Consider the following 144,179-nt stretch of genomic DNA (forward strand, 5'->3'; position numbering starts at 1 on the left):
CCATAAGACTCAGGGCAGCACCTGAATCCACAAACGCCATAACAGGGTAGGAAGACAATGAGCAAATTAAAGTCACAGACAAAATAAATTTAGGTTGCAAATTACCAATGGCAACAGGACTAACATCCCTTGTTAGGCGTTTAGAGCATGCTGATATAACATGTGTAGAATCACCACAGTAAAAACACAACCCATTCTGACGTCTATGATTTTTCCGCTCATTTCTAGTCTGAATTCTATCACATTGCATTAAATCAGGTGTTTGTTCAGACAACACCACCAGAGGATTAGCGGTTTTGCGCTCCCGCAAACGCCGGTCAATTTGAATAGCCAGCGCCATGGAATCATTCAGACTTGTAGGAATGGGGAAACCCACCATCACATTCTTAATGGCTTCAGAAAGGCCATTTCTGAAATTTGCGGCCAGAGCACACTCATTCCACTGAGTAAGCACGGACCATTTCCGAAATTTTTGGCAATACACTTCAGCTTCATCCTGGCCCTGAGAAATAGCCAGCAAGGCTTTTTCTGCCTGAACTTCAAGATTGGGTTCCTCGTAAAGCAATTCGAGCGCCAGAAAAAACGCATCAATATTTGCCAATGCCGGATCTCCTGGTGCTAGCGAGAAAGCCCAATCCTGAGGGTCGCCCCGTAAAAAAGAGATAACAATTTTAACTTGCTGAGCTGAATCTCCAGATGAACGGGGTCTCAGAGATAGAAACAATTTACAATTATTCCTGAAATTCCTAAACTTAAATCGGTCTCCAGAAAACAGTTCAGGAATAGGTATTTTAGGTTCAGACATTGGACTACTGGTAACAAAATCTTGTATGCCCTGCACACGAGCAGCAAGCTGGTCTACACTTGTAATCAAGGTCTGGACATTCATGTCTGCAGCAAGCACAAGCCACTCAGAGGTAAAGGGGAGGAAGAGAGGAGAAAAAAAAAAAAACTCAGAATTTCCTTTCTTATTATCCCACTTCTGCAATGCATTAAACATTCAATGTTGGCCTGGCATACTGTTATGACCCCAATGGCAGAGGGTCTCAGAAATAATTACTAAGTCTGCAAACACAAAAAACCAGCTCATAGGGCAGTGGTTACTGAGCTGACCATATATCTAATCCTAGCACCACAAATAGCAGCAGCCGGGGAACGTGCCTACGTTGGTTCTAGACGTCTCGCGCCAGCCGGAGAACTAACTAACCCTAGAAGGGAAAAGAAAGACCTTTCTTGCCTCCAGAGAAAAGACCCCAAAAGTTGGATACAAGCCCCCAACAAATAATAACGGTGAGGTAAGAGGAAAAGACAAACGTAAGAATGAGCTAGGTATTTAGCAAAGAGAGGCCCACTAGCTAATAGCAGAATATAGTAAGATGACTTATATGGTCAGCAAAAACCCTATCAAAATATCCACGCTGGATATTCAAGAACCCCCGAACCGTCTAACGGCCCGGGGGGAGAACACCAGCCCCCTAGAGCTTCCAGCAAAGTCAGGAATCACATTTAGTACAAGCTGGACAAAAATAAGAGCAAAGCAAATAACCAAAAAACAAAGAGGCAGGACTTAGCTTAATTTTGCACGAACCAGGACCAGCAGACAGGAGCAAACAGAAAGGATCTGATTACAACGATGCCAGGCACTGGACTAAGGATCCAGGAAGTTTATATAGCAACACCCCTGGACTAACGACCCAGGTGGGTGCCAAACTGAGGAAAGACAATCCCAGAGTCATATCACTAGTAACCACAAGAGGGAGCCAAAAAGTCTAATTCACAACAGCCCAGTCAGCGAGATGTAACGCCCTTGGCCATGCTTACTAATCCATGTGTCTGTGGTGAAATGCACTTTGGCAGACAGAGATTTAGTCAAAAAATGGGTGATGTTGTCTGCAACATGATGGTGTAGCGCAGGCACAGCTTTCTTAGAAAAGCAATGTCGACTGGGCAATTGGTACTGGGGACTGCGACGGCCATCAGCTTTCGGAAACCATCTGTATCTTCCGGGTTGAAAGGCAGGATTTCCGTCGCCAAAAGATAGGATATGGTGGAATTCAACCTTTTAGCTTTGTCATGCGTAGGAGGAAACAGTCTTTTATGTGACCACAACTACAGAACCGTGGGCTGGCTGCAAGGCTGAGAGAGTGTGGAGTATGGTGAACCGGACAAATTGCTGGACCATGAGAGAGGTGCAGGTGGCGATATTATGGTGGATTGAGAAAGTTGGGGTGTGCTCCTTCTCTGAGATTGGTCAAAAACAGCAGGCATGTCCGCTTCCGTTACAGCTGAAGGCGCCTCTCAGTCAGCGCAACTGGAGCGGGTATAGAACCCGAGGTTCTGCGGTCAAAGACCTGCGTCTCAATAGTTGGCACAGTAACAGAGGAGGAAGAAGCAGCAGATGCGATTGATTGGGCGGCTGATGGTTATTGAGGTTCCCTGGTCCGCATTTTTGCTCAGTGGGATTCCCACAGTAACGTATGTTGATTGCGCATGTGAAGGTTCATGGGGGGAAGCAAGAGGAATTTGGGTGCCACCTCTGTGGACTGTACTGGGTTTGATGTTGAAGTGGAGGAGGAGAGGCCAGTTGAATCTGCTCTTACTATCCCCTCAAGCACATGCTCTTTCTGGGCCTCATCAACAAGGCTTACCGCTGTGCACCTGCCAAAGAAAGGTAGAGGAGTAGCCCGTACAGTAACAGAAGTTGTCAGTTGTCTTTGCATAGGGTGTGACGTTGGTTCACTAGTGCTTTCACAAACATTACCAACTACCCCATGTAAACCTTGAGCACCAAGCCTAATTCTCCTTCCACCACGGCCTTGCTTTTTCCAACTCGTTGCTCAAATAGTGTGGTAGGAGCAAGTATTAGCAGCAAAATATTAGATTTTAACCCCTTTCTGCCATTAGACGTACTATTCCGTCCATGTGGGGTGGGCCCTAATTCCCAAGGACGGAATAGTACGTCCAGCACGATCGGCCGCGCTCACGTGGGGATCGCGGCCGATCGCGGCCGGGTGTCAGCTGCCTATCGCAGCTGACATCCGGCACTATGTGCAAGGAGCGGTCACGGACCGCCCCCGGCACATTAACCCCCGGCACACTGCGATCAAACATGATCGCGGTGTGCCGGCGATACAGGGAAGCATCGCGCAGGGAGGGGGCTCCCTGCGGGCTTCCCTGAGACCCCCGGAGCAACGTGATGTGATCGCGTTGCTGCGAGGATCTCTTACCTCCTATCCCTGCAGGCCCCGGATCCAAAATGGCCGCGGGGCTGCATCCGGGTCCTGCAGGGATTACTTCCGGGTGCAGGCCAGGCTCTGGTAAGCCTGCAGCACTGGAAGTCAGATCGGTGATCTGACAGAGTGCTGTGCAAACTGTCAGATCACCGATCTGTGATGTCCCCCCCGGGACAAAGTAAAAAAGTTAAAAAAAAAATTCCCAGATGTGTAAAGAAAAAAAAAAAAAAAAAAATCCTAAATAAAGAAAAAAAATAAATATTATTCCCATAAATACATTTCTATATCTAAATAAAAAAAAGTCAAACAATAAAAGTACACATATTTAGTATTGCCGCGTCTGTAACGACCCCACCTATAAAACTATATCACTAGTTAACCCCTTCAGTGAACACCGTAAAAAAAAAAAAAGAGGCAAAAAACAACGCTTTATTCCCATACCGCCAAACAAAAAGTGGAATAACACGCGATCAAAAAGACGGATATAAATATCCATGGTACCGCTGCAAACGTCATCTTGTCCCGCAAAAAACAAGCTGCCATACAGCATCATCAGCAAAAAAATAAAAAAGTTATAGTCCTCAGAATAAAGCGATGTCAAAATAATTATTTTTTCTATAAAATAGTTTTTATCGTATAAAAGCGCAAAAGACATAAAAAAAGATATAAACGAGGTATCGCTGTAATCGTACTGACCCAAAGAATAAAACCACTTTATAAATTTTACCAAACGCGGAACGGTATAAACGCCTCCCCCAAAAGAATTTCATGAATAGCTGGTTTTTGGTCATTCTGCCTCACAAAAATCGGAATAAAAAGCGATCAAAAAATCTCCTGTGCCCGAACATGTTAGCAATAAAAACGTCAACTCGTCCTGCAAAAAACAAGACCTCACATGACTCTGTGGACTCAAATATGGAAAAATTATAGCTCTCAAAATGTGGTAACGCAAAAAATATTTTTTGCAATAAAAAGCGTCTTTCAGTGTGTGACGGCTGCCAATCATAAAAATCCGCTAAAAAACCCGCTATAAAAGTAAATCAAACCCCCCTTCATCACCCGCTTAATTAGGGAAAAATTAAATAATTTTAAAAATGTATTTATTTCCATTTTCCCATTAGGGTTAGGGTTAGGGCTAGGGCTAGGGTTAGGGCTAGGGTTAGGGTTAGGGCTAGGGTTAGGGTTAGAGCTAGGGTTAGGGCTAGGGTTAGGGCTAGGGTTAGGTCTAGGGTTGGGGCTAGGGTTAGTGTTGGGGCTAGGGTTGGGGCTAGGGTTAAGGCTACAGTTAGGGTTGGGGCTAAAGTTAGGGATAGGGTTGGGGCTAAAGTTAGAATTAGGGTTTGGAATACATTTACGGTTGGGAATAGGGTTGGGATTAGGGTTAGGGGTGTGTCTGGGTTAGAGGTGTGGTTAGGGTTACCGTTGGGATTAGGGTTAGGGGTGTGTTTGGATTAGGGTTTCAGTTATAATTGGGGGGTTTCCACTGTTTAGGCACATCAGGGGCTCTCCAAACGCGACATGGCGTCCGATCTCAATTCCAGCCAATTCTGCGTTGAAAAAGTAAAACAGTGCTCCTTCCCTTCCGAGCTCTCCCGTGCGCCCAAACACGGGTTTACCCCAACATATGGGGTATCAGCGTACTCAGAACACATTGGAGAACAACTTTTGGGGTCCAATTTCTCCTGTTACCCTTGGGAAAATACAAAACTGGGGGCTAAAAAATAATTTTTGTGGAAAAAAAATATTTTTTATTTGCACGGCTCTGCGTTATAAACTGTAGTGAAACACTTGAGGGTTCAAAACTCTCACAACACATCTAGATGAGTTCCTTAGGGGGTCTACTTTCCAAAATGGTGTCACTTGTGGGTTTTTTACTGTTTAGGTACATTAGGGGCTCTGCAAACGCAATGTGACGCCTGCAGACCATTCCATCAAAGTCTGCATTCCAAATGGCGCTCCATCCTTTCCGAGCCCTCCCATGCGCCCAAACAGTGGTTCCCCCCACATATGGGGTATCAGCGTACTCAGGACAAATTGGACAACAACTTTTGGGGTCCAATTTCTCCTGTTACCCTCGGGAAAATACAAAACTGGGGGCTAAAAAATAATTTTTGTGGGAAAAAAATTTTGTTTTATTTTTACGGCTCTGCATTATAAACTTCTGTGAAGCACTTGGTGGATCAAAGTGCTCACCACACCACTAGATAAGTTCCTTAGGGGGTCTACTTTCCAAAATGGTGTCACTTGTGGGGGGTTTCAATGTTTAGGCACATCAGGGGCTCTCCAAACGCAACATGGCGTCCCATCTCAATTCCTGTCAATTTTGCAGTGAAAAGTCAAACGGCGCTCCTTCCCTTCCGAGCTCTCCCATGCGCCCAAACAGTGGTTTACCCCCACATATGGGGTATCAGCGTACTCAGGACAAATTGTACAACAACTTTTTGGGTCCAACTTCTTCTCTTACCCTTGGGAAAATAAAACATTGGGGGTGAAAAGATAATTTTTGTGAAAAAATATGATTTTTTATTTTTACGGTTCTGCATTATAAACTTCTGTGAAGCACTTGGTGGGTCAAAGTGCTCACCACACCTCTAGATAAGTTCCTTAGGGGGTCTACTTTCCAAAATGGTGTCACTTGTGGGGGGTTTCAATGTTTAGGCACATCAGGGGCTCTCCAAACGCAACATGGCGTCCCATCTCAATTCCAGTCAATTTTGCATTGAAAAGTCAAATGGCGCTCCTTCGCTTCCGAGCTCTGGCATGCGCCCAAACAGTGGTTTACCCCCACATATGGGGTATCGGCGTACTCAGTACAAATTGTACAACATCTTTTGGGGTCCATTTTCTCCTGTTACCCTTGGTAAAATAAAACAAATTGGAGCTGAAGTAAATTTTGTGTGAAAAAAAGTTAAATGTTCATTTTTATTTAAACAGTCAAAAATTCCTGTGAAACACCTGAAGGGTTAATAAACGTCTTGAATGTGGTTTTGAGGACCTTGAGGGGTGCAGTTTTTAGAATGGTGTCACACTTGGGTATTTTCTGTCATATAGACCCCTCAAAATGACTTCAAATGAGATGTGGTCCCTAAAAAAAAATGGTGTTGTAAAAATGAGAAATTGCTAGTCAACTTTTAACCCTTATAACTCCCTAACAAAAAAAAATTTTGGTTCCAAAATTGTGCAGATGTAAAGTAGACATGTGGGAAATGTTACTTATTAAGTATTTTGTGTGACATATCACTGTGATTTAATTGCATAAAAATTCAAAGTTGGAAAATTGCGAAATTTTCAAAATTTTCGCCAAATTTCCATTTTTTTCCACAAATAAACGCAGGTAATATCAAAGAAATTTTACCACTATCATGAAGTACAATATGTATTGAGAAAACAGTGTCATAATCACCGGGATCCGTTGAAGCGTTCCAGAGTTATAACCTCATAAAGGGACAGTGGTCAGAATTGTAAAAATTGGCCTGGTCATTAACGTGCAAACCACCCTTGGGGGTGAAGGGGTTAAACTCTGCACCACCTCTGCAAACAGCTGAATTTCAGCGACAGTAAATTCCAAGGTGAAATATGGGTGCTCAGAGGCGTAGCTAGGGTTTCAGCTTAGGGGGGGCGAAACATCTGAGTGGGCCCCTAACCAGCTAACCCTGATTACAGCTACCGTTGCGCACTTATTGTGAATATAGGGGAACCTCATAATGTGACCCTACTGTTATTGAAAATTAATCTATATACAAAAACGAACATTGACTTTACCGCCATATTGGACCATATGCACAATAATAATGTCCCCTAAGTTCCCCCATGTACTGCTCCATTATACACAGTATTGTGAACTTAAAGCTTCCCTATACACAGTCTAAGGCTCCCACAGCTCCCCTATACACAGTATGATGATTCTATAACTCCCCTGTACACCGTATGATGTTCCCACTGCTCCCCTCTACACAGTATGATACCACTGCTCCCCTATAGATAGTATGAGCCCAATGCTCCCCTATACACAGTATAATGCTGACAGAACTCCACTATAGAAAGTATAATGCCCCCCAGAGCTCCCCTATATACAGTGTAATGGGCCAACAGCTCCCATATGCACAATATACATTCACAGTTCCCTATACACAGTATGATGGGACAGCAGCTCCTGTCAAACAGTATGATGTCCCTCACCGTTCCCCTGTACACAGTATGATGGGCCCACAGCTCCTTTATACACAGTATGATGGGCCCGCAGCTCACTTATACACAGTATGATGGGCCCACAGCTCCCTTATACACAGTATGATGAGCCCACAGCTCCCTTATACACAGTATGATGGGCCCACAGCTCCCTTATGCACAGTATGATGAGCCCACAGCTCCCTTATACACAGTATGATTGGCCCGCAGCTCCCTTATACACAGTATGATGGGCCCACAGCTCCCTTATGCACAGTATGATGGGCCCGCAGCTCCCTTATACACAGTATGATGGGCCTGCAGCTCCCTTATACACAGTATGATGGGCTCGCAGCTCCCTTACACACAGTATGATGGGCCCACAGCTCACTTATACACAGTATGATGGGCCCACAGCTCCCTTATACACAGTATGATGAGCCCACAGCTCCCTTATACACAGTATGATAGGCCCGCACCTCCCTTATACACAGTATGATGGGCCCACAGCTCCCCTATACACAGTATGATGATTCTATAACTCCCCTGTACACCGTATGATGTTCCCACTGCTCCCCTCTACACAGTATGATACCACTGCTCCCCTATAGATAGTATGAGCCCAATGCTCCCCTATACACAGTATAATGCTGACAGAACTCCACTATAGAAAGTATAATGCCCCCCAGAGCTCCCCTATATACAGTGTAATGGGCCAACAGCTCCCATATGCACAATATGCATTCACAGTTCCCTATACACAGTATGATGGGACAGCAGCTCCCGTCAAACAGTATGATGTCCCTCACCGTTCCCCTGTACACAGTATGATGGGCCCACAGCTCCTTTATGCACAGTATGATGGGCCCGCAGCTCACTTATACACAGTATGATGGGCCCACAGCTCCCTTATACACAGTATGATGAGCCCACAGCTCCCTTATACACAGTATGATGGGACCGCAGCTCCCGTCAAACAGTATGATGTCCCTCACCGTTCCCCTGTACACAGTATGATGGGCCCACAGCTCCTTTATACACAGTATGATGGACCCACAGCTCCCTTATACACAGTATGATGGAACAGCAGCTCCCGTCAAACAGTATGATGTCCCTCACCGTTCCCCTGTACACAGTATGATGGGCCCATAGTTCCTTTATACACAGTATGATGGACCCACAGCTCACTTATACACAGTATGATGGGCCCACAGCTCCCTTATACACAGTATGATGAGCCCACAGCTCCCTTATACACAGTGTCATGGTTCTCAATGGCAAGAGAACGTAATTAAGCATACAAAAGGACTAGCTCTTGGAAGATGGGAACTCGAGCTGACCATGAGCTAAACCTACCGCACAACTAACAGTGGCCGGGTAGCGTGCCTACGTTTTATCCCTAGACGCCCAGCGCCAGCCGGAGAACTGACTGACCCTAGCAGAGGAAAATACAGACCTGGCTTACCTCTAGAGAAATTTTCCCCAAAAGGCAGACAGTAGCCCCCACATATATTGGCGGTGATTTTAGAGGAAAATGACATACGAAGTATGAAGATAGGTTTAGCAAAAAGAGGTCCGCTTACTAGATAGTAGGAAGACAGAAAAGGGAACTTCATGGTCAGCTGAAAACCCTTTCAAAATACCATCCTGAAATTACTTTAAGACTCTAACATCAACTCATGACACCAGAGTGGCAATTTCAGCTCACAAGAGCTTCCAGCCTCAGAAATATTCAATCACAGAGAACTGGAACAAAAATGCAAAACAAACTTAGGACAACAAGTCCAACTTAGCTGATAGTAGTCTAGGAGCAGGAACATGCAACAGAAAGGCTTCTGGTAACATTGTTGGCCGGCATAGAAATGACTGAGGAGCAAGGCTAAATAGAAAACTCCCACATACTGATGGAAAACAGGTGAACAGAGGAGATGAAGCACACAAGTGCAGTACCACCAGAAACCACCGGGGGAGCCCAGAAACCAAATTCACAACAGTACCCCCCCCCTCAAGGAGGGGGCACTGAACCCTCACCAGAACCACCAGGGCGATCAGGATGAGCCCTATGAAAGGCACGGACCAAATCGGAGGCATGAACATCAGAGGCTGTCACCCAAGAGTTATCCTCCTGACCGTAGCCCTTCCACTTGACCAGATACTGAAGTCTCCGTCTGGAAACACGGGAGTCCAAGATCTTCTCGACAACGTACTCCAACTCACCCTCAACCAACACCGGAGCAGGAGGCTCAACGGAAGGCACAACCGGTACCTCATACCTGCGCAACAATGACCGATGGAAGACATTATGAATAGAAAAAGATGCAGGGAGGTCCAAACGAAAGGACACAGGGTTAAGAATCTCCAATATCTTGTACGGGCCGATGAACCGAGGCTTAAACTTAGGAGAAGAAACCTTCATAGGGACAAAACGAGAAGATAACCACACCAAGTCCCCAACACAAAGACGAGGACCAACACGACGACGGCGGTTGGCAAAATGCTGAGTCTTCTCCTGGGACAACTTCAAATTGTCCACCACATGCCCCCAAATCTGATGCAACCTCTCCACCACAGCATCCACTCCAGGACAATCCGAAGACTCCACCTGACCGGAAGAGAAACGAGGATGAAACCCCGAATTACAGAAGAAAGGAGAAACCAAGGTGGCAGAACTAGCCCGATTATTGAGGGCAAACTCCGCCAAGGGCAAAAAGGCAACCCAATCATCCTGATCCGCAGACACAAAACACCTCAAATAAGTCTCCAAGGTCTGATTAGTTCGCTCGGTCTGGCCATTAGTCTGAGGATGGAAAGCAGACGAAAAAGACAAATCAATGCCCATCCTAGCACAGAACGCTCGCCAAAATCTAGACACGAATTGGGTTCCCCTGTCAGAAACGATATTCTCCGGAATACCATGCAAGCGCACCACATTTTGAAAAAACAGAGGAACCAGCTCGGATGAGGAAGGCAATTTGGGCAAGGGAACCAAATGGACCATCTTAGAGAAACGGTCACACACCACCCAGATGACAGACATCTTCTGAGAAACAGGGAGATCAGAAATAAAATCCATGGAGATGTGAGTCCAAGGCCTCTTCGGAATAGGCAAAGATAACAACAATCCACTAGCCCGAGAACAACAAGGCTTGGCCCGAGCACAAACATCACAAGACTGCACAAAACCTCGCACATCTCGCGACAGGGAAGGCCACCAGAAGGACCTAGCCACCAAATCCCTGGTACCAAAGATTCCAGGATGACCTGCTAATGCAGAAGAATGGACCTCCGAGATGACTCTACTGGTCCAATCATCAGGAACAAACATTCTACCAGGCGGGCAACGATCAGGTCTATTCGCCTGAAACTCCTGCAAGACCCGTCGCAAGTCTGGGGAAACAGCAGATAATATCACTCCATCCTTAAGGATACCTGTAGGTTCAGAATTACCAGGGGAATCAGGCTCAAAACTCCTAGAAAGGGCATCCGCCTTCACATTTTTAGAACCTGGTAGGTAAGAAACCACAAAATTAAACCGAGAGAAAAATAACGACCAGCGCGCCTGTCTAGGATTCAGGCGCCTGGCAGACTCAAGATAAATCAAATTCTTGTGGTCGGTCAATACCACCACCTGATGTCTAGCCCCCTCAAGCCAATGACGCCACTCCTCAAAAGCCCACTTCATAGCCAAGAGCTCCCGATTACCAATATCATAATTTCGCTCAGCGGGCGAAAATTTATGAGAAAAGAACGCACAAGGTCTCATCACGGAGCAGTCGGAACTTTTCTGCGACAAAACCGCCCCAGCTCCGATTTCTGAAGCGTCAACCTCAACCTGAAAAGGAAGAGTAACATCAGGCTGACGCAATACAGGGGCGGAAGAAAAGCGGCGCTTAAGCTCCCGAAGGGCCTCCACAGCAGCAGGGGACCAATCAGCAACATCAGCACCCTTCTTAGTCAAATCAGTCAACGGTTTAGCAACATCAGAAAAACCAGTTATAAATCGACGATAAAAATTAGCAAAGCCCAAAAACTTCTGAAGGCTCTTAAGAGAAGAGGGTTGCGTCCAATCACAAATAGCCTGAACCTTGACAGGGTCCATCTCAATGGAAGAGGGGGAAAAAATGTACCCCAAAAACGAAATCTTTTGAACCCCAAAAACGCACTTAGAACCCTTTACACACAAGGAATTAGAGCGCAAAACCTGAAAAACCCTCCTGACCTGTTGGACATGAGAGTCCCAGTCATCCGAAAAAATCAAAATATCATCAAGATACACAATCAAAAATTTATCCAAATAATCACGGAAAATGTCATGCATAAAGGACTGAAAGACTGAAGGGGCATTTGAAAGACCAAAAGGCATTACTAAATACTCAAAATGGCCCTCAGGCGTATTAAATGCGGTTTTCCACTCATCCCCCTGCTTAATTCGCACCAAATTATACGCCCCACGAAGATCAATCTTAGAGAACCACTTGGCCCCCTTTATTCGAGCAAACAAATCAGTAAGCAGTGGCAAAGGATACTGATATTTAACCGTGATTTTATTCAAAAGCCGATAATCAATACACGGCCTCAAAGAGCCATCTTTTTTAGATACAAAGAAAAAAACGGCTCCTAAGGGAGATGACGAAGGACGAATATGTCCCTTTTCCAAGGACTCCTTAATATATTCCCGCATAGCAGCATGTTCAGGCACAGATAGATTAAATAAACGACCCTTTGGAAACTTACTGCCCGGAATCAGATCTATAGTACAATCGCAATCTCTGTGCGGAGGTAGTGAACCAAGTTTAGGCTCCTCAAAAACGTCACGATAATCAGATAAAAATTCCGGAATCTCAGAGGGAATAGATGACGAAATGGAAACCAAAGTACGTCCCCATGAGTCCCCTGACATCCCCAGCTTAACACAGACATTGCTTTCCAGTCGAGGACTGGGTTATGAGATTGCAGCCATGGCAATCCAAGCACCAACACATCATGTAGATTATACAACACAAGGAAGCGAATAATCTCCTGGTGATCCGGATTAATACGCATAGTTACTTGTGTCCAGTATTGTGGTTTGTTACTAGCCAATGGCGTGAAGTCAATACCCTTCAGAGGTATAGGAACTTCCAGAGGCTCTAAATCAAACCCACAGCGTTTGGCAAAGGACCAATCCATAAGACTCAAAGCGGCGCCAGAGTCGACATAGGCGTCCGCGGTAATAGACGATAAAGAGCAAATCAGGGTCACAGATAGAATAAACTTAGACTGTAAAGTGCCAATTGAAACAGACTTATCAACTTTCTTAGTACGTTTAGAGCATGCTGATATAACATGAGTTGAATCACCACAATAGAAGCATAACCCATTTTTTCGCCTAAAATTCTGTCGTTCGCTTCTGGACAGAATTCTATCACATTGCATAATCTCTGGCGCCTTCTCAGTAGACACCGCCAAATGGTGCACAGGTTTGCGCTCCCGCAAACGCCGATCAATCTGAATAGCCATTGTCATGGACTCATTCAGACCTGTAGGCACAGGGAACCCCACCATAACATCTTTAATGGCATCAGAGAGACCCTCTCTGAATTTCGCCGCCAGGGCGCACTCATTCCACTGAGTAAGCACAGACCACTTACGAAATTTTTGGCAGTATATTTCAGCCTCATCTTGCCCTTGAGACAGGGCCATTAAGGCTTTTTCAGCCTGAATCTCTAAATGAGGTTCCTCATAAAGCAACCCCAAAGCCAGGAAAAACGCATCCACATTGAGCAACGCAGGATCCCCTGGTGCCAAAGCAAATGCCCAATCCTGAGGGTCGCCCCGGAGCAAGGAAATTACAATCCTGACCTGCTGTGCAGGATCTCCAGCGGAGCGAGATCTCAGAGACAAAAATAATTTACAATTATGTTTGAAATTCTGGAAGCGAGATCTATCCCCAGAGAAAAATTCAGGTAAAGGAATTCTAGGTTCAGATGTAGGAGCATGAATAACGAAATCCTGTAAGCTTTGAACCTTCATAGCGAGATTATTCAAACCTGTAGCTAAACTCTGTGGATCCATATTAATCAGGTGAAATCAGAACCATTCAAGGATTAGAAGGAGAGAGAGACGAAGGCTGCAGTAAGCAGAGATGCTAGTGAATCAACTAATGAGCAAACTCAGGAAAAAAAAAAAAAAAAAAAAATTCTCTGCAGACTTCTTTTCTCTCCTTTCTTCTGCCAATTATTTTAACCCTTGGCCGGCCAAACTGTCATGGTTCTCAATGGCAAGAGAACGTAATTAAGCATACAAAAGGACTAGCTCTTGGAAGATGGGAACTCGAGCTGACCATGAGCTAAACCTACCGCACAACTAACAGTGGCCGGGTAGCGTGCCTACGTTTTATCCCTAGACGCCCAGCGCCAGCCGGAGAACTGACTGACCCTAGCAGAGGAAAATACAGACCTGGCTTACCTCTAGAGAAATTTTCCCCAAAAGGCAGACAGTAGCCCCCACATATATTGGCGGTGATTTTAGAGGAAAATGACATACGAAGTATGAAGATAGGTTTAGCAAATTGAGGTCCGCTTACTAGATAGTAGGAAGACAGAAAAGGGAACTTCACGGTCAGCTGAAAACCCTTTCAAAATACCATCCTGAAATTACTTTAAGACTCTAACATCAACTCATGACACCAGAGTGGCAATTTCAGCTCACAAGAGCTTCCAGCCTCAGAAATATTCAATCACAGAGAACTGGAACAAAAATGCAAAACAAACTTAGGACAACAAGTCCAACTTAGCTGATAGTAGTCTAGGAGCAGGAACATGCAACAGAAAGGCTTATGGTAACATTGTTGGCCGGCATAGAAATGACTGAGGAGCAAGGCTAAATAGAAAACTCCCACATACTGATGGAAAACAGGTGAACAGAGGAGATGAAGCACACAAGTGCAGTACCACCAGAAACCACCGGGGGAGCCCAGAAACCAAATTCACAACAACACAGTATGATTGGCCCGCAGCTCCCTTATACACAGTATGATGGGCCCACAACTCCCTTATGCACAGTATGATGGGCCCGCAGCTCCCTTATACACAGTATGATGGGCCTGCAGCTCCCTTATACACAGTATGATGGGCTCGCAGCTCCCTTACACACAGTATGATGGGCCCGCAGCTCCCTTATACACAGTATGATGGGCCCACAGCTCCCTTATACACAGTATGATGGGCTCGCAGCTCTCTTATACAGTGTGATGGGCCCGCAGCTCCCTTATACATAGTATGATTGGCCCGCAGCTCCCTTATACACAGTATGATGGGCCCGCAGCTCCCGTGTACACAGTATGATGGGTCCGCAGCTCCCTTATACACAGTATGATGTGTGCACAGCTTCCTTATACACAGTATGATGGGCCCGCAGCTCCCTTATACACAGTATGATGGACCCGCAGCTGCCTTATACATAGTAAGATTGGCCTGCAGTTCCCGTATACACAGTATGATGGACCCGCAGCTCCCATATACACAGTATGATGTGTGCGCAGCTCCCGTATACAGTATGATGGACTCACAGCTCCCTGTCATGATTTGGATGCCCTGGTCATTTACTCATCCTCCGGCGTATTCACTATTTTGTGGCACTGCTGCAGTGCCGCGGCTCAAACTTGTGAGCGCAGCTTCTGACAGGCCAGACGTTAGAAGCTATGTCACAAGCGCTCAATGTAAGACTATGAGGCTATGTGCACTTGTTGCGGATTCGTGTGCAGATTTACCGCGGATTTCCTGTGTTTTTTGTGCAGCTTTCACCTGCGTTTTACCACCTGCGGTATCCTATACAGGAGCAGATGTAAAATGCTGTGGAATCCGCAAAAGAATTGACATGCTGCAGAAAATACAACACAGCATTTCCGCACGGTATTTTCCGCACCATGTGCACTGCGGATTTGGTTTTCCATAGGTTTACATGGCACTGTACACCAGATGGAAAACTGCTGTGAATCTGCACCGTGTGCACATAGCCTGAGAGTGAGAAACAGGCCAGATCAAGGCTCCCATAGACTTACATTGATTAGTGACCTCTGCGCTGCTCCATGAAACACTGGAGCCGCGGACAGGCCACAAACTGCAGGAGACGGAGCCGAGCGGAGACAAAAACAGATGAAAACACCAGAAGGTGAGTATCAGACAGAGGGCAGGGGATGGGGATTTTCAGCACCGCTCCAGCAATGAAATAAAAAAAATAATGCTGGAGTGGTGCTGTAAATGTGATGCAGCTCTTGGTTACTGTATGGGGGCTCCTTACACTAATACTCATAAAAGACCCAGGTGGTACGTATCAAAAGCCCCCTACCCCCATCTCCAGCCTCCCCAGACAGCAAATATTACATGTGATGAAGTACATATAATATCATAACTAAACATTATAATATTCAGCCCCCAGTGACCTGTCCCCCTCCCCCACTTCAGCCCCAATGCCCCCATCATCTCACATCCACCCCTCAGTGCCCTGTCCCACCTCACCCACCTTCTGCCCTCACAACACCCCCATGGTCTCACATTCAGCCCCCAGTACCCTGTCCCCCCTCACCCACTTTCAGCGCCCACAATACCCCAATGGTCTAACACTGACATACCTGAATTTAATAAACCTAATAAGTTCCATCCCCAGCACTTACTGATTAAGTTTGCAGGCAGGACCAGGAAGTGTTGAAATGCAAGGTGTGGGCACTAGGACCCAGCGTGCCTGAGCCAATCCCAGCGTGCACAGAGTGAAGAAAAACTGCAGCCAGGAAAAGCTTCATGATCAGGTCAGACGGGCGAAACCATTCACTGCAGGAGGGAGACTCTGCAGCCGGCCACTGTGCCAGCCTGCAGCTTGTCAGACAGGAGCAGACATTATACTGCTCTGCTCCTATGCTGCGTTCTGCCTTGTCACAGAAGTGGCCCTGGCTCCCAGTGGGCCCCTTCATGTGACAGGGCCCGGGGCGATGGCCCCCTCTGCCCCCCCAGTAGCTACGCTACTGTGGGTGCTGTATCGTGTTAGTCACAGAAGAAAGAAATGTTTGCGTGTGGATGAGGCCTGTATGACAAAGAAGATATTTTACAAAATATTTTAAAGTCAAGTCCCCTAGTGTATGACACTATGAACAGAAGAATTTGTTTGTGGCCTATAGATCAGTCCTCTATAACACACTAGATGCTACAAACTATTTTAAAGTCAGATCCCTTACTGTATAATGTTAGAAACACAAGAATTTTTGGATGGCCTCTATATCAGGCCTCTTTAGCTTAATTTCAACCCAACACAATGACAAAGTGTGATACGGCGGATTGTTTAATTTTTTGCAACTGACAAATTAGATTTTTTTTAATATGCCTTAGGTCTGCCGACAGTTTCATACCACCACAGCACTAAATGACAAAGTGGGATACTGTTTCATATTTAGCTAGTGAAAAAATAGTATTTAGAATGATATACTAGTGCATGGAGCACAATAGAAGCAGTGCACAACAAACTTGTAGAACATGACATGTGCCCTGCTGGCTTTGTCTGTGGACCTCAGTAATGGCAAAAAAAAATGCAGGAAGGTAAATTTAACAGCCACACTGGACACTAGCTAGCTACACTATCTGACTGATATACAACCACCTAGATAACTACTTGAAATCTTGCTGCTAACAGTGACAGCATCAGGAGCAGCCTCTCTGCGCTGTTACAGTGTCAAAATGGCGCTAAAACAAGATGTCCATTCTTTATATGGAGAGGGACTTGTGATTTGAGCAGCCAATGATACACGCCGTTGTGCCAGGACATTGTGGGTGTTTCCTGTGCCCTGATTGGCTAGCCACAATGTGCACACATAAAGTTAGGAAAAAAAATTACTGTTTCCAAGAACGCCGCACCTTTGAGCTCTGTAAACCCCCCTCTCTCTTTCAAACACGTGCCAAACGCTCATGATACACCACCATTATCATGGCTAAAGTGCTGAAAATATTATGTGGCAATGCAAATATTTTCCCGCACTGTTTACCGAATGTTACTGATTTTTTCCGATTTTATAAAATATTGCTCGTGTTTCACAAATCCGAATGTGCCTAATTTGTGTTTGGCGATCGTTTTCCAAACAAACGCTCTCATCACTATTAACAACCCCCCAGTGACTCACTTAGGCTTAAAAATCGTGTTTGTTATCTTTTGGGTAAATGGGGTCCATCTAAGTATTTGGTGTATCTGGGGGAACGTTACCAGCTCATACACAAAACATAACCAGATGTGCACAGAGCCTTAGTATGTTAATATGGTTACTGATATTATTATCTGACACTGGAAATAGAAAGTTAAGAAACATTTTATTCTACAAAATGACTTATTTTTGTTCTCATATCTTATCTCTAGTAACGGAAAATTAGATCATCTGCCTGGATGTGGCTTTTGTTCAACACACAAGTTCTTATCTAAAGAATATCTTCATGAGCTGTGACAAACAATGAATAAAAAAAAAATCACAGTTTAATTTGTGTTAAAACGCATATTCAGTTCAAATTGAAAAATTTTTTGAACATGGGAGAAAGCATTGTAATAATTTGAGGTGCAAAATCTTGAAAACTGCAGCAATATGTGTGTTACTAGAGATCAAAATGGGATACAGTCATTCTATATTATACTACATGATATACTTGGAAAAAAGACCCTATTCTGTTTCTCAGGCCCCTTTGTCCTAACACTTACATTCAAAGTTATATTCGAGTATTGTGTGATAACCACAACTTATATAGGATAGAACAACCAGTATAGCCTGCGATTATCTGCCACCACGCCTAAGCAGCTTTTTACTTTCCCTGACACCATGCAGCATTTTGCAGCGATAGATATGGTTCTTTCATCTGTCTGACTATTAGGCTTACTATAGGCTGAGTATTAGGCTATTATTAGTCACACTAGCATATAAAAAAAATCTGTTCAATGTTAAGCCAGAAAAGTAGGACTAGTGTCATATAAGTACAATTCGATATTCCTTACCTACCATCCATATGACACCTCTATGACACACATACAGGTCCTTCTCAAAAAATTAGCATATAGTGTTAAATTTCATTATTTACCATAATGTAATGATTACAATTAAACTTTCATATATTATAGATTCATTATCCACCAACTGAAATTTGTCAGGTCTTTTATTGTTTTAATACTGATGATTTTGGCATACAACTCCTGAAAACCCAAAAAACCTGTCTCAATAAATTAGCATATTTCACCCGTCCAATCAAATAAAAGTGTTTTTTAATAACAAACAAAAAAAACATCAAATAATAATGTTCAGTTATGCACTCAATACTTGGTCGGGAATCCTTTGGCAGAAATGACTGCTTCAATGCGGCGTGGCATGGAGGCAATCAGCCTGTGACACTGCTGAGATGTTATGGAGGCCCAGGATGCTTCAATAGCGGCCTTAAGCTCATCCAGAGTGTTGGGTCTTGCGTCTCTCAACTTTCTCTTCACAATATCCCACAGATTCTCTATGGGGTTCAGGTCAGGAGAGTTGGCAGGCCAATTGAGCACAGTAATACCATGGTCAGTAAACCATTTACCAGTGGTTTTGGCACTGTGAGCAGGTGGCAGGTCGTGCTGAAAAATGAAATCTTCATCTCCATAAAGCATTTCAGCCGATGGAAGCATGAAGTGTTCCAAAATCTCCTGATAGCTAGCTGCATTGACCCTGCCCTTGATGAAACACAGTGGACCAACACCAGCAGCTGACATGGCACCCCACACCATCACTGACTGTGGGTACTTGACACTGGACTTCAGGCATTTTGGCATTTCCTTCTCCCCAGTCTTCCTCCAGACTCTGGCACCTTGATTTCCGAATGACATGCAAAATTTGCTTTCATCAGAAAAAAGTACTTGGGACCACTTAGCAACAGTCCAGTGCTGCTTCTCTGTAGCCCAGGTCAGGCGCTTCTGCCGCTGTTTATGGTTCAAAAGTGGCTTTACCTGGGGAATGCGGCACCTGTAGCCCATTTCCTGCACACGCCTGTGCATGGTGGCTCTGGATGTTTCTACACCAGACTCAGTCCACAATCTTCCTCAGAGTCCGGTCACCTCTTCTCGTTGTACAGCGTTTTCTGCCACATTGTTTCCTTCCAACAGACTTACCATTGAGGTGCCTTGATACAGCACTCTGGGAACAGCCTATTTGTTGAGAAATTTCTTTCTGGGTCTTACCCTCTTGCTTGAGGGTGTCAATGATGGCCTTCTTGACATCTGTCAGGTCGCTAGTCTTACCCATGATGGGGGTTTTGAGTAATGAACCAGGCAGAGAGTTTTTAAAAGCCTCAGGTATCTTTTGCATGTGTTTAGAGTTAATTAGTTGATTCAGAAGATTAGGGTAATAGGTCATTTAGAGAACCTTTTCTTGATATGCTAATTTATTGAGACAGGTTTTTTGTGTTTTCAGGAGTTGTATGCCAAAATCATCAGTATTAAAACAATAAAAGACCTGACAAATTTCAGTTGGTGGATAATGAATCTATAATATATGAAAGTTTAATTGTAATCATTACATTATGGTAAATAATGAAATTTAACACTATATGCTAATTTTTTGAGAAGGACCTGTATGTAATCCGTATACAATGTGTTTTTAAAATCAGCTAGTAATTATGTAATTCCAAGCTCATAAACTAATAAAGCAATCTTATATACAGATATAGATAGAATAGATACACAGAATAGATAGATCAATAAAATAAATAGGATAGATGGCCTCTAGATGTTTAATGTCATGCCCTCTACCTTTAATAAACTAACATCCTTTAGTGACTTTCAAGTGGCACTAAAGAATATTTAGCCTCATTTAACCTATTAAATAAATATTTAATTTTGAAAAAGTTATGTGGGATCCCCCTTAATTTTAGTAAATAAATATCATTATTTATTCTTATTTCTATTACAATCTAACAAGTAATATACAGGTGAAGATTATATTGACTTATTGCATTTCATCTATATCTGATTGAGCATGTCACCACTGACCTACAGTTGTGTGAAAGTGTTTACCCGTTCCTGATCCTGATTTCCTATTCTTTTGCATGTTTGTCACACTTAAATGTTTCAGATTACCAAACAAATTTAAATATTAGACAAAGATAACAAACCTAGAGGGCCCTGGGTGAAAACATGATTCCCCCCCACCCCTAAAAAATAAATTAACTGTGATTTATCACATCTTTGGGAAGCTGAGTTCAAATTCCCTAGCCTGATTACTGCCATCCCTGTTATCAATCAAGAAATCACTTAAATAGGACCTGCCTGACAAAGTGAAGTAGACCTAAGAATCCTTAAAAGCTAGACATTATGCTGTAATCCAAAGAAATTCCTGAACAAATGAGAATCAAAGTAATTAAGATCTATCAGTCTGGAAAAGGTTATAAAACATTTCTCAATCTTTGGGACTCCAATGAACCATAGAGAGAGCCATTATCCACATATGGCGAAAACATGGAACTGTAGTGAACCTTCCAGGTGACCAGAATTACCCCCAAGAGCACAGCAACGACTCATCCAAGAGGTCACAAATGACCCCATAACAACATCCAAAGAACTGAAGGCCTCACTTGCCTCAGTTAAGGTCAGTATTTATAACTTCACCATAAGAAAGAGACTGAGCAAAAATGGCGTGCAAGGCAGAGTTCCAAGACGAAAACCACTGCTGAGCAATAAGAAAATAAAGGCTTGTCTCAGTTTTGCTGATCACCAAGAATTTTGGGAGAATACTATGTGGACTGACGAGACAAAAGTTGAACTTTTTTGAAAGTATATGTCCCATTAAATCTGGAGTAGAAGTAGCACAGCATTTCAGAAAAGGAAAATCATACCAACAGTACAATATGGTGGTGGAAGTGTGATGGTCTGGGGCTGCTTTGCTGCTTCAGAACCTGGAAGACTTGCCGTGGTAAATGGAACCATGAATTCTGCTGTCTACCAACAATTCCTGAATGAGACTGTCCAGCCATCTGTTTGTGAATAGAGATGAGCGAATTTGCTTGGAAAATGTTCGACAATCTCAAATTCAGCACAAAGGTAGCACATTAGGATTTGTGCTCAGTTTCACGAGCAAAATTCAGTCACAGTTTGGTAAATCATAGCGTTTCCACTAATGCTTTTGATATTACTTTGGCTAGGATAGTGGTGCTGTATTTTGAGCCGGGATCAGGAGGACATATTTGAGAGGAGGGGGTGTGGAGAGGTTAGAGGAGCGGCGCACTCTTTTTTTTTTCCTCTTAACTTTATGTGTATAAATTCCGACAGCCAATCAGGGCGCAGAAACCATCCACCATGTCATGACACAAGGTCTTCTGTGATTGGCTGCCAAAATCACATGTCCCATGCCATATAAAAAGCGGACATCTTATTTTGCTTTGACCATTTTCTCAGTGTCACCTTGCAGAGAAGCAGCTCCTGCTTGTGCTACAAGTAAACTTGTCAGTTAGCTAGATAGGATCCTATCCTGTGTGAAATTGATCATACATCATCTAACTAAATTGTGCAAAAACTGTATGGCAGTCTCAGGAGGCCCCATTTGCTAATTCAAATAGTTTGTGATAAAACTGTGTTTCAGTGAGAAATCAGAAGGCCAGATTTCCACTTAAAAATCATTAGGCCTAGTATTGGGGTGCAACCAATTGTCCCAATTAGCTAATCCAAATAGTTTGTGCTAAAACTCGCTGGTCCAGATTGCACCTGCCACGCCCATCTGTCTAACACCCGGTCCAGCCCACAACTGCCAGTGCTTTTCTGTTCCTCAGCCGGTCCCATATGCACCTGTGGTTCCAGAGTCCCTACAGTGCCTGCCTGCATTCTTCATCCCTCCTTTGGGCTGTAGCAGCCTACCCGCTCTAGGGGGTCAGCTGCCACCCACTGTAGCTCAGCTCTGGAGTGGCACCTAGTGCCACCTCCTTGTCTGTTCCTGGGTCGCAGTTTTCACCTGCTGCCTCTTATCCAAGTTGGGATTTGGTAGGCCACCTAGTTATGCCTCTCTAGGTTTTCCGAGGGATTCCACCTCCTTGCCCATTAATCTGCTGGGTTGGCTGTAGTGGAAGAGGTGTAAGTCCCTGCTATACTAGTTCTACTCTTTTTCAATTGATGCCACTTTGTTAGTGTCTGCCACTAATTTTTGTAAATGTGTAGTTTCCTGGTTGGGTCTCCTTCAAGCGTGTTACCTTTAGCAGTAGGCCTCCGAGACCGTCAAGCCTCCGCTGCCTTCCGCTACCGTGTTACTATCCTTAGAGTTTTCCGACAATAGTAGTCTACAAAACTGATATTTGTGCCACCTGAGTGTAGCTGAGCATGAAAGCAGGTTGAGCTGTTGCATGTGGTATCAGGGCTCCTAGCACAGCAGGCCTACGCAATCCTTCACCCACCTCATCTTACTTTGATGTTCAATTCAAAGCTGTAAAGGCTGGCCCAAACCCCAATACCTCCTGCATGGCAAATTGCTGCCGTGCCATGCTACAATTTGTACGCTGAATTGAGGCCACTGTGTCTGTCCCTCATTTGTTGTGTTTTGGCAGCTTTAGGGCACGTTTGAAGGTGTTGTGCATGCGTTTGTTTTTGTCTCCCATTGACTTGAATGGCATTCAGCTATGTTCTGTGAATATTCGATGAATAAATCGGCAATTTTTGTAAATTCGGTAAACATAATCCGACCCGAACATTGAAATATTAGCTCATCTCTAGTTTTGAATTCAACTCTGCACATGTTGCAGTGACTGTGGCAGCAGCAACGAGCCTTAGTGCAGTATGTCCTTTTGCATAGCCTGGGCCAATGCACTATGGACGTAATGCAAACCACGCTTGTGGAGTGGGCACAGATGAAAGACCGCTGTAGCCTTCTGCACAGTTTTGAAATGGCTACTAACATGGTTAGCACTGACGATGCTGTCATCAGCATCACTATTCCAGTCATCTACATGCTGGAGCACACTTTGAATAGTCTGCGTGAGGAGATGGTAGTCCCAGAGGAAGAGGTGGAAGCAGGGGGATGTGTGGAAGGGATAACAATATCTAACGTTTCCAGATTGTCATCGCAAAGGCAGGTGCCATGAGAGGGTGACTTTCAGCTATCGAGGGGGGCTCACGGTACCTGACAACCAGTTAGTGAGGGTGAGGAGCTGAGGAAAGAAATGGATGAGGATGAGGTGATGGACGTGCAACAGTCAGGAGATATAGAGGATAATGTTGTCCATGGTTTGCAGGAGGGGTCGGAGGAAGCAACCTTGAGTGTTATAGAAAAACTTGATTCCAGCTCACCCAGTAGCTCTATGCTCATCCACCTGGGGCTCAGACTCCGGCCTCCGGCCTCGCCCTGTCCTCACATCAAGGAAAATAGAAAAAAATTGGAGTCTGGCTCAACAGGACTGGATTTCCTTTTCTTTTTCAAAAGAAAATATAGTGCATATGCAGCGCCCCAGAGTCCTGGTCGTTGCAGTACTGTGGCTCCGCCACTAAGGGGAGCTATGGTACATCTGATGGCACTGAAGGAGTTCATCTGACCAGGTATCACAGACACCAATACATTTCACAGCCGGGCCTCCAGGGGGAGCTAAGGGTTCTATTCATTAGGCCACTCCTCACATACTGGTAAAACTGGGGGTCAGGCAGGAAGTTAGAAGAGAAAGCGGACTGGGTTGGAACCAGGCAACACCTTGTGGCAGAGGGTGTTGTGGGGGAAGATTCGGTAGGGCGCCTGTCGGGGGTGGGATCCTGACAGAGGCCTGGCAACTTGAGAGAACGTCACGGGACCGTGCCTGCTCAGCATAGCGGTGGTGCCCAAGGAAGGATTAGAAGCGAGATAGATTGTGCTGAGTGAGAAACGGGATCAAAGCAACAAGGAGAATACCAGTAGGAGTCGTGCTGTGAGACCGAGGCAACATCCTACTGAGGCGCACAACCGGCGGCCGGAACGCCGAGGAAGTATTCATAAATCTAGCTTCAAGCAATACTTCAAACCAACGGCAGGACAGTCAGCCATAGGCGGGCTGTCTCACCTAAATCACCTACGAAGACATAGGGGGCAACTTGTGGAGAGGGGCGACTCTAGGGTCCCGGAAGAGCTCCGAGCCTACCCGTCATACGGGTGCCGTCCTAACCGTAACATCAGGGAGGGACGGAAGATTAGCAGAACATCATCTAATCGAGTTGTGAGGGAACTTCAGAAACAGACACAACAGTTGTGGGGACTTTCTGTAAGCACAGCAGGGAAGGACTACAACACATAGCGCTAGCAGGAAGGCACAGATTTCCACCTGCAAAGAGAACTCTGGAGGTGCCATTGGACCGGCCGGACTTGCGCAGCCTGGTTAACAGTATTCCGGATTGAGGACCCAGAGATCTTCAGTAAAGAGGTAAAGAGACTGCAACCTGGTGTCCTCATTATTTACTGCGACCGGCATATCACAACTACACCATTATTCTCCACACTTTCTCCGGACGTCCCCCTGACAGGCAGGGCCACGGACCGGGCCTAGCCACCGCGACAACCCCAAAGCAGAGACTCAGAGGCCCGGAACCGGGTACCCCTCGGCCCTGCGGCAGTGGGGGCGCTCCATTTTGGCGTCACGAACAGGATCTACTTAAGCCTGAGGAATCAGGTCATGTGTGCCTTGGAACTGTGATTTACTGTGCTTGGACTGTGACTTATTGCAAAGACTGTGGATTGTCACTTGCCGCCAAAAGTTCGCGCCAAAACCGCCGCCATTACAGCGCTAAGGAGAGCGCAGGAGAAGAAGAAGGGCGTGGAAGTGGGCGTGAACAAGCTGAAGAGCGCGAAAGACAATGGCCGCCCAGTCTAAATATCTCGGCCCCTTGAGGACGTGTCCGTCAGCAGCCGAGATCCGCCTCCTGATCCTCAATGGTGGGCAGAGACAGAGAAAACGAAACCGCCCACGAAGGAGAGAGCGGGAAAAGGACCAGGAAGAAGAAGTCAGCGACATGGAGGACACCATGGCGAGCCACCCGGAGCGGGAGCGTGGGGTCGGAGCCGAGGACTCCCCCAGCTACCCGGAGAGGCATCGCAGCCAGACCTCCACAGCTGACGCTGACCTCCAGCAGACCGAAGCGGACGGGCTGATCCGCCAACCCCTGCAGACGCAGCTGAGCACTGAGGCCGGGTGGAAGAAGACCATCATCGGGAGCCTCGCCAGACGTCTGTCGGTAGCCTCGTCTGGTCCGGAGCAAGAAAGAAGTTCCAGCGCTCCGAAGCCAGAAGGCAAGGCCCTGCCGGAAAGCGAGATGCTGCAAACGGAGATGACAACGCCGCAGCGCAAGGCCCTGCAACCAGCGTTCCAGACCCCAGCGGAGGCGGAGCAGACCGGCACCGGAGGGACCACGTCTGAAGCAGGTATGAAGGACGACCCTGCCCTGACGACCGACACCACTCCAGTGACTGCTAGTGCCACAGCTGCTGATTCCGTTCCAGTGACTGATCTTGCAGCAGCCGCTACCCCTGCTGCAGCAAATGCCCATACTCAAGCTGCGCGGACCTCCATCGCTGCGCATGATTTAACTGTACATGAAAGACGGATTAACGGCGTTTGTCCAGCACTGGGTGTAATCCTGGACCTCACTTTTCCCAGGCTAAGAAGGGTTAAGTGCCAGGTGCAGCCCGGGAAGCCGTCCAACTAAACCTCGGAAAACTGAACATGTAAATAGTTCATTTAACTGTTTGTTTCCTGACTTTGCTGCTAAACCCGTTTAGGGTTAACTCTTAAAGGGATCCCTTTGTTGACCCGGGATCCCTACTGCTTTTGGTTATTCTCTTCTTTGTTATCAAGAACTGCCGCAATTATGAACAGTGCATGATACAAACTGCTTGTAAATAGTTTGCACCTTCTTAAAGGTGCTCCCTACTGGTTTTACTTAAAGAAGGACTCTTTGTGAAGATACCGCACCGGAGCCTTTGCTGAGTATGAACTGGTAGCTTGAGAAGATGTGCTACCTCATAAAGACTTGGTCCCCTCTTAAAGGGGATGTTCACTTGTTGCACTTAAAGAATGGTATTGCTTTAAGACTGATAGATAGCAATAATGTCTTGACAAAAAGAAAGTGATGATGATGCCTACATGTAAAAGTTATATGTATCCAACTAGTTGATTGTAAGAAATGATTGATAATGTTGATAGAAAAATGAGGACAGAGAGTGAACCCGTACGGGGTTAGTCAGTGAGTCCTCCTGGGAGCTATGTAAGGATGGCTCAGTGATTTCAAACTGAAAGTAAATGTTATGTTCTATACTGTGTATAGTAGTTGAAAAGGCAGTAGGCCCGGGCTGAAAGGGGCGGTCCTGTAAAGAAAGGAGAGGCAGTAGGCCTGGAGCAGTTAGGACAGGCGGTCCTGCAGATTTAACAAAGGAGAATGAAAGAGAAAGGGTTAATTAATATTATAATAATGTTCAGAATAAGTCCTTAGTGGATAGGAGGTGTACGTCCTTAAGGGAAATGTCAACTTGTTATTCAAAAGTTTGCACTGAGTAGAATACCCGGTTGGGTAACAGGAGTTATTTATAGCCTGTAATTTATAATGTTTAACCATGTTTGTAACGTTCAAGTGTCCTCACCTCCCATAAAGGGAAGCTCTGTTCAAGCTTACTTATTGTTATTGCATTTTCAAAATTGTATGTCTTTTTGCTAACCTGTATTGTTGTTTTCTTCCCAGTCAAGGAGTACTGGATTTAACCAGGGGGGAGTGCAGCGCCCCAGAGTCCTGGTCGTTGCAGTACTGTGGCTCCGCCACTAAGGGGAGCTATGGTACATCTGATGGCACTGAAGGAGTTCATCTGACCAGGTATCACAGACACCAATACATTTCACAGCCGGGCCTCCAGGGGGAGCTAAGGGTTCTATTCATTAGGCCACTCCTCACATACTGGTAAAACTGGGGGTCAGGCAGGAAGTTAGAAGAGAAAGCGGACTGGGTTGGAACCAGGCAACACCTTGTGGCAGAGGGTGTTGTGGGGGAAGATTCGGTAGGGCCCCTGTCGGGGGTGGGATCCTGACAGAGGCCTGGCAACTTGAGAGAACGTCACGGGACCGTGCCTGCTCAGCATAGCGGCGGTGCCCAAGGAAGGATTAGAAGCGAGATAGATTGTGCTGAGTGAGAAACGGGATCAAAGCAACAAGGAGAATACCAGTAGGAGTCGTGCTGTGAGACCGAGGCAACATCCTACTGAGGCGCACAACCGGCGGCCGGAACGCCAAGGAAGTATTCATAAATCTAGCTTCAAGCAATACTTCAAACCAACGGCAGGACAGTCAGCCATAGGCGGGCTGTCTCACCTAAATCACCTACGAAGACATAGGGGGCAACTTGTGGAGAGGGGCGACTCTAGGGTCCCGGAAGAGCTCCGAGCCTACCCGTCATACGGGTGCCGTCCTAACCGTAACATCAGGGAGGGACGGAAGATTAGCAGAACATCATCTAATCGAGTTGTGAGGGAACTTAAGAAACAGACACAACAGTTGTGGGGACTTTCCGTAAGCACAGCAGGGAAGGACCACAACACATAGCGCTAGCAGGAAGGCACAGATTTCCACCTGCAAAGAGAACTCTGGAGGTGCCATTGGACCGGCCGGACTTGCGCAGCCTGGTTAACAGTATTCCGGATTGAGGACCCAGAGATCTTCAGTAAAGAGGTAAAGAGACTGCAACCTGGTGTCCTCATTATTTACTGCGACCGGCATATCACAACTACACCATTATTCTCCACACTTTCTCCGGACGTCCCCCTGACAGGCAGGGCCACGGACCGGGCCTAGCCACCGTGACAACCCCAGAGCAGAGACTCAGAGGCCCGGAACCGGGTACCCCTCGGCGCTGCGGCAGTGGGGGCGCTCCACATACAAAAGAAAAATTTACATGGTCGACATGACCAAGTCGACACGTTTCGACTGCACAGGCAGTCTTACTCATTAGTCATGTAACCTTGAGTAGTACCCCACCATCAACACAACATGGAGTTTCTCATGGAAACACCTGATGCATGAGCTCCTTCTTGCTGCACTATCTTCAACATGATGTCCGTATTCTTAGGGTTAGAAATAGTGCTGACTACTGGGTTGCTACTCTGTTAGATCCATGGTACAAGAGTAAATTTAGCCAGATACTGCTCCTCCTGGAATGGGACGCGCCAATGCTGGAATATTGAAACACACTTGTTTACAATGTTAAAGGTGATTTTTCCCAAGACAGCAGTGAGGCACACAGTGTGCATCCCAGTTCTAGACATCCAACCCCGGGAATGTCAAGGCGTCAATGCAAAAACCTTTGAAGCAGCAGCGGAAGCAGTGCAAGTGGCATAAGCAGTTTCTGTGAGTTTCATACATTTTTTAGACCAGCCCGTGCACCAGCAGAACAGAGTACAAGTCTGATACATTGTGAATGCCTGGATAGGATGGTGCAGTATGCCATCAGGGGGGATTTTGGACCCTTTTGCATTTTGGTCTTCAAAAATGGTAGATTGGCCTGAGCTCGCCTTGAAGGTTTTGGTATGCCCAGCAGTCAGCGTTCTCTCAGAATGTATTCAGTGCTGCTGGTGGTGCCCTGACAGATAGGTGCATCCAGCTGTCCTCTCGAAGTGTAGACCGCCTAACGTTCATCAAAATGAACAAGCCATGGATCTCCAATGACTTTTGCACCCCAGTCACAGACTGGGCAGACTAGGTGATGATGTATTTTTCAGTGTCCTGCATTGATCTTGCATTATTGCGGTCTGTGCCTCCTTTGTGTGGCTTCTGTGCCTACTTCTGTCAATGTTGCAAACAATTTTTTTAAATGTGGAGGCTCCAAGTTGGGTCTCCATTTGATGGGTGGCCTGTGGAGGAAGGAGTGTCAGAGGTCTATTATATTTATACTCTGTGGAAATTGATGCCACTTTAGTGGTGTGTGACAATAATTTTTTGAAATGTGGAGACTCCAAGTTGGGTCCCGTCTGGTGGATTGCCTGTGTAAGTAGGGCTCCCAGACAAGTAGACCTGCACTTACTTTCAGTCAACTACCTGTGTTACTTTCCTTACATTTTTCTAGTAGTACTGTATGAAACTGATGTTTGTGCCATCTGAGTATGGCTGTAAAAAAAAAATTGAAGGTGTTGCACGAGGTATCACTGCTCCCAACTAAGGAGGCTTACACCACTCCCTTAACCATCAGGTCTTCATTGAAGCTTCAATTCCAAGCTGTTAATGCTGACCCCAACCCTGATACCTCATGCATGGCCCATGGCTGACTGCTTCTGTGCCATTATTAAAGGTTCTACTGTGGGTAAATTGACCAATCAACAACCTGCATTACTTTCCTTACATTTTCTACCAATAGTACTGTATGAAACTGATGTTTGTGCCATCTGAGTGTGGCTGGAAAAAAAAATCGGAGGTGTATGGCTGAATGCTGCTGTGCCATTTACAAATTTCCACTGTGGGTCAATTTATGCCACTTTTCATGGTGTCTCAATTTTAGCTGTTTGGGAAGCTTTTTTTGAAAGTTTCGCTCATCTCTATTCGTGACCTCAAGCTGAAGCGCACTTGGGTTATGCCGCAGAACAATGACAATGATCCAAAACACACCAGCAAGTCCACCTCTAAATGGCTTAAGAAAAACATTATTAACCCCTTAATGACCGCCGATATGCTTTTTAACGGCGGTAGTTAAGGGTACTTAAACCACAGCGCCGTTAATGGCGCTGTGGAAAATGTATATAGCGCCCCCCAGATTCCAATTTTCTCCAGGGTCTTGGTTGCAGGGGATAGCCGAGACCCCAGAGAACATGATTCGGGTTGGTTTTTACCGACCCCGGTTTTGCGATCATCATATATTACTGTATAATGGCAGCGGCGGCAAAAAAAAAAGTCCGGTTTTGCGTTTAATTTCTCTCTCTTCTGATGTGATCCCACATCAGAGGGGAGAGAAATAGGGTCCCCCAAGCCCCCCATGGTACCTTATGTACCAGAAAAGCTGGTACATACTACTACAGAAAAGCTTGGATCCAGGAGGCAGGCCAACCAGTAATCGTCATCGGTCATCAATTTGATAATGCGGGGGTCCCTTTTTAGGATACGCAAGGCATAATCAGCCATGTGGACCAATGTTCCAGGTGTCAATTCACTGCTTGTGCTGGGTTGAAGAGCACTTTCTGGCAAATCAACATCAGTTGTCTCCCGCAAAAACCCTGTACCTGACCTTGCAATGCCACCAGTTTCTATTGCCCCCTGAGAAGCTTCCTCCTCCCATAAATATTCATCCCCATTATCCTCCTCCTCCTCCTCTTCATCCGCCACCTCGTCCAGAAGAGTTCCCTGGGCAGACAATGGCTGACTGTCATCAAGGCTTCCCTCCTCCTCGGCTGCAGACGCCTGCTCCTTAATGTGCGTCAAACTTTGCATCAGCAGACGCATTAGTGGGATGCTCATGCTTATGATGGCGTCGTCTGCACTTACCAGCCGTGTGCATTCCTCAAAACACTGAAGGACTTGACAGAGGTCTTGTAGCTTCGACCACTGCACACCAGACAACTCCATATCTGCCATCCAAGTGCCTGCCCGTGTATGTGTATCCTCCCACAAATACATTACAGCACGCCTCTGTTCGCACAGCCTCTGAAGCATGTGCAGTGTGGAGTTCTACCTTGTTGCAACGTCGATTATTAGGCGGTGCTGGGGAAGCTTCAACGATCGCTGATGGTTCTGCATACGGCTGTAGTGTATAGGTGACCGGCAGATGTGCGAGCAAAGTCTTCGCACCTTCAGGAGTAGGGCTGGTAACCCTGGATAACTTTTCAGGGAGCACTGCATCACCAGGTTCAAGGTGTGAGCCAGGCAAGGTAGGTGTTTCAGTTCTGAAAGGGCTATGGCAGCCATAAAATTCCTTCCGTTATCACTGACTACCTTGCCTGCCTCAAGATGTACACTGCCCAGCCATGACTGAGTTTCTTGCTGCAAGAACTCGGCCAGAACTTCCGCGGTGTGTCTGTTGTCGCCTAAAAACTTCATTTCCAACACAGCCTGCTGACGCTTACCACTAGCTGTTCCATAATGGGACACCTCGTGTGCAACACTGGCAGCTGCGGATGGAGTGGTAGGGCGACTGCGTTCTGTGGACCAGCTTTCGCTTCTGGAGGTGGAGGAGGAGGAGGAGGAGGGTTGTCGAACGCCTACTGCCCACTGTTTCCTAGACCTTGGGCTAGGCAGAACTGTCCCACTATGGCTGTCCCCTGTGGACCCTGCATCCACCACATTAACCCAGTGCGCCGTGATGGACACGTAACGCCCCTGGCCATGCCTACTGGTCCATGCATCTGTTGTGAGGTGCACCTTTCTACTGACTGACTGCCTGAGTGCATGGACAATGCGGTCTTTGACATGCTGGTGGAGGGCTGGGATGGCTTTTCTCGCAAAGAAGTGTCGACTGGGTAGGTCATAGCGTGGTACTGCATAGGCCATCAGGGCTTTGAAAGCTTCACTTTCAACCAACCGGTAGGGCATCATCTCTAACGAGATTAGTCTAGCAATGTGGGCGTTCAAACCCTGTGTACGCGGATGAGAGGGTGAGTATTTTCTTTTCCTAACGAGAGTCTCTTGTAGGGTGGTCTGGACTGGAGAGGTGCATATGGTGGAACAAGCGGTGGTGGTGGTGGTGGTCATGGCGTATTGAGAGAGGGTTGGTGATGGTATTCTCGATGTTGACCTACATACAGTGTTTCCTACCAAAAACCTTGTGATTTCCTGACTGCTTTGGCCTTGCGACGATACCTCCACATTTGCTGCTGGCGGTGTCGTAACCGGTGGGCTTACAGTGAGGGAAGCAATATAGTGTTGCTGACTACCTTCATTCTGAGCAGGTGCACCAACGGTACGGGACATTTGGTAGTTAGTCCAGGCTTGCAAGTGCATGCTGGTTAAATGTCTACACATGCACGCTGTATTTAAATTTTTGACATTCTGCCCTCTGCTAAAGGTCTTTGAGCATTTCTTACAGATAACTTTGCACTGATCATTCGGATCTTGGTTAAAAAATTGCCACACTGCACTCTTCCTACTTTCAAATACCTTTTCAGACATTGCACGCTGTGCTGCTTTCACCGGATGGCCACGCTGTCCTAAAACTGGTTTTGTTTTCGACACACGTTTTTGGCCTGATACGGGCCTGCCAGATGAAAGCTGTTGCGATGTTGATGCCTGCTGCGGCTCATCCTCCTCCGCTTCAGAGCTACTGCCAGCGGCACCCTGTTCCCCCAATGGCTGCCAATCTGGGTCTACAACTGGGTCATCTATCACCTCCTCTTCAATGTCCTGTGCACCTTCCTCTGTGTCACCGTGTAAGGTGCTATAGCATTCGGGAAAGGGCACTATAGTCTCATCAGGGTCAGATTCTGGCTGAGTACATTGCGAGGGCAATGTGGTGATCTGAGTCAATGGAACAGCATAAAAATCTAGCTGTGGCTGTGCATCTGTCCACTCCATGACCGATTCATCTTGTAATGGGCTGTGAACTATTTCCCTTTCTAATCCTGGCTCGGTATGTGTAAAGAGCTCCATGGAGTAAACTGTAGTGTCACCTGCCGCATCCTTCACTTTTGCTTTGGGTGAAGGACACAAGGAAGCGACTTGTTCCTGACCGTGAGCATCCACCGACAACTCTCTGCTTTTAAATTTGGAACTTTCGGAAGAGGAGGCGAAAGAGCTAGAGGCTGAGTCAGCAAGGAAAGCCAAAACTTTTTCCTGCTGCTCCGGCTTTAAAAGCGGTTTTCCTACTCCCAGAAAAGGGAGCCTTGGAGGCCTTGTGTAGCCAGACGATGACACTGGCTCAACAACTCGAGCCTTAGGTGCTATTTTGCTTTTCCCACTACCACCAGATGCTCCTCCACCACCACCATCATTACCAGCTGGCAATGACCGCCCATGGCCTCTTCCACCAGATTTCCTCATTTTTGGGAAAGTGTAAACAAACTATCAACCGTTATATGGTACTGTAAAGCAAGGTAGAAGGTGTATGTAAACTTGTTGAGAATTTAACTCTCCTTTTTATGTGTGGGAGACTGTGGCAAAAATAAGGCCCACTGTATTACACTACACAGTATAAGTGGCAGAAAGTGACTGTCTGATATACGCCAAACAGAACTGACGCAGATGCACTTAGTGGCAATATAAATCTCCCTTTTTATGTGTGGGAGACTGCGGCAAAAATAAGGCCCACTGTATTACACTACACAGTATAAGTGGCAGAACGTGGCTGGCAGATATACGCCAAACAGAACTGACGCAGATGCACTTAGTGGCAATATAATTCTCCCTTTTTATGTGTGGGAGACTGCTGCAAAAAAAAACAGGCCCACTGTATTACACTACACAGTATAAGTGGTAGAATGTGGCTGGCAGATATACGCCAAACAGAACTGACCCAGATGCACTTAGTGGCAATATAAATCTCCCTTTTTATGTGTGGGAGACTGCTGCAAAAAAAAAAACAGGCGCACTGTATTACACTACACAGTATAAGTGACAGAACGTGGCTGGCAGATATACGCCAAACAGAACTGACCCAGATGCACTTAGTGGCAATATAAATCTCCCTTTTTATGTGTGGGAGACTGCGGCAAAAATAAGGCCCACTGTATTACACTACACAGTATAAGTGGCAGAAAGTGGCTGGCAGATATACGCCAAACAGAACTGACCCAGATGCACTTAGTGGCAATATAAATCTCCCTTTTTATGTGTGCAAAAAAAAAACAGGCCCACTGTATTACACTACACAGTATAAGTGGCAGAAAGTGGCTAGAAGATATATATATAAAAAAAGGGGACTGTACTAAAATAACAATCTCCCTACAATGATCTCAGGAGTCAGGACAAGTATGGCAGCCAGCAATAAAAATGATTGCTGCACACAAAAGTGGGGACAAATAAACAATAGAACTGTGCAGAAAGGAGCAACAGGACTTTTGCTTTTAAAAAAGCAGTTGGTTTGCACAGCGGCGTACACACAGCAATGCAGCTATCAGGGAGCCTTATAAGCTACAGAGCTGATGCACAGAAATCTAGCCTCCACTGTCCCTGCAAAGAAAAGGTGGTGTTGGACAGTGGAAATCGCTACAGCACAAGCGGTTTGGGGGTTAATCTTTCCTCCCTAACAATATCCCTGCTTCTGACGAAGCTGCCAGCAACCTCTCCCTATGCTCAGATCGGCAGAAGTAAGATGGCGGTCGGCGTGCACGCCCCTTTATAGCCCCTGTGACGCCGCAGAAAGCAAGCCAATCACTGTCATGCCCTTCTCTAAGATGGTGGGGACCGAGATCTATGTCATCATGCTGCCCACACTCTGCGTCCACCTTCATTGGCTGAGAAATGGCGCTGAAAGCGTCATACGAAACGCGACTTTGGCGCGAAGATCGCCGACAGCATGGCTGATCCCACACTTGATTACACACAAACATTTTTGACTATTTATCTAACTTTGACTGTTTTTACGACTTTCTTGCTACACAAAACTTTGGCTTCCATTTATATTACTTATATTTATGTTGGTGATACGGGCATGATCATTTTATTGGAGGATTTCCAAAAATGAGGAAGTTCCGTACTTATACACTATGAGCTTTACTTTATGGTTCTTGCCGAACCTCTGGTACCAGACAATACTTTCTATAGAGAAGTGATTGTTTTGTGCAAATAGCATTTCTGACCTTGGTGGGCGGGAGCTTGCTATAATGTACCATGTCTATTGGCACATTCATCTCTCATATAGTGATTGATGGAGCTAAATGGACGTTGTACGACAAGTCTCTGAAAGTGTCTGCCATTCTAGCCCTGATGGTGTTCTTTCATCTTTGGAACAAACTTCGCTTTGCCACATAATTGGCTGCATTTTCCTCCACATTTTGCCCTTCACTCCAGTACAGTGTATTCTTCCTGCTACAATATACACAAATGCGGGACAATTGTCTGGTTAGAAAGACCAAATTTTATAACCAGCCAATGTGTTTTTTTGGAGCATGCCTGCCTCTGTCAGTAATAATTCCTGAAAGGATTTTCTGGTTTGCTCAATGTCCCTAGAAGCTTTGAATGGGTCCTGGATCTTCAATTTCACCCTAAAGACTAAATGGTGTGCCATCTTTTATAGGCACAGCTGTGTGTCCAGTACTCACATTGGGGTCATATTGGATACTCGTATTTCTGAACACATAAAAACTAGTGCAATAAAATTTGAGGTCTAGTTTCCAAAATGGTGTCACTTGTGGGCAGTTTCCACTGTTTAGGCACATCAGGGGCTCTCCAAACGTGACATGGCATCCGATCTTAATTCCAGCCAATTCTGCGTTGAAAAAGTCAAATGGCGCTCCTTCCCTTCCGAGCTCTCCCGTGCACCCAAACAGTGGTTCACCCTCACATATGGGGTATCAGCATACTAAGGACATATTGCACAACAAATTTTGTGCTTCATTTTCTCTTTTTACACTTGTGAAAATAAAATAAATTGGTTCTGAAGTAAAATGTTTGTGAAAAAAAGTTAAATGTTCATTTTTTCCTTCCACATTGCTTCAGCTCCTGTGAAGCACCTGAAGGGTTAATAAAGTTCTTGAATGTGGTTTTGTGCACCTTGAGGGGTGCGGTTTTTAGAATGTTGTCACTTTTGGGTATTTTCTGTCATATAGACCCCTAAAAGTGACTTCAAATGTGAGGTGGTCCCTATAAAAATGGTATTGTACATTTTGTTGTAAAAATGAGAAATTGCTGGTCAACTTTTAACCCTTATAACTCCCTAACAAAAAAAAATTTTGTTTCCAAAATTGTGCTGATGTAAAGTTGACATGTTATTTATTAACTATTTTGTGTGACATATCTGTGTGATTTAAGGAGATAAAAATTAAAAGTTTGAAAATTGTAAAATTTTAAAAATTTTCACCATATTTCCTTTTTTTCATAAATAAACGCAAGTAATATCGAAGAAATTTTACCACTAACATGAAGTACAATATGTCATGAAAAAACAGTCTCAGAATAATCAGGATCCGTTGAAGCGTTCCAGAGTTATAACCTCATAAAGTGACAGTGGTCAGAATTGTAATAATTGGCTCGGTCATTAAGTACCAAATTGGCTCTGTCACTAAGGGGTTAAGACTTTGGAGTGGCCTAGTCAAAGTCCTGACCTAAATTGTGATGCTATGACATGACCATAAAAAAGAGGTTGATACTGGGAAACCCTCCAATGTGGCTAAATTACAACAATTCTGTAAAGATGAGTGGGCCAAAATTCCTCCAGAGAGTTGTAAAAGACTCATTGTCAGTTATCACAAACGATTGATTGCAGTTGTTGTTGCTAAGGGTGGCCCAACCACTTATTAGGTTTAAGGGGCAAACACTTTTTCACACAGGACCCTGTAGATTTGGATTTATTTTTCCCTTAATAATACAGACCGTCATTTAAATACTGCATGTTGTGTTTTATCTTTGTCTAATATTTAAATTTGTTTGCTGGCCTGGAAACATTTAAGTGTGGCAAACATGCAAAAGAATAGGAAAGAAGGAAGAAGGCAAACACATTTTCACACAGCTGTACATATATAGGGGGTAGGTGATATATTCCTTTTATTATACACCTGATGAAGTATGGTAGTTGGACCAACTCCGTTATGCGTAGATGATGTTTTAATAAAGTTTTTTTTATCATATCTGTTCCAGATCAATGCTCCTCAGATCCGTTATTTTTTCTGCAAATTGATGGTCTTCAGTTCTAGCATTCATAACTGTAGGAACCAGTGGTTACAGCAGCAGCCTTTTGGAGGAATTTACCCTGACTATACAGAGTGTTGTGCCTGCCTTGCACATCCAGACTAGGTGAGTGAAATATTATTCACCTACCAAATTTTGTCTTTACACTCATTTGTATGGGAATTTTAACCATCTCTCCACTGACAGCAGCTCATGATTGGGCCCCTTTCTTGAGACAGTCAAGTCCCATTAGTGAGATCCTCATCTATACATTTATGGAATAACCTGAGGGCATTCTATAAATGTATGAGATGGGAATATCCCTTTAATTTTTAAGAAGCCAACATACCCCCCTAATTTCCACTGCTTTAAAACAGTTTGCCATGTGATTGGTCTGGGGTGTGACTGCAGTTATTATAAAGGTCATAAAGTTGAAATAGAAGCAGCGAGTGTTTAGAAGCAGCTCATGATGGAACACGTTGATATCATCCTTGTGATCTTTTTATCTTCTATCTTCATATCAACACCAAGAGCAGGTCAGTTTTATCTATATGTATCCATATTATCTCTATACATTTGTAAAATCATCATATTTATTTGTTCATACACATGAAAAGGTTCTACAACTTAAATAAAATAAACAGGAAAAAACTTAAAACATGAGAGCAGGTATTGCATTTTTACCTTCTAAGGTATGAAGTTTCACCCTTGTACGATTGTCTCCCAGACTATAACTGGATGAGATAAATAATTTACATGATAGTTGTCTGTAATGCTGTTTATGGCTTGTCCTAACTAAAAATAAGATTATTATTGAATAATTTTTTTTTAGTAAGACATCCTAAAATTTTGTGCCTGGATACAAAGTGGTAAATTGCTTTTATTAAAGGTGACATGCTGCTAAAGACAAGATCCTAATGCCACTCTCACATAAAGGAAAATGTAAATATCTTGCCAGAGATTTCTTACATTTCACATGATTAGTATAGAATAGCACAGAGTTATTAAATATTAAATAAAGAGCGGAGAGCATTTTGCGTCTAATTTTATCCCTTAGACCCCTGTAAAATGTCTTTCAACCCGCCAACCAGTTCTCTTGATTTGCACTGGTGAGGGGCAGAAACCATGAAACATGTCTGAAAATGCTATTTTTGGTTTAGCTTCCTATCCTAAGTCACTTGACAAAGCCTTTTAAAGGGTCAATATTGACTTTTATGAATGCTACGCCCAATAGGTGGTGCTAGAGTTCCTGTTCTCTCAGTCTTTGAAAAGGATATTTACATATTTAAATTCCAAGAGGAGCATTGCATGACCTATAAATTTCCTTACGCAATCTTGGCAGAATTCACAGGGAGATATTTTACCCCCATGTCAAAAATCTTGTAGTAAGGTTATATTCTCACAAGTAACTCTCAAAGAATATGATCATTGGACGGCACATCCCACAGTGTAATTTGGCCAGTGCATTCTCTATGCACTTAGAGTGAATTTTCTATTGTTTGTTATATCTCTTCCAAGATGTTTTAGAGAAGACAACTACAGTAATTAAATGTTGAATTTTTTTCTACCACTTAGGACCTACAGATGCAGCAGCCCCCAATACAACAGCTTCCATGTGATGTTAATATCATAGTCCAGTATAGCATAGCCCATACTATCACTGCAGTACTCTGCAGCTCTCAAAGTGGCTAGTTAGCTGAATGAAGGGCAAAAGGGCTGTTAGAGCATTGGATCAGAAAAACAGAGCATCAACCCTCTACTCTTTTATGACCACCCACTGCCTTTTGACATTGTACAGTGTGCATATCTAGTCTGCAGCAGTGCTGTGTGCATCTCCAGTCTGCAACAGTGCAGTGTGCATCTCCAGTCTGCAGCAGTGCTGTGTGCATCTCCAGTCTGCAGCAGTGCAGTGTGCATCTCCAGTCTGCAGCAGTGCTGTGTGCATCTCTAGTCTGCAGCAGTGCAGTGTGCATCTCCAGTCTGCAACAGTGCAGTGTGCATCTCCAGTCTGCAACAGTGCAGTGTGCATCTCTAGTCTGCAACAGTGCAGTGTGCATCTCCAGTCTGCAGCAGTGCAGAGGGCATCTCTAGTCTACAGCAGTACAGTGTGCATGTGTGGTCTGCAGCAGTGCAGTGTGCGTCTCTAGTGTGCAGCAGTGCAGTCTGCATCTCCAGTCTGCAACAGTGCAGTGTGCATCTCCAGTCTGCAACAGTGCAGTGTGCATCTCCAGTCTGCAACAGTGCAGTGTGCATCTCCAGTCTGCAACAGTACAGTGTGCATCTCTAGTCTGCAGCAGTGCAGAGGACATCTCTAGTCTACAGCAGCGCAGTCTGCATGTCTGGTCTGCAGCAGTGCAGTGTGTGTCTCTAGTGTGCAGCAGTGCAGTGTGCATCTCCAGTCTGCAGCAGTGCAGTGTGCATCTCTAGTCTACAGCAGTGCAGTGTGAATGTGTGGTCTGCAGCAGTGCAGTCTGCATGTCTGGTCTACAGCAGTGCAGTGTGCGTCTCTAGTGTGCAGCAGTGCAGTGTGCATCTCCAGTTTGCAGCTGTACAGTGTGCATCTCCAGTCTGCAGCAGTGCAGTGTGCATCTCCAGTCTGCAACAGTGCAGTGTGCATCTCTAGTCTGCAGCAGTGCAGAGGACATCTCTAGTCTACAGCAGCGCAGTCTGCATGTCTGGTCTGCAGCAATGCAGTGTGCGTCTCTAGTGTGCAGCAGTGCAGTGTGCATCTCCAGTCTGCAGCAGTGCAGTGTGCATCTCTAGTCTACAGCAGCGCAGTGTGCATGTGTGGTCTGCAGCAGTGCAGTCTGCATGTCTGGTCTGCAGCAGTGCAGTGTGCGTCTCTAGTGTGCAGCAGTGCAGTGTGCCTCTCCAGTCTGCAGCAGTGCAGTGTGCATCTCCAGTCTGCAGCAGTGCAGTGTGCATCTCCAATCTGCAGCAGTGCAGTGTGCATCTCTAGTCTACAGCAGTGCAGTGTGCATGTGTGGTCTGCAGCACTGCAGTCTGCATGTCTGGTCTGCAGCAGTGCAGTATGCGTCTCTAGTGTGCAGCAGTGCAGTGTGCATCTCCAGTCTGCAGCTGTACAGTGTGCATCTCCAGTCTGCAGCAGTACAGTGTGCATCTCCAGTCTGCAGCAGTGCAGTGTGCATCTCCAGTCTGCAGCAGTGTAGTGTGCATCTCCAGTCTGCAGCAGTACAGTGTGCATCTCCAGTCTGCAGCAGTGCAGTGTGCATCTCCAGTCTGTAGCAGTGCAGTGTGCATCTCCAGTCTGCAAAAGTACAGTGTGCATCTCCAGTCTGCAGCAGTACAGTGTGCATCTCCAGTCTGCAGCTGTACAGTGTGCATTTCCAGTCTGCAGCAGTGCAGTGTGCATCTCCAGTCTGCAGCTGTACAGTGTGCATCTCCAGTCTGCAGCAGTGCAGTGTGCATCTCCAGTCTGCAGCTGTACAGTGTGCATCTCCAGTCTGCAGCAGTGCAGTGTGCATCTCCAGTCTGCAGCTGTACAGTGTGCATCTCCAGTCTGCAGCAGTGCAGTGTGCATCTCCAGTCTGCAGCAGTGCAGTGTGCATCTCTAGTCTACAGCAGTGCAGTGTGCATCTCTAGTCTGCAGCAACATTTTTTATGCAGACATTCAAGGACCCAGGGGAGAAGACATTAGTGATTTATCACCATTTCAGGCTCATTGGCTATGTACAAATGATGTAATCAAAGGAATTCCTTTCCCTTTTTAAAAATATGTAAAAACGTCAATATTCACTAGAAAACACATTTTATTGAAAAAAATAAAATGTAAACACATTTTATATCCACATGACCTTAGTAGCCTGAAAAATACATTTAACAGGTTATTTAGTGTAAGAAATCAACCATTTTAAGTGGTACCCTTTAAAAAAAATCCCCAAAATCCCTTTTTTCTATTTACAAAAGTATATAAATTACATAGCAATGTATATGCACCCCAAAAAGCACTGAAAAATAATGTAATTTTGTACTACATAAAACAAAGTCTTGTACAGTCATGTTAGGAAGAAAAACTTAAAATGTTGACATGCGGAGAGGTAAACAAAAGACCTGTCATTACTAGGGTTGAGCGAAACGGGTCGATCATTTTCAAAAGTCGCCGACTTTTGGCTAAGTCGGCGTCTCATGAAACCCGATCCGACCCCTGTGCTTGTCGGCCATGCGGTACGCGACTTTCGCGCCAAAGTCGCGTTTCAATGACGCGAAAAGCGCCATTTCTCAGCCAATGAAGGTGAACGCAGAGTGTGGGCAGCGTGATGACATAGATCCTGGTCCCCACCATCTTAGAGAAGGGCATTGCAGTGATTGGCTTGCTGTCTGCGGCGTCACAGGGGCTATAAAGGGGCGTTCCCGCCGACCGCCATCTTACTGCTGCTGATCTGAGCTTAGGGACAGGTTGCTGCCGCTTCGTCAGAAGCAGGGAGAGCGTTAGGCAGGGTCCACTAACCACCAAACCGCTTGTGCTGCAGCGATTTCCACTGTCCAACACCACCTTCGGTGTGCAGGAACAGTGGAATCTATTTTTTTTTTTTTTTCCCCTCAGCGCTGTAGCTCATTGGGCTGCCCTAGAAGGCTCCGTGATAGCTGTATTGCTGTGTGTACGCCACTGTGGAAACCAACTGCTTTTTTCAAAGCACATATCCTCTTGTTCCTTCCTTTCTGCACAGCTATCTTTTTTGTTTGTCCACACTTTTTATTTAATTTGTGCATCAGTCCACTCCTATTGCTGCCTGCCATACCTGGCTTACATTACTGCAGGGAGATAGTAATTGTAGGACAGTTTTTTTTTTTTTTTGTTTTTTTTTTGTGGGAGATTAAGATTGGCATTTCTGCTACAGTGCCATCCCTGTGTGTGCCATCTCTCACTGAGTGGGCCATAGAAAGCCTATTTATTTTTTCCGTGATTTGTGTTCTAAAATCTACCTCAACACAGAAACACTACATCAATCAGTGGGAGAAAAATATTGGCCTCAGTCAGGGCTTGTGTGCCACTGCTGTGTGTGCGCTATCATTCAGTGGGCTATAGCAAGCCTATATTTTTTTTTTTTTTTTTTTTTTAATATTATTTGGTTTCAAAAGTCTCCCTGAAAAAAAAAAAAAACCTAAAAAAACAGTGGGAGAGTAATATTGCCCTTTCAGCTTGTGTGCCAGTCTTGACTCCTGGGTGTGCCACCTCTCTCCCTCTCATTCAGTGGGCCATAGAAAGCCTATTTATTTTTTTTTTTAAATATTATTGGGTTTCTAAAGTCTCCCTGAAAAAAACAAAAAATACATAAAAAAACAGTGGGAGAGTAATATTGCCCTTTCAGCTTGTGTGCCAGTCTTGACTCCTGGGTGTGCCACCTCTCTCCCTTTCATTCAGTGGGCCATAGAAAGCCTATTTTTTTTTTTTTAATATTATTTGGTTTCTAATTCTCCCTGAAAAAAAAAAAAAAACCTAAAAAAACAGTGGGAGAGTAATATTGCCCTTTCAGCTTGTGTGCCAGTCTTGACTCCTGGGTGTGCCACCTCTCTCCCTCTCATTCAGTGGGCCATAGAAAGCCTATTTATTTTTTTTTTTAAATATTATTGGGTTTCTAAAGTCTCCCTGAAAAAAACAAAAAATACATAAAAAAACAGTGGGAGAGTAATATTGCCCTTTCAGCTTGTGTGCCAGTCTTGACTCCTGGGTGTGCCACCTCTCTCCCTTTCATTCAGTGGGCCATAGAAAGCCTATTTTTTTTTTTTTAATATTATTTGGTTTCTAATTCTCCCTGAAAAAAAAAAAAAAACCTAAAAAAACAGTGGGAGAGTAATATTGCCCTTTCAGCTTGTGTGCCAGTCTTGACTCCTGGGTGTGCCACCTCTCTCCCTCTCATTCAGTGGGCCATAGAAAGCCTATTTATTTTTTTTTTAAAATATTATTGGGTTTCTAAAGTCTCCCTGAAAAAACAAAAAATACATAAAAAAACAGTGGGAGAGTAATATTGCCCTTTCAGCTTGTGTGCCAGTCTTGACTCCTGGGTGTGCCACCTCTCTCCCTTTCATTCAGTGGGCCATAGAAAGCCTATTTTTTTTTTTTTTAATATTATTTGGTTTCTAATTCTCCCTGAAAAAAAAAAAAAAACCTAAAAAAACAGTGGGAGAGTAATATTGCCCTTTCAGCTTGTGTGCCAGTCTTGACTCCTGGGTGTGCCACCTCTCTCCCTTTCATTCAGTGGGCCATAGAAAGCCTATTTTTTTTTTTTTTAATATTATTTGGTTTCTAATTCTCCCTGAAAAAAAAAAAAAAACCTAAAAAAACAGTGGGAGAGTAATATTGCCCTTTCAGCTTGTGTGCCAGTCTTGACTCCTGGTTGTGCCACCTCTCTCTCTCTAATTGTGGGCCATAGAAAGCCTTTTTTTTTTTTTTTTAATATTATTTGGTTTCTAAAGTCTCCCTGAGAAAAAAAAATAAATAAATTAGGTGGGAGATTAATATTGACATTAGTGCTTGAGTGACAGTCCTGCGTGTGTGTCATCTCTGTGATTTTGTGCCACAGAAAACAGAGTGTGTAACATTGTGCCTGATTTTCCTTGTGGTCTCACCAACCTGTTAAGGGATATTGAAATCATACTGAAGTTATAGCTCACCGTGTAAGTTGTTTGATAGCAACAAATAAAGTTACTTTGGTTAAGATTTTAAAACAATGAGGAAGTCTGGTGCAAGAGGTCGTCGTGGGCGTTCATTGTCAGCTGGTAATGATGGTAGTGGTAGTGGAGCATCAGGTGGTCGTGGGGATAAAAATATTCCACCTAAGTCTGGAGCTGTGGAGCCAGTTTCGTCGTCAGGCTACACAAGGCCTCGAACGCTCTCTTTTCTGGGAGTAGGAAAACCGCTTTTAAAGGCGGAGCAGCAACAGCAAGTTTTGGCTTACATTGCAGACTCAGCCTCTAGCTCTTTTGCCTCCTCTTCCGAAACTGGTAAATGTAAAAGCAGCGCGTCGCTTGTGGATGTTCACGGTCAGGGACAAGTCGCTTCCTTGTCCTCCTCAGCAAAAACTACAACAAGAGAGAAGGATGCAGCAGGCGACACAACGGGTCACTCCATGGAGCTCTTTACACATACCGTCCCTGGCTTAGAAAGTGAAACATTTAACAGGCCATGCCCATTACAAGTATATTCTGACATGGAGTGCACTGATGCACAGCCACAGCCAGAGTACTATGCTGCTCCTTTGACTCAGACCACCACATTGCCCTCTCAGGGTACAGATCCACAATCAGACCCTGATGAGACTATGTTGCCCCGCCACGAACGCTATACCACCGACCGACACAGTGACACAGACGAAGTTGCACACGAGCTCGAAGAGGAGGTAATAGATGACCCAGTTATTGACCCCGATTGGCAGCCATTGGGGGAACAGGGTGCAGGCGGCAGTAGTTCAGAAGCGGAGGTGGAGGAGGGGCCGCAGCAGGCATCAACATCGCAACAGGTTCCATCTGCCGGGCCCGTATCTGGACCAAAACGCGTGTCAAAGCCAAAACCTGTTGGAGCACAGCGTTGCCATCCGGTTAAAGCTCAGTCTGCAATCCCTGAAAAGGGATCAGAGTCTAGGAAGAGTGCAGTCTGGCATTTTTTTAAACAACATCCAACTGATCAGCGCAAAGTCATCTGTCAAAAATGTTCAACTAGCTTAAGCAGAGGTCAGAATCTGAAAAGTCTAAATACTAGTTGCATGCATAGACACTTAACCACCATGCATTCTCAAGCCTGGACTAACTACCAAACGTCCCTCAAGGTTGTAGCACCCTCGGCCAATGAAGCTAGTCAGCAACGCAACATCCCTTCCGTCACTGTAAGGCCACCATTTTCCGCACCACCGGCAGTATCTGTGCAGGTTTCTTTGCCAGCCAAAAGCAGTCAGGGTCAGGGAATCACCAGTTTTGTAGGAGGAAATATTGCATGTAGGGCACCGGCGGAAACAATACCGTCTCCAACCGTCTCTCAGTCTGCCATGTCCACCGGCACACCCGAAAGTTCCACGATCTACAGCTCTCCAGTCCAGCTCACCCTACATGAGACTCTGGTTAGAAAAAGGAAGTACTTATCCTCGCATCCGCGTACACAGGGTTTTAACGCCCACATAGCTAGACTAATCTCGTTAGAGATGATGCCCTACCGGTTAGTTGAAAGCGAAGCTTTCAAAGCCCTGATGGAGTACGCTGAACCACGATACGAGCTACCCAGTCGACACTTTTTTTCCAGAAAAGCCATCCCAGCCCTGCACCAGCATGTTAAACAGCGCATCGTCCATGCACTCAGGCAATCTGTGAGTACAAAGGTGCACCTGACTACAGATGCATGGACCAGTAGGCATGGCCAGGGACGTTATGTGTCCATCACGGCACACTGGGTGAATGTGGTGGATGCAGGGTCCACAGGCGACATCAATTTAGGGACAGTTGTGCCTAGCCCACGGTCTAGGAAACAGTTGGCTGTAGGCGTTCGCACCCCCTCCTCCTCCTCCTCGTCCTCCTGCAGAAGCTACAGCTCTTCCACAGAACGCAGTCGGCCAACCACTCCATCGGCAGATGACACTGTTGCACACCAGTTGTCCCATTATGGGCCAGCTACTGCCAAGCGTCAGCAGGCTGTATTGGCTATGAAGTGTTTGGGCGACAACAGACACACCGCGGAAGTTCTGTCCGAGTTCTTGCAACAAGAAACGCAGTCGTGGCTGGGCACAGTAGATCTTGAGGCAGGCAAGGTAGTGAGTGATAACGGAAGGAATTTCATGGCTGCCATCTCCCTTTCCCAACTGAAACACATTCCTTGCCTGGCTCACACCTTAAACCTGGTGGTGCAGTGCTTATTGAAAACTTATCCTGGGTTCTCCGACCTGCTCCTCAAAGTGCGTGCACTTTGCTCACATATCCGACGTTCGCCTGTACACGCCAGCCGTATGCAGACCTATCAGCGGTCTTTGAACCTTCCCCAGCATCGCCTAATCATAGACGTTGCAACAAGGTGGAACTCAACACTGCACATGCTTCAGAGACTGTGCGAACAGAGGCGTGCTGTTATTTATTTGTGGGAGGATACACGGGCAGGCAGTAGGATGGCAGACATGGAGTTGTCAGGTGTGCAGTGGTCGAAGATACAAGACATGTGTCAAGTCCTTCAGTGTTTTGAGGAATGCACACGGCTGGTTAGTGCAGACAACGCCGTAATAAGCATGAGCATCCCCCTAATGCGTCTGCTGATGCAAAGTTTGACGCACATAAAGGAGCAGGCGTCTGCACCAGAGGAAGAGGGAAGCCTTGATGACAGTCAGCCATTGTCTGGTCAGGGCAGTGTACAGGACGAGGTAGCGGGCGAAGAGGAGGTGGAGGACGAGGAGGATGATGGGGATGAGTATATTTTTAATGCGGAAACTTTCACGGGGGCACAGGAAATTGGTTGCGTGTCACGGCCGGGTTCTGGTTTTTTGAGGGACACAAGTGACGTAGATTTGCCTGCAACTGCCCCTCAACCAATCACAACCGGAGATTTGACAAGTGGAACTTTGGCCCACATGGCGGATTATGCCTTACGTATCCTACAAAGGGACACACGCATTACGAAAATGATGAACGATGACGATTACTGGTTGGCCTGCCTCCTTGATCCACGCTATAAAGGCAAATTGCAAAATGTTATGCCACATGAGAACTTGGAACTAATATTAGCAACCAAACAATCAACTCTTGTTGACCGTTTGCTTCAGGCATTCCCAGCACACAGCGCACGTGATCGTTCTCACACGAGCTCCAGGGGGCAGCAGACTAGGAGTGTTAGGGGTGCACACATCAGAAGTGGCGTTGGACAGAGGGGTTTTCTGACCAGGTTGTGGAGTGATTTTGCTATGACCGCAGACAGGACAGGTACTGCTGCATCAATTGAAAGTGACAGGAGACAACATTTGTCCAGTATGGTTACTAACTATTTTTCATCCCTTATCGATGTTCTCCCTCAACCGTCATTCCCATTTGATTACTGGGCCTCCAAATTAGACACCTGGCCAGAATTGGCAGAATATGCATTGCAGGAGCTTGCTTGCCCGGCAGCAAGTGTCCTATCAGAAAGAGTATTCAGTGCTGCAGGGTCAATATTAACCGAAAAAAGGACTCGTCTGGCTACCCAAAATGTTGACGATCTAACATTCATTAAAATGAACCACAACTGGATTTCAAAATCTTTTGCCCCACCTTGCCCGGCCGACACCTAGCTTTCCTATGAAAAGCTCTTGCCTGTGAATTACTTTTCTAATGTCTAATTTGCTGCTGCAGATTGTACAGCATACGACATGTTTACACCTCCCTAAATGGCCAAACTCCCCACACGGGGCCGTGGTATCGCGACTTGGCGCAAGCACCCGTGAGACTGCTGTTTGTCTGAAGAGGTGGGTGTGCTCGCTTTTGGTTGACGGCATTGCTACTGGGTCCCTCATAGTACAATGTAGTGTCTCTGGCGGTGGTGGTGCGCACCCAACGTCAGACACACCGTTGTAACATGAGTGGCCCTGGGGCGGTCCCGCCGGCCTCAAGAGAGTTCCCCCCTACCCCAGCTCAAACTGGGCTGTACTACGTGCAAAATTATGTCGCACAGCTCCACCAATCTTTAGTCTATTCGCTGACATCATTCAATGTCTGGCACTGACAATACAAATTTGTAGACATCTATGATGCAACTTAAAGTAGTCTGTGTCTGTGTCCTATATTGGCACCATTAAATAGTTACTGCCAAATTACTATGTCAGAAACACAGCAGATGAGCCCACCCCTGTACCTAAGTATGCCATCTTTTTTTTTGTTTTGGTTGTTTTGCGAGACATTAACATCTATTTATATTTTGGGAGTACTGGGACAGACACTCCTTGCACTACTCCTCCACTCAGCACCAAGCTGCCTGCCCGTGTATCCATGTAACCGCTGTAAAACTGCCATGAGCCTATTGTTTGTTATTTTAGGCCTTTGATAGCCTGTCTGCGGTCCCTACTCCTCCACTGACCACCAAGCTGCCTGCCCGTGTATCCATGTAACCGCTGTAAAACTGCCATGAGCCTATTGTTTGTTATTTTAGGCCTTTGAAGCCTTTCTGCGCTCCCTCCTTCCACTAGTCCTCCACTGACCAGACCACTGCTGCCCGTGTACCCCTGGAACCAATTTTAAAGTGCCTACAGCCAGCCCATTTTATTGTGTTAGGCCTTCGAAGCCTGTCTGCGGTCCATACTTCCACTAGGCCTCCACTGACCAGACCACTGCTGCCCGTGTACCCCTGGAACCAATTTTAAAGTGCCTACAGCCAGCCCATTTTATTGTGTTAGGCCTTCGAAGCCTGTCTGCGGTCCCTCCTTCCACTAGGCCTCCACTGACCAGACCACTGCTGCCCGTGTACCCCTGGAACCAATTTTAAAGTGCCTACAGCCAGCCCATTTTATTGTGTTAGGCCTTCGAAGCCTGTCTGCGGTCCCTCCTTCCACTAGGCCTCCACTGACCAGACCACTGCTGCCCGTGTACCCCTGGAACCAATTTTAAAGTGCCTACAGCCAGCCCATTTTATTGTGTTAGGCCTTCGAAGCCTGTCTGCGGTCCATACTTCCACTAGGCCTCCACTGACCAGACCACTGCTGCCCGTGTACCCCTGGAACCAATTTTAAAGTGCCTACAGCCAGCCCATTTTATTGTGTTAGGCCTTCGAAGCCTGTCTGCGGTCCATACTTCCACTAGGCCTCCACTGACCAGACCACTGCTGCCCGTGTACCCCTGGAACCAATTTTAAAGTGCCTACAGCCAGCCCATTTTATTGTGTTAGGCCTTCGAAGCCTGTCTGCGGTCCATACTTCCACTAGTCCTCCACTGACCAGACCACTGCTGCCCGTGTACCCCTGGAACCAATTTTAAAGTGCCTACAGCCAGCCCATTTTATTGTGTTAGGCCTTCGAAGCCTGTCTGCGGTCCATACTTTAAATACTCCTCCACTCACCACCAAGCTGCCTGCCCGTGTATCCATGTAACCGCTGTAAAACTGCCATGAGCCTATTGTTTGTTATGTTAGGCCTTTGATAGCCTGTCTGCGGTCCTTACTTTAAATACTCCTCCACTCACCACCTAGCTGCCTGTGTATCCATGTAACCGATGTAAAACTGCCATGACTGCCTACTGTTTGTTATTTTAGGCCTTTGATAGCCTGTCTGCGGCCCCTACTTGCAATACTCCTCCACTGACCACAATGCTGCCTGGAGTGCCTGCCTGTGTATCCATGTAACCGATGTAAAACTGCCATGACTGCCTACTGTTTGTTATTTTAGGCCTTTGATAGCCTGTCTGCGGCCCCTACTTGCAATACTCCTCCACTGAGCACAATGCTGCCTGGAGTGCCTGCCTGTGTATCCATGTAACCGATGTAAAACTGCCATGACTGCCTACTGTTTGTTATTTTAGGCCTTTGATAGCCTGTCTGCAGCCCCTACTTGCAATACTCCTCCACTGACCACACCAATGCTGCCCGTGTACCCCTGGAACCTATTTAAAAGTTCATAGAGCCTAGTTATATATTTTATTTACTATTAATAAGGCCATGATGGACTACGCTGTACCACGCTACAAGCTAACCAGTCGACACTTCTTTTGCGAGAAAAGCCATCCCAACCCTCCACCAGCATGTAGAAGACCGCATTGTCCATGCACTCTGGCAATCTGTGAGTACAAAGGTGCACCTGACAACAGACGCATGGACCTGTAGGCATGGCCACGGAAGATTACGTGTCCATTACGGCGCAATGGGTTAATGTGGTGGATGCATGGTCCACAGGGGACAGCCTACTAAGTCTGTCTGCAGTCCCTAATTCAAATTGTCCTCCACTGTCTAAATCGGAACTTCCACCTTCTGGCTTTCGGCCTATAGTATCAGAAATTAAACTGCATTTGGCCTTCAACTTTGGTTAGGGCCTACTAACGGCTTCTGCCCCTCCCTGGTGTTGTCCTCAACTAAATAAAGCTGAGCTTCAACCTTCCGGCTCTCATTAAGTGGTTTTTAAAAAAAAAAAATTGGTGGTTAGGGCCTACTAACGGCTTCTGCCCCTCCCTGGTGTTGTCCTCAACTAAATAAAGCTGAGCTTCAACCTTCCGGCTCTCATTATGTGGTTTAAAAAAAAAAAATGGTGGTTAGGGCCTACTAACGGCTTCTGCCCCTCCCTGGTGTTGTCCTCAACTAAATAAAGCTGAGCTTCAACCTTCCGGCTCTCATTAAGTGGTTTTAAAAAAAAAATGGTGGTTAGGGCCTACTAACGGCTTCTGCCCCTCCCTGGTGTTGTCCTCAACTAAATAAAGCTGAGCTTCAACCTTCCGGCTCTCATTAAGTGGTTTTTAAAAAAAAATGGTGGTTAGGGCCTACTAACGGCTTCTGCCCCTCCCTGGTGTTGTCCTCAACTAAATAAAGCTGAGCTTCAACCTTCCGGCTCTCATTAAGTGGTTTTAAAAAAAAAAAAATTGGTGGTTAGGGCCTACTAACGGCTTCTGCCCCTCCCTGGTGTTGTCCTCAACTAAATAAAGCTGAGCTTCAACCTTCCGGCTCTCATTATGTGGTTTAAAAAAAAAAAATGGTGGTTAGGGCCTACTAACGGCTTCTGCCCCTCCCTGGTGTTGTCCTCAACTAAATAAAGCTGAGCTTCAACCTTCCGGCTCTCATTAAGTGGTTTTAAAAAAAAAATGGTGGTTAGGGCCTACTAACGGCTTCTGCCCCTCCCTGGTGTTGTCCTCAACTAAATAAAGCTGAGCTTCAACCTTCCGGCTCTCATTATGTGGTTTTAAAAAAAAAAAAAATGGTGGTTAGGGCCTACTAACGGCTTCTGCCCCTCCCTGGTGTTGTCCTCAACTAAATAAAGCTGAGCTTCAACCTTCCGGCTCTCATTAAGTGGTTTTAAAAAAAAAATGGTGGTTAGGGCCTACTAACGGCTTCTGCCCCTCCCTGGTGTTGTCCTCAACTAAATAAAGCTGAGCTTCAACCTTCCGGCTCTCATTATGTGGTTTTAAAAAAAAAATGGTGGTTAGGGCCTACTAACGGCTTCTGCCCCTCCCTGGTGTTGTCCTCAACTAAATAAAGCTGAGCTTCAACCTTCCGGCTCTCATTAAGTGGTTTTAAAAAAAAAAAAAATGGTGGTTAGGGCCTACTAACGGCTTCTGCCCCTCCCTGGTGTTGCCCTCAACTAAATAAAGCTGAGCTTCAACCTTCTGCTCCAAATTACCATTTTAAAAAATGCAATAGGCTTTTCCGGCCTACTAAAGGTGTCTGCCCCTCCCTGGTGTTGTCCTCAACTGAACAAAGCTGAGCTTCCACATTCTGGCTTTCGCCCTATACTATCAGATATTAAACTGCATTTGGCCTACTAGTGTGGTTAGGCCCTTGAAACAGTGTCTGCTGCTCTTGGGTTTGCTACTCCACTGAACAAAGCAATGCCGCCTGTTTAGTCCTGTTACCAATTTTGAACTGCATGTAGCCTACTTTATTCTTTGGCCCTATATCTGTTTCCTCCTCATCCTGCCCATTGCCCAGCCACTGCTAAATGAGTCTGCTGGTACATTGACCTAGACCACTACATTCCCCTTGTACTCTACACAGCCAGAATCTGACCCTGCTGAAAGTAAGGTTCCCCTTCCCGCATGTTATACCACCTTACACAGGGACAAAGAGGAAGGTGCAGATGAAAGTGCAGGTTCCTTCATCAGGTGGGGGGGCATACTCGTTGGCGACGTCACTGGCACAGGGCCCCTCAGAGTACGCAAAAGTGTCGCTGCTGGTGGGAGGCGCCCCCGCCATGCAAACACACCGCCGTACTTTGAGGGGCCCTGTGCCAGTGGCAATGCGAACGAGTGGGCCCCCCCTGCTTGCTCAGGATCACAGCACTTGCAACTTTTAAATACTTACCTTTCCCTGCAACACCGCCGTGACGTAGTCCGCATTTCCTGGGCCCACGAAAAACTTGAGCCAGCCCTACTCCCCCCACAACTTTCCCCCAATTCCTTATGCCCAACTATTATTATACAGTTAATTAAGATTGGCAAGCTTCAGAAACAAGAATGGATGTTTTTGGCATTAAAATGGGCACTGTAGGTGTTTTCCTGGCCTCCACTCACTGCCGACTATGCTTCCCCATTGACTTGCATTGGGTTTCGTGTTTCGGTCGATCCCCGACTTTTAGCGATAATCGGCCGACTGCACTCGACTCGACTCTGGACAAAATCGGGTTTCCCAAAACCCTACTCGATCTTAAAAAAATGAAAGTCGCTCAACCCTAGTCATTACTTTACAGGCTTGGTCATTAAGAGGGTAAAGAAGTATATATTTCTTGTACATTTCATTTATACTACCTGTACCTCCATCAACCTTTTCTCTATCCTAAACCACCAGAAATATTAGGTATTAATTATTAATCCTGCTGTCCTACAGAAATTTGAGTATTGGCCCATAAACACTCAAGATTGCTGTGGACAATGGATAACATCAAGTTAGATACTGGTTGTTATTCGTTAAAACACTCTAGAACAAACAGGTATTTTACAGGAATACAATTACTACCCATCCTAAAACCCAATGTAAAAATATCTCAAATGGTGCATGTAGGAAATTGGCAAAATAATTGCAGGGTATTTTGCACTCTCCACCAGGGCCGGACTGGGACTAAAATTCAGCCCTGGCATTTGAAGTTACACAGGCCCACTTGTCACATGGTGACTGTATAATACCTTTGTACACTTTTGTAGGCAGGGCCGGTTTTAGGCAAAGTGGGGCCCTAGGCAAAGTTTAAAATGGGTCCCCAAATGCTAACATATTGCACATCACACAGAAGCCTTTCTGTTGTATTTACGTGCGCTGAGTTCAGGCCGCTAAACAAGTTTGATCGACAATACTGAAGTTGTTCAACGCTTGTTTCCCGGCCTCTTTCCACCAGCTGAGGAATAATGATGAGACAGAACGATCACTAATAGATCACTAACAGATCACCATACAGTATCATGTTTTCAGCAGCACATCTACAGTTTACACTGGCAATGTGCTGCTGACAACAAGGCTTTTAGTTCCAGCAAAAACAATCCGAATATGCAGCATTTTACTTGTTTAGTAAAATACACCCCATAGTCCTCCATATATTATAATGTGCTCCATAGTCCTCCATATAGTATAATACACTCCCTATAGTCCTCCATATATTAAAATACACTGCTCAGTCCTCCACATAGTATAATACACTCCTCATAGTCCTCCATATAGCATAATACAATCCTCATAGTCCTCCATATAGCATAATACAATCCTCATAGTGCTCCATATAGTATAATGCACCGCCACAGTCATCCATGTAGTACAATTCACTTCCCATAGTATAATGCACCCCATAGTTCTTCATATAGTATAACGTATTCCCCATAGTCCTCGATACAGTATAATGCAGCCCACATATAGTATAATGCAGCCACCCCAGAGTATAATGCAGCCACCCCAGAGTATAATGCAGCCACCCCACAGAGTATAATGCAGCCACCCCAGAGTATGTAACCCCCATAGAATATAATACAGCCCACCTCCCCATAATATATAATGTAGCCCCCCATAGAATATAATGCAGCCCCCCATAGTATATAACGCAGCCTCCCCCATAGAATATAATATACCCCCACAATAGTATATAACACAGCCACATAGTACATAACATGGCCTCCCCCATAGAATATAATATACTCCCCATAGTATATAGCAAAGCCCGCATATTATATAGCACAAACCGCATAGTATACAGCACAGCCTGCATACTATAGCACAGCTCGCGTAGTAGATCACACAGCAGTATTCAGCACAGACCACACAGTAGTATACAGCACAGACCACACAGTAGTATACAGCACAGCCCACGTAGAAGTATACAGCACAGTCCACACAGTAGTATACAGCACAGCCCACAGAGTAATATATACAGCACAGCCCACAAAGTAATATATACAGCACAGCCCACAAAGTAATATATACAGCACAGCCCATAGAGAACTATATACAGCACAGCCCACAGAGAACTATATACAGCACAGCCCACAGAGAACTATATAAAGCACAGCCCAGAGTACTATATACAGCACAGCCCAGAGTACTATATAAAGCACAGCCCAGAGAGTACTATATACAGCACAGCCCAGAGAGTACTATATACAGCACAGCCCAGAGAGTACTATATACAGCACAGCCCACAGAGTACTATACACAGCACAGCCCACAGAGTACTATACACAGCACAGCCCACAGAGTACTATATACAGCACAGCCCAGAGTACTATATACAGCACAGCCCACAGAGTACTATATACAGCACAGCCCACAGAGTACTATATACAGCACAGCCCACAGAGTACTATATACAGCACAGCCCACAGAGTACTATATACAGCACAGCCCACAGAGTACTATATACAGCACAGCCCACAGAGAACTATATACAGCACACAGTAGTATACAGCACAGAGCACAGCCCACAGAGAACTATATACAGCCCACAGTAGTATACAGCACAGAGCACAGCCCACAGAGAACTATATACAGCCCACAGTAGTATACAGCACAGAGCACAGCCCACAGAGAACTATATACAGCACAGAGCACAGCCCACAGAGAACTATATACAGCCCACAGTAGCATACAGCACAGAGCACAGCCCACAGAGAGCTATATACAGCCCACAGCAGTATACAGCACAGAGCACAGCCCACAGAGAGCTATATATAGCACAGGGCACACAGTAGTATACAGCACAGAGCACAGCCCACAGAGTACTATATACAGCCCACAGCAGTATACAGCACAGAGCACAGCCCACAGAGTACTATATACAGCCCACAGCAGTATACAGCACAGAGCACAGCCCACAGAGTACTATATACAGCCCACAGTAGTATACAGCACAGAGCACAGCCCAGAGAACTATATATAGCACACAGTAGTATACAGCACAGAGCACAGCCCACAGAGTACTATATATAGCACAGAGCACACAGTAGTATACAGCACAGAGCACAGCCCAGAGAACTATATACAGCCCACAGTAGTATACAGCACAGAGCACAGCCCACAGAGAGCTATATACAGCCCACAGCAGTATACAGCACAGAGCACAGCCCACAGAGAGCTATATATAGCACAGAGCACACAGTAGTATACAGCACAGAGCACAGCCCACAGAGTACTATATACAGCCCACAGTGGTATACAGCACAGAGGACAGCCCACAGAGAACTATATACAGCCCACAGTAGTATACAGCACAGAGCACAGCCCACAGAGAACTATATACAGCCCACAGCAGTATACAGCACAGAGCACAGCCCACAGAGAGCTATATATAGCACAGAGCACACAGTAGTATACAGCACAGAGCACAGCCCACAGAGTACTATATACAGCCCACAGTGGTATACAGCACAGAGCACAGCCCACAGAGAACTATATACAGCCCACAGCAGTATACAGCACAGAGCACAGCCCAGAGAACTATATACAGCCCACAGCAGTATACAGCACAGAGCACAGCCCACAGATAACTATATACAGCCCACAGCAGTATACAGCACAGAGCACAGCCCAGAGAACTATATACAGCCCACAGCAGTATACAGCACAGAGCACAGCCCACAGAGAACTATATACAGCCCACAGTAGTATACAGCACAGAGCACAGCCCACAGAGAACTATATACAGCCCACATCTCTTCTCTTCCTCCCCTCACCTCCTCCGAGAATGGCCCCACAGTCCAGAAAAAAAAAAAACTCTCCTCACCTCTCCTCGTGCCCAGCGTTGCTTCCTGGTTCCTGCTCCTGTCTCAGCAGCTGCAGTCTGCCCGGGACACAGCAGGTGCGCGATGATATGACATCATCGCGCACCCGCAGTGTCAGAGGCAGAGCGGGGAATGATGGGAGGGGAGCGTCTGCAGACGCTCTCTCCTCCATCATTGCATTCAACTGTACCGGCGTCTATACGCCGGTATAGTTGAATGCGACGGCGGGGGCGGCGGATTGAGCGGCCCACCACTGGCACCGGCCCTTCTGGCATTTGCCAGAAGTGCCCTATGGCCAGTCCGGCCCTGCTCTCCACCATTGGAAAAATAGTAGAAAATTGCATATGTTTCTTTTGCATAATGCTAAATTGTAATGTCTAAATTATATGATTACCAATTAATCTCAATTAAATGTTGTGTTTATTACAGAAAAAATGAATAATCGGATTATTGGGGGTAATGAAGCCATTCCACATTCAAGACCTTATATGGCATACTTAAAAATTGATGACTCATTTTGTGGTGGTTCTTTGATTGCCCCAGACTGGGTCTTATCTGCTGCCCATTGCAATGATGGGTAAGTTAATGCAACAACTCTTAAACATATGAACAATATAGAATTATGCAATACTTGTGTAAAGCTTGACTTGTTTTGCAGTTATAGAAAAGCTGTCATTAGTTTAGTTTATTTTTATGCTGGTATTTTCAGTCACTACTGCAAAGGCCACCGCCATGCTCATTAGATCAGGGATAGGATTCAATTTTTTAACAACAGGTTCCCGTTTGTGTTAGGAAGCGATATCCATTTAAAAAAAACACGCCCATTAAAAGACACACTCATTTTTTACTAGCCACGCCCATTTTCACACACATTTTCATTAACCACAAATACAAATAACGGTAACTAATAGTAAAGGAGCTTTACCTTTCTTACCCCACCGGTACCTTCATTTATAGTCTTATTGCCTCCTGTCTAGCACACATTGTCCCAGTCACTGTCAGCCATTTCTTAGTATGGTGGATAGTTTTAAAAGGTTTTCAACAAGTTTTGAAAATTAGTACCAAAGGAACCTGCTCAAATTGGAAAGGATGACCACCTGTCCATCTGTTACTTCAACTGTCTGCTGAAACTCATCTCTGGCCTCAGCAGCAAATATGTGCAAAATAATATCCCACCATGACCAGACTACATATTACCACCACATAATGACCAAACAATACCACATACATTGGATAAATATCACCACACTGTGACCAGAACACATATTTACACTCACATAGTGACCAAGTACTCTAATACTGATTATTAATAGAAAAGAAAAAAATTAATAAAACCACAATGCAAATAACACTAATATTACATAATTGCTATTATACACAAGAGCTCTGTATATAGTATACACTGTGTAGTGTACAGGTAATGCAGTGACTCACCAGTGATATTATACACAGGAGCTCTGTATATAGCCTATAATGTACAAGTAATATAGTGATCACCAGTGATACAATACACAGGAGCACTGTAAATAGCATATAATGTACAGGTAATATAGTGATTACCGGTGACATCATACACAGGAGCTCTGTATATAGTGTATAGTGTACAGGTAAGACAGTGATCACTAGTGACACTATACATAGGAGCTCTGTGTATGGTATCAGTGTACAGGTAATATAGGGATTACGACTGACATTATACACAGGAGCTCTTCATAAACTATATATTGTACAGTGTAAATGTACAAATAACACAGTTACTTACCAGTGCCATCTGTAGTTGAAGGGATTCTTCTTGCTTTTCTTCTTCAGCCAGTGTAGACCGCCATCACTTCTTCCAGCCAGGACTCGTCTCTACAGAAAATAACACACAGTCATCTATAGCTGATCACTTCTAAATCACATTCCCTACTTTTTACACAAATTCTACTCTTCACCAGATGAACAAAAAAAAGCAACAAAGTGCCACCCTGGACAGTAACAGGACCACCCATTGGAAACAGTATCCTTAAAAATAAAATACATCACAGCAGTAATAATATCCCTTAATTAGCCTCTATGGTCATAATGTCCTTTATCCTGGGCCCTTCCTGTAATAATGCTCTCCATTCTGGCACTTTCCTATAATACAGTCCTCCTTTATGGGCCCCTTCTTTAATGCCCCTCATCCTGGGCCCCTTAAGGTATCATTTTCCCCATCCTGGGACCCTATATCTTCCATCATGGTCCACATATGTTTCCCATCTGTCCCCCATCCTTGTCCCCATATGTTCTTCATCCTGGGCCCCATATGTCTCAATTCTAGCCCTATTTGTCTCCATCCTATCCCCATATGTCTCCATCCTGGCCCCATAAATCTCCATTCTGGTCCCCATTTGACTGTCCCCCATATTGCAGATTTTGAGTGAAAAAAAATAGTTTCTTCTTACCTGGTCACAGCCCAGCGGTGTCCTCTTCCTACTTGAAATGCGATGCGAATGGGCTGGAGCATGGCAGACATCATATGCTGTCGACGTCAGCTGCTGGCCTCTGATTGGCTGGCGGATGTTAACCATTGCAGTGCAGGAAGTGGCTGGCTCCGGGGATGCACATTCAGTTGAAATTGCGGGCCAGGGAACCTGATTGGGACGCTGCATCTTGCTGGTTCGAGAAGCCACCTGTTATTTTATTTTAACAAGCAGTTCCACCAAACCAGGGACAACCGCCTGAATCCCAACACTGCATTAGATGGCTGTTGACTAAACAATGGCCACCTCGCCGGCTCACTCATACACAAGAATGATTATTCAGCCAAGTTTTCATGTATTATCTATGAAAGAATCATTGCCAGACATGACTGGTGACAGCTTATATCTGGCAGTCAATTTGATCACTTACCCCAACACTAAATTGTCTGGTGCTACCATATACAGACTGTAGGGCAATCGTATCAATATTGGCAGATTTAGAAACATTAGTCTAATATGTATGGGAGGCTTAAGTTAGGCTTTATCAGTTAATTTAACACTGAGCAGGCATGTCTGATTTCTATAGAGTAGTTTAAAGAGGTGGTCCACTATAATGTATATTGTACACATCGATTTAAAACTGTCAAATAGGTATTTTTGCAAATACTTAATGTAGACATATTTGCCTCTTAGCGACACTTCCAGAGTCCGGAAGGTGACATGATATCAATAGCTGTAGCCGGGGATCACATGATTGGGACTGAGTGAGCAGCAATAGCCCCACTCAGAGGCAAAAATGTCAACATAAGGTGTTTGCAAATATACTTATTTGAAAGGTTTAAATTGATGCGCACAATATACATTGCAGTGAACCACCACTTTAACTTAGTAATTAATCTCAATTTACTGCCTTGTGAAAATGTTCAAAGAGGGCTGCTCTTAGTTACATATTTACATATAGTCATGGCCGAAATTGTTTTTCACCCTTAAAATTGATCCAGAAAAATAGATATTTCTTCCAGAAAATTAATGTAATTACTCATGTTTTGTTCTACATATGTTTATTTCCTTTGTGTGTATTGGAGCCACATAAAAGAAAGAGAAAACAAGGCAAATTGGACAAACTTTCACACAAGATCCCCAAAATGGTCAGGACAAAATTGTTTGCACATTTCCAAAATTGTGAGTAAACAACTTTTTTCAACTATGTGATGCTCATTCAAAGTCACTTGTAAGTAACATATGTGGGCAATATGAAAATCACACCTGAAACCAGATAAAAAGAGGAAAAGTTGACTCAATGTTTGCATTGTGTGTCAAACTAAGTATGGAGAACAGAAAGAACAGAAGATAATTGTCTGTGGAATTCAGAAACAAAATTGATGAAAAATATCAACAGTCTCAAGGTTATAAGTCCATATCCAGAGATTTTGATTTTCTCTTGTCCACGATGCGCAACATAATCAAGAAGTTTACAACTCATGTCACTGTAGCTAATCTCCCTGGACCTCGACAGCAGAGAAAAATTGATGAAAGGTTGCAACGCAGGATAGTCTGGAAGATGGATAAGCCCCAATCAAGTTCCGAAGAAATTCAAGCTGTCTTGCAGGCTCAGGGTGCATCAGTTTCAATGCAAACTATTCATCGACATTTGAATGAAATGAAACACTATGGCAGGAGACTTAGGAGGACCCCACTGCAGACATAGAGACATAAAAAAGCTAGACTGCAGTTTTTCAAAATGTATGTGAGTAAGCCAAAATGGAATGAGGCATACTAAAAAAAAATACAGTACCTACAGTCAAATATGGTGGAGTTTAAAAGTTGCTTTCGGGTTGTTTTGCTGCCTCTTGCAATGGGTGTCTTGGCCTTGTGCAAGACATCATGAAATCTGAAGATTATCATAGGATTTCAAGTCACATTGTAGTGCCCAGTGCCAGAATGCAGGGTTTGCGTTCTAAGTCATGGGTCTTCCAGCAGTGCAATGAGCCCAAACATATTTCATGAAGCAACCAAAGATGGATGGAAACAAAGCACTGGAGTGTTCTGAAGTGGCCAGCAATGAGTCTTGATCTAAATCTCATTGAACACATGTGGAGCGATCTTAAAATTGCTGTTTTGAGAAGGCACCTTACAAATATGTAAGACCTTGAGCAGATTGCATAACAGGAGTGGTCCAGAATGCCAGTTGAGAGGTTTAAGAAGCTTGTTGATGGTTATAGGAAGCAATTGATTGCAGTTTTTTATTCCAAAGGGTGTGCAACCAAATATTAAGCAGGGGGTGACAACAATTTTGGGGTCTTGTGTGAAATTATGTCCAATTTGCCTTTTTTGTCTGTTTTTTTGTGTTGTTCCAATACACACAAAGGAAGTAAACATGTTTATAACACAACATGTGTAATTGCAACAATTGTCTGGGAGAAATACTTAATTTTCCATTTCAAGGGAGCAACCAGCGTCGGACTGGCCCACCGGGAGATCGGAGAATCCTCCGGTGGGCCCGCCTCCCAGTGGGCCCTCCCCTTCACCAGCAACAGACTCCTGCCTCACTCATTAGTGCCTGCTCTGCCCTGTATTAGGATTGCGGCGCCTGCACCCAGCGGTGAGTTCGTTATTCCACACCCGGTGCCGGCCGTCTGCACTGCTCAGCAACAAGTGATGTGATGTGAGCGCTTTCTCATCATTTGCTGCTGCGGCTTTTACTGATCTTGTGGCACTCACCGCTCTATCAGCTGTGGCGTGCTGGATGAGATCAAATAGAAGCCGCAGCAGCAGGTGATGAGAAAGCGCTCACCTCACATCACTTGTTGCTGAGCAGTGCAGACGGCCGGCTCGGGGTGTGGAATAACACACCACGCACAGCACAGAGCCACAGGCTGTGAGACTGCACTGCACACAGCCTCTAGAGCGGAGTTGATTTTTTGAGGGCAATGGCATGATGTCACCGGAAGGGGCGGGGCCTCCATCAGACCAGTGATCTGAAAGCAGGAAGCAGCGTTGTTCTGAGGCTGCTGCCTGGAGAGGAATGAAATGAGAGGCTGCACCATGGAGCCCCGTGAGGAGAGGACCGAGAAGCTTCACAATGGACCCTTGCACCAATAGGAATGAAGACCCAGCATTCAGTGAGAGTGGTGAGAGGATGTATTTTGGAAAGGGTTGATGTAACTTGAGTGGGGCTTGTAAAGGGAAGATGATGAGGGGCTGTGCGGAGAAGGGGAGATGATAATGACGGGCTGTATGGAAAAAGGGTCATGATGAGGGGCTGTGTGAAAAGCGGGATGATGAGGGGGCTGTATGGAGAAGGAGGGATGATGAGGCTGTATGGAGAAGGAGGGATGATGAGGCTGTGTGGAGAAGGAGGGATGATGAGGCTGTGTGGAGAAGGGGGGATGATAAGCTGTGTGGAGAAGGAGGGATGATGAGCTGTGTGGAGAAGGGGGGATGATGAGCTGTGTGGAGAAGGAGGGATGATGAGGCTGTGTGGAGAAGGAGGGATGATGAGGCTGTGTGTCACGTGTATGTATCTTGTGTCTAGCGTGTGACTGGTGTGTGTCACGTGTATGTATCCTGTGTCTAGCGTGTGACTGGTGTGTGTCACGTGTATGTATCCTGTGTCTAGTGTGTGACTGGTGTGTGTCACGTGTATGTATCCTGTGTCTAGTGTGTGACTGGTGTGTGTCACGTGTATATGTATCCTGTGTCTAGCGTGTGACTGGTGTGTGTCACGTGTATGTATCCTGTGTCTAGCGTGTGACTGGTGTGTGTCACGTATTTGTATCCTGTGTCTAGCGTGTGACTGGTGTGTGTCACGTGTATGTATCCCGTGTCTAGCGTGTGACTGGTGTGTGTCACGTGTATGTATCCTGTGTCTAGCGTGTGACTGGTGTGTGTCACGTATTTGTATCCTGTGTCTAGTGTGTGACTGGTGTGTGTGTCACGTGTATGTATCCTGTGTCTAGCGTGTGACTGGTGTGTGTCACGTATTTGTATCCTGTGTCTAGTGTGTGACTGGTGTGTGTGTCACGTGTATGTATCCTGTGTCTAGCGTGTGACTGGTGTGTGTCACGTGTATGTATCCTGTGTCTAGCGTGTGACTGGTGTGTGTCACGTATTTGTATCCTGTGTCTAGCGTGTGACTGGTGGTGTCACGTGTATGTATCCTGTGTCTAGCGTGTGACTGGTGTGTGTCACGTGTATGTATCCTGTGTCTAGCGTGTGACTGGTGTGTGTCACGTATTTGTATCCTGTGTCTAGTGTGTGACTGGTGTGTGTGTCACGTGTATGTATCCTGTGTCTAGCATGTGACTGGTGTGTGTCACGTGTATGTATCCTGTGTCTAGCGTGTGACTGGTGTGTGTCACGTACTTGTATCCTGTGTCTAGTGTGTGACTGGTGTGTGTGTCACGTATTTGTATCCTGTGTCTAGCGTGTGACTGGTGTGTGTCACGTGTATGTATCCTGTGTCTAGCGTGTGACTGGTGTGTGTCACGTGTATGTATCCTGTGTCTAGCGTGTGACTGGTGTGTGTCACGTATTTGTATCCTGTGTCTAGTGTGTGACTGTTGTGTGTGTCACGTGTATGTATCCTGTGTCTAGCGTGTGACTGGTGTGTGTCACGTGTATGTATCCTGTATCTAGCGTGTGACTGGTGTGTGTCATGTATTTGTATCCTGTGTCTAGTGTGTGACTGGTGTGTGTCACGTGTATGTATCCTGTGTCTAGCGTGTGACTGGTGTGTGTCACGTGTATGTATCCTGTGTCTAGTGTGTGACTGGTGTGTGTTACGTGTATGTATCCTGTGTCTAGTGTGTGACTGGTGTGTGTCACGTGTATATGTATCCTGTGTCTAGCGTGTGACTGGTGTGTGTCACGTGTATGTATCCTGTGTCTAGCGTGTGACTGGTGTGTGTCACGAATTTGTATCCTGTGTCTAGCGTGTGACTGGTGTGTGTCACGTGTATGTATCCTGTGTCTACCGTGTGACTGGTGTGTGTCACGTGTATGTATCCTGTGTCTAGCGTGTGACTGGTGTGTGTCACGTACTTGTATCCTGTGTCTAGTGTGTGACTGGTGTGTGTGTCACGTGTATGTACCCTGTGTCTAGCGTGTGACTGGTGTGTGTTAAGTGTATGTATCCTGTGTCTAGCGTGTGACTGGTGTGTGTCACGTATTTGTATCCTGTGTCTAGTGTGTGACTGGTGTGTGTGTCACGTGTATGTATCCTGTGTCTAGCGTGTGACTGGTGTGTGTCACGTGTATGTATCCTGTCATGGTTCCCAATGGCAAGGAAACGTCAGAGAACTTAAACTACAGACTAGCTCCTGGGTGATGGAATCTCGAGCTGACCGTGAGCTAAACCTACCACACAACTAACAGTGGCCGGGTGGCGTACCTACGTTTTATCCCTAGACGCCTAGCGCCAGCCGGAGGACTAACTAACCCTAATAGAGGAAAAGACAGACCTGGCTTACCTCTAGGGAAATTCCCCCAAAAAGGAGACAGAAGCCCCCCACATATATTGACGGTGAGTTCAGAGGAAAAGACATACGTAGTATGAAGGTAGGTTCAGCAAAGCGAGGTCCGCTTACTAGATAGCAAGAAGATACAATAGGGAACTTCACGGTCAGCTGAAAACCCTATGAAAATACCATCCCGAAATTACTTTAAGACTCATGTGTCAACTCATGACACCGGAGTGGCAATTTCGGCCCACAAGAGCTTCCAGCTACAGAAAAATAACATAACTGTGAACTGGAACAAAAATGCAAAACAAACTTAGGACTAAGAGTCCAACTTAGCTGATAGTAGTCTAGAAGCAGGAACATGCAACAGAAAGGCTCTGGTTACATTGATGGCCAGCACTAGAATAACTGAGCAGCAAAGCTAAATAGGATACACCCATATCCTGATGGAAACAGGTGAACAGAGAAAGTGAAGCACACAAGTCCAGTACCACCAGTGACCACCGGGGGAGCCCAAAAACCAAATTCACAACAGTACCCCCCCCTCAAGGAGGGGGCACCGAACCCTCACAAGAACCACCAGGGCGATCAGGATGAGCCCTATGAAAGGCACGGACCAAATCAGAGGCATGAACATCAGAGGCTATCACCCAAGAATTATCTTCTTGACCGTAGCCCTTCCACTTGACCAGATACTGAAGTTTCCGTCTGGAAACACGGGAGTCCAAGATCTTCTCCACAACGTACTCCAATTCACCCTCAACCAACACCGGAGCGGGAGGCTCAACGGAAGGCACAACCGGTACCTCATACCTGCGCAATAATGACCGATGGAAGACATTATGGATAGAAAAAGATGCTGGGAGGTCCAATCGAAAGGACACGGGGTTAAGAATCTCCAAAATCTTATACGGGCCGATGAACCGAGGCTTAAACTTAGGAGAAGAAACCCTCATAGGGACAAAACGAGAAGACAACCACACCAAGTCCCCAACACGAAGACGAGGACCAACACGACGACGGCGGTTAGCAAAATGCCGAGTCTTCTCCTGGGACAACTCCAAATTGTCCACCACCTGTCCCCAAATCCGATGCAACCTATCCACCACAGTATCCACTCCAGGACAATCCGAAGACTCCACCTGACCGGAAGAAAAACGAGGATGAAACCCCGCATTGCAAAAGAAAGGAGAAACCAAAGTGGGAGAACTAGCCCGATTATTGAGGGCAAACTCCGCCAACGGCAAAAAGGCAACCCAGTCATCCTGATCCGCAGACACAAAACACCTCAAATAAGTCTCCAAGGTCTGATTAGTTCGCTCAGTCTGGCCATTAGTCTGAGGATGGAACGCAGACGAAAAAGACAAATCAATGCCCATCCTAGCACAGAACGCCCGCCAAAATCTAGACACGAACTGGTTCCCCCTGTCAGAAACGATATTCTCCGGAATACCATGCAAGCGAACCACATTTTGAAAAAACAGAGGAACCAACTCGGATGAGGAAGGTAACTTAGGCAAGGGCACCAAATGGACCATCTTTGAAAAACGGTCACACACCACCCAGATGACAGACATTTTCTGAGAAACAGGGAGATCAGAAATAAAATCCATAGAGATGTGAGTCCAAGGCCTCTTCGGAATAGGCAAAGATAACAACAATCCGCTGGCCCGAGAACAACAAGGTTTGGCCCGAGCACAAACATCACAAGACTGCACAAAAACTCGTACATCTCGAGACAGGGAAGGCCACCAGAAGGACCTAGCCACCAAATCCCTGGTACCAAAGATCCCGGGATGACCTGCCAACACAGAAGAATGAACCTCCGAGATGACTCTACTGGTCCAATCATCAGGAACAAACAGTCTACCAGGCGGGCAACGATCAGGTCTATCCGCCTGAAACTCCTGCAAAGCCCGTCGCAGGTCTGGGGAAACAGCAGATAATATCACCCCATCCTTAAGGATACCTGTAGGTTCAGAATCACCAGGGGAATCAGGCTCAAAACTCCTAGAAAGGGCATCCGCCTTCACATTTTTAGAACCTGGTAAGTATGAGACCACAAAATTAAATCGAGAGAAAAACAACGACCAGCGCGCCTGTCTAGGATTCAGGCGCCTGGCAGACTCAAGATAAATCAAATTCTTGTGATCGGTCAATACCACCACTTGATGTCTAGCCCCCTCAAGCCAATGACGCCACTCCTCAAAAGCCCACTTCATAGCCAAAAGCTCCCGATTACCAATATCATAATTTCGCTCGGCGGGCGAAAATTTTCGAGAAAAGAACGCACAAGGTCTCATCACGGAGCAGTCGGAACTTTTCTGCGACAAGACCGCCCCAGCTCCGATCTCGGAAGCATCGACCTCAACCTGAAAAGGAAGAGTAACATCAGGCTGACGCAACACAGGGGCGGAAGAAAAGCGGCGCTTAAGCTCCCGAAAGGCCTCCACAGCAGCAGGGGACCAATCAGCAACATCAGCACCCTTTTTGGTCAAATCAGTCAAAGGTTTAGCAACATCAGAAAAACCAGTTATAAATCGACGATAAAAATTAGCAAAGCCCAAAAATTTCTGAAGGCTCTTAAGAGAAGAAGGTTGCGTCCAATCACAAATAGCCCGAACCTTGACAGGATCCATCTCAATGGAAGAGGGGGAAAAAATGTACCCCAAAAAAGAAATCTTTTGAACCCCAAAAATACACTTAGAACCCTTCACACACAAGGAATTAGCCCGCAAAACCTGAAAAACCCTCCTGACCTGTTGGACATGAGAATCCCAGTCATCCGAAAAAATCAAAATATCATCCAGATACACGATCATAAATTTATCCAAATATTCACGGAAAATGTCATGCATAAAGGACTGAAAGACTGAAGGGGCATTTGAAAGACCAAAAGGCATTACTAAATACTCAAAATGGCCCTCGGGCGTATTAAATGCGGTTTTCCACTCATCCCCCTGCTTAATTCGCACCAAATTATACGCCCCACGGAGATCAATCTTAGAGAACCACTTAGCCCCCTTTATTCGAGCAAACAAATCAGTCAGCAGTGGCAGAGGATACTGATATTTGACTGTAATTTTATTCAAGAGTCGATAATCAATACACGGCCTCAAAGAGCCATCTTTTTTAGATACAAAGAAAAAACCGGCTCCTAAGGGAGATGAAGAAGGACGAATATGTCCCTTTTCCAGGGACTCCTTAATATATTCTCGCATAGCAGCATGTTCAGGTACAGATAGATTAAATAAACGACCCTTTGGAAATTTACTGCCCGGAATCAGATCTATGGTACAATCGCAATCTCTGTGAGGAGGTAGTGAACCAAGCTTAGGCTCCTCAAAAACATCACGATAATCAGACAAAAATTCCGGAATCTCAGAGGGAATAGATGACGAAATGGAAACCAAAGGTACGTCCCCATGAGCCCCCTGACATCCCCAGCTTAACACAGACATAGCTTTCCAGTCAAGGACTGGGTTATGAGATTGTAACCATGGTAATCCGAGCACCAAAACGTCATGTAGATTGTACAACACAAGGAAGCGAATCATCTCCTGATGGTCTGGATTCATACGCATAGTCACTTGTGTCCAGTATTGTGGTTTATTACTAGCCAATGGTGTAGAGTCAATACCCTTCAGAGGTATAGGAACTTCCAGAGGCTCTAGATCAAACCCACAGCGCCTGGCAAAGGACCAATCCATTAGACTCAAAGCGGCGCCAGAGTCGACATAGGCATCTGCGGTAATTGACGATAATGAACAAATCAAGGTCACAGACAGAATAAACTTAGACTGTAAAGTGCAAATTGAAATAGACTTATCAACCTTTTTTATACGTTTAGAGCATGCTGATATAACATGAGTTGAATCACCACAATAGAAGCACAACCCATTCTTTCGCCTAAAATTCTGCCGTTCGCTTCTGGACAGAATTCTATCACATTGCATATTTTCTGGAGCCTTCTCAGAAGACACCGCCAAATGATGCACAGGTTTGCGCTCCCGCAAACGCCGATCAATCCGAATAGCCATTGTCATGGACTCATTCAGACCTGTAGGTGCAGGGAACCCCACCATAACATCTTTAATGGCATCAGAGAGACCCTCTCTGAAATTCGCCGCCAGGGCGCACTCATTCCACTGAGTAAGCACAGACCATTTACGAAATTTTTGGCAGTATATTTCAGCTTCATCTTGCCCTTGAGATAGGGCCATCAAGGCTTTTTCAGCCTGAATCTCTAAGTTAGGTTCCTCATAAAGCAACCCCAAAGCCAGAAAAAAGGCATCCACATTGAGCAACGCAGGATCCCCGGGTGCCAATGCAAATGCCCAGTTTTGAGGGTCACCCCGCAGCAAGGAAAGCGGAGCGAGATCTCAGGGAAAGAAATAATTTACAATTATTTTATGAAATTCAGGAAACAAGATCTATCCCCGGAGAAAAATTCTGGTATAGGAATTCTAGGTTCAGATATAGGAGCATGAATAACAAAATCCTGTAAATTTTGAACCTTCATAGCAAGATTATTCAAACCTGTATCCAAACTCTGAGGATCCATTTTAATCAGGTGAGATCAGAGCCATTCAAGGATTAGAAGGAGAGAGAGAGACAAAGGCTGCAATTAGAGCAGAAATGCAACTGAGTCAACTAAAAAGCAAGCTCAGAAAAAAAAAATCTGCAGACTTCTTTTTCTCTCCTTTCTTCTGCCAACGGTTTTAACCCTTGGCCGGCCATACTGTCATGGTTCCCAATGGCAAGGAAACATCAGAGAACTTAAACTACAGACTAGCTCCTGGGTGATGGAATCTCGAGCTGACCGTGAGCTAAACCTACCACACAACTAACAGTGGCCGGGTGGCATACCTACGTTTTATCCCTAGACGCCTAGCGCCAGCCGGAGGACTAACTAACCCTAATAGAGGAATAGACAGACCTGGCTTACCTCTAGGGAAATTCCCCCAAAAAGGAGACAGAAGCCCCCCACATATATTGACGGTGAGTTCAGAGGAAAAGACATACGTAGTATGAAGGTAGGTTCAGCAAAGCGAGGTCCGCTTACTAGATAGCAAGAAGATACAATAGGGAACTTCACGGTCAGCTGAAAACCCTATGAAAATACCATCCCGAAATTACTTTAAGACTCATGTGTCAACTCATGACACCGGAGTGGCAATTTCGGCCCACAAGAGCTTCCAGCTACAGAAAAATAACATAACTGTGAACTGGAACAAAAATGCAAAACAAACTTAGGACTAAGAGTCCAACTTAGCTGATAGTAGTCTAGAAGCAGGAACATGCAACAGAAAGGCTCTGGTTACATTGATGGCCGGCACTAGAATAACTGAGCAGCAAAGCTAAATAGGATACACCCATATCCTGATGGAAACAGGTGAACAGAGAAAGTGAAGCACACAAGTCCAGTACCACCAGTGACCACCGGGGGAGCCCAAAAACCAAATTCACAACAGTATCCTGTGTCTAGCGTGTGACTGGTGTGTGTCACGTATTTGTATCCTGTGTCTAGCGTGTGACTGGTGTGTGTCACGTGTATGTATCCTGTGTCTAGCGTGTGACTGGTGTGTGTCACGTGTATGTAACCTGTGTCTAGCGTGTGACTGGTGTGTGTCACGTGTATGTATCCTGTGTCTAGCGTGTGACTGGTGTGTGTCACGTGTATGTATCCTGTGTCTAGTGTGTGACTGGTGTGTGTGTCACGTGTATGTATCCTGTGTCTAGCGTGTGACTGGTGTGTGTCACGTGTATGTATCCTGTGTCTAGTGTGTGACTGGTGTGTGTCACGAATTTGTATCCTGTGTCTAGCGTGTGACTGGTGTGTGTCATGTGTATGTATCCTGTGTCTAGCGTGTGACTGGTGTGTGTCACGTGTATGTATCCTGTGTCTAGCGTGTGACTGGTGTGTGTCACGTATTTGTATCCTGTGTCTAATGTGTGACCGATGTGTGTGTCACGTGTATGTATCCTGTGTCTAGCGTGTGACTGGTGTGTGTCACGTGTATGTATCCTGTGTCTAGCGTGTGACTGGTGTGTGTCACGTGTATGTATCCTGTGTCTAGTGTGTGACTGTTGTGTGTGTCACGTGTATGTATCCTGTGTCTAGCGTGTGACTGGTGTGTGTCACGTGTATGTATCCTGTATCTAGCGTGTGACTGGTGTGTGTCACGTATTTGTATCCTGTGTCTAGTGTGTGACTGGTGTGTGTCACGTGTATGTATCCTGTGTCTAGCGTGTGACTGGTGTGTGTCACGGGTATGTATCCTGTGTCTAGCGTGTGACTGGTGTGTGTCACGTGTATGTATCCTGTGTCTAGTGTGTGACTGTTGTGTGTGTCACGTGTATGTGTCCTGTGTCTAGCGTGTGACTGGTGTGTGTCACGTGTATGTATCCTGTATCTAGCGTGTGACTGGTATGTGTCACGTATTTGTATCCTGTGTCTAGTGTGTGACTGGTGTGTGTCACATGTATGTATCCTGTGTCTAGCGTGTGACTGGTGTGTGTCACGTGTATGTATCCTGTGTCTAGCGTGCTTGACCAGATGGAAGCTAAGGGAAGACTCTGCAGCTAGTACCCCTTAAGCATGGTGGGCCCTTAGAATGATTTTCTCTGGTGGGCCCAAGCTACTCCAGTCCGACGCTGGGAGCAACACTTTTGGCCATGACTTTATAGTTGAAGGTAAAGGGAGCTGGTCACCTGATAGATGCTGCTCAAACCACAGGCAGAACAAATCAGAGCCTGAGTGAGCAATCATAGCCAGGTATATATTTCTCTCAAACGCTCAGTTTCAGGAAAAAATATACTTTGAAGATCCGACCAGGAACCATAGCCAGAGAAGAGACTAGTCCGGCTTCACCTTCAGATGGCTTTTCCTAGCGCTGCTAGAGGTGATTGACTGGTCTCTTTCATAGCGAGATAGTTTTATAAATTAAAGTAAAGAACAATATTAACAGCGCAAGCACAATATCTAAAATAGGAGGCAGGTCCCTGAAGGTTCAGCGACCTGTCATTTAGGCCACACTAATGTTTTAGTTCCTACTATGTGACCAACTCATGGCTTACACTGGTAGGTGATTTATTATAATAGGTCCATAGCACAATATGAGCACTGTCTCACCTATACCGTATCTATTTTCTACCCCTGTCCTAACAGCATATGGACCTCTCCTCAGTTGTCTAATACACACTGTTACACTATCACCGATTGCTATGTGTATCCTTATAGAATCTATATCTAATTGTTCTTATCTGGTTATTCACTTTATTGCGCTTATTCCTATGATGATCATGACTATACTGTGATAGCCTCTCTGGTTCTCCTTACAGGATGACTTTGCTATCCTGGGTGTGTGTCCTTTTATATACATTTTTTTTTTTAAATTTTTTTATCATTGCTCTGTCACCCCTGTTATTACCTGGTTTCAATAAAGTATTATTTGTAATCACCATCTTCTTTACTGGGACTTTTTTGGTTGGTTCTTCTACTTCCTTTTTTTCTTTTATATTTCCACTGACTGTCCCCCTAGCCTAATATAGTCCAGTTCTTTGGGCTATACTATTCACAATACTAGCTATTTATGTTTAATCACATTTGTCTAGACCCATCAATAGAAACATTTTTTTCCTTGTATTATGTACTAATAACTGCTGAATGCAGAGGGAATGCTAGAAGTAGACACACTTTCAAATGCAGCCACAACTTTTTGTAGAAACCTGGTATTATATACCTGCCGTTAAAATAAATGGCCTACCATGTAACACTTGATTCGGGTGCGTATGCCATGCTAATGGGCACTATTTGTCCACAGTTTGTGCTCTGGCTAGTAGAAGAAGATGGTGAGTAACAGGATCTGCTCTGTCATCTACAGCTCTGGCAAAAATTAAGAGACCACCACATCAAAACCCTGTCATGGCCAGCTCAATCTCCAGACCTGAACCCCATTGAAAACCTCTGGAATGTAATCAAGAGGATGATGGATAGTCACAAGCCATCAAACAAAGAAGAACTGCTTACATTTTTGTGCCAGGAGCAGTGTGAAAGACTGGTGGAAAGCATGCCAAGACGCATGAAAGCTGTGATTAAAAATCATGGTTATTCCACCAAATATTGATTTCTGAACTCTTCCTGAGTTAAAACATTAGTATTGTTGTTTCTAAATGATTATGAACTTGTTTTCTTTGCATTATTTGTGGTCTGAAAGCACTGGGTTTTCTTTTTATTTTGACCATTTTTCCTTGTCAGAAAAAAAATACAAAATTTACCACTTGGAAATTCAGAGACATGTTGTCAGAAGTTTATAGAATAAAAGAACAATTTATATTTTACACAAAAATATACCTATAAAAAGAAAAATCAGATAAACTGAACATTAGGCAGTGGTCTCTTAATTTTTACCAGAGCTGTATAAGCCCTCAGAGCATATGCAGAAGGGTTGTCTTAGGGAGACAACTTGCTAAAGAAACAGATTTTTTGAAAGGTGCACAAAAACAGAAAGGTGGCATATCATTATGTAAATTTATCAACTTACTAATGCGGCAAACTACACAGATACATTTTGATTTTTACATTTTTAGGTTTATTGCTTTAAAGCTTTTCTGTAGAAATCCACTGTAATGTGAGTCTACTATGATTTTGCTGCTGTAAACAACCAAGCAAAAATATAAGAACCTTTAGATGATTCCAATATATGGCATTTTTCAGGGACATTGTTGTCATTCTTGGGGCTCATGATGTTTCTCAGCCAGAAGAAACACAGCAGGTTCTAGCAGTCGAGAGCCATCACATACACCCAGAATACGATTCTGAATATCTGCCATTCAATGATGTATTATTATTGAAGGTAAGAATTATCTTTTCTACTTCTCTTTAAATGATTAAGGACAGTTACAGTATGTAAACATATACATCTATATACTAACAGCAGTAAGTGGATAGCTTCATGAAAAGATGCAAAACATGGATGCCTAATTGTCCTCCTGGTCTTTACTTGTAAGCTGTGTAAGCATTTACAGAGTTCTAGCTTTGTCTGTGGTTTTCATTTTATCAACCCACCTACATTAAGTTTAGCAGATTTTAACCCCTTAATGTCCAATGACGGATCTATCCGTCATTGGACGCCTCCCCCTGTTTGGTGCGGGCTCCAGCGGTGAGCCCTCACCTTGTCCGGCACTTGACAGCTGATCTGATCAGCTGTCATGTGCCCATAGGAGCCGCCGGAGGAATCAAGATCCTCCCGCCGTTGTAACCCGTTAAATGCCGCTGTCAAACTCTGACAGCGGCATTTAACATGTGCTTTCGGCAATTGCGACAGAAATCCGCCATTGGTGACTGATCACGGGTCACTGGTGGATTGGCATGACAACCAAAGGTCTAACGCAAACCTCTATGGTTGTCACTGCCTGTTGCTATGAGTGCCGCCCGGTGGTTGGTGCTCATAGCCTGTATGTAGCAGATTCAAACGGGTTACGGCAGCTTCTAGTCTTCCATGGAGACTACTGAAGCGTGCCAAAAAAAATGTTTTTAAAAATATAAAAGATGTTTTTAAAAATAAACGTTCAAATCACCCCCCTTACGCTCCATTCAAAATGAAACAATAAAATAATTGAAACTTACACATATTTGGTATCGCTGCATTCAGAATCTCCTGATCTATCAAGATATATAAAGAATTAATCCCAATCGGTAAACGGCGTAGCTAGAAAAAAAGTCAAAATGCCAGAATTATGTTTGTTTGGCACCATTGCAATGACTTCAATAAAAAAAATTGTATCTGCACCAAAATGGTATCAATAAAAACGTCAGATCAGCATGCAAAAAATAAGCCTTCACCTGGCCCCCAGATCCTAAAAATGGAGATGCTAGGGGTCTCTGGCAGCTTTTTTTTGTACAAATTTTGGATTTTTTTTTCACCACTTAAATAAAAAAAGATCCTATACATGTTTGGTGTCTGTGAAGTCATAATGACCTGGAGAATCCTATTGGATGGTCAGTTTTATAATTTAGTGAATATGATAAAAAAAAATCCAAAAAACAATTGGAGAATTGCACTTTTTTTGCATATTCATTTGGTATTTTTTTTCCCGTTTTCCAGTACACGATATGGTAAAATCAATGGTGCCAATCAAAAGTACAACTCATCCTGCAAGAAACAAGCCCTCACATGGCCATATTGACGGAAAAATAAAAAAGTTATGGCTGAGGGAAGAAGGGGAGGAAAAAATGGAAATGCAAAAACAGAAATACCCATGGTCCTTAAGGGGTTAAATTTGGATTGGATAAACAGTATGTATTAGATTAAAAGCATATGATACAGCTAGCAAGGGCTCGCAGCACTAGTAGAAAGTAACAAAACTTGTAAGTTGTGGGCCCAAATGCTGAATTAGTAGGCCTGCAACTATCAATATGATTGTATTTTTCATATTGGCCAAAGGGACCTTTTGGGCCATGCTAGCTGCTTCCTAGGCTTCAGGACCAAGGAGAAATTCAAGTTCAGCCCTGCACCCATTGTAGTTACACTACTAACCAGTTAAACTCTACTCTGCTATTTATGCTGTTCAGACAGGCGTCACCTTGTAGTACCATGTCCCTGTATATGGGGACAATATGTCTATCAAATTATCTAAGGTAATGTGTCTGCTACTGTATTGGGTACATCTTTCAGTTACTGGTGTAAATATTAAAAATACATCATATCTAAATGGTATAATATCATGAAATTCCTGCTTTTTCTTAATTGTACCTTATTAGGTTTGTGTTTGCAGTGTAAAAATGTATCTTCTTTTAAACCTTTCACTGGATTTTTTCTTTTATAGGATATTTCCTGGACTTAAAAAAAAGCATGTAGTTGCTATCAGAGGCAAGTACCTGTCTGTTGTACCCATTGAGCTTCAGCTAATTCCTGTCAGCAGAGCACCAGTTTCTCTTCCTGTAGACGGGGCGAGACTACTGATGTCATGCTGATTGACAGCCGGTGTAAGAGGGTGGTGTTGTTATGGACAGTAAGAAACACGCTGTCACTTTAAGAGGCTGCACCCCCTTGTCTGGTGTGATGGTATGTTCTGCTTTTCCCCCTGCTCTTATCATTGTTATGAACTGGTCAGTGCTGGGTGCAGGGGTGGAGCTGAAGCAGCGTGTGTGAGAAGAAGAAGCTGCTAGAAAGAAGAGAGAGAGAACTGTGAGCTGTTCTGGATGCAAGAAAGATTACACAGCTTGAGACGAACTGCGTTTGTGAAATAGAATTTCCCGGTTACAGCAAAGGTGGCTGTTCTGTGCTAGTTTGTGAAGCCACGAAGATACTGAGAAAGGGACTTGCAGTTTCCAGGAGCACCCCTAGATCCAGAATCAAGGAGAAGACCACGCTTCACAGAGCTGACAGAAAGCCGTGCGCACCACTGTATAGACTGCTGGGGGCCCCTTGGGACTGGACCTGAGTCCCCAACATCACCGTCTGTTCCTGTATGGTGCACCTGTTAGGGCCTAGTGCAGGCTTCAGTAGTCAGAACACGGTAGCCGTGTGGCCTGCTTAGTAAAGGCCAGGGAGGTTATGCACAGGGTAGCATCATTATTGGTTTTTATTGTTTAAAGTTGTTTGTGAGACAAATTCTGAGTCTGTAATTGTTGTAGAACCGTGCTATTTTACAGACAAGATTACTTATTTATATTGTTTTTTTGCTATTGTTAACCCCTGTTTGCATCTTCCTCATTCCCCTCATTCCTTGCCTCCCAATAAATCTACCCTTTGTTGTTTGCATCTCATCTTGTGTACAGTAGTCTTACTGCACAGTGGTGGTCCCCCGGCCATCACTTCAAGTGGCGCTGCGAGCAGGGTACTGTCACCAAGATGGAGGCAGCAGACAGCAATGGCAGGAATGCTAACATTAATGGGGATGCTGTGGGCATTGGTGGAACCCCTGCAAGGACACTCCCTATGGGCACCATATTTAGTGTGCTACCAAAATTTGACGGCAAGAATATGCCACTGTCCGAATGGGTGTCCCGGCTGCAAAGCACCCTGAAGATTTATAACATCAGCCCAGACCTTGAAGCGGACATTGCTTTGACTGCCTTAGAGGGGGAAGCCTGCAGAAACCTCTGCCTACAACCAGAACTCACCTGCAGTACCCTGAAGGAGCTAGTGAAGTTCCTGGAAGAGATCTATGGCGAGACTGCTAGCGCGGGACATCTTCGCGCCAAATTTTTCTCTAGGCTGCAGCGGGAAGAAGAAGGAATTTCTCAGTATGCAACAGCACTGCAAGAAGTGTTCGCAGAGGTGCAGAGAAAGGAGGCAGATGGATTTGACGGCATGGGCTCTAAAGACCGGATACTCCGGGAGCAATTCATTCTGGGACTACACAGCACATCCTTGAGGCGAGCGCTGTCAGAACGGGTCCGGGCAGATCCAGCCCTTACGTTCCGTCAAGTCCTGGCGGAAACAGTGGCCTGAAGTAAAGAAGAAAGCTATGCGTCTGGGGTGATGCGTATCCAGGGCGCCAATTCCAGAGGGGACCCAAACCAACAAGAGGTGCTGGTCCAGGTAGTGCAAGACTTGCAGCGGTCCCTTGTTAACGTGCAAGAGAAACTGACCCAGATGGAGCGAAGAGTGGGGGAACTACAAGAGACTGACCCACCATACTCATGCAACCATTCTTCAGCCCGATCGACAAGGGATCAGTGAGAACAAGCCCCCTCCCGTCAGGCATCGGAGGCACGAGGGCAGGCTCGAAGTACCCCCCGGCGAGGAGGAGGCATTCAATGCTGGGAGTGTGGAGGACGGGGCCACCTTGCCAGAGACTGTCGGAACTATACTCAAGGCCAGCAGAAGCCGCCGTTAAACTACCAACCCCCACAGTAGTGCGGCACTCTGCGGGGGAGGCGAGAAGAGAGGCCGCTCCATATCATAACGAACACTTGATTGCTGGGAGCCCCATCCTACATGCTGAATTTGAAGGAGTTCTGGTGGATTGCCTGGTAGATACCGGGTCACAAGTGACAACGATGCCAGAAGCATACTTCAAGCAGCATTTCCAGGACCTGGCCAAGCCAGAAAAAGAGACATTGATTCGATTGTTTGCTGCCAACCAACAACCGATTCCGGTCACAGGGGTCGTGTGGATGAATATTCGAATCTGTGGGCAAGAAGTTGGGAGAAAAGGGATCCTGCTAGTCCCTGAGCCTATCAAGGAAGATGTGCCTGTAGTACTGGGAATGAATATCCTACGTGAACTCGATCAGATTATGTTTACCAAACGGGGACCTGGATATTGGAAGAAGGCTACTCCACATAAGCCTACTCAGGAAGCCCTTCAAGAGAAACTATAGTATACCTTCCAGTGGGGACTCACCGCAACCTCGATGGGTTGGAAGTGGTTGATCAGCCTGTGGTAGGCGGAGGAGTGGACCAAGAAGTCATGATAGCTCGTACGATAGCTGTGGTCCAGCGAGGACATGTCCCCATAAGAGCTTTGAATGTGAGCCCCAGGGAGGTCACCTTGCCACGAGGGACAGATCTGGCCCTGGTGTACCTACATAAGGGTGAAGTGGTGAGTCAGAAGGAGATGTCTTTATCACCGAAAGAAGGCGTGGGGTGGACCCTAGCAGTTGCTGCGGGAGACGAAGAGACACCATCCCCGGAGTGGAGTGGACGGGTCATCCTTGATCAAATGGAAGTGGATGTGAAGGCTATGGGCGCTGAGCGTGTACAAGCAATAGAAGCTATGCTGTGGGAAAATCAGGCCGCATGCACCCGTCACGCCGAAGATTTCGGCTGTACTGAAGCCATCACACATGAGATACCGACTGGGGAAGCTCGTGCAATTCGAGAACGATACCGGCAGATGCCGCCCAAGATGTATCAAGAGGTGAAGACATTACTGAGGCAGATGCTGGATTCAGGAGTGGTGCAGAGTAGTCAGAGCCCTTGGGCAGCCCCAGTGGTGCTCGTCAAGAAAAAGGATGGGACCATCCGGTTCTGTGTAGATTACAGGAAACTCAATGCCTGCACTGTTCGAGACTCGTATCCGTTGCCCCGCATCGAGGAATCCTTGACAGCGTTGGGGAAAGCCAAGTACTTCTCCACCCTGGACCTAGCAAGCGGATACTGGCAAGTAGCCGTGGCAGAGAAAGACAGAGAGAAAACCGCCTTCATCCTCCCTATGGGGCTGTTCGAGTTTAACCGGATGCCCTTCGGGCTCTCCAATGCTCCAGGCACCTTTCAACGGCTGATGGAAAAGTGTTTGGGAGATTTAAATTTTGAGGCTACCCTGATCTATCTGGATGACATCATTGTGTTTTCAGCCTCATTCGAAGACCACCTTGCCCGGCTTGGACAGGTACTCGGAAGACTGCGGGCTCATAACCTGAAGGTGAAGCCAAAAAAATTTCACCTCTTCATGAGAGAGATCGAGTACCTAGGCCACATAGTGTCACAAGATGGAGTTCTACCCTCACCAGAAAAAGTGGCTGCTATCCAGAAGTGGCCAGTCCCTCAAACAGTGAGAGAACTCCAGGCCTTCCTGGGACTCGCTGGGTACTACTGCCGGTTTGTTAAAGACTTCGCGAAGGTGGCAGGTCCTCTCAATGAGTTGCTGAGGGGGACCGCGGGAGTGCCGAAGACCCAGCGCATCCCCTGGGCACAGGGACTACACGAGGCCTTCCAGGCTATAAAGAATGCCCTTACTTCGGCCCCGATTTTGGCCTATGCAGACTTCGATCAACCGTTCCTATTGTACACCGATGGTAGCCTTCATGGACTCGGTGCAGTACTTTCTCAGATACAGGATGGACATGAGAGAGTCATCGGGTATGCTAGCAGGTCCCTGCGAGACAGCGAAATAAACCCTCACAATTACAGCTCCTTCCGGTTAGAGCTCCTGGCCCTGGTGTGGGCCATGACAGAAAAGTTTGCAGGCTTCCTGACAGGTACAAAAATTCAAGTTCGAACAGACAATAATCCCCTGGCCCACCTTGAGAATGCTAAATTGGGGGCCTTAGAACAACGGTGGATGGCTCGCCTAGCCAAGTTCGACTTTACCATCCGTTATCGCTCTGCTACTGAAAACGCAAATGCGGATGGGCTGTCAAGAGTGCCTGTGGAGACTCCAGTGGGGGATCTTGATGAGCAACTCGAAGAGGAGGAAACCCCAGACTTTAATAAGTTTAACCCCCAATGGTTGTGGCCCAGTCAAGAAGGGAGGCCTGCACATTACCCCGGTCCCTGGGGAGAACCAATGAGGAATGGGGACACGTTCAGGATGAAGACGAAGGGCTGAGACAGATGAAATGGTGGGTAACGCAAAAGCGGAAGCCTGGCAAACAAGAGAGAGATAATCTGGACTCTGAAATGAGGAGTGTGTTGCACCAGTGGGATAGACTGGAAGTGCGAGAGTCAGTACTATATCGTAAGAGGCAACAGCCAAAAGATATGGAAGTAAGGTGGCAAGTGGTCATCCCAGGAAGAATGGCTCAAGAAATAGCTAAAGAAGCCCACAAATTCGGAGTGCACTTCGGCCCCACAAAGACATACCAATGGTTGCAGCGGTATGTGTATTGCCCCCGGTTGGAGCTTGTGGTGGAAGAGGTTTGCCGGCAATGTCGAGTATGTGACCTCATTAAGAGTACTGAACAGAGGGCACCCATCCAGACCATACAAACTAAGGAACCGCTGGAAGTCTTGATGATTGACTATCTCCTCGTGGGACACTCGGCCCGGGGGCTGCAATACTGTTTGGTGATGACCGATCATTTCTCTAAGTTTGCAGTAGTCACTCCGACTAGAGACTAGACTGCGGAATCAGCGGCGCGAGCCATCTGTCAAGACTTCATCCGGGTGTATGGGTGCCCAAAGCGCATCCACTCCGACCAAGGCGCCTGTTTCCAAGGCAAGGTGATGGAAGAATTGTATTGCATGTATGGCATCGAGTGGTCCCGGACCACCCCTTACCACCCTCAAGGCAATGGAGCTTGTGAACGCTTCAACAGAACCTTGCTTCAGATGCTGAGAACGTTGGAGGAGGATAAGAAGGCGTGTTGGCCAGACTATCTCCCAGAATTGGTCTGGACCTACAACAATCGGGTCCACTCCACCACGGGTTATACCCCCTATCTACTGTTGTTTGGAAGAGCTGGACGAGAGATCATTGAGCTGAATTTGGAACAGCCAGAGGAGTTGATGGAGCGAACTGTCACCTCATGGGTGAAGGAGCACCGGCAACGATTGCAAACGATACGGCGGTTGGCGGGTCAGCAACTGCAAGAAAAAGAACATACGGCCCGCAAACCGACTCAAGAGTTACCGCTCCAACCTGGAGACCGAGTATTGGTCAGAGAGAAACGCCCTAAGGGAAAACTAAGTGAGAGATGGGAAGTACAGCCGTACAAGGTTATCGAGCGAGTGTATGCTAACGGCCCTGTCTACAAGGTACAGATTGAAGATGGGGCATCCGCCCCTAGAGTACTTCACAGAAATATGCTGCGGCCTTGCCGGTCTGAGGTCTGTTCTATGCCATTGTCGCCTGAAGGCGCCACTCCACTTCCTGAATCTGTCATGCCTGATGGTCAAATCGATGATGAGTGGTGGACCGTCCCTGACACAGTAGGGGGTCCTCAGCCGCCCAGAGACGGTAATTCCATGGATGTACCAGTATCGCCATGCGAGGATGAGACCAGACAAGAGCTCACAATGTCCCCTGCAACAAGTGTTCCTCTGGAACATAGTCAAGCCTTGCCTGACAGCCAAGAGCTTCGGAGATCCCAGAGGTCTAATGCGGGGGTTCCACCAGTCCGATATGTAGAACAGTGTGCTCTGTCTGTTTTTACACCTTTGTTGCCTCCTCCATTACGCTTTTACCCTGATGCTGTGATGGCCGAGGACGACCATCATTAAGAAGGGAGGCATGTAAGAGGGTGGTGTTGTTATGGACAGTAAGAAACATGCTGTCACTTTAAGAGGCTGCACCCCCTTGTCTGGTGTGATGGTATGTTCTGCTTTTCCCCCCTGCTCTTATCGTTGTTATGAACTGGTCAGTGCTGGGTGCAGGGGTGGAGCTGAAGCAGCGTGTGTGAGAAGAAGAAGCTGCTAGAAAGAAGAGAGAGAGAACTGTGAGCTGTTCTGGATGCAAGAAAGATTACACAGCTTGAGACGAACTGCGTTTGTGAAATAGACTTTCCCGGTTACAGCAAAGGTGGCTGTTCTGTGCTAGTTTGTGAAGCCACAAAGATACTGAGAAGGGGACTTACAGTTTCCAGGAGCATCTCTAGTATCCGGAAGCAAGGAGACGACCACGCTTCACAGAGCTTACAGGAATCCGTGCGCACCACCGTCTTGGACTTCTGGGGGCCCCCTGGGACTGGACCTGAGTCCCCAACATCACCGTGAGTCTGTTCCTGTATGGTGCACCAGTTAGGGCCTAGTGCAGGCTTCAGTAGTGAGAACACGGGAGCCGTGTGGCCTGCTTAGTAAAGGCCAGGGAGGTTATGCACAGGGTAGCATCATTATTGGTTTTTATTGTTTAAAGTTGTTTGTGAGACAAATTCTGAGTCTGTAATTGTTGTAGAAATTGCTATTTTACAGACAAGATTACTTATTTATATTGTTTTTTGCTATTGTTAACCCTTGTTTGCATCTTCCTCATTCCCCTCATTCCTTGCCTCCCAATAAATCTACCCTTTGTTGTTTGCATCTCATCTTGTGTACAGTAGTCTTCCTGCACAGTGGTGGTCCCCCGGCCATCTCTTCAAGGGCTTCCGCCAATTAGACAGCAGAGAGACGGCTGTCAATCAGCATGACCCCAGTAGTCCCGCTCTGTCTAGATGAAGAAAAACTACTGCTCTGTTGACAAAGAGTAGCTGAATCTATGGCAGGAGTGGTCAATGATTAGCACTGGCAGCAACAGACAGATAGTTGCTTTGTTAGCAACTACGTCCCTTTTTTTAAAGTCTGGGATATCCCCTTTAAATTGAGTACCTCCTCCAACTGGAGCTGCTCCACTGACTCTGGAACAGTTTTTTTCTTTTCTTTTGCGTCCTCTGTTCCAAAATTGTATCCGCGGTAGTTGAGGTGCAATTTTTTTCTTCTATCAACTGGGCATATTAGGCACAACAGCTCTGTGAACATTTTTTCTCCTCTATGACTCTGGTCAATGAAACAAGGCTGTTTCACAGAGGAGATAAAGCAAATATCCACAGAAAAGGGTGCAGCTACAACCTGACTCAGCGTGTTCTTCTAAGATGAGATTTATCTCACATGACCACGCTGAAAGCAGCTAGTGGAGCATCGGCAGCAGCAGTGCGGGAGAGCCAGATCCATCAGTGTTGCTTTTCTCATGTGCCCCGGCGCTCCAATACTGCTGATCAGGATAGGACATGGTGTTTATGAGACAGAACTCTTCTGAGGAGGACACGCTGAGCCAAACTGCAGCTGTGACCTTCTTTGTGGGCATAAATGAGAAAAATCAAACGACGAAAGATAAGTTCCTTGGTATCTGCTCAGTTGGTTGAAGGGAAGACTTTCATCTTTATTTCCGGAGATCACAACTTTTGGAAGAGGGGCACAAAGAAAAAGGAAAAACTGTTCTAAAATAACAGTCAGTTTAAATCTAAAGGTCCTCTGTGAAGGGGTTGTCCGCTACATGGACAAACCATTTTTAAAATAAGTAGTCCCCCTGTGTAAAGTAAAAATAACAGGCTGCTAACCAAAAGATTAGAGCCCACCGAGGGACATTGGTGTTTTTTTTCCTTCCAAAGACCATACTAAGGACCAGGGGGCATTCATTACAAGTGGAAAGGTGATTTTGGCAGCTAAATATGAAAGGGTTCTTTACCGTTAGATGAGTCAGACTGTGGAATGCCCAACCACAAGAAGTAGTAATGGCAGACACTATAACAGCCTTTAAATAGGGCTGGATGATTTCCTCAATACACGTAACATTGGTGGTTAAACTGGTTATAGATAATTTAGTGACAAAATGTACAATTGGTGGAGAAAGGTTGAACTTGATGGACCTAGGTCTTTTTTCAACCTGTGTAGCTATGTAAATATACTCACTTTCTGCACTGACGAAATTTCAGCAATGTTGGTGCCATGTCTCTCAGGGGCTCATGTGAAATCGTTATGTAATTTAAGTCCTGCAGGGCTCACGTGGCATAAAAATGTCATGTGAGCTCCGGAGATCCAGCGCCGACATAGGTGAAATGGCCCCAGTGCACGAAGTGAGAATATGTTATTTTTATTTCACAATGGGAACTACTTATTTTAAACATAGGTTGTCCAGGTACTGGTCAAACCATTTAAGCCATCTTTCAAATTGCCTTTTTCAAAATTAAAATTTTAGACCTAGCAATTTTGATCTGGGGCTAAATTCACAAATGTTGTATTGGAACTGAATAGATGTAGTATTATATAGTGAAAACATCTTTCTGAGCAGTACTTCTTATAACCCAGCTTCATTTGTAATACTGATCATTATGTTTTTCCTCCTACTAGCTTTCATCTCGGGCTGTGTTAAATGAATATGTACAGACAATTCCTCTTCCTTCCAGTAGCAGTGACCTTCCAAAAGATACACCATGCAGTATCGCAGGCTGGGGACTAATTGACCGGACACGCGACACAGATAAATTATTTGAGACGAATGTCACTATTGTTAGCCGCCGGTTGTGTCACCGTTACTACCCTGGATTGTCTGATGGGATGATTTGTGCAGGGAGCCCTAAAAGAATCACAGACTCCAGTCAGGTAAAATGCTATGCAAACTGCTTGCTAATGGGCCACTATCACATTCTCGGAATACACCTCAATTATATTTTGTGCCAAAATAGGGTTAGAGTGAATTTAGACAGATTGATAACTTGGAACAAGGATTCCTAGCTTCCAGCTATTAATGTCTCTTAACAAGCTGGCAGTCATTCAGAGAAGCAGAAAAAGGCTTATCCATCAGATGCGATCAGGGGTGGATTAAGAGTTGCCAGGGCCCCAGGTAGTTTAGAAGGCGTGGACCTCCAAGTACCTGATGTATCACGTGACATGTCACATGACCCCCGATAGATCATGTGATAGGTCATGCGAGTAACACACAGGTGCTCTGGTGCACATCCATACACTGAAAATGTCAAATGCGCATATTTTTCCTTTATGTACGAACTATAAATAACATAGTGCTGTACAAAGTGGAGTAGAGGTGGGAGATTAATTTTCGCAAGTGGTAACATGACAGACCATGACTGTTGTGGAGGCCAAACAAAATGGTTAATTAATTCTGTTCAATATTAATATATAAAAAAAATATTAATAATTGTATGACTTAATGTTGATCAGAATTAAGCATGCCGACAGCCCCCTACATACAATATGAGCCTCACATTGCCCCCAAAATCAACAACCAAAGTGGTCAACCTATGGGACCATTATACTGCGTGTATATATATCTAATATATAAAGCTGAATGTGTGTGTGTGTGTATGTATGTATGTATGTATGTATGTCCGGGATTGGCATCTGAACCGTAGCAGCTACAGCCACAAAATTTTGCACAGTCACACGTCTGGACCCCGAGAGCGTCATAGGCTATGTTGTGAGGTGAAATTTTAACCCCGCGCTTTCCAATTCACCAAACAATTTTGCCCCTATCTACATAATGGGGAAAAAGTGAAAGGAAAAGTGTTGGAGGCGTCGCAGCTACAGGCACAAAATTTTGCACAGTCACACGTCTGGACCCTGAGAGCGTCAAAGCTATATTGTGAGGTGAAATTTTAACCCCGCGCTTTCCAAGTCACCAAACAATTTTGCCCCTATCTACATAATGGGGAAAAAATGAAAGGAAAAGTGTTGGAGGCAAATTAACAGCTGCCAGATGTGAACAAGGGGGACTTAAAGAATGACAGCGATGGCACCAAAGAGTATATACTGTACAGTTGCTAAGGTGGGGCCCCAACATGGGATAATCACACCACCACGGGGATATGAACACACACACAAAATGCGCCACACACTACCACGTGCTCGAACACATATACCACCCTCAGTGCACATTTCACCACACATACACCAACCTCGCCACATAAAAGTAGAAACACAAAAGTCGCCGCTCAAAACTCGCCACGCGCAAAACTCTCCACATGCAAAACTCGCCACACGTGCAAAACTCGCCACACGCAAAACTTGCACACGCAGAAAAATTGCCACACGCAGAAAAATTGCCACATGCACAAAAGTTGCAACACATGCAAAAGTTGCCTCACACAAAACTTGCACATACTCAAAAGGCACCACACATAAAACTCGCCACGCGCAAAACTCGCCATGCGCAAAACTTGCTGCACACAACTTGCTACACTAACCTGTCACATGCAACTCGACACACAAAAAGTTGCTACACGCATGTCGCCACACAAAACTCATCTCACAAAAGTCCCTACATGCATGTCGCCACACGCAACTCAACACACACAACTTGACACACGAAACTCGCCCTAAAACACACACAAGTCTGGTATCCTTCAAAAATAAAAATCTGATTAATAAGCAGACAAACTACAAGAGCAACAAATGTACCATATAGGAATCCGGCAGCTGTCAGTCACATGACCAGTCTATTATGTGTATGTGTGAGCTAATATATACTGCCAGGGGGTGGGCTTACTGTTGGCTGGGGATTTATCAGGCTGCCATTTTAGCTTACAAATACTGAGGTAAAAATACTGACCAAATAACGTGTGAACGAGGGCTAATACAGGAGGAGATGGCATACAGCTATATACTATATACAGGAGATGACACACAGGTATATACTATTTACAGGGGAGATGACACACAGGTATATACTATATACAGGAGGAGATGACACACAGATATATACTATATACAGGAGAGATGACACACAGGTATATACTATATAGAGGAGGAGATGACATACAGGTACATACTACATACAGGAGGAGATGACATACAGGTATATACTATATACAGGAGGAGATGACACACAGGTATATACTATATACAGGAGCAGATTACCTACAGGTATATAGTATATACAGGAGGAGATGACACAGGTATATGCTATGTATAGGAGGAGATGACATACAGGTATATACTATATACAGGAGATGACACACAGATATATACTATATATAGGTGAGATGACACACAGGTATATACTATATACAGGAGATTACATACAGGTATATCTAATATATAAAGCTGAATGTGTGTATGTATGTATGTGTGTATGTCCGGGATTGGCATCTGTACCGTCGCAGCTACAGCCACAAAATTTTGCACAGTCACACGTCTGGACCCCGAGAGCGTCATAGGCTATGTTGTGAGGTGAAATTTTAACCCCGCGCGTTCCAATTCACCAAACAATTTTGCTCCTATCTACATAATGGGGAAAAAGTGAAGGGAAAAGTGTTGGAGGAAAATTGACAGCTGCCAGATGTGAACAATGAGGACTTAAAGAATGAGAGCGATGGCGACAAAGAGTATATACCGTACAGTTGCTAAGGTGGGGCCCCGACATGGGATACTCACCACACACGGGGATATGAACACAAACACAAAATGCGCCACACACTACCACGTGCTTGAACACATATACCACCCTCAGCACACATTTCACCACACACACACACCAACCTCGCCACATAAAAGTCGAAACACAAAAGTCACCACTCAAAACTCGCTACATGCAAAACTCGCCATATGCAAAACTAGGCTCACGCAAAACTCGCCACACGTGCAAAACTCACCTCATGGAAAACTCACCTCATGCAAAACTTGCACACACAGAAAAATTGCCACATGTACAAAAGTTGCACCACATGCAAAAGTTGCCTCACACAAAACTTGCACATACTCAAAATGCACCACACATAAAACTCGCCACGCGCAAAACTCGCCATGCACAAATCTTGCTGCACACAACTTGCTACACTAACCTGTCACATGCAACTCAACACACAAAATGTTGCTACACGCATGTCGCCACACAAAACTCATCTCACAAAAGTCGCTACATGCATGTCGCCACACGCAACTCAACACACACAACTTGACACATAAAACTCGCCCTAAAACACACACAAGTCTGGTATTGTCCTTCAAAAATAAAAATCTGATTAATAAGCAAACTACAAGAGCAACAAATGTACCATATAGGAAATACGGCAGCTGTCAGTCACATGACCTGTCTATTATGTGTATGTGTGAGCTAATATATACTGCCAGGGGGGAGGGCTTCCTGTTGGCTGGGGATTTATCAGGCTGCCAATAGCAACCAATCACAGCTCAGCTTCTATTTTGCTACAGTTAATTAACCTGAGCTCTGATTGGTTAATATAGGCAACAAAGACATTCTCAGTATAACAAAGCTAATATATGTTGTGAAATGCTTCTATTTGCTTAGTTTTTGCCTTTTAATAATTACATTTCTATCTATTTGTTTTGTGGTTTTTGTGTGCAGAATAAATTTTTGTTAACACATTCTATTTTGCTAACAGCAGTCATTAACCCGGGCGAAGCCGGGTAGTACAGCTAGTCTACTATATAATTGTCTAAGGGTCACTTCCGTCTGTCTGTCCTTCTGTCTGTCTGTCACGGATATTCATTGGTCGCGGCCTCTGTCTGTCATGGAATCCAAGTCGCTGATTGGTCGTGGCAAAACAGCCACGACCAATCAGCGACGGCCACAGTCCGGCAGAAAAATGGCGCTCCTTCCTCCCCGCAGTTAGTGCCCGCTCCGTACTCCCCTCCAGTCTGCCCTCATACAGGGTTAATGGCAGCGGTAACGGACCACGTTATGCCGCGGTGTAATGCACTCCATTACCGCTGCTATTAACCCTGTGTGACCAACTTTTTACTATTCATGCTGCCTATGCGGCATGAATAGTAAAACGATCTAATGTTAAAAATACTAAAAAAATAAAAAATCGTTATATACTCACCGTCTGTCGGCCCCCGGATCGACAACAAGCCTTTCCCGCACGCGACGCTCCGGTAACCGGTCCATGCTGCAATCTCGCGAGATGATGATGTAGCGGTTTCGCGAGACCGCTACGTCATCATCTCGTGAGACCACAATGCACTCTTGGGACCGGAGCGCACGAGCAGCGTCGGTAACCGCTTCGCCTGGATCTGGGGGCCAACGGAAGGTGAGCATATAACTATTTTTTATTTTATTTCTTTTTTTGAACAGGGATATGATGCCCACATTGCTATATACTGCGTGGGCTGGGCAATATACTACATGGGCTTGGCAATATACTACGTGGCAGGGCAATATACTACATGGGCTGGGCAATATACTACATGGGCTTGGCAATATACTACGTGGCTGGGCAATATACTACATGGGCTGTGCTATATACTATGTGGCTGGGCTATATACTGCGTGGCTGGGCAATATACTACGTGGCTGGGCAATATACTACATGACTATACAACATGGGCTGCGCAATATACAACGTGGGCTGCACAATATACAACGTGGGCTGCGCAATATACTACGTGGGCTGCACAATATACAACATGGGCTGCGCAATATACTATGTGGCTGGGCTATATACTGCGTGGCTGGGCAATATACTACGTGGCTGGGCAATATACTGCGTGGCTGGGCAATATACTACGTGGCTGGGCAATATACTGCGTGGCTGGGCAATATACTACGTGGCTGGGCAATATACTACATGACTATACAACATGGGCTGCGCAATATACAACGTGGGCTGCACAATATACAACGTGGGCTGCGCAATATACTACGTGGGCTGCACAATATACTACATGGGCTGTGCTATATACTATGTGGTTGGGCTATATACTGCGTGGCTGGGCAATATACTACGTGGCTGGGCAATATACTACATGACTATACAACATGGGCTGCGCAATATACAACGTGGGCTGCACAATATACAACGTGGGCTGCGCAATATACTACGTGGGCTGCACAATATACAACATGGGCTGCGCAATATACTACGTGGGCTGCGCAATGTACAACGTGGGCTACGCAATGTACTACGTGGGCTGCGCAATGTACTACGTGGGCTGCGCAATATACAACGTGGGCTGCACAATATACAACGTGGGCTGAGCAATGTATTGCTTGGGCTGCGCAATATACAACGTGGGCTGCGCAATATACAACGTGGGCTGCGCAATGTACAACGTGGGCTGCGCAATATACAACGTGGGCTGCGCAATATACAACGTGGGCTGCGCAATATACAACGTGGGCTGCGCAATGTACAACGTGGGCTGAGCAATGTACTGCTTGGGCTGCGCAATATACAACGTGGGCTGCGCAATATACAACGTGGGCTGCGCAATATACTACGTGGGCTGTGCAATGTACTATGTGGGCTGCGCAATGTACTACGTGGGCTGCGCAATATACAATGTGGGCTGCGCAATGTACTACGTGGGCTGCGCAATGTACTGAGTGGGCTGCACAATGTACTGCGTGGGCTGCGCAATGGGCAGCACGGTGGCGCAGTGGATAGCACAGCAGCCCTGCAGCGCTGGAGTCCTGGGTTCAAGCCCCACTAAGGACAACATTTGCAAAGAGTTTGTATGTTCTCTCCGTGTTTGCGTAGGTTTCCTCCGGGTACTCCGGTTTCCTCCCACATTCCAAAGACATACTGATAGGGAATTTAGATTGTGAACCCCAACGGGGGACAGTGACGATAACGTGTGTGCAACCTGTAAAAGCGCTGCGGAATATGTTAGCGCTATATAAAAATAAAGATTATTATTATTATTATTAATGTACTGCATTGGCTGCGCAATGTACTGCGTGGGCTGCGCAATGTACTGCGTGGGCTGCGCAATGTACTGCGTGGGCTGCGCAATGTACTGAGTGGGCTGTGCAATGTACTACGTGGGCTGTGCTATACACTACGCATACATATTCTAGAATACCCGATGCGTTAGAATATCTAGTATATATATACACAGTGGGGCAAAAAAGTATTTAGTCATTCAGCAATAGTGCAAGTTCCACCACTTAAAAAGATGAGAGGCGTCTGTAATTTACATCATAGGTAGACCTCAACTATGGGAGACAAACTGAGGAAAAAAAATCCAGAAAATCACATTGTCTGTTTTTTTATCATTTTATTTGCATATTATGGTGGAAAATAAGTATTTGGTCAGAAACAAAATTTAATCTCAATACTTTGTAATATATCCTTTGTTGGCAATGACAGAGGTCAAACGTTTTCTGTAAGTCTTCACAAGGTTGCCACACACTGTTGTTGGTATGTTGGCCCATTCCTCCATGCAGATCTCCTCTAGAGCAGTGATGTTTTTGGCTTTTCGCTTGGCAACACGGACTTTCAACTCCCTCCAAAGGTTTTCTATAGGGTTGAGATCTGGAGACTGGCTAGGCCACTCCAGGACCTTGAAATGCTTCTTACGAAGCCACTCCTTCGTTGCCCTGGCGGTGTGCTTTGGATCATTGTCATGTTGAAAGACCCAGCCACGTTTCATCTTCAATGCCCTTGCTGATGGAAGGAGGTTTGCACTCAAAATCTCACGATACATGGCCCCATTCATTCTTTCATGTACCCGGATCAGTCGTCCTGGCCCCTTTGGAGAGAAACAGCCCCAAAGCATGATGTTTCCACCGCCATGCTTTAAAGTAGGTATGGTGTTTGATGGATGCAACTCAGTATTCTTTTTCCTCCAAACACGACAAGTTGTGTTTCTACCAAACAGTTCCAGTTTGGTTTCATCAGACCATAGGACATTCTCCAAAAACTCCTCTGGATCATCCAAATGCTCTCTAGCAAACTTCAGACGGGCCCGGACATGTACTGGCTTAAGCAGTGGGACACGTCTGGCACTGCAGGATCTGAGTCCATGGTGGAGTAGTGTGTTACTTATGGTAGGCCTTGTTACATTGGTCCCAGCTCTCTGCAGTTCATTTACTAGGTCCCCCCGCGTGGTTCTGGGATTTTTGCTCACCGTTCTTGTGATCATTCTGACCCCACGGGTGTTGTGAATTCCGTTCTCGGGCTCCCTCCTGTGGTCATGAGTGGTACTTTGTGAGTTCTGTTCATGGGCTCCCTCTGGTGGCTTTTAGTGTTACGGCTGGTCTGTAGCTGGACCCCAGCTGCCTCGTTTCCTGCTAGGCTTGCTGCCTATTTAACTCCATCTGGACCTTTACTTGTTGCCTGCTGTTGTTGTATTCAGTACTGGTTCAGATCTCTCTGGGACTTCCCTTGTGACCTGTCTCCTCGTGGATAAGCTAAGTTCATGCTAGTCCATTTTTGCTCATTGCTATTTGAAAATGTTTCTCAGTATGTTATGAGTTCAGTCCAGCTTGCTTATATGCTATTTGATTGCTAGCTGGAAGCTCTGGGGTGCGGAGTTGCGCCCCTCACATCGTGAGTCGGTGTGGGGGTCTTTTTGTATTCTCTGCGTGGATACTTTTGTAGTATTTTATACTGACCGCACAGATTCCTTGCTATCTTCTGACTATTTAGTTATTAGCGGGCCTCATTTGCTAAAACCTATTTTCATTTCTATGTTTGTGTTTTCCCCTTAAACTCACCGTTAATATTTGTGGGGGGCTTCTTTCACTTTGGGGAAAATTTCTCTGAGGCAAGTGAGGCTTTGTTTCTCTCTAGGGGTAGCTAGTTTCTCAGGCTGTGAACGAGGCGTCTAGGCCGAGTTAGGAATGCTCCACGGCTGCCTATAGTGTGTTTTGATAGGATCAGGATTGCGGTCAGTAAAGTTCCCACATTCCCAGAGTTTGTCCTTATTTTTAGTTTACCCATCAGGTCAGTTATTGTGTTCCTTACCACCAGGATCATAACAGTACAGCAGGCCATTAAAGTGTTAATGCATCGCAAAAGAGGGATAAGAGAAGTTCTGAGGTTTTGTGTTTTTTTCCTCTGCAGTGTGTTTAGCCTCTCTCCTCCCCTTAATCTCTGGGTGGTTCAGGACTCAGCTGCAGATATGGACATTCAAGGTCTGTCCTCTTGTGTGGATCAGCTTGCTACAAGGATACAAAGCATTCAGGATTATGTAGTTCGCAGTCCTATGTCAGAACCTAAAATACCAATTCCTGAGCTGTTCTCTGGAGATAGATCTAGGTTTTTGAATTTCAAAAATAATTGCAAATTGTTTCTTTCTCTGAGACCTCATTCCTCTGGTGACCCTGCTCAGCAAGTTAGAATTATTATTTCTTTGTTACGTGGTGACCCTCAAGATTGGGCATTCTCCCTGGCGCCAGGAGATCCTGCATTGCTAAATGTGGATGCGTTTTTTCTGGCGCTTGGATTGCTTTATGAGGAACCTAATCTAGTAGACCAGGCAGAAAAGATTTTGCTGGCTCTCTCTCAGGGTCAGGATGAAGCAGAGGTTTACTGTCAGAAGTTTAGGAAGTGGTCTGTGCTCACTCAATGGAATGAGTGTGCTCTGGCAGTGATTTTCAGAAAGGGTCTTTCTGAAGCCCTTAAGGATGTTATGGTGGGGTTCCCCACGCCTGCGGGTCAGAATGAGTCAATGTCTTTGGCCATTCAAATTGATCGGCATTTGTGGGAGCGCAAACCTGTGCACCATCTGGCGGTGTTTTCTGAACAGAAGTCTGAGTCTATGCAATGTGACAGGATTCTGACCAGAATCGAACGGCAAAATCACAGACGTCTGAATGGGTTGTGCTTTTACTGTGGTGACTCCACTCATGTTATCTCTGATTGTTCTAAGCGCACAAATAGGTTAGCTAAGTCTGTCACCATTGGTACTGTACAACCTAAATTTATTTTGTCTGTTACTTTGATTTGCTCTCTGTCATCCTACTCTGTTATGGCTTTTGTGGATTCAGGCGCTGCCCTGAATTTGATGGATTTGTCATTTGCCAGGCGCTGTGGTTTTATCTTGGAGCCATTGCAATTCCCTATTCCACTAAAGGGAATTGATGCTACGCCATTGGCCAAGAATAAGCCTCAGTACTGGACTCAAGTGACTATGTGCATGACTCCTGCACATCAGGAGGTTATTCGCTTTCTGGTGTTACATAATTTGCATGATGTTGTCGTGTTGGGTCTGCCATGGCTGCAGGTTCATAATCCAGTCCTGGATTGGAGAGCAGTGTCTGTGTCAAGCTGGGGTCGTCAAGGGGTACATGGCGATGTTCCTTTGGTGTCAATTGCTTCTTCTACTCCTTCTGAAGTCCCTGAATTTTTGTCGGATTACCAGGATGTATTTGATGAGCCCAAATCCAGTACCCTACCTCCTCATAGGGATTGTGATTGTGCCATAAATTTGATTCCTGGTAGCAAGTTCCCTAAGGGTCGACTTTTTAATTTATCTGTACCTGAACATACCGCTATGCGGAGCTATATAAAGGAGTCTTTGGAGAAAGGGCATATTCGTCCGTCCTCGTCACCTTTGGGTGCAGGGTTCTTTTTTGTGGCCAAGAAGGATGGTTCTCTGAGACCCTGTATAGATTATCGCCTTCTAAATAAAATCACGGTCAAATTTCAGTACCCTTTGCCTCTGCTGTCCGATCTGTTTGCTCGGATTAGGGGGGCTAGTTGGTTCACCAAGATAGATCTTCGAGGAGCTTATAATCTTGTGCGTATAAAGCGGGGCGATGAATGGAAGACAGCATTTAATACGCCCGAAGTTCATTTTGAGTACTTGGTGATGCCTTTTGGGCTTTCTAATGCCCCTTCCGTGTTTCAGTCCTTCATGCACGATATCTTCCGAGAGTATCTGGATAGATTCATGATTGTGTACCTGGATGATATTTTGGTCTTTTCTGATGACTGGGAGTCTCATGTGAAGCAGGTCAGGATGGTGTTTCAGGTCCTGCGTGCCAATGCCTTGTTTGTGAAGGGCTCTAAATGTCTCTTTGGAGTCCAGAAGGTCTCCTTTTTGGGCTTTATTTTTTCCCCTTCTACTATCGAGATGGATCCAGTTAAAGTCCAGGCCATCTATGACTGGACTCAACCTACATCGGTGAAGAGCCTTCAGAAGTTCTTGGGCTTTGCTAATTTTTACCGTCGCTTCATCACTAATTTTTCTAGTGTGGTTAAGCCTTTGACAGATTTGACTAGAAAGGGTGCTGATGTGACTAATTGGTCTTCTGCAGCCGTTGAGGCCTTTCAGGAGCTGAAACGTCGGTTTTCTTCGGCTCCTGTCTTGCGTCAGCCTGATGTCTCTCTTCCCTTTCAGGTCGAGGTTGATGCTTCTGAGATTGGAGCAGGGGCTGTCTTGTCACAGAGAAGCTCTGAAGGCTCGGTGATGAGACCATGTGCTTTCTTTTCTAGAAAGTTTTCGCCTGCCGAGCGGAATTATGATGTTGGTAATCGGGAGTTGTTGGCAATGAAGTGGGCATTCGAGGAGTGGCGACATTGGCTTGAGGGAGCCAAGCATCGCGTGGTGGTCTTGACGGATCACAAGAATTTGATTTATCTCGAGTCTGCCAAGCGGTTAAATTCTAGACAAGCTCGATGGTCGCTGTTTTTCTCCCATTTTGATTTCGTGGTTTCATACCTTCCGGGCTCAAAGAATGTGAAGGCTGATGCCCTTTCTAGGAGTTTTGTGCCTGACTCTCCGGGAGTTTCTGAGCCGGCTGGTATCCTCAGAGAGGGGGTGATCTTGTCCGCCATCTCCCCTTATTTGCGGCGGGTGCTGCAGGAGTTTCAGGCCGATAGACCTGACCGTTGTCCACCGGAGAGACTGTTTGTCCCGGATAGATGGACCAGTAGAGTTATTTCCGGGGTTCATTCTTCAGTGTTAGCGGGTCATCCTGGGATCTTTGGTACCAGGGATTTGGTGGCTAGGTCCTTTTGGTGGCCTTCTTTGTCGCGGGATGTGCGTTCCTTTGTGCAGTCCTGTGGGATTTGTGCTCGGGCCAAGCCTTGCTGTTCTCGTGCCAGTGGATTGCTTTTGCCTTTGCCTGTCCCGAAGAGGCCTTGGATGCATATTTCCATGGATTTTATTTTGGATCTTCCAGTCTCTCAGAGGATGTCTGTCATCTGGGTGGTTTGTGATCGTTTTTCTAAAATGGTCCATTTGGTGCCTTTGCCTAAGTTACCCTCCTCTGATTTGGTTCCGCTGTTTTTTCAGAATGTGGTCCGTTTGCATGGTATTCCGGAGAACATTGTGTCTGACAGAGGGTCCCAGTTTGTGTCCAGATTTTGGCGGTCCTTTTGTGCTAGGATGGGCATTGATTTGTCTTTTTCTTCGGCATTCCATCCTCAGACGAATGGCCAAACCGAACGTACTTATCAGACCTTGGAAACTTATCTGAGATGTTTTGTTTCTGCTGATCAGGATGATTGGGTGACTTTTTTGCCATTGGCTGAGTTCGCCCTCAATAATAGGGCTAGTTCCGCTACTTTGGTTTCGCCTTTTTTTTGTAATTCTGGTTTTCATCCTCGTCTTTCCTCAGGTCAGGTTGAACCTTCTGACTGTCCTGGGGTGGATTCTGTGGTGGATAGGTTGCAGCAGATTTGGAACCACGTAGTGGACAATTTGACGTCACAGGAGAAGGCTCAGCGCTTTGCTAATCGCCGTCGCTGTGTGGGTCCCCGACTTCTTGTGGGGGATTTGATATGGTTGTCATCTCGTTATGTTCCGATGAAGGTTTCCTCTCCTAAGTTCAAGCCTCGTTTCATCGGTCCTTATAGGATTTTAGAAATCCTCAATCCGGTGTCATTTCGTTTGGACCTCCCAGCATCTTTTGCCATTCATAATGTGTTCCATAGGTCATTGTTGCGGAGGTATGTGGTGCCTGTGGTTCCTTCTGTTGACCCTCCTGCTCCGGTGTTGGTCGAGGGAGAATTGGAGTATGTGGTGGAGAAGATCTTGGATTCTCGTGTTTCGAGACGGAAGCTTCAGTACTTGGTTAAATGGAAGGGCTATGGTCAGGAGGATAATTCCTGGGTTGTTGCCTCTGATGTCCATGCTGCCGATTTGGTTCGTGCCCTTCATTTGGCTCGTCCTGATCGGCCTGGGGGCTCTGGTGAGGGTTCGGTGACCCCTCCTCAAGGGGGGGGGTACTGTTGTGAATTCCGTTCTCGGGCTCCCTCCTGTGGTCATGAGTGGTACTTTGTGAGTTCTGTTCATGGGCTCCCTCTGGTGGCTTTTAGTGTTACGGCTGGTCTGTAGCTGGACCCCAGCTGCCTCGTTTCCTGCTAGGCTTGCTGCCTATTTAACTCCATCTGGACCTTTACTTGTTGCCTGCTGTCGTTGTATTCAGTACTGGTTCAGATCTCTCTGGGACTTCCCTTGTGACCTGTCTCCTCATGGATAAGCTAAGTTCATGCTAGTCCATTTTTGCTCATTGCTATTTGAAAATGTTTCTCAGTATGTTATGAGTTCAGTCCAGCTTGCTTATATGCTATTTGATTGCTAGCTGGAAGCTCTGGGGTGCGGAGTTGCGCCCCTCACATCGTGAGTCGGTGTGGGGGTCTTTTTGTATTCTCTGCGTGGATACTTTTGTAATATTGATTCCTTGCTATCTTCTGACTATTTAGTTATTAGCGGGCCTCATTTGCTAAAACCTATTTTCATTTCTATGTTTGTGTTTTCCCCTTAAACTCACCGTTAATATTTGTGGGGGGCTTCTTTCACTTTGGGGAAAATTTCTCTGAGGCAAGTGAGGCTTTGTTTCTCTCTAGGGGTAGCTAGTTTCTCAGGCTGTGAACGAGGCGTCTAGGCCGAGTTAGGAACGCTCCACGGCTGCCTATAGTGTGTTTTGATAGGATCAGGATTGCGGTCAGTAAAGTTCCCACATTCCCAGAGTTTGTCCTTATTTTTGGTTTACCCATCAGGTCAGTTCATGTGTTCCTTACCACCAGGATCATAACACACGGGGTGGGATTTTGCTTTGAGCCCCAGATCGAGGGAGATTATCAGTGGTCTGGAATGTCTTCCATTTTCTAATTATTGCTCCCACTGTTGATTTCTTCACTCCAAGCTGGTTGGCTATTGCAGATTCAGTCTTCCCAGCCTGGTGCAGGGCTACAATTTTGTTTCTGGTGTCCTTTGACAGCTCTTTGGTCTTCACCATAGTGGAGTTTGGAGTCAGACTGTTTGAGGGTGTGCACAGGTGTCTTTTTATACTGATAACAAGTTTAAACAGGTGCCATTACTACAGGTAATGAGTGGAGGAAAGAGGAGACTCTTAAAGAAGAAGTTACAGGTCTGTGAGAGCCAGAAATCTTGATTGTTTGTTTCTGACCAAATACTTATTTTCCACCATAATATGCAAATAAAATGATAAAAAAACAGACAATGTGATTTTCTGGATTTTTTTTTCTCAGTTTGTCTCCCATAGTTGAGGTCTACCTATGATGTAAATTACAGACGCCTCTCATCTTTTTAAGTGGTGGAACTTGCACTATTGCTGAATGACTAAATACTTTTTTGCCCCACTATATACACTCACTGGCCACTTTATTAGGTACACCTGTCCAACTTCTTGTTAACACTTAATTTCTAATCAGCCAATCACATGGCGGCAACTCAGTGCATTTAGGCATGTAGACATGGTCAAGACAATCTCCTGCAGTTCAAACCGAGCATCAGTATGGGGAAGAAAGGTGATTTGAGTGCCTTTGAACGTGGCATGGTTGTTGGTGCCAGAAGGGCTGGTCTGAGTATTTCAGAAACTGCTGATCTACTGGGATTTTTACGCACAACCGTCTCTAGGGTTTACAGAGAATGGTCCGAAAAAGAAAAAAAATCCAGTGAGCGGCAGTTCTGTGGGCGGAAATGCCTTGTTGATGCCAGAGGTCAGAGGAGAATGGGCAGACTGGTTCGAGCTGATAGAAAGGCAACAGTGACTCAAATCGCCACCCGTTACAACCAAGGTAGGCCTAAGAGCATCTCTGAACGCACAGTGCGTCGAACTTTGAGGCAGATGGGCTACAGCAGCAGAAGACCACACCGGGTACCACTCCTTTCAGCTAAGAACAGGAAACTGAGGCTACAATTTGTACAAGCTCATCGAAATTGGACAGTAGAAGATTGGAAAAACGTTGCTTGGTCTGATGAGTCTCGATTTCTGCTGCGACATTCGGATGGTAGGGTCAGAATTTGGCGTAAACAACATGAAAGCATGGATCCATCCTGCCTTGTATGGAGCATCTTTGGGATGTGCAGCCGACAAATCTGCGGCAACTGTGTGATGCCATCATGTCAATATGGACCAAAATCTCTGAGGAATGCTTCCAGCACCTTGTTGAATCTATGCCACGAAGAATTGAGGCAGTTGTGAAGGCAAAAGGGGGTCCAACCCGTTACTAGCATGGTGTACCTAATAAAGTGGCCGGTGAGTGTATATATACATATATATATATATATATATATATATATATATATATATATATATATATATACTATATATATATATACTATATATACTATATATAATATGTATACAACCCCTGGCAAAAAATTTTGAATCACCGGCCTTGGAGGATGTTCATTCAGTTGTTTAATTTTGCAGAACAAAAGCAGATCACAGACATGGCACAAAACTAAAGTAATTTCAAATGGCAACTTTCTGTCTTTAAGAAACACTAAAAGAAATCAAGAACAAAAAATGTGGAAGTCAGTAATGGTTACTTTTTTTTAACAAAGCATAGGGAAAAAATTATGGGATCACTAAATTCTGAGCAAAAAATTATGGAATCACCCTGTAAATTTTCATACCCAACAATAATACTTGCATCAAATTAAATCTGATCGTTAGTCTGCATCTAAAAAGGAGTGATCCTTTTTGGAGAGCTGTTGCACCAAGTGGACAGACATGATTCATGGCTCCAACACGAGAGATGTCAATTGAAACAAAGGAGAGGATTATCAAACTCTCAAAAGAGGGTAAATCATCACGCAATGTGGCAAAAGATGTTGGCTGTTCACAGTCAGTTGTGTCTAAAATCTGGACCAAATACAAACAACATGGGAAGATTGTATATAGTGGGGGAATTTAGTATTTGATCCCTTGCTGATTTGGTAAGTTTTCCCACTGACAAAGACATGAACAGTCTATAATTTTAAGGGTAGGTTAATTTTAACATTGAGATATAGAGTATCAAAAATAAAATCCAGAAACTCACATTGTATACATTATATAAATGTATTTGCATTTTGCAGTGAGAAATAAGTATTTGATACCCCTGGCAAACAAGACTTAATACTTGGTGGCAGAAACCTTGTTGGCAAGCACAGCAGTCAGACGTTTTTTGTAGTTGATGATGAGGTTTGCGCACATGTCAGGAGGAATTTTGGTCCACTCTCCTTTGCAGGTCATCTCTAAATCATTAAGATTTTGAGACTGTCGCATGACAACTCGGAGCTTCAATTCTCTCCATAAGTTTTCTATGAAATTAAGGTCTGGAGACTGGCTAGGCCTCTCCAGGACCTTAATGTGCTTCTTTTTGAGGAACTCCTCTGTTGCCTTAGCTGTATGTTTTAGGTCATTGTCTTGCTGGAAACCCAAGCACAACCCATTTTTAATGTTCTGGCAGAGGGAAGGAGGTTATCATTATTGATTTTACGGTACATGGCTCCATCCATTCTCCCATTGATGCGGTGAAGTACTCCTGTGCCCTTAGCAGAGAAACACCCCCAAAACATAATGTTTCCACCTCCATGTTTGACAGTGGGGACGGTGTACTTTGAATCATAGGCAGCATTTCTCTTTCTCCAAACACGGTGAGTTGAGTTAATGCCAAAGACCTCAATTTTGCCTCATCTGACCACAGCACCTATTCCCAATCACTCACAGAATCATCCAGGTGTTCATTGGCAAACTTGAAATGGGCCTGCACATGTGCCTTCTTGAGAAGGGGGACCTTGTGGGAACTGCAGGATTTTAAACCTTTATGGCATAATGTGTTACCAATGGTTTTCTTGGTGACTGTGGTCCCAGCTGCCTTGAGATCATTAACAAGTTCCCCCCGTGTAGTTTTAGGCTGATCTCTCACCTTCCTCATGATCAAGGATATCCCATGAGGTGAGATTTTGCATGGTGCCCCAGATCGATGTCGATTGACAGTCATTTTGTATTTCTTCCATTTTCTTACTATTGCACCAACAGTTGTCTCCTTTTCACCCAACGTCTTACTTATGGGTTTGTAGCCCATTCCAGCTTTGTGCAGGTCTATGATCTTGTCCCTGACATCCTTATAAAGCTCTTTGGTCTTGCCCATTTTGTAGAGGTTAGAGTCTGACTGATTAATTGGGTCTGTGGGCAGGAGTCTTTTATAAAGGTGACTATGTAAGACGGCTGTCTTTAATGCAGGTAACGAGTTGATTAGCAGCATCTAACTGGTCTGTAGGAGCCAGAACACTTAATGGTCGGTAGGGATCAAATACTTACAGAGACTGTGACTGGAGAACTGCCTTTTGCACATTGGCTCCCACTGCTGAAGCTACCCATAGATATGCCTCAAAAAACGTCTTCAAATTTCATTGGTATTATATTTCTCACTCATAGGGTATTAAATCTTCTTGAGTACATTTTGTTGCACTGTAAGCCTCAAAAAACTTGTTAAAAATGTATCGATATTATTTTCCTCACCCATAGATTATTCCGTGGTCTGGAGTCCATTTCGCTGATATATAACCCTCAAAAACTTGTTCAAAATGTATCTGTATTATATTGCTCATCCATAAGGTATTACATCTTTTTGGATACATTTCATTGCCATAAAAGGCTCAAAAAACTTTTTCAACATGTATCGGTATAAAATAGCTCACCTAGAGACTATTCCATGATATGGAGTCCATTTCGTTGGCATAAAAGCTGTTCTGTCCTTCTAACAGGACAGGGGTTCGTTTCAAACATTAAAAGGTTAACTATTGTCATAGTTTAGTTTTGCTGTGTTATAGCACCACCCAGTGGTGGATAAATTTATAACCTGTGTTTTCCATGAATAATAGAGTGTTGCATTATGGGATTGCACCAAAGCATCATGGGACAGGGGAATTCCCCAGCTTTCTCTCTCTGTGAATTTTCCTGTTCACTCGTGTTATTCAGCTGTGTTGGAACTACTTCATTTACCTGCCACCCTGGTTAGTTTATCCGGTAAGATTGCTATCCTTGTTCTTGTAATATATTGTTCTATAGAATGTGATTACTGCATAGCAACTAGTACCCGGGAAATCTATTATCTGTGAGTTACTGTATGTAGTTGCATGTAGAAGTTGCATCATCCTGCATGCTTTCTCTGCTAGTTATAGTATTAGTTGTGCTGTTATGTGCCCAATACTTACTCAAATCATTTGTATTCTTATAGTTTTACCGCATTTCAATACCTGTTACCAATAAACAAGTTAGACTACAGAAAACAGTCTGCTTACTTTGGAAGACAGAAGTGGTTTATGCTGTATGTTGGATCACACACCGTATCAACGTGTATGAAGACAGAACAGTAAAACGGAAGCTAGGCGCCGGGATTACAGTAAAGGGAGGCTAGACGCCAGCGATAGCAAATACCACCTACGCAGCCGCTTGTACCACACCGCACTACCTGCAGATACCGCAGCGGCCGCCATACAGTCACAAGTACCGAGAGTGCAGCCCACCAAGCACCACACATCTCAGTCCACGCTGAAGTCACCCCTACCCGCTCTGAGACGTCCTACAGCCTGCAAACGGACATAAAATGTCTGCAAGTCAAACATCTTCACTCAGGACGAGGTCCCAAACAAGCCGCTCTAGCAAGTCTTCCTCGAAAAGGTCTGCCACCCTCGCCCGAGCAGAAGCTGAGGCGGCGAAAGTGAGATCCTCCTTCGCTGCACAAGAGATGCAGTTAAAGTTAAGACAAGCAGACCAAGAAGCAGAAAGAGCCCGCCTGCAAGCAGAGCAAGAAGCAGAAAGAGCCCGCCAAGAAGCAGAAAGAGCCCGCCAAGAAGCAGAAAGAGCCCGCCTGCAAGCAGAGCAAGAAGCAGAAAGAGCCCGCCAAGAAGCAGAAAGAGCCCGCCTGCGAGCAGAGCAAGAAGCAGAAAGAGCCCGCCTGCAAGCGACCTTAGAAAGGCTTTCCGCTGAAAAAGAAGCAGCAGCCGCAATAGCCAAAGCTGAGTTTTTAGAAGCCGTGGAGTTTCCTGAATCCGAGCGAGGCAGCGACATACGTGGACCAGACCTTGATCATCAGGACCCTGCTCAACGCGTCTCAGAATATGTCCACCAACATCCCAAAGTGGAAGACAACTCTGATCCGTTACACCAACCAGCCTGTACAGATTACCAGAGATCCTTCCTTCAAACACCGTACTGGAAGCAGGAAAGTATACTGCGAAACGACATTGATCACCACTACCGTCCTACGGAACAGAAGGTATGGCCTCCGCCCAGACTGACAGGGACACCCTTCGCCACTGAACGGGTTTATACAGACTTTCCTATGCCAGAAGCTCCTACCAGGTATGAGGATGCACCACAAACACTGCATAACAACAGCACACCAGCTCACGTCGGCACAGACTCAGCCACTATGAACTTTGCAAGGTTCTTTACCCGCCGGGAGCTGGTGACCAAGGGACTTGTAAAGTTCACTGATCGAGCTGAAAGCTACAGAGCATGGCGAGCCTCTTTTCAGAATGCCATCAGAGACTTGCATCTTTCCAGTAGTGAAGAGTTAGATCTATTGGTTAAGTGGCTTGGGAGCGAGTCAGCTGAACATGCCAAAAGAATCAGGAACATTAACATAAAGTACCCACACACAGGACTTCGTATGGTGTGGGAGAGACTCGAAGAATGTTATGGGTCAATAGAAGCTATAGAAAATGCTTTGTATAAAAGAATTGATGATTTCCCCAAGATAGCAATTAAGGGTTATCAAAAGCTCAGGGAACTGAGCGACTTGTTAATGGAGGTACATGCTACTCAGGCAGAAGGTGATCTACCAGGGTTGGCATTCCTGGACACTGCCAGAGGTGTCAACCCGATTGTCCAAAAGCTCCCTTACAACTTACAAGAAAAGTGGGTCAGTCACGGGTCCCGTTACAAACAGGCTCATAAGGTACCATTTCCTCCCTTTGGGGTGTTTGTAGACTTTGTTGCTCAGCAGGCTAAAGTTAGAAATGACCCTAGTTTCGATTTCACTATGTCATGTACCGCTGCCTCTGGTGTAAAACCCAGTAAAACACCAGTGGCAGTCCACAAAACTAATGTTACCTCCACAGGTTTTCCTTACAGGGCAAGTAAGTCCTCTCCAGAAGAGGACAAACCGCAGGATCTCAGCAAACACTGCCCCCTACACAAGAAACCTCATACTCTACTAAAATGTAGAGCCTTCAGGGAGAAGTCTCTAGAAGACCGTAAGAGTTTCCTAAAGGAAAACAAGATATGCTTCAGATGCTGCGCGACAACCTCACACTTCGCCAAGAACTGTGAAACCAGTGTGAAATGCACAGAATGTAGTAGTGTGGAGCACAACACGGCCTTACATCCTGGACCACCCTCAGGGGTATCGTCGCGAGTAGAAGAGTCTGCCGAAAAACAGATGGACACTGACATGGACACCCCAGTGGTCACTTCTCAGTGCACAGAGATCTGCAAGGAACTCGTAGCAGGAAGATCCTGCTCAAAGATCTGTCTTGTCAGAGTATTCCCAGCGAGCCAACGGGATAAGGCGATCAAGGTATATGCAATCTTGGATGATCAGAGCAACAGGTCTCTAGCTAAGTCCTTTCTTTTCGACACCTTCAACATTGCTGGTCCCGGCTCTCCGTACTCCTTGAAGACATGTGCAGGTACTGTCGAGACGGCGGGGAGGAGAGCAACTGGATTCAAAGTAGAGTCTATAGATGGTCAAACCTGCTTATCCTTGCCATCAATACTGGAGTGCAACCAGATTCCAGACAACAGGTCTGAGATACCTACACCAGAGGTAGCAGCTCATCACACCCACTTGAGATGTATAGCTCACCTGATACCAGAGCTCGACCAAGGAGCTCCTATCATCTTACTTCTCGGAAGAGACATACTACGGGTCCACAAGGCTAGAAGACAGATCAACGGCCCACAAAACGCCCCATATGCTCAGAGACTTGACCTAGGATGGGTCATTGTGGGAGATGTCTGTTTGGGTGGAGCACACAGGCCGACATCAGTCAACAGCATGCTCACCAATACCCTCGAGAATGGACGCCCGTCTCTCTTCCAGCCATGCAAGAGCAGTTTCCTGATTAAAGAATTGCCACACTACACCCCTCCACCTTGTCCGTTAGCTGATCCTTCCTGTGAAGACCATGCATGCGACGGTGAGCAAGATCATATAGGGTGCACAGTTTTCCACAGGACAAGGGAAGACAACCAGGTAGCAATGTCCATAGAGGACAGACTGTTCTTGGACATCATGGAGCGAGAGATAGTAAGAGATGAATCAAAGAGTTGGGTCGCACCTTTACCATTCAAACCACAGAGGCAACGCTTACCCAACAACAGAGAACTTGTCTACAGTCGATTTGTCTCCCTTACGCGCAAACTGCAGAAGGCACCAGAAACAAAACAACACTTCTTTACCTTCATGGAGAGAATATTCCAGAGTGGCCACGCGGAAATTGCACCTGTACTTCAAGATTCCGAGGAATGTTGGTACTTACCTATTTTCGGCGTGTATCATCCGAAGAAACCAGGTCAGATAAGAGTGGTATTTGACTCAAGTGCCAGATACGAAGGTGTTTCTTTAAACGACGTCTTCCTGTCTTGTCCAGACCTCAACAACAGACTTCTGGGAGTACTTCTTCGTTTCCGCAAAGACGCAGTAGCATTTATGGCCGACATACAACAGATGTTTCACTGCTTCCTTGTTAAAGAAGAACACAGAAACTACTTGAGGTTCTTCTGGTACCGCAATAATGACCCCTACAAGGACATCGTGGAATATCGTATGAAGGTTCACATCTTCGGGAACAGCCCTTCCCCTGCTGTCGCTATCTATGGCCTTAGACATTCAGCCAGAGAAGGTGAAGCGAAGTATGGATCGGATGTAAGAACGTTTGTGGAAAAGGATTTCTACGTAGATGACTGCCTGAAATCCACACCCACAGAGGAGTCGGCAGTCAGTCTCCTGAAAAGGGCACAAGAAATGCTCGCTTCATCCAATTTGAGGTTGCACAAAATTGCTTCCAACAGCCAGAAACTAATGGCAGCCTTTCCCTCTCAAGATTACTCAACCGATTTAAAAGACTTGGATTTAAGCACGGACTCCCTTCCCATGCAGCGGAGCCTGGGTCTACTCTGGGATTTGAAAAAGGATGCATTCACCTTCCAGACCAGCGAAGAAGAGAAACCCTTCACGCGTAGAGGCGTCCTGTCCGTTGTGAACAGCTTGTACGATCCTCTGGGATTTGTAACCCCTGTAACTATCCAAGGTAAAATGATGTTGAGAGACTTCACCCAAGAGACATCCGATTGGGATGATCCGCTTCCCAGCGATAAAAGAGAATTGTGGGAAAGATGGAAAAATTCTTTAGAAGCCCTGTCGAGTCTCTACGTGGCACGACCATATGCTTCTGTGCCTTCATCAGAAATCAAGGTGCAAAGGCTTTGTATCTTCTGCGATGCTTCAACCAAGGCAATTGCAGCAGTGGCGTATTTGAAAACAACTGACATCAATGAACAATGCCACGTAAGGCTTGTTATGAGCCGGACAAAATTGGCCCCACTCCGTGAACACACAGTACCCAGACTGGAACTCTGTGCAGCTGTGCTGGCAGTAGAGTTAGCTGAGCTTATCTCGACAGAAATGGACCTGGAAGTCAAAGAAGTCGAGTTCTACACTGACAGCAAGGTAGTGCTGGGGTACATTTGCAATGAAACCCGTCGCTTCTATGTCTATGTCAGCAATCGGGTGCTAAGGATCAGGAGATCCACCGAACCTAAACAGTGGCACTATGTGTCCACGCACCACAATCCGGCGGACCACGCAACCAGATCCGTTGAAGCAAGACACCTTAAGGACATAACCTGGTTCACCGGCCCTACATTCTTATACCGTTCGACGCCATATGTGGACGAGTCAAACATCTTTGAACTGGTGGATCCAGAGGCAGATGAGGAAATCCGCCCTCAGGTATCCGTTCTACGTACGGTGACTAAAGACAATCACCTCAAATCCCACCGCTTCAACAGGTTCTCAACTTGGGACTCACTTGTTCGTGCCCTCATTCGTTTAATTCCTCAGACCAGTTGCGGAACTTGTCTTACCGTTTTCGCCAAAAGAGCTGTGTGTGGCATCGGTTGATGCCAAGCGGGGAGTGTTCTGTCCTTCTAACAGGACAGGGGTTCGTTTCAAACATTAAAAGGTTAACTATTGTCATAGTTTAGTTTTGCTGTGTTATAGCACCACCCAGTGGTGGATAAATTTATAACCTGTGTTTTCCATGAATAATAGAGTGTTGCATTATGGGATTGCACCAAAGCATCATGGGACAGGGGAATTCCCCAGCTTTCTCTCTCTGTGAATTTTCCTGTTCACTCGTGTTATTCAGCTGTGTTGGAACTACTTCATTTACCTGCCACCCTGGTTAGTTTATCCGATAAGATTGCTATCCTTGTTCTTGTAATATATTGTTCTATAGAATGTGATTACTGCATAGCAACTAGTACCCGGGAAATCTATTATCTGTGAGTTACTGTATGTAGTTGCATGTAGAAGTTGCATCATCCTGCATGCTTTCTCTGCTAGTTATAGTATTAGTTGTGCTGTTATGTGCCCAATACTTACTCAAATCATTTGTATTCTTATAGTTTTACCGCATTTCAATACCTGTTACCAATAAACAAGTTAGACTACAGAAAACAGTCTGCTTACTTTGGAAGACAGAAGTGGTTTATGCTGTATGTTGGATCACACACCGTATCAACGTGTATGAAGACAGAACAAAAGCCAAAAACTTGTTCAATATTAATAATAATATTAATAAGAAAATGGAAGATATACAAGACCACTGATAATCTCCCTCGATCTGGGGCTCCACCCAAGATTTCACCCCATGGGGTCAAAATGATCATAAGAACGGTGAGCAAAAATGAAAGTACCACACAGGGGGACCTAGTGAATGACCTGCATAGAGCTTGGACCACCTACATCACACACTTCGCTGCCAGGGACTCAGATCCTGCAGTGCCAGACGTGTCCCCCTGCTTAAGCCAGTACATGTCCGAGCCCATCTGAAGTTTGCTAGAGAGCATTTGGATTATCCAGAACAGTATTGGGAGAATGTCATATGGTCTGATGAAACCAAAGTAGAACTGTTTGGTAGAAACAAAACTCGTCATGTTTGGAGGAGACAGAAAGTTGAGTTGCATCCAAAGAACACCATACCTACCTAGAAGCATGGGGGTGGCAACATCATGCTTTGGGGAAGTTTCTCTGCAAAGGGACCAGGACGACTGATCTGTGTACATGAAAGAATGAATGGGGCCATGTATCGTGAGAGTTTGAGTGCAAACCTCCTTCCATCAGCAAGGGCATTGAAGATGAAACATGGATGGGTCTTTCAGCATGATAGCAATCCCAAGCACACCATCAGGGCAACTAAGGAGTGGCTTCGTAAGAAGCATATGAATGTCCTGGAGTGGCCTAGCCAGTCCCCAGATCTCAACCCCATAGAAAACCTTTGGAGGGAGTTGAAAGTCTGTGTTGCCCAGTGACAGGCCCGAAACATCACTGCTCTAGAGGAGATCTGCATGGAGGAATGGGCCAACATACCACCAACAGTGTGCAACAAAGGATATATAACAAAATATTGAGATGAACTTTTGTTAATGACCAAGTGCTTATTTTCCGCCTTAATTTACAAAACAAATGTTGCCAAATCAGACAAGGTGATTTTCTGGATTTGTTTTCTCATTTTGACTCTTATAGTTGTGGTCTACCTATGATGTCAATTACAGGTCTCGCTCATCTTTTTAAGTGGTAGAATTTGCACAATTGGTGGCTGGCTAAATACTTTTTCCCCACAGTAACCTTCAAAAGTGCATAGCCTTTATGAGTATAGTAGTACCAATACATGACAATTTGAACAGAATGTGTATGAGGCCCTCCTTTATGTCTAATACAGGCAGGGCCAGACTGGGACTAAAATTCAGCCCTGGCATTTGAAGTTGCACAGGCCAACTTGTCACATGGTGACTGTATAAGGTCTTTGTACACTTGTAGGTTACAAGAAGTGAGGAGAGTGTAAGACGACTATATAACATATAATTATGGCTGTATCCAGCATTACAGCTCAGTCCTATTTGTTGCTTTTAGTTGCAGTACCAAGAAAAGCCGCTACTTTACCTACATAACTGGATCTCGTAGATAATGAAGGAATTGAGACGACCAAAGGCTATGAAACCTCATTCTGATGCTCCATAAACTGTGCCTACAGCCACTTTTGGTTCCGCTGCGCAGCACGAGACCCAGTGACTCTGAAGAGTGGTGACATCAGTAACGTCACCACTCTTCAGAGTCGCTGGGTCTCGCCAGGTCTGGGCTAGTAGTGGGGGTGTCTGATAGACACCTCTCCATTACGTACACCAGGGATTGATAGCAGTTGACATTACGCAGCTGACATCAACCCTAAAAATCATTACACATACCAGAATTAAATGCTTTGGCGGCTGGGAAAAGCAGTAGAGTTAGAACTATTCCCAGGTGCCGGGTGCTAACTATAACTGTCATCATCCTTGCCTGGTCTCCATGTGAAGCATTTCTGTTGTATTTACATGCGCTGATCTCAGGCCACTAAACGAGTGTGATCGACAATACTGAAGTAATTCGCTTGTTTCCCGGCCTCTTTACACCAACTGAGAAAGAATGAAGGGAACAGAACAATAACAATTAGATTAATCTGTCTCCATACAGTATCGTGTTATCAGCAGCACAACTACAGTTTACACCGGCGGTGTGCTGCTGATAACAACGATTTCTGTTCCCACTTAAACAATCCAATCACTCGATGAATAGGCAGCATTTTGCTTGTTTAGTATAATACACCCCATAGTCCTCCATATATTATAATGTGCACCTCAGTCCTCCATATAGTATAATACACTCCTCAGTCCTCCATATAGTATAATACACTCCTCAGTCCTCCATATAGTATAGTACACTCCTCATAGTCCTCCATATAGTATAATACACTCCTCAGTCCTCCATATAGTTAAATACACTCCTCAGTCCTCCATATAGTATAATACACTCCTCATAGTCCTCCATATAGTATAATACACTGCTCAGTCCTCCATATAGTATAATACACTCCTCAGTCCTCTATATAGTTAAATACACTCCTCAGTCCTCCATATAGTATAATACACTCCTCAGTCCTCCATATAGTATAATACACTCCTCATAGTCCTCCATATAGTATAATACACTCCTCAGTCCTCCATATAGTTAAATACACTCCTCAGTCCTCCATATAGTATAATACACTCCTCATAGTCCTCCATATAGTATAATACACTCCTCAGTCCTCCATATAGTATAATACACTGCTCAGTCCTCCATATAGTATAATACACTCCTCATAGTGCTCCATATAGTAAAATGCACCGCCATAGTCATCCATGTAGTACAATTCACTTCCCATAGTATAATGCACCCCATAGTTCTTCATATAGTATAGTGTATTCCCAATAGTCCTCGATAAAGTATAATGCAGCCCACATATAGTATAATGATGCCAACCTGAGTATAATGCAGCCACCCCACAGAATATATTGTAGCCCAAGTATAATGTAACCCCCAGAGAATATAATGCAGCCCCCGCATATAGTGTAATGCAGCCCCTGCATATATAATATATGGTAGCCCCCTCATAGAGCATAATGCAGCCCCCCATAGAATATAACGTAGCCTCCATGGAATACAATCCAGCCCTCCTCCTATAGTATAATGCAGCTCCCCATAGAATATAATGTAGCCCCCTCATAGAATATGATGCAATCACTCCTCTTAGAATATAATAAATACAATGACTACATTTAATATATAATATAATACTGCCTACCTCCCATAGAATATAATGTAGCCCCATAAAAGAGTATGATGCAATCCTCCCTCATAGAATGTAATACAGCCCCCCATAGAATATAATACAGCCCCCCATGGAATGTAATATAGCCCCCCATAGAATGTAATACAGCCCCCCATATAATGTAATACAACCCCCCATAGAATGTAATACAGCCCTCATAGAATGTAATACAGCCCCCCATAGAATGTAATACAGCCCCCCATAGAATGTAATACAGCCCCCCATAGAATGTAATACAGCCCCCCATAGAATGTAATACAGCCCCCCTTAGAATGTAATACAGCCCCCATAGAATATAGTACAACCCACAATATAATGTAATACAGCCCCCCATAGAATGTAATACCACCCCTCATAGAATATAATACAGACCACATAAAATGTAATACAGCCCCCCATAGAATGTAATACAGCCCCCCATAGAATATAATACAGCCTCCATAGAATATAATACAACCCCCATAGAATGTAATACAGCTCTCATAGAATGTAATACAGCCTCCTATAGAATGTAATACAGCCCCCCATAGAATGTAATACAGCCCCCCATAGAATGTAATACAGCCCCCCATAGAATGTAATACAGCCCCCATAGAATAAAATACAACCCACAATAGAATCTAATACAGCCCCCCATAAAATGTAATACAGCCCCCCATAGAATATAATACAATCCCCCACAGAATGTAATACAGCCCCCCATAGAATATAATACAACCCCCATAGAATGTAATACAGCCCCCATAGAATGTAATACAGCCCCCCATAGAATGTAATACAGACCCCCATAGAATGTAATACAGCCTCCCATAGAATGTAATACAGTCCCCCATAGAATACACTACAACCCCCCATAGAATGTAATACAGACCCCCATAGAATGTAATGTAGAGCCCCCAATAGCCCCACAATCCAGTTATCATTCATTGATATATTAAAAAAACCCACTTTCCTCACCTCTCCTCGTGCCCCGCGCTGCTCCTGGCTCCGGTCTCAGCAGCTGCAGTCTGCCCACCCGGCACACAGCAGATATGCGATGATATGACGTTATCGCGCACCTGCAGTGTCAGAGGCAAAGCGGGGAATGATGGGAGAGGGAGTGTCAGCAAACGCTCTCTCCTCCATCATTGCATTCAACTGTACCGGCATCATAGATGCCGGTATAGTTGAATGCGGCAGCGCTGGTGGGGGGGTGAGTCGGCGCTGGCGGGGGGAGTCGGCCCAGTGGCAGAGTTTGCAGGGATCGAGCGGCCCACTACTGGCACTGGCCCTTCTGGCATTTGCCAGAAGTGCCCGATGGCCAGTCCGGCCCTGAATACAGGGTATATCTGAGTCCCTTAGTTTTTTCAGTTCTTGCTTTCTTCATAAACTAAACTGAAATTTCCTGTTTTTGTAAAAAAAAAAATGTGGTTTACTCAAATTATATTTTTTACATGCTTTTTAAATTTTGGCTGATATACAAGTCATTGTGCAGGAAAAAATGTTTCTTAACATTTTGTTTTTCCTGCAAAATGAAATTTCTCGTGGGTTTTGAATGTTTTATTGTCACTCCTTAGAATGGAGTAAAAGTGTGACACCGTTGTTCTCATTAGTGATCTGGGCATCAGAGATGCTTCCAGGGGTCTTCCCCATGCTGTTCTCCTTCCATTCAGCACTTTTCCCATCCATGCCAACATTTTCACTGCCCCCCAAACCTCTTTGTAGAGCCTGATGGAAAAAAGCTCAGCTTTCCCACTGATTCCCATTACACTTGTTTTTCTAAACGAGCATGCGATTATTAGGGTCATGCAGACCAGGATAAAGATGAAGGGGTAATGCATACCAGGATAGGGATGAGGAGCCATGCATACCAGGATGGAGATGGGGGTCCTGCATACCAGGATAGGGATGAGGGGGCCATGCATACCAGGATAGGGATGAGGAGCCATGCATACCAGGATAGGGATGAGGAGGCCATGCATACCAGGATAGGGATGAGGAGCCATGCATACCAGGATAGGGATGAGGGCCATGCATACCAGGATAGGGATGAGGAGCCATGCATACCAGGATAGGGATGAAGAGCCATGCATACAAGGATGGGGATGAGGAACCATGCATACCAGGATAGGGATGAAGAGCCATGCATACCAGGATAGGGATGAAGAGCCATGCATACCAGGATAGGTATGAGGGGACCATGCATACCAGGATAGCGATGAGGAACCATGCATACCAGGATAGGGATGAGGAGCCATGCATACCAGGATAGGGATGAGGGGGCCATGCATACCAGGATAGGGATGAGGAGCCATGCATACAAGGATAGGGATGAGAGGGACATGCATACCAGGATAGGGATGAGGAGCCATGCATACCAGGATAGGTATGAGGGGACCATGCATACCAGGATAGGGATGAGGGGGCCATGCATAGCAGGATAGGGATGAGGGGGCCATGCATACAAGGATAGGGATGAGGAGCCATGCATACCAGGATAGGGATGAAGAGCCATGCATACCAGGATAGGGATGAGGGGACCATGCATACCAGGATAGGGACGAGGGGACCATGCATACCAGGATAGGGATGAGGGGGCCATGCATAGCAGGATAGGGATGAGGTCCATGCATATCAGTATAGGGATGAAGAGCCATGCATACCAGGATAGGTATGAGGGGACCATGCATACCAGGATAGGGACGAGGGGCCCATGCATACCAGGATAGGGATGAAGGGGCCATGCATAGCAGGATAGGGATGAGGAGCCATGCATACCAGGATAGGTATGAGGGGACCATGCATACCAGGATAGGGATGAGGGGACCATGCATACTAGGATAGGGAGGAGGAGCCATGTATACAAGGATAGGGACGAGCGGGCCATGCATACCAGGATAGGGATGAAGAGCCATGCATACCAGGATAGGGATGAGGGGGCCATGCATACAAGGATAGGGATGAGAGGGACATGCATACCAGGATAGGGGTGAGGACCATGCATATCAGTATAGGGATGAAGAGCCATGCATACCAGGATAGGTATGAAGGGACCATGCATACCAGGATAGGGACGAGGGGACCATGCATATCAGGATAGGGATGAGGGGACCATGCATACCAGGATAGGGATGAGGGGGCCATGCATACCAGGATAGGGATGAGGAGCCATGCATACCAGGATAGGGACGAGCGGGCCATGCATACCAGGATAGGGATGAGGAGCCATGCATACCAGGATGGGAATGAAGGGACAATGCATCCCAGGTTTATATTCAAGTCAATACGTTTTTAAGTTTTCCCAGTTTTTTCTGGTAAAATTAGGTACCTCGGCTCATGTTCGCGTCAGCTTATACTCGAATGTATACGGTAGATAAGTGGCACCACTTCAGCACTAAAATGGAAAAAAAGTGGTGGAGTGGTGCTTTAGAGTAAAGTCTGGAGGCAGATTATCATGTAGATCAGTGCTGACCCATAGATCTTGAGAGCTCATTTGCATATAAGAAAAAAGTGAATTTCTCTGGAATAAGATATTGGATCACAGATATCAAGATATTATTTTATTCATCTCTGACCTACATGCCCATATAGATTCCTTAAGACGGTTGATTATACTTACAGGCTCCCTTTTAAGGACAATGTATACTATTCCGTGTGTGTCTCCTAATTTTTTCCTTTTGTGTTTACAGGGAGACTCAGGAGGACCCCTTGTTTGCAATGAGGCTTTAGAAGGCATTGTGTCATTTGGATATCATCACCCTCCTGGTGTATATGCAAGAGTTGGAAAATACTTGGAATGGATCAAACAAACCATCTCCAAATATGAAAGCACAGACACCATCTGATACTTGCACATTTATATTACTGGGGGACACTATTATCTCCCCCCTCCCCCTCATTCATTTTTCTCATTATACTGCCCCTACTATTACAGTAAAATAAGAATATTCAATAATCAATAAAAGTAAGATTTAGAAGTTGTTTGTACTTTACCTTTATTTCACATTTTGCATGGCATATACTTTTACCTGTAGTCAAATCCTTGGATTATTCTGAGATCTCTTGCAATTTCCCAGAGAGTGGCATTTGCCTTTGGTTCCATTATAAACTATTGCTCAAAGGGAACCTGTCAGCAGGATTGTGCACAGTAACCTACTACTGAAAGGGTCAGGTCGACGCCGTTATACTGATTGCATTGATACCTTGATTGATGAAATCCGTCTTGTGGTTGTTGTTTAATCCTTATTTTCAGTTTTGAGTTAATGATATGATTGTGCTTTGGGGTGGCCTGTGGTGCTCTGATTAGGTATTCTCCAGTATAGCTTTTGGCAGGTCACTGATCCCTCAGTGACCTGCCCACTATTTTACATAATGAATATTCTATACATTAAACAAGAAAAAACTTCAGCAGGCAGGCTCCAGCGGCACCTGCGATATCTGCACATTTTACATGTGATCAGCAGCATGATCACATCTAAAATGTGCATATAAGTCTTTTATTTGATGCTATAAATTCATTAAAAAACAAACTCTCAAAATGGCTGTGAAGTAGCAATTATCAGCGATTTGATAGATGTTACTGCACAGGCGGCGCCATGTTGCTAGAGAAATCAAAATGTCCCCTCCAAGATGGTGCTGCTGGCGCCTGCGCAGTAGTTCTATCAGATTGCCGATAGATGCTACTGTGCAGACATGGCCGGTGCCATCTTAGTGGAGATAATTTTTTTTTCCTCATTCATTATGTAAAATAGAGGGCAGGTCACTGAGGGATCAGTGACCTGTCAAAAGCCATATTGGTGTATATCTAATCTGAGCACCACATGGAGACCCCCCCACGGGCCGCCCCGGAGCACGAGCATATCATTAACTGAAAACTGAAAATAAAGATTAAACAACAACCACAAGACGGATTTCATCACCCAAGGTATAATTTTAATCAGTATAACAGAGCCAACCTGACACTGTAGGTTACTGTGCACAATCCTGCTGACAGGTTCCTTTAAATACCGACCTTGAATAGATTTTTTACTCCATCTCAAATTTGTCATCTTCAGTGCCATGAGGAGGTAGGCAAGAGAGAAAGAAGTGACTGATAAGTGGGGAACAAAGCAGACGATGCCGGTCCCCGGGTAACCAGGATAAACATCGGGTTACTAAGCGCAGGGCCGCGCTTAGTAACCCGATGTTTACCCTGGTTACCAGCGTAAAAGTAAAAAAAAAAAAACACTACATACTTACATTCCGCTGTCTGTCCCCCGGCGTTCTGCTTCTCAGCACTGTGTAAGCACAGCGGCCGGAAAGCAGAGCGGTGACGTCACCGCTGTGCTGTGTTTTCCGGCTGGCCGGCGCTCACAGTGCAGAGAAGCAGAACGCCGGGGGACAGACACCGGAATGTAAGTATGTAGTGTTTTTTTTTTTTTACTTTTACGCTGGTAACCAGGGTAAACATCGGGTTACTAAGCGCGGCCCTGCGCTTAGTAACCCGATGTTTACCCTGGTTACCAGTGAAGACATCGCTGAATCCGTGTCACACACATCGATTCAGCGATGTCAGCGGGACCTCAACGACCAAAAAAAGGTCCAGGCCATTCCGACACGACCAGCGATCTCGCAGCAGGGGCCTGGTCGCTGGTACGTGTCACACATAGCGAGATCGCTACTGAGGTCGCTGTTGCGTCACAAAACTTGTGACTCAGCAGCGATCTCGCTATGTGAGACGGGGCCTTAAGGCTCTGTTCATATAGCTAGATAGCACGGTTCAAACAAAGGTACATGTTCATCGAGATCAATTAAAGGATGGGAAAGGATAAATGAAATGGGGTATAGGGAAATGAAAAATGCATGATCCATGCTGATCTAAAAGAGCAAGTTTTTCCCTCATGATCCCCTCAAGTGTCGATCGACCGTATAATCATTCAGAATAAGATTTTTTTGCATTTAAATAAGTAATTATGTTATTTTATTCTTAAAAAAGAAAAGCATCTAAGCACATTTTGAAACCATCAACCGTACCCACTGTGACTAACTCCTGGGTTTCCTATCAGAGCTAGGGCAAAGTATTTTGGTGCCCTAGGCAGATGAAGCCAATGGCACCCACCCATCCCAAAGAAAAGGAATGGTTTAGAGCAGGGGTCCCCAAGCTGTAGCTCGCGAGCCAGCCACATGTGGCTCCACCTGCCCCTGAAATGTGGCTCGTCGATGGTCACAGAAAAGAAGTCCCCCAGGGAGCCGCCCCACTGCCTGTAATACCCGCCCAGGGCCGGCATCAGCACCCAGGCAAGTGCCGGACCCTGAGCAGGCAGGGGGCCCACTTGCCTTCAGGGACACTGGCGGGGTATGGTGCCGGCCCCTGCGAGTGGACCCCCCGCCTGCTGCCGGCCCCGTCAATTGCGATACTTACCTCTTCCGGTTCCAACGCTGCAGCGTCTTCCATCCTCTGTGACGTTCAGGTCAGAGGGCGCGATGACGTCACCAGTGTGCGCCGTCTGCCTGAGCAGTCACAGCAAAGAGAGCAGGAAGACGCCGACGCTGAGGAGTCCAGAGCAGAGGAGCGACAAGCAACGAGAGGTGAGTATTTCATTTTTTTTATATATTTGGAGCAATATATGGGGACCATCAGAAGGGGCCCATATATGGAGCATTATATGGGGCTAATTCTATATGGAGCATCTTATGGGGCCAATTCTATATGGAGCTTCTTATTGGGGTCAATTTAATATGGAGCATCTTATGGGGCCAATGCTATATGGAGCTTCTTAATGGGGCCAATTTAATATGGAGCATCTTAGGCTACTTTCACACTAGCGTTAACTGCAATACGTCGCAAATGCGTCGTTTTGCCGAAAATACGCATCCAGCAAAAGTTCTTGCTGGATACGTTTTTTCGTCATAGACTAACATTAGCGACGCATTTGCGACGCATTGCCAAACGTCGCGTCCGTTTTGCGACGCTTGGGCGTGTGGTAGCGGACCGTCGGGAGAAAAAAACGTTACATGTAACGTTTTTTGCTCCCGACGGTCCGCTTTTTCCGACCGCGCATGCGCGGCCGGAACTCCGCCCCCACCTCCCCGCACTTCCCCGCACCTCACAATGGGGCAGTGGATGCGTGGGAAAAATGCATCCGCTGCCCCCGTTGTGCGGCGGAGACCACGCTAGCGTCGGGAACCTCGGCCCGACGCACAGCGACGGGTTGTTCCCGACGCTAGTGTGAAAGTAGCCTTAGGGTACTTTCACACTGGCGTTTTTTGCAATACATTGCAATGCGTCGTTTTGGCGAAAAAACGCATCCTGCAAAAGTGCTTGCAGGATGCGTTTTTTCACCATTGACTAACATTAGCGACTAGTGTTGAGCGATACTTTCCGATATCGGAAAGTATCGGTATCGGAAAGTATCGGCCGATACCGTCAAAATATCGGATCCAATCCGATACCGATACCCGATCCCAATGCAAGTCAATGGGACGAAAATATCGGAATTAAAATAAACCCTTTATAAACTTGTAGGTTCATTCTACATGAAGGAAAACAACTAAGAATAATGTAGGATGTATTGGGGGACGTGGCGGAGACATTAAAGGCACAGAGGTTTAGCCCAATGTAATAGAATAGCAGGATTTTGGGTTTTTTTTATGACGTTCGGCGGTAGAAAGATTTTGACTATGTTAATTTTTTTTTTATTTTGTCAGATATTGATGTTTCACTACTTCCACGCCCTTCACCTTCTTTTTTACTTCTCCCACACTTTCTTCTTCATTATCCTCATCATCAGCTTCTTTGACATCAACTTCTTCACCTTATTCATCTTCTTCTTCATCTTCTACCTATTATTTTTTTGGTTACATTGTTCATATTCTTTTTATTTTACTATTATCTTCATCATATTCTACTTCTTCATCATATTCTTATTTGTGACAGGCATTCCCGTAGTTGTTATCTATAAAAGTTTGAAGATTACACCTTCCGTTCTGCCTGTCACAAAAGAGTTACATTTGTCCGCGTTCAGTTTGGCCTGCAGCATCAGGCTTTATCCAGGGGCACCACGAGGAGGAACGGACTCACCCCCATACACTGCTTAGTCTTCTTCTGCTTATAATTTAGATAATATTTTTTGCTCTGATATTTAGTGTTATGCTTAATGTTCTTCTGCTCTTTGTTCTGCAGCCTCTTGTTCTTCTGCTTCTCGGTCTTCCAGGTCGTCGTCGTCTCCAGGGTCGTCGTCTCCGGGGTCGTCGTCATCGGGGTGGTCTTCAGGGTCGTCGTCTCCGGGGTCGTCGTCATCGGGGTGGTCTTCGGGGTCATCGTCTCCAGGGTCGTCGTCATCATGGTGGTTGTCGTCTCTGGTGTCGTCGTCATCTTAGGGGTGGTCTTCCGGGTCATCGTGTTTAGTCTCTTGAACTTGGAAATGTAGCAGAAGGTACAAGAAGGCTGAGAAAATGCCGAGAACCAGCTGATGGAACTGGAACTCGGATGGCTACCCGAAGGTCCAAGAGCCAATGGAACTACCGAGGACCAGCTGACGTTACTGGAACCCGGTTACTAAGCAGGAGGTACCCGTGCCTGAAAGCACTACCAAGGACCACCTGACGTTGGTGGAACTCGGATACCCAGAGGGAGGCACCTAAGCCAAAGGCTCTGCCCGGAACCAGCTGACGGTACTGGAACCAGGATGGGGAGCAGAAGGTACAAGAGCAAAAGACACTGCCGAGAACCAGCTGACGGTGCTGGAACCCGGATGGGTAGCCGAAGGTCCAAGAGCCAATGGAACTACCGAGGACCAGCTGACGTTACTGGAACCCGGTTACTAAGCAGGAGGTACCCGTGCCTGAAAGCACTACCAAGGACCACCTGACGTTGGTGGAACTCGGATACCCAGAGGGAGGCACCTAAGCCAAAGGCTCTGCCCGGAACCAGCTGACGGTACTGGAACCAGGATGGGGAGCAGAAGGTACAAGAGCAAGTGTCTGCGTGGCTTTTGCAGGACACGATGCCGGCTGCACAGCAGGGGAACAGCTGGCGGTGCTGAACCCCACTGACACATTGGCTGGTGTTTTTCTCTGTGCAGCTAGCAGTACCGGGCCCCAACTGGCGGTGTTGGAGCCCGGGGTCAGCAGGAGGAGGAGATGGAGCAGAGTGTAGGCCGAAGCCTGCACTGGCGGCAGCTTTTGGGTCTGTTGTGCCTGCGTGGCAGTTGCAGGACACGTTGCCGGCTGCACAGCAGGGGAACAGCTGGCGGTGCTGAACCCCACTGACACATTGGCTGGTGTTTTTCTCTGTGCAGCTAGCAGTACCGGGCCCCAACTGGCGGTGTTGGAGCCCAGGGCTCTGCAGGGGGAGCAGAGTGTAGGCCGAAGCCTAATTGAACCAATTTCAAAGGTAACCTTTAACCCCCCCTCAGGGGTTACAAAGTAGAAGAGCCACAGCTTATGCAGCAGTAGTGCTGCACACGTCAAAGGTTGCTCTTTTAATTTCGCTCCTTGCACACGCTGAATGAAACACGTATAACATTTAGCCCTTTAAACAGTCAAACTGTGTTGGAGGCGCGAGTTCCCTTTGTAATGAGACGCAGCACAGATGTCAAGAATCCCACCTTGGTGCTGGGTGCAGCCTCCTGAGCGTTGTTATTTGCTGTACAGGAGTCTGCGCTGTCGTGTGATCCCCTGGCCTAGCGCTGTTAGCGCTGCCCATGTTCTGGCATCATTTAATGTCGGCCGGTGCGGTTCGCGATGACCATGAATCCCAGCCCCGCAGTGTCTTAACATTGTTAAAACACTGCGGGGCTGGGATTCAGAGCCTGGCGCAGCACATATGTTCGCCTCTCACACTCGGGTCCTTACACCCGCTTCAGACTGTGCGGCGTCATCTGATCCCTTATCGCATGCCACGGCCATGAAGCCGCACAGTCCGCAGAAGGCGGAAGGAGATGAGGGACAGGCGAACTGATGCACTGATCATGCCCGTCAATCACACCCTCGCAGTCCCAATAAATAAGACAACGAGGGGCGTTGTGTGGGTCAGGGCGGCCGCAGAGGCGCAGGCAGCCAAACAATGATGCCCGAAGACGGGCAGCGCTACCAAGGGGGTTGCAGCGTGTCATTACAAAGGAAAGTCACACCACCGGGACGGTTAAATGGTCACACAGAGGACACATTTTAGACGTGTTTTCAGTTCCACATGTGCGAGGAGAATACGTTTATGAGCCACCTTGCACACATGCAGCATTACCGCTGTACAAGGTGGCCTTTAAAACGTACAAACGCCTGGGGGAGGGGGGACAGGTTCCCTTCAATTTCAGTTCTTGTGTCTGCATGGCTTTTGCAGGACACGATGCCGGCTGCACAGCAGGGGAACAGCTGGCGGTGCTGAACCCCACTGACACATTGGCTGGTGTTTTTCTCTGTGCAGCTAGCAGTACCGGGCCCCAACTGGCGGTGTTGGAGCCCGGGGTCAGCAGGAGGAGGAGATGGAGCAGAGTGTAGGCCGAAGCCTGCACTGGCGGCAGCTTTTGGGTCTGTTGTGCCTGCGTGGCAGTTGCAGGACACGTTGCCGGCTGCACAGCAGGGGAACAGCTGGCGGTGCTGAACCCCACTGACACATTGGCTGGTGTTTTTCTCTGTGCAGCTAGCAGTACCGGGCCCCAACTGGCGGTGTTGGAGCCCAGGGCTCTGCAGGGGGAGCAGAGTGTAGGCCGAAGCCTAATTGAACCAATTTCAAAGGTAACCTTTAACCCCCCCTCAGGGGTTACAAAGTAGAAGAGCCACAGCTTATGCAGCAGTAGTGCTGCACAAGTCAAAGGTTGCTCTTTTAATTTCGCTCCTTGCACACGCTGAATGAAACACGTATAACATTTAGCCCTTTAAACAGTCAAACTGTGTTGGAGGCGCGAGTTCCCTTTGTAATGAGACGCAGCACAGATGTCAAGAATCCCACCTTGGTGCTGGGTGCAGCCTCCTGAGCGTTGTTATTTGCTGTACAGGAGTCTGCGCTGTCGTGTGATCCCCTGGCCTAGCGCTGTTAGCGCTGCCCATGTTCTGGCATCATTTAATGTCGGCCGGTGCGGTTCGCGATGACCATGAATCCCAGCCCCGCAGTGTCTTAACATTGTTAAAACACTGCGGGGCTGGGATTCAGAGCCTGGCGCAGCACATATGTTCGCCTCTCACACTCGGGTCCTTACACCCGCTTCAGACTGTGCGGCGTCATCTGATCCCTTATCGCATGCCACGGCCATGAAGCCGCACAGTCCGCAGAAGGCGGAAGGAGATGAGGGACAGGCGAACTGATGCACTGATCATGCCCGTCAATCACACCCTCGCAGTCCCAATAAATAAGACAACGAGGGGCGTTGTGTGGGTCAGGGCGGCCGCAGAGGCGCAGGCAGCCAAACAATGATGCCAGAAGACGGGCAGCGCTACCAAGGGGGTTGCAGCGTGTCATTACAAAGGAAAGTCACACCACCGGGACGGTTAAATGGTCACACAGAGGACACATTTTAGACGTGTTTTCAGTTCCACATGTGCGAGGAGAATACGTTTATGAGCCACCTTGCACACATGCAGCATTACCGCTGTACAAGGTGGCCTTTAAAACGTACAAACGCCTGGGGGAGGGGGGACAGGTTCCCTTCAATTTCAGTTCTTGTGTCTGCGTGGCTTTTGCAGGACACGATGCCGGCTGCACAGCAGGGGAACAGCTGGCGGTGCTGAACCCCACTGACACATTGGCTGGTGTTTTTCTCTGTGCAGCTAGCAGTACCGGGCCCCAACTGGCGGTGTTGGAGCCCGGGGTCAGCAGGAGGAGGAGATGGAGCAGAGTGTAGGCCGAAGCCTGCACTGGCGGCAGCTTTTGGGTCTGTTGTGCCTGCGTGGCAGTTGCAGGACACGTTGCCGGCTGCACAGCAGGGGAACAGCTGGCGGCGCTGAACCCCACTGACACATTGGCTGGTGTTTTTCTCTGTGCAGCTAGCAGTACCGGGCCCCAACTGGCGGTGTTGGAGCCCGGGCTCTGCAGGGGGAGCAGAGTGTAGGCCGAAGCCTAATTGAACCAATTTCAAAGGTAACCTTTAACCCCCCCTCAGGGGTTACAAAGTAGAAGAGCCACAGCTTATGCAGCAGTAGTGCTGCACAAGTCAAAGGTTGCTCTTTTAATTTCGCTCCTTGCACACGCTGAATGAAACACGTATAACATTTAGCCCTTTAAACAGTCAAACTGTGTTGGAGGCGCGAGTTCCCTTTGTAATGAGACGCAGCACAGATGTCAAGAATCCCACCTTGGTGCTGGGTGCAGCCTCCTGAGCGTTGTTATTTGCTGTACAGGAGTCTGCGCTGTCGTGTGATCCCCTGGCCTAGCGCTGTTAGCGCTGCCCATGTTCTGGCATCATTTAATGTCGGCCGGTGCGGTTCGCGATGACCATGAATCCCAGCCCCGCAGTGTCTTAACATTGTTAAAACACTGCGGGGCTGGGATTCAGGGCCTGGCGCAGCACATATGTTCGCCTCTCACACTCGGGTCCTTACACCCGCTTCAGACTGTGCGGCGTCATCTGATCCCTTATCGCATGCCACGGCCATGAAGCCGCACAGTCCGCAGAAGGCGGAAGGAGATGAGGGACAGGCGAACTGATGCACTGATCATGCCCGTCAATCACACCCTCGCAGTCCCAATAAATAAGACAACGAGGGGCGTTGTGTGGGTCAGGGCGGCCGCAGAGGCGCAGGCAGCCAAACAATGATGCCAGAAGACGGGCAGCGCTACCAAGGGGGTTGCAGCGTGTCATTACAAAGGAAAGTCACACCACCGGGACGGTTAAATGGTCACACAGAGGACACATTTTAGACGTGTTTTCAGTTCCACATGTGCGAGGAGAATACGTTTATGAGCCACCTTGCACACATGCAGCATTACTGCTGTACAAGGTGGCTGTAAAACATAGAAACACCTGGGGGAGGGGGGACAGGTTCCCTTCAATTTCAATTCTTGTGTCTGCGTGGCGGTCGCAGGACACGTTGCCGGCTGCACAGCAGGGGAACAGCTGGCGGTGCTGAACCCCACTGACACATTGGCGAGTTGTTTTTCTCTGTGCAGCTAGCACATCTGGGCCCCAACTGGCGGTGTTAGAGCCCAGGGTCAGCAGGAGGAGCAGGGGGAGCGGAGTGTAGGCCGAAGCCTGCACTGGAGCAAGTTGAAAGGAAACCTTTAACCCCCCCCCAGGCGTTTGTAGCTGGAAGAGCCATCGTGTACACCACTAATGCTGGAAAAGGTAAACTTAGCTCTTTTAATTATGGTCCTTGCAGATGCTGAACCTAACACTTATGAAATGTGTCCCCTCACAGCGTTCAACCGTCCGGTAGGTGGAACTTTCCTTTGTCATGTGACGCAGCACAGCCGTCATTTTTACCCCCTTGGCGCCGTGCGCCGCCTCCTCAGCGTTGTTTGAATCTGTCCCGGAGCCTGCGCTGTTAGGTTACCCCTTGGCCATGCACACATTTCGCGCTGCCCGTCTTCTGACATCATTTGCTGTCAGGCTGGCTGCGCCTGTGTGGGTGCGCTGTCCGAGATTCAGCCTCGCGGTGTCGTGTAATGTAATCCCACCGCGGGCCTGGGATCCGTGGCCATGCGCAGTGCATATCCTCACCTCTCACTCCCCTCCCTACGGCTTCTTCAGACTGTGCGGTGTCACGGCCGTGGCATGCTATTAGGGATCAGCTGACACCGAACAGTCTTTAGAAGCCGTAGAGAGGGGAGTGAGAGGCGAGGATATGCACTGCGCATGGCCACGGATCCCAGGCCCGCGGTGGGATTACATTACACGACACTGCGAGGCTGAATCTCGGACAGCGCACACACACAGGCGCAGCCAGCCTGACAGCAAATGATGTCAGAAGACAGGCAGCGCGAAATGTGTGCATGGCCAAGGGGTAACCTAACAGCGCAGGCTCCGGGACAGATTCAAACAACGCTGAGGAGGCGGCGCACGGCGCCAAGGGGGTAAAAATGACGGCTGTGCTGCGTCACATGACAAAGGAAAGTTCCACCTACCGGACGGTTGAACGCTGTGAGGGGACACATTTCATAAGTGTTAGGTTCAGCATCTGCAAGGAGCACCACGAAAAGAGGCACTTTTTCCCTTTTTCATTACTGCTGCACAAGGTGGCTCCTTCAGTAACAAACGCCTGGGGGGGGGGGGGACAGGTTCCCTTAAATTTAACTTGTTGTGCCTGCGTGGCGGTCGCAGTACACGTTGCCGTATACACAGCAGGGGAACAGCTGGCGGTGCTGAACCCCACTAACACATTTGCGAGGTGTTTGGCTCTGTGCGTACAGCACTTCTGGACGGCAACTGGCGGTGTTGGAGCCCAGGGACAGGTGGAGGAGGAGGAGGTTGGAGGAGGTTGGAGGAGGTAGGAGGGATTGCCACACACACAGCAGGGGAACAGCTGACGTTACTGAACCCCAATAACAGAGGAGCGACTGTTGACTGTGCGTACAGCACTTCTGGACGGCAACTGGCGGTGTTGGAGCCCAGGGACAGGTGGAGGAGGAGGAGGTTGGAGGAGGTTGGAGGAGGTAGGAGGGATTGCCACACACACAGCAGGGGAACAGCTGACGTTACTGAACCCCAATAACAGAGGAGGGACTGTTGACTGTGCGTACAGCACTTCTGGACGGCAACTGGCGGTGTTGGAGCCCAGGGACAGGTGGAGGAGGAGGAGGAGGTTGGAGGAGGTAGGAGGGATTGCCACACACACAGCAGGGGAACAGCTGACGTTACTGAACCCCAATAACAGAGGAGCGACTGTTGACTGTGCGTACAGCACTTCTGGACGGCAACTGGCGGTGTTGGAGCCCAGGGACAGGTGGAGGAGGAGGAGGTTGGAGGAGGTTGGAGGAGGTAGGAGGGATTGCCACACACACAGCAGGGGAACAGCTGACGTTACTGAACCCCAATAACAGAGGAGGGACTGTTGACTGTGCGTACAGCACTTCTGGACGGCAACTGGCGGTGTTGGAGCCCAGGGACAGGTGGAGGAGGAGGAGGAGGTTGGAGGAGGTAGGAGGGATTGCCACACACACAGCAGGGGAACAGCTGACGTTACTGAACCCCAATAACAGAGGAGCGACTGTTGACTGTGCGTACAGCACTTCTGGACGGCAACTGGCGGTGTTGGAGACCAGGGACAGGTAGAGGAGGAGGAGGAGGTTGGAGGAGGTAGGAGGGATTGCCTCACACACAGCAGGGGAACAGCTGACGTTACTGAACCCCAATAACAGAGGAGCGACTGTTGACTGTGCGTACAGCACTTCTGGACGGCAACTGGCGGTGTTGGAGCCCAGGGACAGGTGGAGGAGGAGGAGGTTGGAGGAGGTTGGAGGAGGTAGGAGGGATTGCCACACACACAGCAGGGGAACAGCTGACGTTACTGAACCCCAATAACAGAGGAGGGACTGTTGACTGTGCGTACAGCACTTCTGGACGGCAACTGGCGGTGTTGGAGCCCAGGGACAGGTGGAGGAGGAGGAGGAGGTTGGAGGAGGTAGGAGGGATTGCCACACACACAGCAGGGGAACAGCTGACGTTACTGAACCCCAATAACAGAGGAGGGACTGTTGACTGTGCGTACAGCACTTCTGGACGGCAACTGGCGGTGTTGGAGCCCAGGGACAGGTGGAGGAGGAGGAGGAGGTTGGAGGAGGTAGGAGGGATTGCCACACACACAGCAGGGGAACAGCTGACGTTACTGAACCCCAATAACAGAGGAGCGACTGTTGACTGTGCGTACAGCACTTCTGGACGGCAACTGGCGGTGTTGGAGCCCAGGGACAGGTGGAGGAGGAGAAGGTTGGAGGAGGTTGGAGGAGGTAGGAGGGATTGCCACACACACAGCAGGGGAACAGCTGACGTTACTGAACCCCAATAACAGAGGAGGGACTGTTGACTGTGCGTACAGCACTTCTGGACGGCAACTGGCGGTGTTGGAGCCCAGGGACAGGTGGAGGAGGAGGAGGAGGTTGGAGGAGGTAGGAGGGATTGCCACACACACAGCAGGGGAACAGCTGACGTTACTGAACCCCAATAACAGAGGAGCGACTGTTGACTGTGCGTACAGCACTTCTGGACGGCAACTGGCGGTGTTGGAGCCCAGGGACAGGTGGAGGAGGAGGAGGAGGTTGGAGGAGGTAGGAGGGATTGCCACACACACAGCAGGGGAACAGCTGACGTTACTGAACCCCAATAACAGAGGAGCGACTGTTGACTGTGCGTACAGCACTTCTGGACGGCAACTGGCGGAGTTGGAGCCCAGGGACAGGTGGAGGAGGAGGAGGTTGGAGGAGGTTGGAGGAGGTAGGAGGGATTGCCACACACACAGCAGGGGAACAGCTGACGTTACTGAACCCCAATAACAGAGGAGGGACTGTTGACTGTGCGTACAGCACTTCTGGACGGCAACTGGCGGTGTTGGAGCCCAGGGACAGGTGGAGGAGGAGGAGGAGGTTGGAGGAGGTAGGAAGGATTGCCACACACACAGCAGGGGAACAGCTGACGTTACTGAACCCCAATAACAGAGGAGCGACTGTTGACTGTGCGTACAGCACTTCTGGACGGCAACTGGCGGTGTTGGAGCCCAGGGACAGGTGGAGGAGGAGGAGGTTGGAGGAGGTTGGAGGAGGTAGGAGGGATTGCCACACACACAGCAGGGGAACAGCTGACGTTACTGAACCCCAATAACAGAGGAGGGACTGTTGACTGTGCGTACAGCACTTCTGGACGGCAACTGGCGGTGTTGGAGCCCAGGGACAGGTGGAGGAGGAGGAGGAGGTTGGAGGAGGTAGGAGGGATTGCCACACACACAGCAGGGGAACAGCTGACGTTACTGAACCCCAATAACAGAGGAGGGACTGTTGACTGTGCGTACAGCACTTCTGGACGGCAACTGGCGGTGTTGGAGCCCAGGGACAGGTGGAGGAGGAGGAGGAGGTTGGAGGAGGTAGGAGGGATTGCCACACACACAGCAGGGGAACAGCTGACGTTACTGAACCCCAATAACAGAGGAGCGACTGTTGACTGTGCGTACAGCACTTCTGGACGGCAACTGGCGGTGTTGGAGCCCAGGGACAGGTGGAGGAGGAGGAGGTTGGAGGAGGTTGGAGGAGGTAGGAGGGATTGCCACACACACAGCAGGGGAACAGCTGACGTTACTGAACCCCAATGACAGAGGAGGGACTGTTGACTGTGCGTACAGCACTTCTGGACGGCAACTGGCGGTGTTGGAGCCCAGGGACAGGTGGAGGAGGAGGAGGTTGGAGGAGGTAGGAGGGATTGCCACACACACAGCAGGGGAACAGCTGACGTTACTGAACCCCAATAACAGAGGAGCGACTGTTGACTGTGCGTACAGCACTTCTGGACGGCAACTGGCGGTGTTGGAGCCCAGGGACAGGTGGAAAAGCAGAGGAACACAATGTAGGCCGAAGCCTGAGAAAGTCGAAAGGGAACCTTTAACCCCCCCCAAGGCGTTTGTAGCTGAAAGAGCCAGCTTGTGCAGCACAAAAGATGCAAAAGGAAAAGGTGGCTCTTTTCATCATGCTCCTTGCAAACACAGAACTAAACACTTATAAAATGTGTCCCCTGCAACCGTAAAACCGTCCTGGAGGTGGGACTTTCCTTCGTAATGTGACGCAGCACAGCCGTCATTCCTACTTCCCCGGCGACGCGCACTGGCTCCTCAGCGTTGTTTGATTCCGTCCCGGAGCCTGCGCTGTTATGTTATCCCGTGGCCAGGCACACTTAGCGCTGCCCGTCTTCTGGCATCATTTGGTGTCAGGATGGCTGCGCCTGTGCGGCCGCGCTGGCAGAGAGCCCGCCTCGCAGTGTCTTCTGATTTAATCCCACTGGGGGCCTGGGATCCATGGACATGCGCAGTGCATATCCTCGCCTCTCACTCCCCTCCCTACGGCTTCTTAAGACTGTGCGGTGTCACGGCCGTGGCATGCTATTAGGGACCAGCTGACACCGAACAGTCTGAAGAAGCCATAGGGAGATGAGTGAGAGGTGGAGGTTCAGATATGCACTGCGCATGTCCATGGATCCCAGGCCCCCAGTGGGATTAAATCAGAAGACACTGCGAGGCGGGCTCTCTGCCAGCGCGGCCGCACAGGCGCAGCCATCCTGACACCAAATGATGCCAGAAGACGGGCAGCGCTAAGTGTGCCTGGCCACGGGATAACATAACAGCGCAGGCTCCGGGACGGAATCAAACAACGCTGAGGAGCGGGTGCGCGGCGCCGGGGGGGTAGGAATGACGGCTGTGCTGCGTCACATTACGAAGGAAAGTCCCACCTCCGGGACGGTGTTACGGTATCAGTGGACACATTTTATAAGTGTTAAGTTCTGTGTGTGCAAGGTGCTAAACAAAAATAGCTACCTTTTCCTTGTGCAGCATTACTGCTGCACAAGGTGGCTCTTTCAGTAACAAACGCCTTGGGGGGGGGGGACAGATTCCCTTACATTTCAGTTGTTGTGTCAGCGTGGCGGTCGCATGACACATTGCCGGCTACACAGCTGGGGATCAGCTGACGTTACTGAAACCCAATAACACTGGGTCGTATGTTTTGACTGTGCAGACGGCACTTCTGAGCCTCAACTGGCGGTGTTGGAGCCCAGGAATTTAAGTTCAGGTGGTAGAAAGATGAACACAACAGGAGACCTGGATAACGTATACAGTGACCTAATTATTTAATCAGGAGGAGGAGTGGCAAATTCCTGCGAGATCCAGGCCTTGTTCATTTTCAGGAAAGTAAGCCGGTCAACGTTATCGGAGGATAGTCGCATGCGACGGTCAGTTAGTACACCACCTGCAGCACTAAAGACACGTTCCGATAATACACTGGCCGCAGGGCAAGACAGCACCTCCAATGCATACTGGCTTAGCTCTGGCCATGTATCCAGCTTTGAGACCCAAAACTTGAAAGGGGAAGAGCCGTCTGGGAGTACAGCAAGAGGGCAAGACATGTAGTCTGTCACCATCTGACGGAACCGTTGCATCCTGCTGACTGGAGCCGTCTGTGATGGTGTAGACTTTTGTGGGGGGCACAGAAAACTGTGCCACAGTTGGGCCATACTGGTCTTGCCTTGGGCAGAGGCACTGCTTCTGCTCCCTCTTTGTGCAGAGCCTCCACCACTGCCTGGACTGTTATGGTTCTCAATGGCAAGAGAACATAGCCCAGCAAACATAAGAACTAGCTCTTGGAAGGATGGAAACTAAACTGACCATGAACTAACCCTGCCGCACAACTAACAGTAGCCGGGTAGCGTAGCCTGCGTTTTATCCCTAGACGCCCAGCGCCGGCCGGAGGACTAACTAATCCTGGCAGAGGAAAATATAGTCCTGGCTCACCTCTAGAGAAATTTCCCCGAAAGGCAGACAGAGGCCCCCACAAATATTGGCGGTGATTTTAGATGAAATGACAAACGTAGTATGAAAATAGGTTTAGCAAAATTGAGGTCCGCTTACTAGATAGCAGGAAGACAGAAAGGGCACTTTCATGGTCAGCTAAAAACCCTATCGAAACACCATCCTGAAATTACTTTAAGACTCTAGTATTAACTCATAACATCAGAGTGGCAATTTCAGATCACAAGAGCTTTCCAGACACAGAAACAAAACTACAGCTGTGAACTGGAACAAAATGCAAAAACAAACAAGGACTAAAGTCCAACTTAGCTGGGAGTTGTCTAGCCGCAGGAACATGCACAGAAAGGCTTCTGATTACAATGTTGACCGGCATGGAAGTGACAGAGGAGCAAGGCTAAATAGCGACTCCCACATCCTGATGGAAACAGGTGAACAGAGAGGATGATGCACACCAGTTCAATTCCACCAGTGGCCACAGGGGGAGCCCAAAATCCAATTTCACAACAGTACCCCCCCCTCAAGGAGGGGGCACCGAACCCTCACCAGAACCACCAGGGCGATCAGGATGAGCCCTATGAAAGGCACGGACCAAATCGGAGGCATGAACATCAGAGGCAGTCACCCAAGAATTATCCTCCTGACCGTATCCCTTCCATTTGACCAGATACTGGAGTTTCCGTCTGGAAACACGGGAATCCAAGATTTTTTCCACAACGTACTCCAACTCTCCCTCAACCAACACCGGAGCAGGAGGCTCAACGGAAGGCACAACCGGTACCTCATACCTGCGCAATAATGACCGATGAAAAACATTATGAATAGAAAAAGATGCAGGGAGGTCCAAACGGAAGGACACAGGGTTAAGAATCTCCAATATCTTGTACGGGCCGATGAACCGAGGCTTAAACTTGGGAGAAGAAACCCTCATAGGGACAAAACGAGAAGACAACCACACCAAGTCCCCAACACAAAGCCGAGGACCAACCCGACGCCGGCGGTTGGCAAAAAGCTGAGTCTTCTCCTGGGACAACTTCAAATTGTCCACTACCTGCCCCCAAATCTGATGCAACCTCTCCACCACAGCATCCACTCCAGGACAATCCGAAGATTCCACCTGACCAGAAGAAAATCGAGGATGAAACCCCGAATTACAGAAAAAGGGAGACACCAAGGTGGCAGAGCTGGCCCGATTATTGAGGGCAAACTCCGCTAAAGGCAAAAAAGCAACCCAATCATCCTGATCTGCAGACACAAAACACCTCAAATATGTCTCCAAGGTCTGATTCGTCCGCTCGGTCTGGCCATTAGTCTGAGGATGGAAAGCAGACGAGAAAGACAAATCTATGCCCATCCTAGCACAGAATGCCCGCCAAAATCTAGACACGAATTGGGTACCTCTGTCAGAAACGATATTCTCCGGAATACCATGCAAACGGACCACATTTTGAAAAAACAGAGGAACCAACTCGGAAGAAGAAGGCAACTTAGGCAGGGGAACCAAATGGACCATCTTAGAGAAACGATCACACACCACCCAGATGACAGACATCTTCTGAGAAACAGGAAGATCCGAAATAAAATCCATCGAGATGTGCGTCCAGGGCCTCTTTGGGATAGGCAAGGGCAACAACAATCCACTAGCCCGAGAACAACAAGGCTTGGCCCGAGCGCAAACGTCACAAGACTGCACGAAGCCTCGCACATCTCGAGACAGGGAAGGCCACCAGAAGGACCTTGCCACCAAATCCCTGGTACCAAAGATTCCAGGATGACCTGCCAACGCAGAAGAATGAACCTCAGAAATGACTTTACTGGTCCAATCATCAGGAACAAACAGTCTACCAGGTGGGCAACGATCAGGTCTATCCGCCTGAAACTCCTGCAAGGCCCGCCGCAGGTCTGGAGAAACGGCAGACAATATCACTCCATCCTTAAGGATACCTGTAGGTTCAGAATTACCAGGGGAGTCAGGCTCAAAACTCCTAGAAAGGGCATCCGCCTTAACATTCTTAGAACCCGGCAGGTAGGACACCACAAAATTAAACCGAGAGAAAAACAACGACCAGCGCGCCTGTCTAGGATTCAGGCGTCTGGCGGACTCAAGATAAATTAGATTTTTGTGGTCAGTCAATACCACCACCTGATGTCTAGCCCCCTCAAGCCAATGACGCCACTCCTCAAAAGCCCACTTCATGGCCAAAAGCTCCCGATTCCCAACATCATAATTCCGCTCGGCGGGCGAAAATTTACGCGAGAAAAAAGCACAAGGTCTCATCACGGAGCAATCGGAACTTCTCTGCGACAAAACCGCCCCAGCTCCGATTTCAGAAGCGTCGACCTCAACCTGAAAAGGAAGAGCAACATCAGGCTGACGCAACACAGGGGTGGAAGAAAAGCGGCGCTTAAGCTCCCGAAAGGCCTCCACAGCAGCAGGGGACCAATCAGCAACATCAGCACCCTTCTTAGTCAAATCAGTCAATGGCTTAACAACATCAGAAAAACCAGCAATAAATCGACGATAAAAGTTAGCAAAGCCCAAAAATTTCTAAAGACTCTTAAGAGAAGAGGGTTGCGTCCAATCACAAATAGCCTGAACCTTGACAGGATCCATCTCGATGGAAGAGGGGGAAAAAATATATCCCAAAAAGGAAATCTTTTGAACCCCAAAAACGCACTTAGAACCCTTCACACACAAGGAATTAGACCGCAAAACCTGAAAAACCCTCCTGACCTGCTGGACATGAGAGTCCCAGTCATCCGAAAAAATCAAAATATCATCCAGATACACAATCATAAATTTATCCAAATAATCACGGAAAATGTCATGCATAAAGGACTGAAAGACTGAAGGGGCATTTGAAAGACCAAAAGGCATCACCAAATACTCAAAGTGGCCCTCGGGCGTATTAAATGCGGTTTTCCACTCATCCCCCTGCTTAATTCGCACCAAATTATACGCCCCACGGAGATCTATCTTAGAGAACCACTTGGCCCCCTTTATGCGAGCAAACAAATCAGTCAGCAGTGGCAACGGATATTGATATTTAACCGTGATTTTATTCAAAAGCCGATAATCAATGCACGGCCTCAAAGAGCCATCTTTCTTAGCCACAAAGAAAAAACCGGCTCCTAAGGGAGATGACGAAGGACGAATATGTCCCTTTTCCAAGGACTCCTTTATATATTCTCGCATAGCAGCATGCTCAGGCACAGACAGATTAAATAAACGACCCTTAGGGTATTTACTACCCGGAATCAAATCTATGGCACAATCGCACTCCCGGTGCGGAGGTAATGAACCAAGCTTGGGTTCTTCAAAAACGTCACGATATTCAGTCAAGAATTCAGGAATCTCAGAGGGAATAGATGATGAAATGGAAACCACAGGTACGTCCCCATGCGTCCCCTTACATCCCCAGCTTAACACAGACATAGCTTTCCAGTCAAGGACTGGGTTATGAGATTGTAACCATGGTAATCCGAGCACCAACACATCATGTAGGTTATACAGCACAAGAAAGCGAATAATCTCCTGGTGATCTGGATTAATCCGCATAGTTACTTGTGTCCAGTATTGTGGTTTATTGCTAGCCAATGGGGTGGAGTCAATCCCCTTCAGGGGTATAGGAGTTTCAAGAGGCTCCAAATCATACCCACAGCGTTTGGCAAAGGACCAATCCATAAGACTCAAAGCGGCGCCAGAGTCGACATAGGCATCCGCGGTAATAGATGATAAAGAACAAATCAGGGTCACAGAAAGAATAAACTTAGACTGTAAAGTGCCAATTGAAACAGACTTATCAAGCTTCTTAGTACGCTTAGAGCATGCTGATATAACATGAGTTGAATCACCGCAATAGAAGCACAACCCATTTTTTCGTCTAAAATTCTGCCGTTCACTTCTGGACAGAATTCTATCACATTGCATATTCTCTGGCGTCTTCTCAGTAGACACCGCCAAATGGTGCACAGGTTTGCGCTCCCGCAGACGCCTATCGATCTGGATAGCCATTGTCATGGACTCATTCAGACCCGCAGGCACAGGGAACCCCACCATAACATCCTTAATGGCATCAGAGAGACCCTCTCTGAAATTCGCCGCCAGGGCGCACTCATTCCACTGAGTAAGCACAGCCCATTTACGGAATTTCTGGCAGTATATTTCAGCTTCGTCTTGCCCCTGAGATAGGGACATCAAGGCCTTTTCCGCCTGAAGTTCTAACTGAGGTTCCTCATAAAGCAACCCCAAGGCCAGAAAAAACGCATCCACATTGAGCAACGCAGGATCCCCTGGAGCCAATGCAAAAGCCCAATCCTGAGGGTCGCCCCGGAGCAAGGAAATCACAATCCTGACCTGCTGAGCAGGATCTCCAGCAGAGCGAGATTTCAGGGACAAAAACAACTTGCAATTATTTTTGAAATTTTGAAAGCAAGATCTATTCCCCGAGAAACATTCAGGCAAAGGAATTCTAGGTTCAGATATAGGAACATGAACAACAAAATCTTGTAAATTTTGAACTTTCGTGGTGAGATTATTCAAACCTGCAGCTAAACTCTGAATATCCATTTTAAACAGGTGAACACAGAGCCATTCCAGGATTAGAAGGAGAGAGAGAGAGAAAGGCTGAAATATAGGCAGACTTGCAAGAGATTCAATTACAAGCACACTCAGAACTGAAAAAAAAAAAAAAAAAATCTTCAGCAGACTTCTCTTTTCTCTCCTTTCTCTGTCAATTAATTTAACCCTTTTTTGGGCCGGTCAAACTGTTATGGTTCTCAATGGCAAGAGAACATAGCCCAGCAAACATAAGAACTAGCTCTTGGAAGGATGGAAACTAAACTGACCATGAACTAAACCTGCCGCACAACTAACAGTAGCCGGGTAGCGTAGCCTGCGTTTTATCCCTAGACGCCCAGCGCCGGCCGGAGGACTAACTAATCCTGGCAGAGGAAAATATAGTCCTGGCTCACCTCTAGAGAAATTTCCCCGAAAGGCAGACAGAGGCCCCCACAAATATTGGCGGTGATTTTAGATGAAATGACAAACGTAGTATGAAAATAGGTTTAGCAAAATTGAGGTCCGCTTACTAGATAGCAGGAAGACAGAAAGGGCACTTTCATGGTCAGCTAAAAACCCTATCGAAACACCATCCTGAAATTACTTTAAGACTCTAGTATTAACTCATAACATCAGAGTGGCAATTTCAGATCACAAGAGCTTTCCAGACACAGAAACGAAACTGCAGCTGTGAACTGGAACAAAATGCAAAAACAAACAAGGACTAAAGTCCAACTTAGCTGGGAGTTGTCTAGCCGCAGGAACATGCACAGAAAGGCTTCTGATTACAATGTTGACCGGCATGGAAGTGACAGAGGAGCAAGGCTAAATAGCGACTCCCACATCCTGATGGAAACAGGTGAACAGAGAGGATGATGCACACCAGTTCAATTCCACCAGTGGCCACAGGGGGAGCCCAAAATCCAATTTCACAACACTGGACGCACTGAGCTGCTTTGGAATGCACTAGCAGAACTTCTCTCAGTTGGAATGGAGAAGATGATGGAATTGACCAGTGTGTCTTGGTACTCCCGCATTTTTCGCTCCCGGTTCAACGGTGTGATGAGGCTTTCTACGTTGTCCCGGTAGCGAGGATCGAGGAGGGTGAACACCCAATAATCAGACATGTTGAGAATGTGGGCGATGCGGCGGTCTTTCTCAGGCACTGCAGCATGTAATCCACCATGTGCTGCAGACTGCCAACTGCCCAAGAAACGCTGTCCCCTGCTGGAGGCGTGATCTCTGCCTGCTCGTCATCACCCCACCCTCGCTGTACACACTGAGTACTGGACAATTCGGTAACTCCCTCCTCTGGACGGACGTCTTCCTCCTCCATTGACTCCTCCTCATCCTCCTCACAAACTGTCCCCTGCCTACGCGTTTGTGTGGAACCACGTGGCGCTGACTGTCCAGAAGATGATGGAAATGGTGAATCCTCATCCTCCACCTCTTCCACAACATCATCCCTTAGCGCTTGCAGTGATTTTTCAAGCAGGCAGATAAGGGGGACAGTCATGCTGACTAGTGCATCATCTGCACTCGCCATCCGCGTGGAATAATCAAAGGGACGCAAAACCTGGCAGACGTCATTCATAGTGGCCCACTCTGTGGTTGTGAAGTCTGTACGGCGCTGACTGCGACTTTTTTGCGCCTGAAGCAGCTGGTACTCCATTACAGCTTGCTGCTGCTCACACAACCGCTCCAACATATGTAACGTGGAATTCCACCTGGTAGGTAGGTCACATATGATGCGATGTTCCGGCAGGCGGTGTCGGCGCTGCAGAGCCGCAATGCGCGCTTTTGCCATGCTGGAACGCCGCAAGTGAGCACACTCTAGGCGGACCTTGTGCAGCAGTGCATCAAGATCCGGATAGTCCCTCAAAAAGCTCTGCACGACCAAATTGAGCACATGTGCCAGACATGGGATGTGAGTGAGGTTGCCGAGGCCCAGAGCTGCCACCAGATTTCGGCCATTATCACACACTACCATGCCTGGCTGGAGATTCGCTGGCACAAACCACACATCGCTCTCCTGCTTGATGGCATTCCAGAGCTCCTGCGCTGTGTGGCTACGATTCCCCAAAAAAATTAATTTCAACACGGCCTGTTGACGTTTGGCCACGGCTGTGCTCATGTCGGTCGTAACAGGTACACGTTCATCACGGGTCCATGTGGAGGTGGACTGTGACGGCTCCTGCAGCGATGATTCTGAGGAACTGGTGTAAGAGGAGGAGTCAATGCGTACAGAATGGATTCATGCAATCCTTGGAGTGGGCAGGACACGTCCTGCGCCACTCGCACGGTCTGTACCCGGCTCAACGACATTAACCCAATGGGCAGTGAGGGAAAGGTATCGCCCCTGTCCATGTTGACTGGTCCACGCATCGGTGGTGAGGTGGACCTTGCTACTGACGGCGTTCAGTAGCGCGTGTTTTATGTGTCCCTCCACATGCTTGTGCAGGGCAGGGACGGCTTGCCTGCTGAAGTAAAAGCGGCTGGGCACATTGTACTGTGGGACTGCCAATGACATCAAGTCATGGAAGCTGTCAGTCTCCACCAGCCTGAATGACAGCATTTCCAGTGACAGAAGTTTGGCAATGCCTGCAGTCAGAGCCTGTGCTCGTGGGTGGTTTGACGAGAAAGGCCGCCTTTTCTCCCATGCCTGTACTACCGATGGCTGTAGACTGGGCTGGGAGTGTGTGGATGACTGGGAAAGTGGTGCTGCGGGTGGAATTACAGCGGGTCTCTGGACAACAGGGCCAGAGGTTCTTCCACGGCGATCCTGGGAGGAAGCCGAACCAGCTGCGTGTGAGCTAGAGGAAGAGGCAACACGAGCTGAAGAGGTGGTAGCTGCCACTGTTGGTTGGCCTACCTCTTCAGTGTGTTTTTCTAACTCCGCCGGGTGCCTGTTGCGCACATGTTTCCACATGTTGGAGGTATTGAGGTTGCTGACATTTTTCCCTCATTTGACTTTTTGATGACACACCTTGCATCTGACATAGCAAATGTCATCTGCAACTGTGTCAAAAAAGGACCAGGCACTGCAAGTCTTGGGAGCGCCCTTTTTGGCTTTTGGAAGAGACATGCTCCTAACGGGTGCCAAAGCGGAGGCTGCAGGATCCGCAGTCTTCCCCCTCCCTCTCCCTCTTTGGGCCGTACGGGGAATCTCTTCCTCAGAGCTGCTCCCACCACCTTCCTGTCCCTCACGCCAAGATGGGTCGAGGACCTCATCATCTACACTACCCTCTGCCCCCAACTGCTCCTCCTGGGTAGTCTCAGCAGCAGAGCACGCACCAGTAAGTGGCACCTGAGTGTCATCATCAGCTGATGCGGCCTGCGATGTGGTGACCGGAGCCACTGGCCCACCCGCCTCTTCAGAGGAAGACAGAAAAAGCTGTTGGGCATCACTGCACCCTGCCTCTTCTTCCATTTCTCCAATGCTGCTTGGCTGGCCCCCTGTTTCCAAGCCAAGAGATTCAGAGAACAGAAGTAGAGACGGCTCCTGTCCTGGGCTCTCTGTCTGCCTGGGCAATTTGGCAGGTGGTGAAGAGACAGATGGCTGCTCTCCAGTGCTCTGTGTCTGAGAGGATGTGGCACTAATGGAAGTTGATGCATTAGCTGCCATCCATCCGACAACAGCTTCAATTTGTTCTTGACGCAGCAGCGGTGTACGGCGCTCTGACACAAAGCTGCGCATGAACGACTGTTGCCTGGTGAAAGTGGGTGCTGATGAGTCACCGGTGCCCGCAGCAGGCACAGAATCCCCACGTCCCCTCCCTGCTCCGCGCCCACGCCCACGCCCACGTGCCTTACTCACTGCCTTCTTCATCTTGGTTGACTGATAAAGATAAGCAGAAAAGTACTAACGGATTTGTGTGCTTATTCCTGAGCAACTCCTCCTAACAGGTATAAGAAACACTAATTTTCTAAAGTGTGGACTAGACTTTAATATGAGCTAATGTGGCCTACACAAATGTAAAGTGGTGTAACTGGTGTGTTTGGTGAACTTTATTATTTATTTATTTTTTGAGGGCTGAACTGACAACAGATAGAGCTGCAGTCACACGGAGACCGTGCAGACAGACGTAAACGGCGCTGCAAGGCCCAAAAACCCTCCTCTACGTTATCCTATGTAGTGTTTTTCCACAAGTTAGCTGGAGACGGGTGGAAAGACACTAATAGGATTTTTTAAAATAAATTAGCAGCAACCTACACTACTTGAAAAAAAAAGAAAATTGATTTGGCGGTATGACGCAGTGAACAACCCTGAGCTGGAGACAACCAGGCTATGGCTGCTCACAGACTACAGGGCGAGCTGCAATCACACGGAGACCGTGCAGACAGCCGTAAACGGCGCTGCAAGGCCCAAAAACCCTCCTCTACTTTATCCTATGTAGTGTTTTTCCACAAATTAGCTGGAGACGGGTGGAAAGACACTAATAGGATTTTTTTAAATAAATTAGCAGCAGACTACACTACTTGAAAAAAAATTAAAATTGATTTGGCGGTATGACGCAGTGAACAACCCTGAGCTGGAGACAACCAGGCTATGGCTGCTCACAGACTACAGGGCGAGCTGCAATCACACGGAGACCGTGCAGACAGCCGTAAACGGCGCTGCAAGGCCCAAAAACCCTCCTCTACTTTATCCTATGTAGTGTTTTTCCACAAATTAGCTGGAGACGGGTGGAAAGACACTAATAGGATTTTTTTAAATAAATTAGCAGCAGACTGCACTACTTGAAAAAAAATTAAAATTGATTTGGCGGTATGACGCAGTGAACAACCCTGAGCTGGAGACAACCAGGCTATGGCTGCTCACAGACTACAGGGCGAGCTGCAGTCACACGGAGACCGTGCAGACAGCCGTAAACGGCGCTGCAAGGCCCAAAAACCCTCCTCTACTTTATCCTATGTAGTGTTTTTCCACAAATTAGCTGGAGACGGGTGGAAAGACACTAATAGGATTTTTTTGAATAAATTAGCAGCAGACTACACTACTTGAAAAAAAAAAAAAAAAAAAAGAACAGTATGAGGCAATGAACCACCCTCCCTGAACTGAATACAACCAGCTATGGATGGCCTATGTGGCTGCACTCAGACTAGAGAGTGGGCTGCACTCACACACACACACAGACCTTGCAGATCGCTGTGAAAACAGCGCTACAAGGCAAAAGCAAGGTGAATAGTAGGTGAACACAGCGGTTGCTAAATTAGCCTTTGGAAAGCACAAAGAAGCAAATCGCTATCTCTAAACTGTCCCTCAGTCAGCAAACAGCGTCCTGTCACTAACTGAATTCACAGCAGAGTGATCGCAAAATGGCGCCAGCGACTTTTAAACTGCAGCATGACATCATTTCAGCAGCCAATCACAGCCTTGCCAGTAGTTTCATGCCCTCCATGCTAAACAGGATGTGCCCACACTTGGAATCATTCTCATTGGCTGAATTTCTGCATTTTGAATCTTGGAACTTCCGATTCCGGTATCCGATACGCGGCAAGTATCGGAATCCCGGTATCGGAATTCCGATACCGCAAGTATCGGCCGATACCCGATACTTGCGGTATCGGAATGCTCAACACTATTAGCGACGCATTTGCGACGCATTGCCACACGTCGCAACCGTCGTACGATGGTTGTGCCGTGTTGTGGCGGACCGTCGGCTGCAAAAAACGTTGCATATAACGTTTTTTGCCGCCGACGGACCGCCTTTTTCAACCGCGCATGCGCGACCGGAACTCCGCCCCCACCTCCCCGCACCTCACAATGGGGCAGCGGATGCGTGGAAAAACAGCATCCGCTGCACCCGTTGTGCGGCGCAAACAACGCTAGCGTCGGTATGTCAGCCCGACGCTCTGCGACGGGCCGAGTACGACGCTAGTGTGAAAGTACCCTTATGGGGCCAATTCTATATGGAGCTTCTTAATGGGGCCAATTTAATATGGGGCATCTTATGAGGCCAATTCTATATGAAGCTTCTTAATGGGGCCAATTTAATATGGAGCATCTTATGGGGCCTGATCTATATGAAGCTTCTTAATGGAGCCAATTCTATATGGAGCTTCTTAATGGGGCCAATTCTATATGGAGCTTCTTAATGGGGCCAATTCTATATGGAGCATTTTGTGGGGCCAATTCTATATGGAGCTTCTTAATGGGGCCAATTCTATATGGAGCATCTTATGGGGCCAATTCTATATGGAGCTTCTTATGGGGCCAATTCTATATGAAGCTTCTTAATGGGGCCAATTTAATATGGAGCATCTTATGGGGCCTGATCTATATGAAGCTTCTTAATGGAGCCAATTCTATATGGAGCTTCTTAATGGGGCCAATTCTATATGGAGCTTCTTAATGGGGCCAATTCTATATGGAGCATCTTATGGGGCCAATTCTATATGGAGCTTCTTAATGGGGCCAATTCTATATGGAGCTTCTTAAAGGGGCCAATTCTATATGGAGCATCTTATGGGGCCAATTCTATATGGAGCTTCTTAATGGGGCCAATTCTATATGGAACTTCTTCTGGGGCCAATTCTATATGGAGCATCTTATGGGGCCAATTCTATATGGAGCATCTTCTGGGGCCAATTCTATATGGAGCATCTTATGGGGCCAATTCTATATGGAGCATCTTATGGGGCCAATTTAATATGGAGCATCTTATGGGGCCAATTACATATGGAGCAGTATATGGGGCCAATAATATATGAAGCATCTTATGTGACTGTTAAAGGGTATAGACTTTTAAGATTGCTACTTCCAATAGGTGGCACTAGAGTTCAAGTACTCTTTGACTAAGCAATTTGCATAACAATAATGTAAAATACATAAGGATATAGTGAAAGTAAAAATCTGCATGTTATTATTTGTGCCTTCTCTAGGTTTTTCTATGACTTTATCTGCATTGTGGCTCTCGACCAACTTTCATAGTGGAATGTGGCTCTCAAGGTAAGAAAGGTTGGGGATCCCTGGTTTAGCGACTAAGGAAACAGGACCCCTAATGCACCTCCCATCTACCCCTCCAATGGGTCAGGTAGCAAACTCTGATGGCCACTTCGACGAGAATTGTTACCTTTTTCACAGAAAAATGACATCAAAAGTGCTGAAACTCGAATGGAAAATAGAGAGAGAAGATGGAGGTATCACTTATGCGCTGCTTATATAAAAAGTTAAACATTTATTTAAACAGGTTTAAAAGTCAATGCATTTCAATGCATGACCTCTTCATCAGGACAAACCTACTTTTGAGCGACAATGCAAAGCTCAGAAGAGAAGTAGCAACATATTGGAGTTTAGATTTTGCTGGAATGGTTGGTTTTGAGAGTGCCATGTCACATTGGTAGAGCCCTTGAGGTGCCAGAACAGCAGAACCCCTCCATAAGTGACCCCATTTTACAAACAATACTCCTCATTGAATTCATCTACTGTAGTGGTGCAGTGAGCATATTGACACCACATGTTCCTCACAGAATTTTATACCATTGAGCGGTGAAGAAAGAATAAATTACATTTTTACTACTAATATGTTGTTTTAGCCCCAAGTGTTTAACTTTTATAAGGATTAATAAGAAAAAGTGGATCACTTAATTTGTTGCCCAATTTCTCCTGAGTGCACCAATACCCAGCCTGTGCATCTGGGACTCAGTGCAGCATGGCAAGGTGACAATTCTAGCTAGTAACTGCTGTGCAGAGCCTCAGTCTGCTCAGCCCACAGCAATGCAGCAAAGGAACGGGCGAGGTATTATTTTTAAGATTTTGTCAATCATTACTTGCTCTGGCAAAATAATGTGCATACTGGCATATTGCATGTGGGCTAGTGGTAGCAGCATTCTGCTTGAGAGACCGTGGGGCCATCATACTGTGTAGGGAAACTGTGGGGGCTTCATACTGTCTGGAAAGGCTGTGGGGTCACTCTGGCCGACGGCCACCATAATAATGGCTATGAAAAGAATTTTGTAGTCAGTTAGAGCACTAAGGGGCTTTAGTAGTGGCACTATTTCTGTGTATATGCCACAGTGTACAGGTGCTTCTCGCAAAATTAGAATATCCTCAAAAAGTTAATTTTTTTCAGTTCTTCAATTCAAAAAGTGAAACTCATATATTATATAGAGTCATTACAGCATGATCTATTTCAAGTGTTTATTTCTGTTAATGTTGATGATTATGGCTTACAGCCAATGAAAACCAAAAAGTCATTATCTCAGTAAATTAGAATAAATAAGAAACACCTGCAAAGGTTTCCTAAGCATTGAAAAGGTCCCTTAATCTGTTTCAGTAGGCTCCACAATCATGGGGAAGACTGCTGACTTAGCAGATGTCCAGAAGGCAGTCATTGACACACTACACAAGGAGGGTAAGCCACAAAAGGTCATTGCTAAAGAAGCTGGCAGTACACAGAGTGATGTATCCAAGTGTATTAATGGAAAGTTGAACAAAAGGAAATAGAGTGGCAGATAAAGGTGCACAAGCAACCGGAATAACTGCAGTTTTGAACGGATTATTAAGAAAAGGACAATCAAAAATTTGGGGGGAGATTCACAAGGCGTTGACTGCTGCTGGAGTCATTGCTTCAAGAGCAGGGCCGGCTCCAGGTTTTTGAGGGCCCTGGGCGAGTCTAAGTGGGCACCCCCCCATTTAACACATACCACGATGCATGATGCACAGATACAGCAGAGAAATATAGGTATAGTACAATGCCAGATTTCACTTCTTACATGAGTGATAGCTATTGTAAATTCTACAATACCATACAGCAGAGGGGCTTTATATAAGTCAACCCCTTATATGCCAATTTTTGTGACATACTCTCCCTTCCTCAGTTATCAATAGGCATTTTACTGTTAGCTAAACTTGCTGCAAAGAAAAAACTGCATACATTGAATATGACAATTTTTTAATGAAAAACTTTTTAAAGTAAACATTAGAAAGTATTAACGTAGAACATTTGTAAAAGTGCAAAATGGGTAGCATATAGCACAGCCATGTAGAATATAGCAAGCCTTTAGTATATAGCACAGCCACGTAGCATATAACCCAGCCCACGTAGTATGTAACACAGCCACGTAGTATATAGCACAGCTCACGTAGTATATAGCACAGCCCACGTAGTATATAGCACAACCCACATAGCATATAACACTGCCCATGTAGTATATAGCACAACCCATGTAGCATATAACATAGCCCACGTAGTATATCGCACAGCCACATAGTAAATAGCACAGCCACGTAGTATATAACACAGCCACGTAGTATATAGCACAACCACGTAGTATATAGCACAGCCACGTAGTATATAGCACAGCCACATAGTATATAGCACAGCCACGTAGTATATAACACAGCCACGTAGTATATCGCACAGCCACGTAGTATATAGCACAGCTATGTAGTATATAGCACAGCCATGTAGCATATAATAGCCCACATAGCATATAACACAGCCCACATAGTATATAGCACAGCCACGTAGTATATAACACAGGCACGTAGTATATAGCAGCCACATAGCATATAACACAGCCCACATAGTATATAGCAAAGCCCACATAGTATATAGCACAGCCATGTAGTATAGAGCAGTGTGGTCACCATATACCTGCTAAAAAAATAATTAAAATAAAATATAGTTATATACTCACCTTCTGGTGGCCTCCGGATCCAGTCCAGGCCTTAGCGATGCTCCCGGTCCCAGTAATGCTTTGCGTCAATGACCTGTGATGATGTAGCGGTCTCGTGTGATCCCACATCATCTGGGGTCATTTCGCAAGGCATCACTGGGAACGGGAGTTGCCGGGAGCATCGCGAGGATCAGGAAGGCTGCAGGGGCTGCCGGAAGGTGAGAATAGCATGCTTTTTTTATTTTTTTGCCCGTTGAGCCCCTAGTCCATTAAACTGCAGAGCCGAAGTGTAGACCTCTTCACAAGTCTCTACTCGGCATGTGTTCCAGTGTGCACCCGCCAATAGCTGTATATGTACCACACGATACTGTTCCTGGCACTCATTCCTCAGCGCACCCGCGCCGTGCTGCTTCTCTCAGTGCCTGTCTCTCTGCGCGCTCACTGGTGCTTGGGAGCCCTCCCGGGTCTCTGCTCCATGCTTTGCCTTACTTCACAGAGAGCAGTCAGCCCCTGCCTTCTCCTTCCTCTGGCGGGAATTCTCTGGCATTTCCCACGCTACACTCTCTCTCATCCCCCTGCTTACCATGCCCCTACTCTCCAGGTCATAGGTCCTATCCAGCTCCCATTTCCTTTCCCCTGCAACACTGGACGCAGCCTTGGCAGTTCTTTACCCGGTATTTCACAGGTACCCACAGCCCGATCTTC

The 144,179-nt window shown here is 46.4% G+C and overlaps 1 protein-coding gene across 1 annotated transcript; it reads left to right on the forward strand.

Annotated features, from left to right (window-relative positions):
• Positions 1-37,562: 37,562 nt before the first annotated feature.
• Positions 37,563-113,851, forward strand: LOC143782822 (mast cell protease 1A-like). Its single transcript, XM_077270708.1, has 5 exons — positions 37,563-37,674; positions 56,408-56,555; positions 72,604-72,742; positions 83,381-83,632; positions 113,572-113,851. The coding sequence occupies exons 1-5, from the start codon at positions 37,605-37,607 to the stop codon at positions 113,725-113,727; spliced, it is 765 nt and encodes a 254-aa protein (XP_077126823.1). The 5' UTR covers positions 37,563-37,604; the 3' UTR covers positions 113,728-113,851.
• The last annotated feature ends 30,328 nt before the right edge of the window (positions 113,852-144,179 follow it).

The sequence above is a fragment of the Ranitomeya variabilis genome, chromosome 1, assembly GCF_051348905.1.
Source record: "Ranitomeya variabilis isolate aRanVar5 chromosome 1, aRanVar5.hap1, whole genome shotgun sequence".
Taxonomy (NCBI): Eukaryota; Metazoa; Chordata; class Amphibia; order Anura; family Dendrobatidae; genus Ranitomeya; species Ranitomeya variabilis.

What these genes read in the sequence shown, in the direction of transcription:
- LOC143782822 (XM_077270708.1), top strand. Translation starts at nt 37,605, where the DNA reads ATGATGGAACACGTTGATATCATCCTTGTGATCTTTTTATCTTCTATC. An exon ending in GCTGCCCATTGCAATGATGG is followed by an intron (nt 56,556 to 72,603) that starts GTAAGTTAATGC and finishes GGCATTTTTCAG; the next exon opens with GGACATTGTTGTCATTCTTG. An exon ending in ATGATGTATTATTATTGAAG is followed by an intron (nt 72,743 to 83,380) that starts GTAAGAATTATC and finishes TCCTCCTACTAG; the next exon opens with CTTTCATCTCGGGCTGTGTT.